The sequence below is a fragment of the Pelobates fuscus genome, chromosome 7, assembly GCF_036172605.1.
Source record: "Pelobates fuscus isolate aPelFus1 chromosome 7, aPelFus1.pri, whole genome shotgun sequence".
In the NCBI taxonomy this organism is placed as follows: domain Eukaryota; kingdom Metazoa; phylum Chordata; class Amphibia; order Anura; family Pelobatidae; genus Pelobates; species Pelobates fuscus.
The window spans coordinates 54,164,799-54,308,977 of record NC_086323.1 but is presented as its reverse complement, the minus strand read 5'-3'; the positions used below and the strand labels follow the sequence as shown (position 1 = coordinate 54,308,977).

Sequence of the window (144,179 nt, the reverse complement as noted above, 5' to 3'; positions counted from 1 at the left end):
CGCCAGAGGACCCGGCGGAGCTGCTGGCTAGAGCTCCGCCGGTGTTCTCTCCTACCTCCCTCCCTCCCACACTCCCCAGGCGGCCGCATCTCAGTGTCTCTGGGCCGGTGAGGGAGATCTTTGATCTCCCTACCGGCCCATGGAGACACACAGCAGGGCCGGTGCTCGGGTAGCGCTGGCACTGCAGGGGCTGGCAGGGGAGATCCTGTGATCTCCCCTGCCGGCCTCGGCCCCACGGCCATCGCGGCCCACCGGGCATTTGCCCGGTATGCCCGATGGCCAGTCCGGGCCTGATTACAAATAAAAAGGAGAGGTGAAATTAAGTTATAAAATTGGACCTATTTCAAAGTCAATATTTAAACCCTTTGGACATGATGTTTGAAGTTCAAATATCCAATTGGATTATTTTTTACTTAAATTAAAAGCACTATTTCCACCCCTCCAATGAGTTTGAATTTTCTGAATTGCTATAAATTCCAATTCTTTCGGATTGGAATTGTCTTTCTAAAAAGTGATTTAAAAACCCAATTTTAATATTTCTAATATGTTCATATATTCTTGTTTTAAGCGGTCTTGAGGTTTTACCTATATATTGTAAGCCGCACGTACACTGTAATAAATAGATAACATGGGTAGACTCACATGTAATAAAAGAAGTGATATTAAAATTATTTTTAGTTATGTTTGATATAAAGTCATCTTTCTTTTTCTTGGTTATATGAGTGTTCCTGCAGGCATAACAATTACCGCAATGATAGAAACCTTTTTGAGATGTATTACCCTATGATGGTTTCTTATATTTGCAGAACCTAGGGATCTCATTCTATACAAGGATATCATTTACCGTGTGCGCAATCACCATATCTCCTGTTGTTTTATATTTTTAGTAAAGAAGGGATTAAGCTGGTCATTATGTTTTGTAGGATTTATTGTCCATCAGGATGCCTCACTACAAATCTGACTGTATGGGGAACAGATATCTACACAGAGGTAAAAAAAATATACTTAAAGTTTATCTCCACCAAATTGTACAAAAATCTCATGTTCTTTACCACAAACATTCTGTCTATTAACATATGAAAGTAAAATGCAGAATCAGTGACTATTTATTATTCACTACCCAACCTCATGTTCCCTTTTAGCTAAAACAAAGGGAACCTAGGGTGAGTTCTCTGTGGCAATAATCAGCACACTCACTCTTCATGGAGTAGCATCCATTTCCCCTAGCTATATTGAAGTGAATTTGTCATGGCAATGAAGTGGCTTGGGTGCAGTGTCTCTTTAGTCTTAACTCTGCAATCTAAAACAATGCTGTTTAATAGATATGGCAATGTTTTCATTGAAGGGCTTAACATACCTTCTTGTAACTGTCTTCCTGACAGCCACTAGAGGTTCTTGTCAGACTTGTCAGACTTGGTCTTACACATCACCTCCTCTGAATACTTATCATAGAGAATTTGATTGAAGGAGTACAGCGCTCACCGAGCATGAGTTTTTCCCCCCCAATGCTATGAGCAACATTAGATTGATGAAAAGATGAAAGAGCAACTTCTGCCAGATGATGTTGCACTGTGTGAGCCTCAGCACTGAAAAAAAGTTAATTAAAACCCTTGTAACTTTTTCTAAATCTAAGCAGTGAGGAGACACTACAATATTGGAATACATGTTTGTATTCGTAACGCTATGGTGTGCCTTTCACTAACATGAATTCCTTATGCATTAACTGTATAATTTGTCATCATTATAAATATTTGATTACTTTACTAATTGTTAATTGAATACTCACCTCACTGCAGCCATTTTAACAATTTCCTTACTGTAACACCCACCCCTGGCCTGCTTTCTTTCCATCGCACTCATAAACGTTCTAGTAAAATGTAACCCCTTAAGGAAGAAATATTCCGTCATGATTCCTTTTTATTTCTCAAGTTGTGTCCTTAAGGGGTTAAATGCTACTGTCTTATTAACAATAAAAAAAAGCAATTAAACAGGGAGTACACGCTTAGCCTATTTCAATTATATTCTGAGATTGTGATTATTCATTATCGAGTGAAATAGTCATCCTGTTATTGACCACAGAAGGATGACATTCAAAACAGGCAAAAAGAGCCCATTTGAGGGGGGGGGGGGGGGGGGGGGGAGTTTAAACTTGGCTATTTTAGTCTAAATTAGCTATTCAATTTACAATTCACTGCAATTTGGTGTTTAGTTAATAAATCCTTTTGTCAGGAATCAATCTAGCACTGTAAGTTGGAGCACTAACCACTGAGCTATCTTATATTATTCTAAACAGTTTATGGCAGTAACATTGTAACTTGTGAAAATCTGCTTTACATGTGTTTATTCTCCATTTTCAGAATTCCTCCATATGTCTGGCAGCTATCCATGCTGGTCTTATTACAAATGGGGGAGGATATGTGACCGTGGAGAAAGTGGCTGGACAATCGAACTATACAGGATCCACCAGGAATGAACTGAAGAGCCTCAGTTACAATACATCCGTTAATTCTTTTAAACTGACAACTTACTATTCAATAAGCACCAGCACAACAACAACCACTACTAATAGCCCTTCTGCTACCACAGCCATCATCAATACCACAACCACTGTTTCTACTGTTTCTAAAATATCTCCCACATCCAATGCCATGAGCACCACAACTGATAATTCTGCCACCTCGATTCGCACTAGCACTGCAGCTAATTTATCTTCCACCTCCAATGCCATCAGCACCACAATTAATATTTATACCACCCCGATTCTCACTAGCACTGCAGCTAGTCTATCTTCCTACTTCAATGCTGCTAACCATGCATCTACCTTCTCTTCCACCTCTTCCATTCCTGATACCACTGCATCCCACGTATCTACCACCACCACTGCTAATACAACTTCCGGAGTCTATACAATATCTTCTACCTTGCCATCCTCCAGTACTGCTAGCCGTACAAGTACTTTGGCAAAACCTACAACTTATAACCCAACCACCGCAATTTCATCTGTGAATGTTGGTATGTTTTGTTAAAGGTCAAATTATTATATTTTGTGCTTTATCGAGTAGAATTGAAGGGAGGCTAAAGATTTGTGTGGGTGGGCTTATTAATTAAAATGGGAATTCAAAGTGAATTAAAAGTGCATTTCAAATTTAAGGTAAAAATATCTGAACTGGAAAAATTATCTAGCAGGGCTGTTTACTGAAGTGAGAAGTCAAAGTGAATTTAAGGCCAGAATAGTCAAACTGAAAGCATGATTGACCTAGATAATTTTTACAGTTTGGCTACTGCAACCTTAAACTTGACTTTGACTTTGAATTCTCACTTTAGAAAATAACTGATTATTTGATTTTAAAGGTTATAAAATGGAAATCTTTACTTGTTTGCCATGTGAAACATAAATGCACTAGTTTAAATTAAATTATCTTTAGAGAGACAAAGTAAAAAAAAAAGTATTTTCTCTATAGTGTAACCATTTGTTCTGATTTTGAAATGTTGAAATAATTTAACAGTAATTTCCAACTCTGAAAAAACAAACAAACACAAAAGCCACAAGACTTCCACGAGTTATTTATTTAGTCATAATCATATTCTGTAAAGTTTAATGGTGATAAATAGTGATGTCCCAAACGGATCGCTGGCGAATAGTTCCTGGCGAACATAGCTTGCTCGCATTCGCCACGGATGGCGAACATATGCGATGTTCGGTCCGCCCCCTATTCGTCATCATTGAGTAAACTTTGACCCTGTACCTCACAGTCAGCAGACACATTCCAGCCAATCAGCAGCAGACCCTCCCTCCCAGACCCTCCCACCTCCTAGACAGCATACAATTTAGATTAATTCTGAAGCTGCATTTTTTTTTTTTTATTATACATTATCCTCCATAGCCAGTAACCTGTGTTTATTATACATTATCCCCCATAGCCAGTAACCTGTGTTTATTATACATTATCCCCCATAGCCAGTAACCTGTGCTTATTATACATTATCCCCCCTTAGCCAGCAACCTGTGTTTATTATACATTATCCTCCCATAGCCAGTAACCTGTGTTTATTATACATTATCCCCCATAGCCAGTAACCTGTGTTTATTATACATTATCCCCCATAGCCAGTAACCTGTGTTTATTATACATTATCCTCCCATAGCCAGTAACCTGTGTTTATTATACATTATCCCCCATAGCCAGTAACCTGTGTTTATTATACATTATCCTCCCATAGCCAGTAACCTGTGTTTATTATACATTACCCTCCCATAGTCAGTAACCTGTGTTTATTATACATTACCCCTCCATAGCCAGTAACCTGTGTTTATTATACATTATCCTCCCACAGCCAGTAACCTGTGTTTATTATACATTATCCCCCCCATAGCCAGTAACCTGTGTTTATTATACATTATCCCCCCCATAGCCAGTAACCTGTGTTTATTATACATTGTCCCCCATAGCCAGTAACCTGTGTTTATTATACATTGTCCCCCATAGCCAGTAACCTGTGCTTATTATACATTATCCCCCCTTAGCCAACAACCTGTGTTTATTATACATTATCCTCCCATAGCCAGTAACCTGTGTTTATTATACATTATCCCCCATAGCCAGTAACCTGTGTTTATTATACATTATCCCCCATAGCCAGTAACCTGTGTTTATTATACATTATCCTCCCATAGCCAGTAACCTGTGTTTATTATACATTATCCCCCATAGCCAGTAACCTGTGTTTATTATACATTATCCTCCCATAGCCAGTAACCTGTGTTTATTATACATTACCCTCCCATAGCCAGTAACCTGTGTTTATTATACATTACCCCTCCATAGCCAGTAACCTGTGTTTATTATACATTATCCTCCCACAGCCAGTAACCTGTGTTTATTATACATTATCCCCCCCATAGCCAGTAACCTGTGTTTATTATACATTATCCCCCATAGCCAGTAACCTGTGTATATTATACATTATCCCTCCCATAGCCAGTAACCTGTGTTTATTATACATTATCCTCCCATAGCCAGTAACCTGTGTTTATTATACATTATCCCCCCATAGCCAGTAACCTGTGCTTATTATACATTATCCTCCTATAGTCAGTAACCTGTGTTTATTATACATTATCCCTCCCATAGCCAGTAACCTGTGTTTATTATACATTATCCCCCCCATAGCCAGTAACCTGTGTTTATTATACATTATCCCCCATAGTCATTTATCGTTGGACCTAGGCAGCATGATGTCTTAGGCCGGCCCAGAGAGTGAGTGAGTGAGTGAGTGAATAATATAATATATATGTTCAGAAACATATTAGTAATATATGTAAATCGGGTTCATGCAAAGAGGGTGAAAAGGTATTAAAGAAAAACACACTTATTGCATCAAATTTACAAAGCCAAACTTTTAAAATCTTTCCTCATTTCTTTCTCGGGATGAGGAATATATCGGTTGTAGACTGAGGATTTCAATCTGCCCAATCTTTTAATAATATGCACTGGAGTGTCAGTGTTGAAGGAGACCAAAGCTGCCCCTATTCTAAATGAAAGACCCGAGACATGGATACAACCCAATCTTAGGAGTAGTGAGAGTAGTGGTGAAATGTGTGTGGCATGACTGAGTGTGGGTAAGTACGAGTCAAGTATTTTAACTGGGCACTAGTTCTAGGTGGGATAAAGTGGTATAGCGAATGGATGAGTAGTTTGGTTCGTTTTAGAGGTTTGTAGAGAAAGTATATAGTGATCATGATTTTTAGCGATATCCAATATTTTTAAGGTGATCTCAAACAAACATTAAATGCTATATAAAATTTGTGGGAATATCGAATAGTCGTGTACAGTAAATCAGAGAGGGCTCAGAATATCGAACCATCGATCGGTAACCTGGATGAAGTAGGGGGTCTATCTGTTTTGTTAAATACGCGGTAATATGCTTTTAATGGGATAGGACGTTAGGAAAGGTGTGTGATTGGGATAAGTGGTTGTGGCTGTATTTATACATTAAAAAAATGGGGAGTTTGCGGTTGTGCAAATGGACTGTTTGCGGTTGTTTGCGGTGCGTTAAACGGGGAGTTTGGTATGTCACTGTGAAGCGGGCGTAACCCTTACACTACCTGATCGATACAACATCATACCTGATGTTTTAAAGCATGTTATTCCAAACAATTTAGGAATGTTAGGTGATTTATGCCCTTTATGGATTAAAACCAGACTCTGCATCAACTATGTAATTTTCCATGGGAGTTTTGCCATGGATCCCCCTCCGGCATGCCACAGTCCAGGTGTTAGTCCCCTTGAAACAACTTTTCCATCACTATTGTGGCCAGAAAGAGTCCCTGTGGGTTTTAAAATTCGCCTGCCTATTGAAGTCTATGGCGGTTCGCCAGGTTTGCCCGTTCGCGAACATTTGCGGAAGTTCGCATTCGCCGTTCGCGAACGGAAAATGTTATGTTCGCGACATCACTAGTGATAAAGAAAACTACTACTACATATAAACTAAAGGGACACCATATGCAGAAGTTTTAATACATAAAGGAACTTATGCACTAACGTAATGCAAAAAAATAAAGATACAAAACAAGACTTAAAGGAACACTATAGGGTCAGGAACATAAAGAGGTATTCCTGACCCTATAGTGTTAAAACCACTATCTATCCCCCCTGCCCCACCTTGTCCCTCTAAATATAGCATATAAATAACATCTTACCTTTATTACAGTCTGCTGGTGCTTACTATGCCCCTTATCTGCAGTATAAATATTATCACCCTAAAAATCACGTGGAAAGACACACAGTGTGTGTGTATAAAATTATTTTACCTATACAATATTCTTTTTAACTGTAGTATAGATAAAATTACTCCTCCCAGTCCTTACAAACAACATATAGAAAGTATCTACAGTAAAAGAAACGATAAAACTCACAGAGTAGAAGAGTTAATTGTAACAATTTACTAATGTTTAAGGTTGCACTCACAAAAGTATATTGATTGTAGGCATGTCAAATATTAAAGATGGCATGGAGTCCACAACACGACAAGGGCATGTAGGAAAAAGTAAGAATATAAAATAAGTGCAGACTGTTAGACATTTATATCTTGCGCTTAGATTATTATTATTATTATTATTATTGCCATTTATATAGCGCCAACAGATTCCGTAGCGCTTATTTTGAGAGGGGGGATGTAACAATAAATAAGACAATTACAAGAAAACTTACAGGAACAATAGGTTGAAGAGAACCCTGCTCAAATGAGCTTACAGTCTATAGGAGGTGGGGTATTAGAAACATTAGGATAGGAAATATCAGGTAGGAGTGAAGCAGAGCTGGAGAAGAGAGCAAAGCACTATCCCATAGGAGAGAGCAAGAGACAGGTATGTAAGGGAGAGATTACTCTGGGAGGCCATACGCTTTCCTGAAGAGATGGGTTTTAGATGAATAAACACTTACAGACTTTAAGTGAAATATGGGCATATTGTGTCCAACAGATGTAATCTCTAATTTGCATCCACAGATAATCACCATCAAGGATGAGAAGAACTGCTTCTGGAGGCAGCAGCAAATAAAAGAAACATTAGTATATTGTTACATTTAACTCTACTACTCTATGAGTTTTTTCTTTTCTTTTACTGTAGATACTTTCTATATGCCCCTTATCTGCCTCCTTGGCTGACATCATCAGAAGTGATGCTCTGAGCCAATCACTATGTTTTCCCATAGGAAAGCATAGGATTGGCTGAGCTTGTCAAGGGGCAGAGCCAGAACAAGCCAAACACAGCCCTAGCCAATCAGCATCTCATCATAGAGATCCATTGAATCAGTGCATCTCTATGAATAAAGTTCAGCGTCTTCAGCACTGCCATCTTAAGAGTGGCCACTGAAGGTACCCCTAGGCATTTTCTCTGAAAATATAGTGTTTACTGCAAAAAGCCTAAGGGGTCTGATTATACTCACCAGAACAAATACAATAAGCTGTAGTTGTTCTGGTGTCTATAATGTCCCTTTAAGTCTTAATTTCCCTTGCAAGATGCCAATCGGATGCTTCTCTTGGAAAAAGAAAGGGACAGAAATGCCTCAATAATTCCTGGTTCTCTCATTAATTTCAGTTACCAGTATTTACTAAAGTTGGATTTCCTTAGTCCAGACTTGTATGCAGACTGCAAAATTCTGACATCATTCACATTATTTGAAGCAAAACTCCGGGCACCATAACAACTTTGACTCAATTACGTTGTTATGGTGCATGAAAGAGGTTAAGAGGTTAAACTGTTTATGAAAGGATACACTTTCAATTCTCAACAATTCACACTTTAGTGAATAACCCTGTTTGTGGAAATGTAATCTTCCTAAAATATTCAAAAATGTAATCTTTGTTAAATATTTTAGAATGTACATTGTATGCGATGACTGTCCTTGTTTTTATTTTTTTAAACTTCTAGGAAATTCTATTCCGTGCACGTCTACAAGACAGAATTGCACATGTTGACAGTGTGCAGTGTATTACAAACACAACTTTCTGTTCTTTATTTTCTCGTTTTTTTTTACAGTTTTATATCTTGATCTGTGTAATTTCACAAATACGACATTATGGTATAACAATTTATGTTTTTCAGGTTTAGTAAAATGTTTGGACGCAGCAGATTTTTACAACGGGGATATCATAACGTAGGTAGACATTTCAAATCACACCTTTTTAAAATGAATTATAAAAGATGTGCTCCACTGTCCACAAATATGATTTTGATTATAAAAGGTGATTGTAAAAACACATTTCAAAACCTCATAAACGTAAACTATAGATTATAGGTATTACAAGCTTGACAAAGACCTCTCAGTAGGTGGACCCATTATTTGCTTTCCTGGAACCTCACAAAATGATGGATTGTTTTTTACCAACTATGGCATGCTTAACTATCCTTTTCTATTCATATCTCACTAGACAGAGGAACCAGAGAACCATGTTCTCTTGTTAAATATATCTGATCAGCGTTAATTGTGAGAGCGCTAGTTACCAATCTTGCTATCTGATGTGGAGAAGGCCAACAGTAGGGATGTGAATGGGCCAAAAATTTGGTCCGGTTCAACACTTCCAAAATTCGGGACTTCCGAAATTCGGGACTTTGGAAATTCCCTAACCGCTACCCCTAACCCTACCCCTTAAGATTAACCCTATCCCTAACCCTTAAAGGAACACTATAGTCACCTAAATTACTTTAGCTAAATAAAGCAGTTTTAGTGTATAGATCATTCCCCTGCAATTTCACTGCTCGATTCACTGCCATTTAGGAGTTAAATCACTTTGTTTCTGTTTATGCAGCCCTAGCCACACCTCCCCTGGCTATGATTGACAGAGCCTGCATGAAAAACATAACTGGTTTCACTTTCAAACAGATGTAATTTACCTTAAATAATTGTATCTCAATCTCTAAATTGAACTTTAATCACATACAGGAGGCTCTTGTAGGGTCTAGCAAGCTATTAACATAGCAGGGGATAAGAAAATCTTAATTAAACAGAACTTGCAATAAAGAAAGCCTAAATAGGGCTCTCTATACAGGAAGTGTTTATGGAAGGCTGTGCAAATCACATGCAGGGAGGTGTGACTAGGGTTCATAAACAAAGGGATTTAACTCCTAAATGGCAGAGGATTGAGCAGTGAGGCTGCAGGGGCATGTTCTATACACCAAAACTGTTTAATTAAGCTAAAGTTGTTCAGGTGACTATAGTGTCCCTTTAACCCTAACCACTACAATCACTTACACATCTAGGGTTAGAATTAGGGGTAGAGTTAGGGGTAGGGTTAGCTTCCTGTCATCATTTACGTAATTTTCCCTCCCTGTCTTGTTTTGACACTTTTCAGAAATCTGCAGCACTTCGGCCCTTCCGGAATTCATCACTTCGGTTCGGTTCGGTGCTCCCGAAATTCGGCACTTCGGCAATTCTGATATTCGGAAGCATCCAAATGTCTGAATTGCCGAAATTCGTCCGAATTTACATTCGGAATGAAACAAATTGCACATGTCTAGCCAACAGCCATCCGGGACATAGAGAGGTATGTCTAGGACTTAGACATACCTCTATATTCTGGGTTGGGTGGCTACAGGCCACATTAAAGTATTTAGAGTGCTGGAAATGATCCATGGGTCAATACTTTGAGACCCCTATTTCAACATGCATGTTTTACACATAAATGTAATGTATATAATGAATGTGTGGTGGAACCAGCCTCGCCACTGGGCATTGGAGAAGACTGATTGCCAGCCTCCTGCCCTGTGACTGTGGCCCCATGTTGAAATTCTTGATTTTCCCCTGCAAAGACCTGAAAGCCGGGTCATTCTGTACTTTCCCTATGTGAGCAGTGTTATCCCAGATAGCTATGCCATGGAGCCCATTCGTATAACGAAAGACTATGTAAAAGACTTTGGCTCCATGGCAATTGAACTGTATGTATGTGATCTGAGTGCCATTCAGTCATAATGTGCGCTCAGATCTAAGCTATCTGGGGATATGTTGAATGTATCTGTTTTATGCAATAGCTGCACAGTTATACATTTTTATGTATTTTATTGTATTTTGCTACCATGTGCTACCATCATATCACAGGCAGAGGGGAGGATTTTGTGTGGGAGTGTCTGTGTGTATTGTACGGATTGATTGGTTGCATTTCAAAACCCTGTGGGCAGTACTATGTTTGTGGATTGTGAATAAAAGAGGCTGTATGTGCCAGTACAGTCAGTTCTGCTTGACCTCAAAACGAAGTGTCGTCTCGTTATTGGGGGAATTGGATTGTATGCTGATTGCCAGGAGTGTAAGCTGATTGTATGCTTTTCCTGTTCAGCTGTTTACAGCATTCATATGCTTGAGAGCATTCGTATGCTTCTCTGCTTCGGTGGTTGTGGTGTCTGCTGCAGTGCTTGGAGTCCTCAGGAAGCGCTAGGAGCATCCTCCAACAGAGGTACCCAGTCGGGGTGCCCGTCGATCCGTTACTGTATGTGTCAGTGTAATATACTACGCATAGTAACGTACATCATGCACATGTTGCTATAATGTGTGTGTGATGTATGCATGTTTGTAGTGTGTATAATGTATATGTAAGTAGAATGTACATGTGTGTCAAATATGTATAATGTGCGTGATGTATGTGTAGCAAAAACATATTGGCACTTGATGGGACACTGCTCGGTGTGCTAATTAGAACAAAAGGATGCACTCACAGGACAGTGATTTAATTGTACAGTGCTACGAAATTTGCTGGCGCTATATAAATAATAAAATAATAATAGCTATTGCACTAAAAAAGAAAAAGAAAAATTGACATTTCAACTATATATATACATATATATATACACAGAGGCATAACTAGAAACCACGGGGCCCCGGTGCGAAAATTGCCCTAGGCCCCCCCCCGCCCTCCCCACATATGTCTAGCCACCACCATCCCCCCATACGTGTATCCTCCCCCTCCCATACGGTCCCCCCTGCCATCCCCATACATCTATCCTCCCCCTCCCATACGTTCCACCCACAGATGCAGACAAACAGATACACATGCAGACACGCACATATACAAACACATATACAGAGACACACACATACATACAAACACACACACACATATACAGAAACATAGACAGACATACACACACACAGACATACACACACAGACACATACACACACATACACACACACTGTCACGACTGCTAGTGTGGTCCAGCACGCAGAAACTATGTAAACATATACATAAGAAAGAAAAGGCAAATAAAAGGACAAAGCGTAAACCGGACCTTAGAATGGCCGGACTAATACGTTAGAGACAGCGAATGGTCAAAGGGAAAGCTGAGGTCATGGAAGCCAGAAATGCACAATACCGTTTACACAAGCCAAGTCAGGGAAACCAGAATTCGGAATAACCAGGGAAAAGCCAAGATCAGTATACCAGGAAATCAGATTCACAAAGATAAAGCACTCTCAGTAAACCAGGAACAGGAAACCACGACATGGCAAGGTACTGGAGTGAGTTAGGGATTTAAATATCCCTCTCTATGCTCTGATTGGTCAGAGGGCGACCTCTGACCCCAGAACGTGCGCGTGCGTTGACGTCGTGACGTCACGCGCACGTTAGTATAACTTTCGGGGGCGGAGCTAGAGATGGACGCGACCACGCGGTCAGCGCCATCTTTGATTTGGGCGCAACGGCCAGAAGACCTGGGGGAGCGGTTGCCGGCACGCCAACGAGCAGGTAAGCTCGTGGTGTCGGCGAGGCTGTGCCGGTCGGGCACGGCCATTCCATGCGGCGGGCCGGTGACCGCAACACACACATACAGAGAAACATTCATACCGTTCCTGTGTAACTCCCTTCCCTTTTCCCTTCCCTTTTCTGTTAGATGCTCACCTAGTCTGTTAATGGCTCCAAAACCCCACACTAAGTCTTCATTGAATACTATTCTACCAATCTACTCTCTAATACTACCCTTACCTTTTGTGTCACTTTACCCTACTCCCTCTAGCATGTAAGCTCATTGAGCAGGGCCCTCAACCCCTCTGTTTCTGTGCGTCAAACTTGAGGTCCAGTGGTTGCTCAGTGGTGGCCGACTCCCTTCTCTTCTTCCTCCCGCGCGAGTCCCGGTGGTTGCTGGGAGTAAGTGACCGGGGCTGTCACTTCCTTCCAGCTGTGATGTCATCAAAGGGAGCCCGGTCTTGCTGTTAAAGCGCCGCAGCGGCGCTATAGGGTGGCCCTAACAGCATTGGCCACCCAATGGGCCCATTCAATGCTTCCCTGTCGGTTCTCCTCGCGGGCCTGCGACCGCGGTAGTTCCGCCACTATATATATATATATATATATATATATATATATATACATTGTGATTGAAAATCCCTTCCACCTGAAGTCTGTGGATAGTTAATACAATGTTAAACAAAAATCTGCACACCAGTCAAGCCTAAGACTTGCTTTTCCAACAGAAATCACAAATTTGCAGTGATGTTACTACTGAAAAGGATTCTGGGTGGGCATATGCAAATTAGTTTAACAAATAATCAAATTTCTGCCTCATTCCATTTCAAACCGTCTCCCCCCCACCGCCCCCGACGGCTTGCGAGGAGCGGGTGCTATTGCACATGCGTTGCAAACGCCGCACACATTAGACCTCCCCATAGGAACACAAAGAATCAATGCTTTCCTATGGGGAAAAAATCTGATGCTGGAGGTCCTCATGCAGAGCGTGAGGACGTCCAGCGTCATTTACTGGACCAAAGGTCCGTTACGATTCAGGAAGCCCTCTAGTGGCTGTCTGGTAGACAGCCACTCTGGGCTGACTTAGTGCTGCAATGTAAACATTGCAGTTTCTCTGGAACTGCAATGTTATACATTGCAGCACTAAGCGCAAAAGGGACACAGCACCCAGACCACTTCAATTAGCTAAAGTGGTCCGGCTTGCGAGGAGCGGGTGCTATTGCGCATGCGTGGCAAACGCCACACGCATTAGACCTCCCCATAGGAACACAATGAATCAATGCTTTCCTATGGGGGGGAAATCTGATGCTGGAGGTCCTCATGCAGAGTGTGAGGACGTCCAGCGTCATTTACTGGACCAAAGGTCAGATTCAGGAAGCCCTCTAGTGGCTGTCTGGTAGATATACATTGCAGCACTAAGCGCAAAAGGGACACAGCACCCAGGCCACTTCAGTTAGCTAAAGTAAAATGTAACATATTTTGGGTATATTAGCCAATAGATTATCGTTTTCTAAAAGATGTGTAATTTTTTATTATTAAATTAGGGTTCGCTGTCCATCATCGTGTGACGTCAGTCCTTTGGTTTGGGGAACAGACATATATGAAATTGTAAGTTTATTTCTCAGATTCATATATATGTGAATTGTATGTGTATTGATACCATTTAAATGATACCATTTAAATGATACCATTTAAAATCTATATTTAATGTTTCAGTAGTGCATATCATTAATGGCTCTCCACCATATTTCCCATAATGCTCTGCCAATCATACAGCATCAAAGGAAAACAGCAGTAATGCTAAGAGTAAGTCATCTCTTTGTGTGTCTGGTTATTAAAAAGCAAACAACATCTCATCAAAGGTTCATCAAAGCTAATGTGACCATATGGAACAATTTAAGGCATGTAGCGAGCCTTCCAAAATGTATTTGGTGCTTAAAGGACCACTATAGGCACCCAGACCACTTCAGCTTAATGAAGTGGTCTGGGTGCCAGGTCCATCTAGGATTAACCCTGCCTGCTGTAAACATAGCAGTTTCAGAGAAACTGTTATGTTTACAATTGGGTTAATCCAGCCTCTAGTGGCTGTCTCATTGACAGCCGCTAGAGGAGCTTCCGCACTTCTCACTGTGAATTTCACAGTGAGAAGACGCCAGTCTCCATAGGAAAGCATTGAGAAATGCTTTCCTATGGACTGACTTAATGCGCGCATTCAGCCGATGACGTCGGAAGGAGGAGGAGAGTTCCCAGCGCAGAGGGAGCCCGGCGCTGGAGAAAGGTAAGCCTTTAACCCCTTCCTCCCCCTAGAGCTCGGCGGGAGTGGGACCCTGGGGGTGAGGGGACCTATTAACACTATAGTGCCAGGAAAATGAGGCACTATAGTGGTCCGTTAAAGGAGCATTTTAGTGTTAGGAATATAAAACTATGTCCTAACACTATAGTGTTGCTCTGCCTCCAACCGCCTCCCCCATCCTAGGTCCCTCAGTGCTGGATCAGGCTCCTACTCCTGCAACGTCACGTCAATGGGGCAAGCACTGCACGTGTGTTAGGCCTTCCCCATGGGAAAGTATTGAATCAATGCTTTCCTATGGTGAACGTCATGATGCTAGACGTCCTCATGCAAAACATGAGGATGTCCAGCACGAAGGTAAACTCTGGAAGACATCCACTAGATGCAGTCTTAACCCTGCAATGTAAATGTTGGATATTCTCTAAAATGGCAATGTTTTCTTAAAGGGACAAGATCACTGCATCCAGACCACTTCACTGAGATGAAGCTGTCTGGGTGTCTAGAGTGTCCCTTTATTAATGTAGCAGTTATTTGTATTCTCTGTACCTAATACTTATTTGATATAATTCCTGACTTTGGTTAATTTTAACGCTGATTGTACTCCACATAAACTATCGTATCAACACACAAAACTAAGCCCTGTGCCCTGGCACGTGAGCTTGCACTTTAATGGCCTTTACAGTAATACTTAAAAACTCCTGTTATTTAAATCTGCATAGGGATTTTTTTTATAGTGCGTGAGTAACTTTTTTCTTTGGTTTTAATCTGTTTATTTTGACTGAATACTATAGCAGCTCAGGAGTAGTAGGAATTTAATGTTGTGTTTGTATTTGCTTCTGTATTACACAGCCATGTTACAGTTCTGTTTGCCCACCCTGTATTACTGCCCTACCCAAGTGTATCCTATTAAGGGTTAGTAAGTGCGTAAGAGTTTTTAAAAATACCCTTCTTTGTCTCATTAAATATTTTACCTTTTAGTTGAACGCAGTAACACACCTCCAGTTATTTAGGACCCCCAGGTGCAATGTGACCGCTCTAAAAAAGCGATCACATGGCCACAATAGGTGTCCACAGTGCTGCCAGCAGCTGCCTGTAAGTTTGCAAAAACCTATAAAACCTGTACATTGGGGCACTGTTGTACCCGGGAGATGTTGCGGAACACATATTGGGGTGTTTTTTGACAGTAACACATAACAGGAACTGAGAATGCATGCCTAAAGTACAATGTGAGAGAAATATAACACAAAAAAATGACTACCCAAATGTTTGACTGGTGGTAGAATTAGTGCATGGAAAGTGTTAAAATACCACCATTTGGAATACCCTAGGGGTAATTACATTGGCGGGCTTCAAAAATTTCCCAAATAGGACATGGGTGCATGATGACCAGCTGTGAAAATTCCAAGTTGGAAAACTGGAATGCGCACCCTAAAAATAAAAAAAATAAAAAAATCGCTTTCTCAAGTGATTAGTAATGTTACCTTTGAGACAGTGTGGTAGCCCAGGAATGAGAATTACCCCCATAATGGCATACCATTTGAAAAAGTAGACAACCCAAGGTATGAAAGTGGGGTATGTTTAGTCTTTTTTAGTAGCCACTTAGTCACAAACACTGGCCAAAGTTAGCGTTCATATTTGTTTTAGTGTGAAAAAAGCAAAAAACTAATATTTGGCCAGTGTTTGTGACTAATTCTCTTTTTGTGACTTAAAATCCAGTGGTTCCCAAACCAATTCTCATGGCCCAGCAACAATCTGGGATTTATCTAATTCCCTTTTTTATTCCAATGAAGATACTGACAAAACCTGGACTGTTGCTGCCGTGAGGACTGGTTTGGGAACCCCTGCTCTATCCCCTGCATCCTTGCTCCCTACATAAAACCAGCTTTGCTATGAATAATGCTTCAAGAACTTGCTCTCAGGGCTAAAACAAATAATCCTCTCTCAAAATTGTGAAACTCATAATGAAAGATGTGCTTGATTAGAAAGAGGAAATACTAGGTCAGATGTCTAAGGATTCCAAAAAAAACTTAACCAGCAAGTCTAATGAATATGATTGTGCAAGCAATAAATGTATACCAACTATCATTGGTTCGGGGTATTAAGTAAATGTAAATCATACTGGTCTTTAGAAAGAAAATGTATGGATCTATTTCATTTGATTTTGAATTAAAGGAACACTCCATGCAACATAACGACTACAACTGTATTGGTTACGGAGCCAAGAGTCACCTGGCGGCATTTTAGAACAGTTTTTAAATGTACCTGGTTCCTCCTGGTATCTGCATGTAGGAAAAGCTGAATATAGAATAAAATGCACTCACTGTGATTGCTGGCTCTCAGTGACACTCGGGTTAGTTGTCATACCATACTAAAACGATTCAACAACGTACTGTTGGATAACGCCAGAACACCACAACCACCGCAGCAGGCTAAGCTTTCCTTTATCAAGATTTCTATGCATGCCACGTATAGATACACTAAATAATGCACAGGGTACCCGGGGGGCAAAGATTGCTCTGGGCAGAATGATAACTGTTGCAGTCAAATGGTGAAACTGTGATTTAGATTAAGAGAAAAGCACAAGCACAAAAATACCTTTTTTAGCGATTAAATATTTTGGCCGTTATGTTGCATGGAGTGTTCCTTTAATTCAAAATCAAATGAAATAGATCCATACATTTTCTTTCTAAAGACCAGTATGATTTACATTTACTTAATACCCCGAACCAATGATAGTTGGTATACATTTATTGCTTGCACAATGCCATATTTAAGTGCATCACTGCCTGAAAGTACCCCAATATTGGTGGGTTCTACACTATTCTTAACATGGGTGATAAACATGCTAACAGCAATACTTACTGAATAAACTGTATCAAGAGTCTCTCCTCAGAGCTATACTATCTTGTTGTCATTTCTAGCAGCTCGCTAGTTAGACGTTTTGATTGGGACACATAAACAAACTTTAGCACGGTATATAAAAATCTTTTTTTTTTTTTTTTAAAGTCTTTATTTAAGAAAGGCAATAGTAAAAAGCCAAGGATGACAACATTGTGCCAGAGTACAAATTGAAGTACCACAGCTCAGCAATGAGTTTTCTGAAATGAGGGAGTCGTATTTGTTGCGTGTGCTATGAGGTTGTCCATGAAATAATTGTCTTTCATTTTGTTGATAGCCTTATCAAGAAGAGGGTAAATGTCTTTTTTTGCTCCCTCAACAGTTTATGTAAAAAGTGAATGATGGAACCATGGTGTGTACAAGCCATTAGTCACTAACATTGCGGTGCATGTATGAGGAAGCAGGTGGTTGGACAGCATCCACCAGGCCACCATAAGAAAACGTTCTCCCCTCCTCCTGGAAAAATATAAGAGGGTAGATAAAGGGTTGCCTAACTCCCAAAATGTAGGTGATCCCTAGAGTAATTCAGCATCACATTACCTTAATATTTCACTGTTGAATGAATTACTTTACTTACTGGGATACACGACTAAAAAACTGTTTTACATAAAACAAGTCATCTGCTTCCTCATCCAAACTAACACAATATCCCTATTCTCCATCCACAACTAATTACTTTTTCTGGTGTTTTTTTTTTTTTTTCTTTCTTATTTAGTATTCAGACATCTGTGCTTCCGCTATACATGTTGGAAGAATAACCAGCAGTGGTGGATACGTTACTTACCAAAAGCTACCTGCACAGGACTGGTACCAAGGAACCAAACGAAATGGTATCTTGTCCTATGACCTCAGTTATGGGGAAGGATCTTTTACATTTCTCTAGAACTTAGTTATGTTATAGTACATGTGAACAGTTCTTGACTGTTTGTTATTTATGTATGTATTTTTGTGTTTAATAGCTACAATTCCTGGTTCCACCGCAAAGGGTTACTCCAATCAAAAATCAGTGGTTTAAGAAGAAGAATGGTTTTGGTTAGAGTAACCCTTCGTATCTTGGTCTCCCCTCATGTCAAAGTTGAAAAATAAATAGATCACAGGTAAAACTTAGCTTTGTTCCAACGCCTATGTTTTCCACTCAGCACAATCTTCCTTTTGGGGGAAGAAAGGGCATGCCGCCATTAGACTATTGTTGCCAGTATGGTAAAGAGTTTGTTTAGGTTTTGTGAGGGGTTGAATGTAGTGATAGGTAAAAAGGGATTTTTATGGCATGAGGAGTTTGAAGGGTTATATGCAAAGTACTCACCCCCACATGTCTACCGTAGTCCATTCAGCTTCCTGTTATTGATGGCAGAGTTGCAATAGCATTTATACAGTGTGCGTCACTTAGTGCTGTCTCTGCTCCTCCTGCATGGCACTCCCTGGTTGCTACAGGGGAGATGGGAAGTGTCCATTCCACTGTCTCCTCAGACCACACACCGAACCTGGAGGAGCTGTGACTGCACTTACTTGTGCACCCTTTGAAACTGTTCCTGAAGCTTTGCTGTCAAAATGAGGAGACTGACTGAACTACAGAGGACACTGGCCAAGTCCCTTGGTATTTATCTCTTCTCATCAGCCCACGTAAGCTCCAAAACAGTACATTATGAATACTGAATGCAAGCGCCACTAATAGGATATGTGCCTATAGATAGGTGCCGCCTCTTCCTGATGGGAAATGCAACACTGCTGTCAACTACAGAGAAAAAGTAAAAAAAAAAAAAGATTGTGTATCAAGGCCTCACATTACAATTAGTAATTGTACATCAGATGTCAATGTGATGTCAATACCCGGGATTTCACAGTTAGTCATGACTGGAATAGAAGGTTTAATTATTCTCAAAAGTTGTTCTGCAAATATAAAATGAAAATGTTTGTTTAATAAACTTGCTATGGTTTAAAGCAAGTACTTTTTTTTTTGTCTTACCGAAAACAGTGTGACTATGTAGTAATAACCACACTCAATATATGAATAAACAAAAGTAACATATGGAAGTCACTGTAATATTTCACTATCTAAAGAAACAATAATAAATATTAATAATAAATGTTTTTGTGTTAATTTTTGACCTAACATCCAAAAACAATGGCTCCCATTTTTGGATGTTTATATTTAAAAAATATACAGTCATGGAAAAAAGAAAGTACCGGTACATCCTCTTTGAATTCTATGGTTTTACATATCAGGACATATTAACAATCATCCGTTCCTTAGCAGGTCTTAAAATTAGGTACCATATATACTCGAGTATAAGCTGACCCGAATATAAGCCGAGGCCCCTAATTTTACCCAAAAAAACTGGGAAAACTTATTGACTCGAGTATAAGACTAGGGTGGGAAATGCAGCAGCTACTGGTAAATTTCTAAATAAAATTAGATCCTAAAAAAATTATATTAATTGAATATTTATTTGCAGTGTGTGTGTGTGTATGAGTGCAGTGTGTGTGTATGAGTGAAGTGTGTGTATGAATGCAGTGTGTGTGTATGAGTGCAGTGTGTGTATGAGTGCAGTGTGATGCAGAGTGTGATGCAAAGCCTTGGTGGGGGGTGGGCATTTTTATTATTTTTTTAATTATTATTTTAATATTAATAGTTTTTTGTTTTATTAATATATTTTTTATTATTATTATTTTTTATTTTATTATTATTTTTTTAAATATTATTGTATTATTATTTATATTTTTTTTTTCGTCCCCCCTCCCTGCTTGATACATGGCAGGGAGGGGGGCTTTCACTCCCTGGTGGTCCAGTGGCATTGGCAGTTCAGTGGAGGGGGGCTGGCAGAGAGCGTTTACTTACCTCTCGTGCAGCTCCTGTCAGCTCCCTTCTCCTCCGCGCCGGTCCTGTCAGCTCCCACTGTAAGTCTCGCGGCCACGCTCTGACCCCGCGGCTCTCGCGAGACTTACAGTGGGAGCTGACCGGACCGGCGTGGAGGAGGAGGGAGCTGACAGGAGCTGCAGGAGAGGTAAGTAAACGCTTCCTGCCAGCCCCCCCTCCTACACAGCCCCATTGTCTGTATTATGGCAATGTAAATTGCCATAATACAGACATTGACTCGAGTATAAGTCGAGTTGGGTTTTTTCAGCACAAAAAATGTGCCAAAAAACTCGACTTATACTCGAGTATATACGGTAAATACAATCTCAGATGAACAAAAACACATAAAAAATTATACCATGTCATGATTTATGTAGCGAACCCCGGGAAACTCGACTGATTACCTCTGTTAATTCCTCCTCTCAGCCAGACTGGAACCGTCAAACACTCAAGCATCCATTCCCTCAGTAACTAGAGAAGACATAGTTCTGGGAGTCAACTGGTTTTATTCTGGCCACACACGGCTTTTATGCACTGACCCCTAGCATGGGGTCTCTAACACAAAATGACAGTGTTTTCCTTCCAAGGATCCTCTGTGTCTGAGAGATAATTGAGTGAGAAAACTATAACTCAATTATCTCTCAGGTACAGGAAAACATATACAAAATATACAGTACCCCAAAAGTACCCCCAATATCACCAGGAACCCCACAAAAGTTATATCCCCGGATTGCTCTGGTCTTAGTGTCCAACGTGGCCAAGAATCACTCAGATACGTTAGGCAGAATTGGATCGCCACCGGGTAAAGTTTTGTCTCTGTTCGGGGGTTTCTGTGCGAACACCGTACAAGATTCTCCTGATTTAAGGGAGCGAATGCTCCCCCCAGTCGGTAGTTCCATTCTCCCGAAACGTTGTTCGCATAGCTGGTCGTGAAGTAGGACAGGCAGCGGTATAATCTTTACTGGGGTTCTAGCATGTGCCTAGCCATAAAGGGTTCCAGGCACTCGAAGGCCAAGTACCGTTGCCCACGTTTGGGAGACCAAACGGTTGCCATTCTTTTGTCGACCATGTGTATTCGGTTATACGAAATGGCAGCCACCCAGGGGAAACATTCATTAATTACTTCCCTTGCAGTTTCGCACTTAAATTACTGGTGTTAACGTTCTAATGGGGTACAGGGGTGGTCCTCTTTTGGGAGTCAAATATAATGTGTTCGAATATAGTAACTCCCGAACGGATAAAAAGAAAAAATCCATGAAAGGCACAGTACGTTCCGACACTTTTTTTTTTTTTTTAAACAAAAATAAAGCCAAGACGGAGAAGCCATGTGTGAAAAACTAAGTACATCCTTAATGCTTCCATACAACCAAGTGGCCTATTCTGCAGTGAAACCCACTATGCCAACCTACATTTTTTGTGGGTGTATGAATGCATTATTTGCATTTATTGTCATAGTATGAATATGCAGGGGCTGGATCTATGTGGGAGAGCATTGGTGTATGAATTGTGGAGGTAAATTTGTGTTTACAGTTTGTGTGTGTGAATGCAGGGAGTTTTGTACTGTGCACAGAGGATTGGTGTATGTTAATGCCGGAGGTGTAAATTGGCTATGTGTGTTAACCGATAAATGTATTTAGGTGTGTGGAGTGTCAATGCCTGAAGCGGTGGTAAGATTTCACAGCAATCAGGGTGGAGAGATCCCTAACTCCCAGCCTTTCAGTTCATATTACTAAATGTTCACCTAACCTGCAAGTGCAACTATTCTATTTTTATCCCCCTACCAATACAGCTCTCATCTCTAGAAGAGAATATATCCTTCCCCTTCCTCTACAATATTTATTAATACAGCAAAAATGCACTCACACATTTGGAGTGGAAGGAAACCTGAGGGTTTTTTTTTCTCTCTCCTGAGTAATAGGTCACTAGGGGCTAAGCGCACACATACACAGTAAAGGAGGAGACTATATTTAAAAGAAGAAAAACTACCACAACAAGAGGACATAGTCTTAAATTAGAGGGACAAAGGTTTAAAAATAATATCAGGAAGTATTACTTTACTGAGAGGGTAGTGGATGCATGGAATAGCCTTCCAGCTGAAGTGGTAGAGGTTAACACAGTAAAGGAGTTTAAGCATGCGTGGGATAGGCATAAGGCTATCCTAACTATAAGATAAGGCCAGGGACTAATGAAAGTATTTAGAAAACTGGGCAGACTAGATGGGCCGAATGGTTCTTATCTGCCGTCACATTCTATGTTTCTATGTTTCTATACATGAATAACCAAACAGACACAAACACAAATAAACATGTAAAGTCAGCTACCAATAACCAGACAAAAATAGCAAAAATAGTGAAATACATACACATACACAAATAGCCAAGTAGACACACACACAAATGGCCAAATACACAGACACACGTACATGAATAGCCAAACAAACACATAAATGCACAAATAGCAAATCTTGATGATGGAAACCAAGGAGGCAGAGCTGCTGGAATACATTTTAAGTAAATCTTGCCTTAGGAGGGAAACCTTCATAGTCAGTGGAACACAAAAGCATTAGGAATACACGTTTGCATTGTCATAACGCTATAGTGTTCCTTTAAACACTTCCGCGCTGTATTAAAGTGGCACCTTCTGCTTTCTTTGCATATTTTGGCCAGATGGTGACATCACCACTTGGTGTGCGTGACAGTTTAACACTGAGGTCTATGGAGGATCCCAAAATACCATGTGAGCGTCCTTAGACAATGCCTTTTTCTTCACAGCCGTTACTAGTGACATTTGGGGGAACTGACAAAACTTGACGGCGGTAGCTCTGCATTTTTGTCAAATTTTGACAAGCGTAGGAAAAACAAATGAGACAAAGTAGCCTCTACTTTGTTTTTCGCTATCTTTCGACCGTCAGTCAATGTGTGTATTTCATAAATATGGGGTGTGAGTGACAGAGCTTTGTACACTACTGAAGCATATAATAAGGGTGGGGGAAAGAGCTGTAGAGGTTAGTTAACAATGATTACCTGCCTGGCACTCTCATATTTAGTACACATTGCCATCTGATGCTCATCCATATGCCATAAAATGCCATACAAGTGTTCAGACTTTCCTTCTATAGTGTCACAGATACATCATTTAATTTACACACTACGCCTGGCATGTCATGTAAACACAAACTTAAAAAAAACGAATTAAAATTACACAAGATTTTTATTAAGATGAAACACAACCCTCAGTTGTAACAGTTCTAATTTCTTATTGTTTCTGGCCCAGGTTTGTAAAATCAAATTGTTTGTAATTCGAGCTGTAAAGTAAGTATCTGCTTTCTGTAAAAGCTAACTTTCACTTTAAGTCTATAAATCTGGCTACTCCCTAAAATAATCTTACAATGGAAGAAACCCCCTGAGGAGGAAACCCAAGGCTATCACGAGGTTGCTGAATCAGCTGATACTGACCGGATGGGATGATGGAACTTGTAGTCCTGTGACAAACTGCATGTTACCAGTTATTTAAGAATATCAGTATATGGGGAGTTCCAATTGGAATCTTGGATGTAACCGAGTATTTCTGTAAGTGATGAGATTGCTGGGGCTTGCAAACATCACATGTCAGCATTCTGACTCCTAAGAAACGAAACAGTAACTGGAAATGAGGAAGCTTGGAACTTCTGTTCCCATAGTGACCTGCAAGAGTCATGTGATCAGAGCATGTAAAGCCTATTGCACACTGGCTAGACCAGCATTGCTTGTTTGTGCTGCTAAAGGCAGATTGTCAGGTAAGGTGTGCTAGTGTGCAGTTTGTTATTACTCTATAGACTGTATGATGCATAGGACTGAGTGAGATTTTAATGGGAAATAACTCATTTTGTAGGTGTTTATTTTATTAGGAAATAACATACAGAAGAGAGCAAGTTGTTGCACTTAAAGGATAGTGTAATTTAATTCGTATCTGCTACCCAATGATCCCTTTGAGAGTGTCTAACACTTGCATTTACCAATTATGTAATGTGATGGCAAATTAGACTAATAAGGGCAGGGAATGAATGTATGTATGAATGAATGAATGAATGCATACAGGAGGTTTATTTGTTTTATTTGGTATTGTGGTGAATAACAAGTTTTAGTGCAAGTGTAATAACCTCATCCAAATATCCTGCAGTTTATCCTCCTCTACCAACCTTCAGTGTGCACTCTGGAATGCCCGTTCCATAGGTAGCAATATTAAATCAACAGCCATACACGACCTCTCCATCTCTAATTCCCTCACACTTCTTGCTGAGAGAGACCTGGCTGTCCCCCCTCTGATACCGTTACTCCAGCTTCTTTATGTTTCGGTGGATAACACCGGTCATCCATGGCTATTCACTGAACACTTTTCTTCCTGGCTACTCCACTTTCTCTCCTCTAGCACTCCTTCCCTTATACTTGGGGACTTTAACATACCAATCAACAACCTCAACTGCCCTGATGCCTCCCGTCTGCTCTCTGTAACCTCCTCCTTTGGCCTCACACAGTGGTCTACTTCAGCAACTCATACAGCAGGAAATACTCTTGACCTCATCTTCACCAATCTCTGTACCACCTCCAATCTCTCCACTGTACAATTTCCTTTATCTGACCACCATCTGCTGACCTGTGACATTGGCATACCCCATGCCCAAATTTCACCACCCTAAACTCTACAATCGCGCAGAAACCTCCACTGCCTTGATCTCCAGCATTTCTCCGCCAAACTCTCCTTTTACCCATCTCTAATCTCACTTGCCCTAACTCTGCAACCTCACTCTACAACTCTCCTCTCTCCTCTCAACTAGACATCACGGCACCTCCTACATTTAAACAGGGGGGTCAGTGGCTGGGGGACTCCAAACATTATAAGAAATTCAGAGAGATGAAATGGTTATAGTGGCTACAGTGCCTTAAAAGCAATTTCAAATCCATTGCCAACTGGGATCTCACCATGTTTGAGGGATTCTGTGATACAGAATCCAGATTCAATCTGGATTCTGTGATACGGGGACTGTCCACAAATGTTTAAACCCTACTATTTATAACTGTATTTGTTCTTACATAATGTGAAACTGGCAATAACATATTCAACGAATTCCTTAGCCCATTTGTTAATCAATGCCGAAAACTAGCACTTAATCATTGAAAAATAGAGACATAAACTATTACTGTGTCTGCTTAATATTATCTAGCCCCAAATTCCAACCAGGAAATAGGATGTAAAACTGCACTCACAGCATTTTCACGTTCTGTTACTTATGAACATGTTTTTGTTAAACATTTGTTTAACATTTTTTGTTAAACAGTTAACTTTTAATCTGACAAATGAAATAGAACACAGAAACCCTAGGTAATAATAAATGGTTTCATCTTGTGGACTTAAAAGATCACTCTAAGCCAGGGGAGACAAATAGATAGATCCCCAGATATTGTAGAACTACAACTCCCATGATGCTTTGCATGCCTTTAGAATGACAAAACATCATGGCAGCTGTAGTTTTAAAACATCTTGGGATCTACCTCTTGGGCATCCCTACTCTAAGCAGTGTAAGCACAATGGCTACTGGAACGTATTATGGTGTTTATGGTGCTCTTAGGCTGTGGGTGTAGCCCCTCTGATTGGTCAAACTGTTCCCATGGGGATTGACAAAAAAAAAGGTATTGGGTTGTTCTGGTTATGGTACTCCATTGCTTCCCTTTAATTAGTGTAGTTGTTTGTTACACACAAAACAATATGTACTGAGAGTTGGGGCTATCAAATAAATGATCTTCTTCTTTTATTTCTTTCAACAGCATCATGGCGTCTGCTGTAAGGAGGTTGAAGGGTCTTGTGGCAGCAACTTTTACTCCAATGACCGCAATGAGGTATTATTTAAAATCACTCTCTCCCAGTATTTTGAATGCATGCTCTTTTTTTTTTTTTTTTTTAAGATTATAGCAATTTTATATATACATTGTATAGATTGGGGGGGACTATTTAAAGTTTCTTCCACCTGTCAATTAATACTATTGCCTAAACTCTGTGCTGAATAATTGAATAACAAGAAGAGCAGAAGAGACCTCCTTGATTAAACTCCTCAAAGGTGATCTAGAAATTAGAATGACATCTACAATAATGCAAGTTGCAAGTTATATTAAATATTGCCAAAGTAATGCACTGGCTTTAATATCTTAATAGAGTCACCAAAATAAAGCTAATGAAAGCAGAACAAGCTTGAGTGTGATACTGTGAATGTCCAGTTCACAGCAGGCAACCTGTAATTGAGCGGATTAGACAGTATTTTATGAACTGTTTATTTGTGTCCGTGGTATGTAGAGTGTGCTTTGATGTGCAAACTCTCTCTCAAAGGGTAAAACAATGATGAACGTGTGGTCAAACCATTAAAGGAACACTCTAAGCACCCAAACCATGAAGGAACACTCTAAGCACCCAAACCATGACAGGTTAAAGGGACACTATAGTGTCAGGAATAAAAACATGTATTCCTGACACTATATTGCTGGAATGCAGCATTAGGTTCCTGCCCTCACATAGGAAAGCATAGGGATGCTATTGTGCGTGCTTGGCAAAACAATGTGCTGTGCCATTCAGCATTACCTCATAGAGATGCATCAAATCAATGCATCTCTATGGGTAACGTTCAGCACTTCCATGCATAAAGTTTTCTATGAAAAGGCAGCATTTACATTGTTCCTAAGGACACTTCTAGTAGCTGTCACTCAAACAGCAAGAGGTCCAGTCTAGTGATGTCGCGAACATAACATTTTCGGTTCGCGAACGTCCGCAAATGTTCGCGAACCGCCATAGCCTTCAATAGGCAGGCGAATTTTAAAACCCACAATAGTGGTTGAAGGGGGGGGGAGGAGACCTACTCTCGGCCTCCACCCCTGGGTTCGGTGGGGGCCATAATGATAATGAGGGGGGGGACCTACTGTCCTCCGCCCCCCGGCCCCCACCCCTGTGCGGCGGGTGGGGGCCATAATGATAATGAGGGGGGGGGCTACCTGAGCGGTGGGTGGGGGCCCTAAAATTAACAATAGGGGGGGACCTATTGTCCCCCCCGGCCCCCACCCCTGAGCGGTGGGTGGGGGCCCTAAAATTAACAATAAGAGGGGGACCTATTGTCCCCCCCGGCCCCCACCCCTGAGCGGTGGGTGGGGGCCCTAAAATTAACAATAAGGGGGGGACCTATTGGCCCCCCCCCCGGCCCCCACCCCTGAGCGGTGGGTGGGGGCCCTAAAATTAACCTATTGTGGGGGCCCTAAATACAAAGGGAGGGGGGGTGCCCTTGTTAACCCTCCCCCCCCCCCCCAAAAAAAAATGATCTACCTACCTACCCCCCTCACCCTAAAAATAATGAGGGGGGGGACCTTTAACTAAAACCCTGTAAAAAAAAAAAGAAAGAAAACATCAAATGGTAAGTTGTTTTTTTCTTCTACAATCTTCTTTTTTCAGCCCCAAAAAAGGCCAAAAAAAAAACATAATAACCGACGCAATAAAAAAAAAAAAGAAAAAAACGACCGCACAAAAAAATAATCCATCTTCACCCATGGAGGGCTCCGCGCAGACTGAGCTGCAATTAGGCTTAGAACACTCTGATTGGCTGGTTTAAGCCAATCAGAGTGCTCTGTCATTTTACACAGTGTGGGAAAATTCCAAAGAACTTTCCCACGCGTGTAAAATGACACAGAGCACTGTTATTGGATGGCTTGAAATCCATCCAATCACAGTGCTCTGTGTCATTTTACACAGCGTGGGAAAATTGATCTTTCCCACGCTGTGTAAAATGACACAGAGCACTGTGATTGGATGGCTTGAAATCCATCCAATCACAGTGCTCTGTGTCATTTTACACAGCGTGGGAAAGTTCTTTGGAGTTTTCCCACGCTGTGTAAAATGACAAAGAGCACTCTGATTGGCTTAAACCAGCCAATCAGAGTGTTCTTAGCCTAATTGCAGGGCGTGGCAAGGCTTTATAAGCCTTCCCCCGCCCTGCAGAGCTCAGTCTGCGCGGAGCCCTCCATGGGTGAAGATGGATTATTTTTTTGTGCGGTCGTTTTTTTTTGTTATTTTTTTTTAATTGCGTCGGTTATTATGGGTTTTTTTTTGGCCTTTTTTGGGGCTGAAAAAAGAAGATTGTAGAAGAAAGAAAACATCAAATGGTAAGTTGTTTTTATCTATTTTTTTTTACAGGGTTTTAGTTAAAGGTCCCCCCCTCATTATTTTTAGGGTGAGGGGGGTAGGTAGGGAGATCAGTTTTTTTTGGGGGGGAAGGGTTAACAAGGGCACCCCCCCCTTTGTATTTAGGGCCCCCACCCACCGCTCAGGGGTGGGGGCTGGGGGGGGGACAATAGGTCCCCCCCTTATTGTTAATTTTAGGGCCCCCACCCACCGCTCAGGGGTGGGGGGGTGGGGGCCGGGGGGGGGACAATAGGTGTCCCCCCTTATTGTTAATTTTAGGGCCCCCACCCACCGCTCAGGGGTGGGGGCCGGGGGGGGGGACAATAGGTTCCCCCCCCCCTTATTGTTAATTTTAGGGCCCCCACCCACCGCTCAGGGGGGGGGGGACAATAGGTCCCCCCCCCTTATTGTTAATTTTAGGGCCCCCACCCACCGCTCAGGGGTGGGGGCCGGGGGGGACAATAGGTCCCCCCCTTATTATTAATTTTAGGGCCCCCACCCACCGCTCAGGGGTGGGGGCCGGGGGGGACAATAGGTCCCCCCCTTATTGTTAATTTTAGGGCCCCCACCCGCCGCTCAGGGGTGGGGGCCGGGGGGGGCAATAGGTCCCCCCTAATTGTTCTTTTTAGGGCCCCCACCCGCCGCTCAGGGGTGGGGGCCAGGGGGGGACATTAGGTCCCCCTCTTATTGTGATTTTTAGGACCCCCCCCCCCCCTTTTTTTTTTTTTTTTTTTTTTTTTTTATAACAGTGAGCAGCCACAGGCTGCTCACTGTTTAATAGACATGCCCCTACTCGCGGTATTGCGAGTAGGGGCACAATTTACTAATACTAAGTAATTTTTACTTAGTATTAGTAAATTAATAGGGGGCGGACCGAACATTGCATATGTTCGCCCGCCGTGGCGAACGCGAACACGCTAAGTTCGCCGGGAACTATTCGCCGGCGAACAGTTCGGTACATCACTAGTCCAGTCCTGCAAAGACTTTCTACATCTTCATACTCAGCATGAAGACGCCATACATTCCTCCTGTAGATGCATTGAGTCAATGCACTCATATAAGGCGATATCTGATTGCCGCACATGTGCACAAGCCCGCCCCTCTTCCCAATGCTTCCCTGAGGGGAAGCATTCGATTGACTAAGTTTATCAGTAATGATGATCTCGGGTTGGGGATGGAGTGGGTAGCCATGTGAGCCTGGTGCAATGGAGAACTAAAGGTAATCAATATAGCTTTATTTTACTTTATTAAGGTAAGCTCTGCATCTAAATCATTAGTATACCACTCTATCATTAGGAATACATGGTTACATTTATATAATTACATCCTGCATTTTAGCATTGACATTTTATTTGTATTCTTTATTTATTGACCGGCAGTGTGGTGTTACAATAACAAGTAGCTCAGCCGCATTGATTACAAAATACAAAACATCAAGTTGCTATAGCCTGTTTTTTGTTTGAATCTGTACATTTCAAGTGACGGTACGGTATTCTAATTGACGTTAGTTAGACATTATGTCACTGTGTCCTGTTTACCTAGTTAGCATCAGGGACTTCTCCATCATCATCCAGATCACTCTGACCGTTCTCTCTACTTTTTAGCATTGGTTTATTAAGACCCTGTAGTTTTTATTTTCTTTACCCAGCTTTGAAAACATTCCTGATGCAATTTGCTTGTGAAATGGACAATGCAATGAGTTTTATGCTGAAAAAGCAAAGTTAGTTATGGTTCTCCAGGACCAGAGCTCCTCACATCGCTTGCTTTAAAGGACCACTCTAGGCACCCAGACCACTTCAGCTTAATGAAGTGGTCTGGGTGCCAGGTCCAGCTAGGGTTAACTAATTTTTTTATAAACATAGCAGTTACAGAGAAACTGCTATGTTTATCAATTAGTTAAGCCTTCCCCTATTTCCTCTAGTGGCTGTCTCACTGACAGCCGCTAGAGGCGCTTGCGTGATTCTCACTGTGAAAATCACAGTGAGAGCACGCAAGCGTCCATAGGAAAGCATTATGAATGCTTTCCTATGTGACCGGCTGAATGCGCGCGCAGCTCTTGCCGCGTGTGCGCATTCAGCCGACGGGGAGGAACGGAGGCGGAGAGGAGGAGGAGAGCTCCCCGCCCAGCGCTGGAAAAAGGTAAGTTTTAACCCTTTTCCCCTTTCCAGAGCCGGGCGGGAGGGGGTCCCTGAGGGTGGGGGCACCCTCTGGGCACTCTAGTGCCAGGAAAACGAGTATGCTTTCCTGGCACTAGAGTGGTCCTTTAAATTCTTGCAAACACAATTTCCTCTTAAAATAAGAAGTCGAAAAATAGATTATTTTTGCAGTATACAGAGGAATGCACTATATACCTATATAATGTATTTATCCAGTAAACCTCCATCTTAGTATCAGTCATTGTTATAAGCTCTGTCCTTTGCACCTCTCTGTTTGCGTAGAGCAGGCCTGCACAACATGCAAACCGCGGGCCGCTTGCCTGTGTGTTTGTCAGTGTGTTTATCTGTATGTCTGTCAGTGAGTGTGTGCATCTGTATGTCAATGTGTGTGTCCGTGTGTGTATCTGTATGTCTGTCAGTGAGTGTGTGCATCTGTATGTCAATGTGTGTGTCCGTGTGTGTATCTGTATGTCTGTCAGTGAGTGTGTGCATCTGTATGTCAATGTGTGTGTCCGTGTGTGTATCTGTATGTCTGTCAGTGAGTGTGTGCATCTGTATGTCAATGTGTGTGTCCGTGTGTGTATCTGTATGTCTGTCAGTGAGTGTGTGCATCTGTATGTCAATGTGTGTGTCCGTGTGTGTATCTGTATGTCTGTCAGTGAGTGTGTGCATCTGTATGTCAATGTGTGTGTCCGTGTGTGTATCTGTATGTCTGTCAGTGAGTGTGTGCATCTGTATGTCAATGTGTGTGTCCGTGTGTGTATCTGTATGTCTGTCAGTGAGTGTGTGCATCTGTATGTCAATGTGTGTGTCCGTGTGTGTATCTGTATGTCTGTCAGTGAGTGTGTGCATCTGTATGTCAATGTGTGTGTCCGTGTGTGTATCTGTATTTTTATATGTAATATTATACCTTTTACTTGAAAAGTGTGGTGCAAAAAACCCATCATCTTGGCCCCCACCTACTGCCAAGTTGTGCAGGTCTGGTTTAGAGAAAGCATCAAAAGCAAAGAAGAAACAGATACAATGTTTCTATTTCTCCTCTTCATTAGCACTTTGCCCTGGATTAGCTCAGTCTAAAATGGATTATGATGTCATTTGGTAACCAGTTTTCTTTTAAATTTATGATTAAAGAGTTATCTCATGGGGGGAAAAGTTATAGATGATTTTTAATGTATTATTTAATGTTGTAAATTCCAGAGAAGTGATAGATCCTCTTTAAAGCTTGTTGCAGTTTAGTCAATTTCTTAAATTATGGTACTCCAAATCTATTTGTAGAAAATTCCTAAATAATAATTTTATCTCACTACATTCTAACTTTTCATTGAGATTCACTTTATTTATTATTTTCCTTATTTTCATTTATTTTGCAATTTTCTCTGTAGTGACCTCAATCTTCCAGTCATTCAGCAATATGTGGACTATCTGATTGAGAAGCAGAATGTGAGGAATATATTTGGTAGGTATTTTGCCCCTACCTTGCACTGGACTCCCTATGCAATCATTGAATGATAAGGGTCCACAGCATGACCTGTACAAATTGTGCTACTGACAAGTTTACTTTTTTTTTTTTTTTTTTTCTTGAACAGTAAATGGTACAACGGGAGAAGGAATGTCACTTAGTGTTCAGGAAAGGAAAATGCTGGCAGAAGAATGGGTGAAACATGCAAAGAATAAGTGAGTAGAGAAATGATAATGATGTGTGTTCTCCTTATTTGAGATGTTGAAGTTTCCCCCTAGTGTTCACAGTCTACTATTTCCATCCAAAGTTGGACAGATTTGTACAAATAATGCAGAAGAGAAACTTCTGCATTTTCTCATTGGCAGCAGAGGGGCTTGGATTTTGGTGCTGATTTAGTCCCATACATCACCTTAATTACTATTACAAGCTATAATGGTTCTGGCACTCCAAATTGCCCTTTAGTCTTATATGGTACATATATTTACGGTACATATATTTGGTTCACATGCCACCTAGCCTGGATGCTGAATATTTGTGTATTGGCTTTGATAAGGAAAGTGTCATTGGTCTCCACTGTTTTGCATAAATAATGCTTAAACGTATACCTAGTAAGGCTTATATGTGCTTGAAACGGAGCTCCTGTACTCGGGCTAAGTACCTCTACCAAATTTGCTTCCGTGCTGGAATAAGGGACCTTGGAGTGCTTCAGACTCAGTTGCCGCAGCTGGATTGGGGTCTCTGTGCAGCTCTGCCACCCAGGACCAGGCTGCTGTGGTTGTAGCTCTCTGCCGCGGTCATAGCTCTCTGCAGTGATTATAGCTCTGCAGACCCTTTCTTCTGTGAAGCATTGATTAAAGGTGGTTTTCCCCACACATTAGCCGAGACTGATTGTAGTGGAGTAGAATGCAGCTTTATTGAACACACACAGCTTTTTATACACAGAAATGTTGATTCACACACCAGGGAGTCCTACATGCAATGCAATGGCTTTTACCATAGTCCCACCCCGGTGCCACTCTGTTTGGGGTCTTGATTGCAAATTCCCCAGCTAACCAGATAGACTCCTTGCTGTGCCTCCCAAACATATATCCCAGAATATACAAATTGTACACAAAAAAAACCTTTTGGACTGCATCCCCACACATTACAAATCCCTATAGCTCTCCTCCAAGCACCTATACTGTCCAAATAGCACCCTGATCAGAGAATCCGTGCCCAAGTTATAGCATATTAAAGTTTGACCAGATGGTGGCTATTCTTATCCAACTTAGAGCTCCAGCCTTGCGGCTGTTTTTCCCGGTCTTGCAAAAAGGGGTTCCTAGGGCTCTGAGGAAGCTGGTATGTTATGTCATGGTGTGTCCTAGGATAGCTCTCGATCAAGTGCCCATGCTTGCCAAATAGCTCCCTGAACGGTGGTCGGGAGACCTGAGAAATACCCAATTAAAGATTTACAAGATCATAACAGTTTAAATCTGGCAAACTGGTCCATAGCATTTCAGGGTATCTCACAGTAAGGCGCTCAATGTGCATAATGGGTCCAGGCAATCCCCTAAGGTCTCCAATTCCAGCTGGGATGCAGAGTAGGCATCCTGGGGGTCTGCATACCACTTAATGAAAACAGCTCTTTATAGTGGATCTGGGAACCAGGCCCATAGTCCGTGGGCAAGAGGCTGGCCTTCACATGTCTCCAAAAGGTCGTGGCCCGGAAGCTTCCGTCACATACAGTAAATGTGAAATAATATACTTTATTACACCTTGTTTGTGATATGTGTATGTGTTTTACTTTTGTTTACTGCCACACTAAATGGCGATGATACCTTTTTAAGAGATCTGTGGGGAACAAGTGCTTCATTCTGAACTAAAAGATTATATAGATTAATTTAAATACATATCACAACTTACTAATGCTCTATATTTCAATGTCTTCTATAGAATGGACAGTGTGATGGTTCATGTGGGATGTCTCAGCCTGGAGGACTCAAAAGATCTGGTGAGTGTTTATTCTTGTCTTCATGTTAAGTAGGAATCTAGACCTAAACCTAATGTAGTCTTACTCTGTCTAGAAAAACGTTTAATTGGAGGTTCCCCAGTTATGCGGCATGCTGTCTACAAGATGAAATGTAACATTATTGATCTTTCTGCTGTGGAATATAAACTTCTGTACACATAAGAGGCATCTTGCCCTAGTGTTAGTCTTGGCAAGCAAGCTTGCATAACACATTCAGGAAATGTATATCCTATTCATACCTTAACCATAACATGCATAGAACCTCTTTGGTGACCAGAAATCAAACTATATTTAAATAACCCAGTTTTTCAGAAACATTATACTTTAATCTGCTCCCATACAAGCTCTGAGGGGATCCCACTAGGTCACTGGGTGAAAAGGGGGGCGACACACGTCCACTTCCTATTTGGTCCACAGGGGTTGAAAGAATTCCTGGACCTATGCAAGGAACTTTCACTCCCTGCTGGGGAAATGTTCACCTTCCTACGAATAAAACACATAATACAACAGCTACATTTACAACCGGTATATAATCCTCCCCTTGACAACTTTTTGCCTGTGCTGCACAGGGCAACGGAACAAACACAAACCTTTGTCCACACGCTACACCGCTTTTAGTGCTGCAGACACACTTTTAGTGCTACAGACACACTTTTAGTGCTGCAGACACACTTTTAGTGCCGCAGACACACTGGTTAAACCTAAGTACATGATGCATTGGGAGAGCAACATTGGGACAAGCTTCCCTCTTCCCCTCTGGTTGCAATCGATCCAACTCATTAAAGCTTCCTCCAGCAGCTTCTCCCATTGGGAAGCGTTTTGTAAAATATTAATGAGATCATACCTGGTTCCTTCCAGAATAGCCCGAATATACGCCACTGACTCTCAGCTGTGCTGGAGATGCCATCAGGTCTCGGGAACCATTAAACATATCTTTTGGGACTGTCCCATCCTGACAAGCCTGTGGAAACTGGTTGAGAAAGCCATCTTTGACTTGACTTTGGTTAAAATTCCCTTCTGCCCAGAAAGTTCTTTGTTACATATAGCACCAGAAATTCATATATATCCCCTCACAAAGTTAATCACGCACCTCTTACTGGCTGCAAAGATTAGTACTGCGGGGTCATTGCAAAGACCCCAAGCTCCCATCCCTACAGTAGATTCTGCAACGGGTAAAGGGGACATGCTTAAATGAGGAAATGGCATCTAGGTTAAAGGAAAAAAGCTGAAACCTTCGCCAAAAACTGGATCAGCTGGGTGTTTTGGCCACATAACACTTTGTAAACTGTAGCAATATGAACAGTAAGTCCAGATCCAGCACTAGCTGATGCCTCAGATAATCTGGACTGGGGTACTTGCGTACCCTGATGGGGGACAAAAGGGGCACTACCACCACCACCCAATAACTACTTAATTATCTTGTTTGCAAGGCGTCCGCACCAGTCCAAATAGTCTCAATGAACCCATCTTCTCTTCTGTACGAATCAATCATGCATTGTTGTTTTTGTATTCTAATTGTCTGTCACCGCAAGCTAGAATTTTCATGTACACTATGAAGAGCACTTATGGAATATACTGTGTGTTTATGCATGTACAACGATCATATCTTTATTTTTGTAAAATCAGTCATGCACTCCATGTTTATTTATTCTGTATGTACTCTTCACCTATGACAAACCTCAATAAAAATGACATATTGGGGGGGGGGGGGGGAATTATTATAGTTTAATCTTTTAATTTACAGGAATCCTGGGATATCACTTTATTTTTAAATATTGTTGTGCAAAATTTTAAAGCATTTCTTGATAATTATCATTCTTATAATTTTGAAGACCATTATCTATCATGAAAGGCTTTTCTTTTGTTCATTAAAGGAATATTATAGTCACCAGAACAACTACAGCTTACTGTATTTGTTCTGGCAAGTATAATCATTACCTTTTTTTTTTTTTTTTTTTTTTTTTTTTTTTTTTTTTTTTTTTTTAGAGAAAAGGCAGTGTTTACATTACAGTGTGCAGCACCGCCATTCAGTGCCTCCACCCTCTGCATGGAAACACTGAACTTTCCTCATAGGGATGCATTGATTCAATGCATCTATATGAGGAGCTGCTGGTTGGCCAGGGCTGTGTTTGGCTTGTGCTGGTTCTGCCCCTGATCTGCCTCCTTGACAGTCTCAGCCAATCCAGTGCTTTCTTATTTGAAAGCTTTGTGATTAGCTGAGAGAATCACTTCTAATGATGTCAGCCAAGCAGGCAGATTAGGGGCAGAACCAGCAGCCGTAGACTTGAATAAAATTACATTTTTGCCATGTTAAGGGGGGAAAGTGGGGCTCAGGGGGGCTAGATGGTGGTTTTAAAATTATAGGGTCAGTAATACATGTTTGTGTTCCTTTAACTCAGTTGTGCGTGACCGCTTTCTTTTCAGCTTTTTTTTCCCATTTGTGAGTCATTTTGTGTTGTGTGTTCATGTTGGTGTTTCCAAAATGTAAATGTAACGTTTCTGACTCTCCTTGCAGGCTGCACATGCTGCCTCCTGTGGAGCAGATGCAATAAGTGCAGTGAGCCCTTCATTCATCAAGCCTTCCAGCCAAGGTACACCTGCAGGTTGACCCCTCCCACACCAGGTTGATTTCTCTCATCCTGGTCTATGAGGACAGATCATTATGGGATACTTAGTTTACACCCAAATAGCTGTTTTATGAGAGCACAGCGGTTATTGTATCTATAATGATGCTTAGCATTTTTTAGTGTGAATTCCTCAATCACAGGAATCCGTGAATAAAACATATGAGCCCAGTAATATAAGTGCTAGAAGGTATACAGAATAACAGAATATACTGTGACTTAGCCTTTGGTGACCCATACACACAGGGCCGTCTTTAATATTTATGACCCCCTGGACCTTGCTCCCCCCTCCCCTATGCTCCCTGGCATACAATAATGCCCTCCACCCCAACACAGTGGCGGACCTATAGTACATAGCCAGTGTGGACAGTAACGAGAGGGTACTGGTGGGCTTGTAATACTGTTCTGAGGCTTAAGTGGTGGGCTAGACTAATCCGCAGGTATTGTAAATAGAATGTAAAGAGATTTCCTCCTTGTAAAGACACACACACACACACACACCCTTTAATCTAATATAAATCATTGTATTCCCTTTTTATTCAATTAGATGCTTTAGTCATGTATCTGAAAGAGGTGGCGGCCGCTGCTCCCAGTCTCCCATTTTATTATTATCACATTCCCAGTCTCACTGGGGTAAGATGTAAGTAAACTGTAACCTTGCTTGTGAGATACTCCGCAGTTGTGTGTACAGGAGGCAGACTCCTACTAATAATCTGTTTTCTTATATAGATCAGGTATTTGACCTGATGGGTAAAATGCAGAAAGAAATCCCATCCTTCCGTGGGGTGAAGTTTAGTGATGTAAACCTCATGGACTTTAGCCTGTGCGTCCATAACTACAAAGAATTTGATCTTCTTTATGGCGTGGACGAGGTAAGTCTAGTAAAAATTACCCCTTTGCTATTTGTTCTATTTTGTCCAAATCAGTTAAGTTGTAGAAGACAACCGTATGATATATACAGATATATATTAAAGCTGTACTAAAAGAGGATTGTTAAATAAAATGGTCTCAAGGTCCATTAATGGGGAGCACATGTTCACGTAAACTGCCCCACAATTCTTTAAAACGCTTGACCTGGATACATTTTGAGTGACTTTCCCAATAATCCAAAGGCTCAACATCCCTTAAATCATGAAAAACATTCCACCTCACTCTGCTCAAATGGAGATTGGGGGTGGGTGTGTGGCTAGGAAGTGGTGATGGAATGTTTGGAGGAAAAAAAAAACTAGACCAGAAGATTGGCAAAATTTTGCCTTTTCTTAGTACATGTTCTTTTGAGTTACTTGATTTGCTAAACATTCTAATGTTCCAGATGTTTGAATATGGTTTTCAGTGAGGTGACCAATATTTAGGAGTATGTGTTTGACAAATTGTTTTTTGTTTTTGTTTTTTAATTTTTAGCAACTTCTCGGAGCCTTGGCATGCGGCGCACATGGTGCTGTTGGAAGGTAAGTGCTATATTCATTAGGTGGACAATTTAACAAATAATTTGCTAAACCCTAAATCTATTCAGGTTTAACCTACTGAATTGGAAACGATGTATAACTTTGTTTTTCCAGGTAGGCTATTTGGTATAAAATTTGTAAATTTTCATATCTCACTGTCTTCAGTTGAGTAAATTGTAAATGTTGTTATTTTTTTTTTTTACTGGCATTTATTAAACTGCCAACATATTCCGCAGTGCTCTACAATTGAACAAAATACATTACATGCAGACCAATATAAAAGGCAATGGAGGGTACTGTTTGTGAGTGGAGATCTTGCCATTGTAGCTCTTCTATACAAAGTATTTGGTGAGATAATTTTAATTGTATTTAATTCTCCCGTAGTACCTACAACTATTTGGGTAAAACAACATATAAGATGATGGCTGCTTTTGAGAAAGGCGACTTGCTCAAAGCCCAGGAGCTTCAGGTATGGTTTAATTCAGGGCCGGTGCAAGGATTTTTGGGTACACAGGCGAAGATGATTTTGCCCCCCCTTCAAAAAAAGCATCTTCACCTGTGTGCCTCTTAACCCACCTTTTGTTTCTTATCCCCTTTTTTAAATGGCTTACCCCCTTTAGTGTATCTTAGCCCCTATTTTTCCCCATTGTGTGTGTCTTACATGTTCCTTGGGTATGTCTTACTCCCCCCCCTCCCAGCCCCTTTGTGTGTCTCCTTCTCTCCCAGCCCCTTTGAGTCTCTTACTCTTTCCAGCTTCTTTGTGTGTTTCTTTCCCGGCCCGTCTAATTCTCCCCAGCTCCTCTGTGTCTTTTTCCTCTTCTCCAGCCCCTCTGTCTGTTTCACCCCAGCCCCTTTGTATTTCCACCCCAGGCCCTTCTGTGTGTCGCTTTCATCCCCAGACCCTCTGTGCATCTTTCTTACCCCCAGCCCCATCTATGTGATTTTTCTCCCCACTCAGGCCTCCTTTTGTGTCTTTCTCCCCACTCAGGCCCCCGCTGTGTGTTTGACCAACATTGCTCCATTGAACTTTTTGCTTTGCTTAAATCTTCTTCTCTAGTTTAATGAACTTGTTTTTTTTTTCTTTTTTTCCCAGCACACCATTCAGAAGTTCATGGTGTTTGTGTTTGACATGGGTATGTAAGCTACATTATTACTGGTGTATTTGCGGGTAACATAGCAGAATTAAAGGGAATATAATGGGCAGTACATAGTTTGAGTCTCTAGATTCTTACACCCTAAACTCCATTTATATATTTTCATCTCATGGCCTTTTCCTTTTCTATTTGTCCAGGTTGGGGCCTGCCAGAATTTAAACAGATAATGTCTTTGAACTCCGGGATTGACATGGGCCCAGCCCGCCTTCCCTTACTCTCTTCTCTTCAACCAGAACATCACGAGAGTGTCAAAAGTAAACTGAAAAAATTGAATCATCTATGAAATGTTTCCCTTATTAAAACCACAAAAGCTTTTTACTGAAATTTGGCAGTCGCACTATGACAGAACTTTCCTAATGTGAACCATGGCACTATATTGGTCTTCGTAAAATAGAAATGTTTTATACAAACCATTTTTCTCTCAGTCTCTGAAAAACTATTTCCAATATCCAGATTCAATCAGGTTTTTTTTGTCACTTGTGTTATTGGTAATACTGCTAATGTGACCAACATTTCCACTAAAATGTTCTCTCTAGAATACATTTTCACAATCCTGTTACTGTGCATATAGCCGCAAAAGAGCAAACTTTGGAAGTAATAATGAAAAATATGTCTTTCTTTCCCTATTAAAGGGACACTATAGTCACCCAGACCACTTCAGCTCAATTAAGTGGTCTGGGTGCCAGGTCCCCCAGGTTTCAACCCTTCACATGAAAACAGAAGTTTCAGAGAAAATGCTATGTTTACATCGCAGGGTTAATCCAACCTCTAGTGGCTGTCTTCCTGACCGCCGCTAGAGGTGCTTCTGCGATGCTGGATGCGAAAATCGCATTCAGCGTGCAGAACGTTCATAGGAAAGCATTGAGAAATGCTTTCCTATGGACTGTTTGAATGCGCGCTCGGCTCTTGCCACACATGCGCATTCCGCTCCACTCGGGAGCTGACATCGGCGGGGTAGGAGAGGTCACCGGCGCTGGATTAAAGTAAATAACTAAGAGGGTTTTAACCCCTTCAGCCCAGCTGGAGGGGGACCCTGAGTGTGGGACTTAAGGGTTATTTAGTGTCAGGAAAACGAGTTTCTTTTCCTGACACTATAGTGATCCTTTAAGCAATCCTCTACTTTCTCTCTATAGCAGATATTAATCCAGGATTCAGGTTATAGTGTCCTAAAAATAAGTGGTTTGTTTACAATTTTTTTACTGGGTGTATTCTATAGATGTATTGGTGTATACATTTAATGTAAAAAAAAATAATTATATTTTAAAGGACATTTCAAGCACCATAACTACTTCAGCTGGTTGAAGTGCTTATGGTGCCTGGAGTCCTTGGGTGCTTCGGCCCACATAACCGCTAATTGTTTACTCACCATTAGGCTGATGGGCTGAAAATGTCACCTGAGCACTTTCAGCCTAACTCTGCCGCAATGTCTGCTATGACTTGGTGTATCACAAGGCCAGGCTGCTGGGGACCAAGTATCTCTGAGTAAATGGGACCTGGCACCAAAGGATCCCAAGCACCATAACTACATTAATTTGTTTAAGTGGTTTTGGTGCCAACAGTGTTCCTTTAAGTTTTCATTAACACCTGTAAAGGCAAATAAACTATTACAGAGTTATTTACTAACGGGAGAATTTAAAGTGAATGTCAATTTATTTATTTTTTTAAGGTCATAACAGCTGTACTGGAAGCATAGCTGATTTGGAGATTATTACTTTTTTTCCCCGAATTCAGCAATTTCTACCTTGAACTTGAAATTCACTTTGAATTCCTGACTTTTCTTATTTTAGGTTTAATATAGGTACTACTCGGGTACTACTCCGATAATTGTTGGAGCCCAAATACTTGTTTATAGGGTTCTATATCTTGGTTTTATAATTACATGATATCTCACGTGTAGCCAAACGCAGTACCAACGGGGAACAGAACTATACAAATTCACTATAGCTTGTGAGTAATAAGCACTGAAATATATATGCTACACTACCAGCAATATTTATTACACACAGGGATATTTAATAAAGTGAGAATTGTCAATTTTCACATTTTAGACCAAAATAGTCAAACCGGAAGCATAGCTCACATGGAGAGGTTTTCCAGATCAGCTTTTCTAGCCTTTAAATTTTAAATTAATTTGGAATTTACGACAGTTCTCATGTTAGTAAGTAACCTTTTTTCTATTAAAGTGTATAACTGGATTTGAGGTTGAAATAACGCCTCTAACATCGTTCTAACATCCCAATCAAATCTAATCTAACATGCCCAAATTGTTGTAAACTGAGTATATTGTCATACTGAAGCTATAAATGAACACTGCTCACAGGTTAAATGTAAAATTATTTACCAAACACCAAATTTGTGTGAGTTTAAAATACTGGCTAAAGTTGTGACTAAAGCATAGTTGTAGAATTTTTCCAAATCCGCAATTTTTGCCATTCGACTTAGTTCACTAAAATGTGTATTTAATGATTAGCCCAAATGGGGGCTATTTGTGAAACCAGTGGGAGTGTAGAATTGCCTAAAATAGCAGAATTGGAAACCTTATTCACATGACCTATTATTAATCCAGTTATCCATGATGGCCAAGAAGTCTCAATTTAATTTGTGTGAGTTCTCTGCATCTCCCAGTTAGTGAATAATCCCAAAAGTCTTTAAGCAGACCAAAAAGAGAATACTGCCTGTGTCCCATGGTGACTCATTCATTCAAAGAACAGAAACTGGAGGGACCAAGCAATGCCTCTTGAAAAGATTCAATTCCTTAAAAATCAGTATTTATTCAGTCCTCATTGTGAATATTAACTGTGAAAAAGTGCAGCAAAACCACTCAATGTGCTTTTTGACATTTAATTGTAACTTATTGACAATCAATTAAGTGATAAAAGGCATAAACGGAGTAAGGGGTTTTGCTACACTTTTTTCCCTGTTATTGTGTTCTTTATGGATTCACATTATCGGCTGAATTTTAAGAATTTATAGATCAACTCTTTCCTGAAAGCTCGCTTTTTTTTTTCACCTACTGTAATTTGAACTTGGCATGTCCAGTTTCAGGAAGGAGTGCCCTAATGTATGCTGTAAAGTCAAAGAGGTCATATTTTATACATAAAAGTCCTTGAAGCCTGTAATTATTTTGTGCTAATTTGCAATCAAGTCCACTTTAAAAAGGACTCTAACATTTAAATATGGACTAACCTTATTACATCTTTAAAAACTTTAAGAGAAGGGAAATCTTAATGAATGTGCAATGTATTAACTTAAAATTATAGAATGTCATAAACATTGTGTTTGTGTGTCTTTTGTGGATTTTTTTTTATTTTTATTCAAACCTAATAAATGCACTAACAAGAATGTAATATTTGGAATTATGACTCGTATAAGTTAAATTGCTGGAAGTTATTCATTTGTAATGTATTTAATTGTAATATCTTACACATGCTGTCTCAGTACTACTTTTTATGGGAACTGATCTATTAAACTTAACTGTTTTCATTATTCCCGAGTTGATGTGATGTGTGTTCGCTTTTATTTTTGATGGAAACTACATTGCGAAAATAAAGTGAGTCATGAGATTTTATAGTAGAGATTTAATAAGAAGCAAAAAGTTGGATATCTCCTCTAAATCAATGTTTTGTAAATCTTCCTATATAATTCCGACTGCCCCAATACTTTCCCAGTATCTCAAAGTATGAAATCTGAATAGAAGTGGGACTGGGCACAGATGGAATGTTTGAATGATACGAGAGCCAGGAAGGGGCATTGAAGCTTGGAATGCAACATTAGATTCATATTGTTTCGTCTTGGTTCTTGGAGTACCTAGACAACAATTATGGATATTAATTCTTAAGGCACGACAACCTACCATACTTAATATGCATGGAGAAGATATGAAAAAAAAACTAGAAACCCACAAGACGTGCATCCTATTGTAGCGTCCATTTAGAATTGCAAACGAGACAATAATGCAAAAAAAAGTATTTGTGAGCAGTACCAATACAAGCACTTGTGTTGATATCACTGCAAGCAATGGTGGCTGTAGTGTGCATGTCAGTATTTTTATGCTGCGGTATAGCATGCGATTTAGCATGCTCAAGCTGTGCTCGCTACACATAACCCATCCCTCACTCCATCTTACAGGGCTTCGAGCCAGTGGTTCTACCACATGTTTCTCCCTATAAGCTGCTGTGGGCGATTTTGAGTGTGGCTGGCCATACTATCTGACAGTCAGCTCTGATGTTTCCCTTTATGGGGAGTTAGGATTCACTCAGCCACGTTGTTACTATTTGCTAAAGTGTCTCTGAAAATCTATAGGTTATTATTATTATATTATTTATAGAGCGCCGTCAAATTCCACAGCGCTTTACAAATTAAGAATTGAAAAGGGAATTGCAATTCTTAGGCTTAAATAAAATCATAGAAGTGAACCAGTAGAATTACCAGGATCACCATGATTGCTATTGCAATGGTGCCCTGGAGTTCCGCCTGACAAAGGGAGGCCCTGGCAAGGCTGGGGGCCCTGATTTTCTAATTAGAGCAATATACTACATGTCCTATTTCCAGCAGATATATTTTAAGGGGAGAGAGGTGGCAGAGCTGTAGCAAGGTCATGAGGCACCCGAGGGCAAGACCTTGGTTTGTGCCTGCCATCCCAAACCATACTTTCCTTTCATGCCCCAAACAAATTGGTGGTCATATAGTCATCCACACGGTTACATACACAAACACAAAGTTGCATTTTACACACTCAGTCACACATACACAGTAAGGGCTGGACTTGGAATAAAAGCAGACCTGGAAATTATTATTATTATTATTTTTATTTATTTTTTTTAATACCAGCCATATCAAGCCTTCTACATATATTTCACTTCCCACACTTTGAACAGAGCACAAGTAGGGAAACAAATATTGTATTTCTAAAGTGTGCTTGTTGAATTGTTTACACCGTGTGTGTGTGTGTGTGTGTGTGTGTGTGTGTGTGTGTGTGTGTGTGTGTGTGTGTGTTACTGCATGTTTGTGCGTGCCTTTATGTGCCTGTTTGTGTAAGCCAGAGTATGACTGTACATTTCTCTGTGTGTGCGCATGTGTGTATACATATTTGTGCCCCTTTATGTATGCCTGTATGTGCCAGCTTGCTTCTCTGTTTTATAATTTTTATATGGATAATGCACACAACTACACACAAACTCACTCACCCAATCCCACACAATCACACTCAGCCAAGCCCTCCACAAACCATCACACTCCAGTCTATTGCCTTTCTTTAATTCTTTAACCAGGACCCATACCCCCAACTTTTCAAATGGATAAAACAGGACACTTTAAGTTTAGATGTATGACTAGGGATGTGGTCATGGGTGGGCTACAATTCTGAGAAATTACTTAGATGACTTATTTATGCAACTAAATTGTACTTCAGGTCAAGAGCAATGTATCTTATTTACACAGACTGATTTATAACACATTTATTGTAGTATAAATAACACTTTATAAAGAGTGTTATTGATGTGGGACTTTGTTTTACACGCAGACACATTAACATTATGATGGAAAAGCGGGATTTGGGACCTACATAATGATCACTAACAGTTACTGTGGACAAGTTTCGCCGCCCATTTGCTTTTATAAAAAAAAGTACGTGCCCGGCTCAAACATGGCGCGCCAGGCGTTTTACCCTTAAAGCTTAGCCCCTCCCCCTATAAATGATTGGCTGGTGTGAGTTGGCGCGTGCGCACTGCCGGCCGTTTGGGCATTCATGCTGTATTGAGTCGTCCATTTTGTTCGTGCAGCGTTAGCTGACTCCTGATCTGGCTGCACAACTGATAGCAATACGGTAAGTGAGCGCCGGTTAGTACCATACGGTAACCTGTGTCCAGCGAGGGGTCAGTGGGAAGCTCAGCCTGTATGATAAATAGCAGTGTGCAGGCTCAGTATGCTCAGGCCCTGCTATGGCTGAGGGTGCTTAGTTTATCTATCAGCCATTGGTATTTACAAGCATGGGATTATATGTATTATAAGCACTGAGTGGGGACCTTTAGCTGTCCAGGTATAGTCCCTCTTGCCTACTGGCTGGCAAAGTATATCATCTAGGTTCTAGGGAATATAAAATATCTGGATTTCCCCCTTTTAAACAACGTTGCTCCATATGGAATTGTGTCATAACTAGTAGTCATTTGCAAATCTCCTGTAAGGCACAGTACTAACCAAGTAACTAACCCTCAAGGGTTAAACAAATGTGTAATACTATCGACCTATAAGAGTTTAATAATTGCTGCCTATTTACAGTTTCATTTTCACAATGTAAGCTGGTTCTAAAAAATATGGAATTTCGGTTAGAACATAGTTTAATCTTTGTAGAACAAAAAGAGTGTTTTCTAAACCAAACAGTGTTTGTTTTTTTATTTTTTTAAAACATTTTTTTATAATTCAAATATTGTATTGGAGTAGTATCAAGCCTGCTAGCAGTTGCACAATTCTGTTACAGAAGAATGAAAATAGAGATCATGTAGTATCTTATTTTGGTGTTAGTTTGCCAAGACAGCCCCAATCTTCTAATTGCTATTTGCTGTTAATCACATAGAAAAATGAATAACCCTATTTAAATCTTACACTGCCACAATTCTGTTTGACCACTAACCTGGGAAAAGATTTATTGAATTACTCTCAAACAGGCTAGCTAGAGTTACTATCCTCCTGTAAATCTCAAACTCGCTGATAAATTATACAAAGCGTACACAAATGTCAGAATTATTTTGAATTTCAATTCAAAGTCTTTATGGCTCACTGGCAATCTGAACATTGCCATTTTGAGAGGTATGTCTGTAAGTTTCAAGAAGTAAATAATGGATGTACATAGTGTCTTATTTGGTGGCGTACCTTTAGAATGTGCACATTATTGGTGATATAGAATAGCAGATTGAAACTAAAGCAACATTGTAATCGTAAATGTGAAATACATCTGGGGACAAATATCTAATGGTGAAATTCAATACGTACCCGGCAAACGTATGCATTATGTTGTTCAAATATTGTCTTCAGAGGTACTCCTCACATTAATGCATATTAACAGAGCTAAGCAGATGTATTAGTAGAAATAAATTATGAAGATATTAATGTAGAATGTCATTGCAAGTAAAGCTGATTATGTTTATGTTTCAGACCAAACGTGCTCAAGCTATAGTCCCATCATGGCTGATGTCAAGAATTTTTTGTATGCCTGGTGTGGAAAGAAGAAAGTTACCCCTAACTACGATATCCGCGCAGCAGGAAACAAAAATCGTCAAAAGTTCTTGTGCGAGGTGCAGTATGTGTGTTAAGTTAGACATCTCTAAAGGGACACTATAGTCACCAGAACAACTACAGCTTATTGAATTTGTTCTGGTGAGTAGAATCATTGCCTTCAGGCTTTTTGCTGTAAACACGGTCTTTTCAGAGAAAAATCAGTGTTTACATTACAGCCTAGTGATAACTTCACTGGCCACTCCTCAGATAGCTGTTAGAGATCCTTCCTGGGTCATGGCTGCCTAAAATGCATCCAAACATTCAGTGTCTCCACCCACTGCACGCAGACACTGAACTTTCCTCATAGAGATTCATTAATTCAATTTATCTCTATGAGGAGATGCTGATTGGCCAGGGCTGTTTGAATCATGCTGGCTCTGCCCCTGATCTGCCTCTTTGTCAGTCTTAGCCAATCCTATGGGGAAGCACTGTGATTGGATCAGGCTACCACTTCTTATGATGTCAGCACACTGCTTGTTTTTCTGTGTCTAACAGCATGCAGAGTTACAGCTTCAGGCTTGAATATAGTAAGATTTTTACTATATTTATGGACGCATGAGGGGCCCAGGGGGCTAGATGGTGGTTTTAACACTATAGGGTCAGGAATACATGTTTCTGTTCCTGACCCTATAGTGATCCTTGAAGTCTTAACAGTAGCAGAATGTAACTTGACATCTGCAGTTCCAAAATAATTACAGGAAAACAGAAATTCACATTTTAAGAAAGTGATGTGTGAAAGAAAGCAACAAACTATTTATTTAGTTAAATCAGTCTACATTTTCATTTCCCCTCTCTCCTTTAATAGTAGCAGACTCTGATGCATGGGGGCTCATTACTTTCCTACTGATATTTAAAAATGTATTTATTTTTTTAATAGGTGCGTGTTGATGGCTTTAACTATATAGGCATGGGGAACTCTACAAACAAAAAGGATGCCCAGAGCAATGCAGCCAAGGATTTTGTCAACTATTTGATTCGTGTCGGAGAAGTCAAAAGTGATGAAGTGCCGTTAGTTGGGGTTTGTAGCCATTTGTCAAAATCTTTGAACTTTCTATCATATAAAGTACAAGGAACGTCCATATACATAGACATGGGGCTTACTTTAGCTATCTGTGGATTTATATAGAGTAGTTGTTATAGACCCTGGGGTTGGCACCCAGAAACATTGGATAGAACTGGTACATTATCATCAGACTCAAGGTAACTGATCACAATAAATTGTATTTGTAGCCGAAATATACTCTAGGCTGCTTTACACTTGGAAAAGTCTAATGCACTTGTTTTTTTTTTTTTCAGAATTTATTTATAATTTTTTTTTTATTATATTACAATTAAAGTATGGATCACAGATTTAATTTTACAATTCAATAATGGGTCACCAAGCTAATTCATGAATGCAATGTGGGTCCTTGTAAAAAAAAAAAAGCTTAAAAGGGAACTGTAATTTCACATGCTTTTTAATCTTTTTTTTTTTTTTACTTATCCTTTTATTTAAAAAAAACTATATGCCTATGAAAGGATTAAAAAATAAAATAGAAATAAAACAATGTTTTTTTTGACATGGCTGTCATTTATAAACTGGGTTATGATGTTGTGTGCTAAATTTCTAATATGTATTTAAAAGACAATAGAGCATTTCATGATAACAAATTAACACAGCCTGTTAGTATTTTTTTGTATTCTATTCAATGGTGTAAATTCCAGAGAAGTGGCAATTTCCTTTTAAGAATCCCTGATCTAGGGAAAAGAAAGATCTGTCACATGTTTGCCAGTATTTGTTTTTTGTTCATGTTTAAGGTCAATTATAGGGGTGTAAAACTTCTATTCTATTGTATTCATAAGCAGGCAGGGGATACTATGGATGGATTACAGCCTGACACTGCAGGAGGATTTGATGGTCCATCTGGGGGTCCCTCGCCACCACATTTGGCCTTGAAGGAAGAAGCTGGAGGTAAGTGTCCATTGTAATATCAGATGACCGATGCTTTTGAAACCAGGGTCATGACATGCTGTCTTCTACAACATAGCTTCATCTACATTGTCTGCTTGATGAACTCATTTTAAATATGCAAATAAATTTTGGCATAAGCTACAAGATTAAGGAAATGGATTTGTGCTCTATCAACATGCTTCTTGCTATGCATTGTTGAATGTCACACTCAATAGCACAGGTGTTTAAGGATGGATAGTACAGTAGAGTCTAGATTGTGCATAAGTGCTGTGGAACATGCTTCGACCTTACAGGCATTAATAAGACAATGTTGAGAAACTTCAACTGGTACACCAACCAAATCTACTGTTTACTAGAAAGATCTTACTAAGATATATTAATATTTAGAAAAAATAGATTTGCCGTATTAGTTCATTAATGTTGTAGATGGAAAAAGACTCTTACTGCTTGCAAGTTGGACACCACTTCATACAGAAAGACCAAAGCATTCAGGAGATTAAAATCAAAATACTCAAAGGAGAAGGAAGCATTTGAGTCCAGCATTGCAGTCTTCTTCAACACTAAATATAGTAGACTAAATGTGGATTGGGACTTTTGGGAGTTTTAAGAGTGCTTTGCTCCTTCTCATCGAGCTGAAATATTTTTTTTAAGTTACAGCCATAATCTTAATGAGTGTATATATGCAACACAGTACTTGCTTATTGGTTTCTGCCCATTCAAGGCCAAATTTACAACACACCAGAATTGTTTTTTTTTTCTTCCTGCTTTTATTTTGCATTACAGCTAGCTTGTTTCACTTTGGTCAAAAATGCTTTGGCATTGATAAAGGGGAGGAACTCCCAACAGCGTGTCACTATAAAAACAATTATTTAAAAACAAAACTAGGTATTTAACCCCTTAGTGACCAGGGCTGTTTTTACATTTCTGCGTTGTTTCTCATTTACTGTACCCACACATATTATATACTGTTTTTCTCGCCATTAAATGGTCTTTCTAAAGATCCCATTATTTTCATCATATCATATATAAATTACTATAAAATATTTTATAAAATATGATGGAAAAACAACACTTTTTCTAACTTTGACACCCAAAATCTGTTGCGCATCTACAACCGCCAAAAACACCCATTCTAAATAGTTTCTAAATTTTGTCCTGCGTTTAGAAATACGCAATGTTAACTTGTTCTTGGCTCTTTTTTTTTTTTTTTTTTTTCTGTTGCAAGTTATAGGGCTAAAGGAAAAGTCGAACATTGCTGTTTCAAAATATATATTTTAAAATTTATCAATGGTGACATTGTAACTGTTATCTGTCATAAATCTCTGAATTACACCTCACATGTACATATATTTTTAAAGTAGACAGCCCATGGTAATTAATATGGGGGTATGTCCATTCTTTTTTAGTAGCCAAAGTTGGCATTTATATTTGTATTTGTTTGTGCTTTAAAATGCAAAAAACAATTATGAATGCTAGTTTGGGCCAGTGTTTGTGACTAAGTGGCTACTAAAAAAGACTGGACATACCCCATATTGAATACCCTTGGTTGTCTTCTTTTGCAAATGGTATGCCGTCATGGGGGTAATTCTCATTCCTGGGCTACCATATTGCCTCAAACTTCAATGTGGAAAAAAAACAGAAAATCTTAGCCTTATATTTGACCCTGTAACTTTCAAAAAAATTGTACATGGGGGGGTTACTGTTATACTCGGGAGACTTCGCTGAACACAAATATGTGTTTCAAAACAGTAAAACGTATCACAACAATATTATCAGTGAAAGTGCCGTTTGTGTGTGAAAAATGCAAAAATCTTCACTTTCACTGACAATATCATCACTGTGATATATTTTACTGTTCTGAAAAACTCATATTTGTGTTCGTCGAAGTCTCCCGAGTATAACAGTACCCCCACGTACAGGTTTTATGGTGTTTTGAAAAGCTACAGACTCAGTATAGGGGTTGTCAGGCAGGTCCCTTTAAATTATAATTAATAAAATATACATATATAATATACACACACACACACACATGCTTTTATTTCCTATATATGTACAATATATTATAAAATAATTAAAGTATTTTATAATACTATATCTGATTTAATTATAAGTGTTTTTTGAGATATGTGTATATATCTCAAAGTACACTATTAATGCACTCATATACATGCATTATATATGTATAATATATTATAAAATGCTATGAATGCACTGAAATTAAAATTCTGGTCCGAAACCGAAAATTCAGGATGCCCTTGGCCGAAAACCGAAAAATTAAATTTTTCACTAAATGATTTTAAAACCATTTTATATACACCACAATTCCGTATTTAGTGACTAGCTCTGATAGTCAGCCACACTTGTAAAACACAATACAGCAATCACAAAGCCTCTTCCTTACTGTAACATTGCACAATTTGCCTCCACACTATACAGTAAGTACATTGCAGTTATAACAGCTAGGAGTTGGAAGCCGTTCTATAAGCAGACACCGAATAAATATGTAAAGCTCTCACAGCAGCATTTATCAGTGCTTTCTATCTACTTAAAGGGAAACTCCAGTGCCAGAAAAACGATCCGTTTTTCTGGCACTGGAGGCTCCCTCCCACCCACCAATCCCCGGTTACTGAAGGGGTGAAAACCCCTTCAGTCACTTACCTGGGACAGCGGCGATGTCCCTCGCCGCTGTCTCCGCCTCCGCGACGCTCCTCCTAATGATTACGTCGGCCGGTGGGCGAGACTAATCTCGCTCACTGGCCGAGGAGACCTAATGCGCATGCGCGGAAATGCCGCGCATGCGCATTACGTCTCCCCATAGGAAAGCATTGAAAAATCATTTCAATGCTTTCCTATGGGGTTTTGAGCGACGCTGGAGGTCCTCACACAGCGTGAGGACGTCCAGCGACGCTCTAGCACAGGAAACCTGTGCTAGAACCCAGGAAGTGACCTCTAGTGGCTGTCTAATAGACAGCCACTAGCGGTGGAGTTAACCCTGCAATGTAAATATTGCAGTTTATGAAAAACTGCAATAATTACACTTGCAGGGTTAAGGGTAGTGGGAGTTGGCACCCAGACCACTCCAATGAGCAGAAGTGGTCTGGGTGCCTGGAGTGTCCCTTTAATGACGTCATGACCCCACCACTGTCGCTGTTATGCGTTTCACCGCGGAATGCAGCGCTCACGTCCAGACGCTGCACGCCTTACTGTGATAGGTGCTGGCAGCCATCTTGGCCGGTCTCTTTTCATGTGCACGCTGCTTCTGTGAGGAGGAACAAGTCAGAGATCCCGCGGAGTACAGGAGCGATAGACTTCTGCTTTACCTCCTGTGTCTCTATTGGGCCAGTGTTGGACTTCCCGGCTGAGCATCGTTTTCGGTAAATTCCCTGCGAAGCCATGTTTCCAGCCGGGTTCATGTTCCCTGCGGGTTCTTGGCCCAAACCGATGGGAATGCGTCACCCACAGGGTATGTGAGAGAGGGAGGGCCGGCACACCGCTAGATAACCCAGAGTTACCATCATGGAGGGAGGGGGCAGCCTGCACCGTGCTATCAGCTCTGTGTCTGTTGCTTCATTCATTAACCAGGGCCATCTCACTGCCAAAATCTTTGGCAGATTTGACCCTTTTTCGGCTGAAATGGGAGGCCCATTTTCAGCTGCAATTTTGGTGCATCCCTATAAAATATTTTAAATATTTTATAATATATTATACATATATAATTTATTTATTTTATTTTTACCTTTTAGGTGACTGGGGGACTGCCTGAGAGCTCAGGCAGTCCCCCTGCTGGCAGCTCCATAGACTCATATTGCTGCCGTGTGATCATGGTGATCACATGGCCCTGGAGGGCCAGAACTGCTGCAGAGGGACTGCTGGGTTCTCTAGCACTCCTGCCCCCCTCACCCTTTGAACTTTTTGGACTGTGGGCTTACCTCTTGCACTTTCCTCAACCTTTTTTCCCACTTTCAACACTATTGCTATTATAAACTTTCACAAGGAACCTATCTAATGACACCTGCTTTTGACTTCTTTTCAAAGGTTCACGGATATGTGACATTGCGTTATCATTAAACAAATTCACACAAAAAATTGCTACAGTCTTATTTGGGTGATTCTTCTCCACAAAATCTTGCAAAAACTTTAACACTTTGCATGCCTCTTTAATCCTCTGAGAACTGTGGGGATATTTATGGGATAATAATGTAAACAGATGAGAAATTGCCCACGATTTTCAATTCTCAGATCCCTAATCGTTATCGTTATAAGTGAAAGGTAAACCATATAATTAAGTCACAGATTGTTATAAAAATAGATAATGTTTAATTTTATATTCAAATGATAATAATATAGGTAACATGCATGATAATAATCAATGCAATTTCAGTATAACATTAATATGCAATACAATATGGTAATTAAAAACATCTCCTAATGACTAAGATGTAGTTTAGAATCTAAAGCATTAGGTGTCAAGATTGATTTACGACCCTTTCACAGAGACAAAGAATGTGAAGTTTCAGCGTGCAGCATAAGATCATACAATAAACTTTCAGCTGGCAGTTTAGAAATAACCCTTGCAATGCTGGCTAGACCTCCTAAGTAGTTAAGATCTACTCCTATGTAATTTGAATAAAATAACATTTAACCAGTCATCAACCATTTCCTTGATTTTATCCAATGAGAGAAATCTACTATGTTATATTAGCTGATATTTTATTAATTTGTCTAAACAGATATTTAATCTTATTTATAGCAAATCAACACAGCTGGATAATATCACGATATTCTAATATGTGATTAACCACATAAATACATTATTATTGTTATCTGCAGAATAAAAAGCTTAAAGGACCACTCTAGGCACCCAGACGACTTCAGCTTAATGAAGTGGTCTGGGTGCCAGGTACCTCTAGGATTAACCCTTTTTTTTATAAACATAGCAGTTTCAGAGAAACTGCTATATTTATAATAAGGGTTAATCCAGCCTCCAAATCCTCTAGTGGCTGTCTCATTGACAGCCGCTAGAGGCGCTTGCGTGATTCTCACTGTGAAAATCACAGTGAGAGCACGCAAGCGTCCATAGGAAAGCATTGTAAATGCTTTCCTATGCGACCGGCTGAATGCGAGCGCGGCTCCTGCCGCGCATGCGCATTCAGCCGATGACGTCGCGATCAAGATGGAGAGGAGGAGGAAAGCTCCCCGCCCGGCGCTGGAAAAAGAGGTAAGTTTAACCCCTTCCTCTCTCCAGAGCCCGGCGGGAGGGGGTCCCTGAGGGTGGGGGCACCCTCAGGGTACTCTAGTGCCAGGAAAACGAGTATGTTTTCCTGGCACTAGAGTGGTCCTTTAATTGTGTATTTCTTATTTAGCTAAGATTTCTAAATCGAAATCTGATCGTGAATTATTCAGTCATATATCATGCTATTAATTTTAATTAATTAATTAAATGCTAGTATATTTACCAGTTATGTAGATATTTTCTCATCAGATATTCCCAGGTAGCTAAGTGTCATGGGTCTCTTTCTCTGAGCCTGCTCTCTGCATCTCTCCGAATTTGAATCTGCATCCCAATCTGACTCTCAATCTCCTTCCCAAACTTTCCTTTGTCTTACTTTTTAAAGGGAAACTTTGCTCAGTACGTCATTGGTTTATGACCAATCAAAACACTGTAGGCGTGGTTATCTTCTAATCATAAATTTATTATTTGAACTCAAGGGGGCAGTCTTGTCCCACTAAGCATACCTATCCAGGAAAGAGTTAACTTTTCCTGGTGGCTATTTTTGATGTCATTTACGTTATCTCTATGTTTGCCCTAACTCAAATCTTCTGTCAGATCACACAGTTTTCTTGAGTTTTCTTCAGACTATGCGTCTCCATTTTCTGTAATAATTCCTAATATGACACATTGTGAACTAACAATGAACTCAAACTTATAATGGGACTCTGTACATCTAGAAAGTAAAATTTAATTATTTAATCTCCTCTGTCACATATGTCTGGATATAGAATTTATTTATATTCCATTAGTACCTAGACAGTCTCTTATCACTTGGGTTGTTTATACAAGACATTCTTAGCCCTGGGAAAGCGGTCAGTTTTAGAGAAAGGAAAGAAATTCTGTGTCTCTTTTGTTAGCTTGAAACTAACAAAATGGAGTCTTGTCTGCTCAACAATGACTTCAGAATATACACTTTGTATTTCTATCATAGCACAAAATGTCTGCCAATATAAATACCCTGACAGAACTGAGAAATTCCTCCGCCTTGTCCCCCTCCTTAGACGATAGCTCCTCTATAACGTCATGTTGCTGCTCCTTATGCAGATCCTTCAGCTTGTCGTCATATTCCTCCACCAACTCCTGGATGTCTTCATGGTCCAGGTCCAGTCCCATAGTCTTCCCCAAAGACACGATTTCATCGACGACTGGCTGCTCTTCCGAAAACGATGCCCTCACTTTTGAGAACACATTCAGGCTACAGTTTCCTCCAAGAGAAATTGAGGTTTCTCCTGGTGACCCCCACCCAAGCTTTATCAATGAACTTTAGGCAGCTGACAATATTGAAATGGTCTTTCCAAAACTCTCAGAGGGTGAGGTTTCTTCCTTCAGTCACCTCGAAACATTGCTGAAACAAGGCCTTATTATACAGCTTTTTGAAGTTCGAGATGTCCTTCTGATCCATGGGCTGAATGAATGAATGACGTGGTGTTGGTAGGGGGGAACCTGACATTGACAAAATGGATTTCCTACAGTACGTCTTCCTTGATGTCTGGAGGATGTGCAGCGGTATTGTCCATAACCAGCAAGGCTTTGAGAGGGAGGTCCCAATCAAGTAAGTACTGCTTGACAGAGGGACCAAAGCACTCGTTGACTCATTCAACAAACCGCATCCGCATGGCCCAAGCCTTGCTGTTGGACCTCCATAACACATTGTATTGACTCTTCTGCACCTTACATTTCTTGAAGGCTTGTGGATTTTCCGAGCTGGTAGACGAGCAGAGGTTTCACCTTGAAGTTGCCGCTTGCATTGACACAAAACAAGAGGATGAGACGGTCTTTCATGGGCTTATGACCGGGCATGGCCTTCTCCTCAGCAGTGATATAGGTCCCCTTGGGCATCTTCTTCCAAAAAGCCCCGTGTTGTCGCAGTTGAAAACTTTCTGCGGCACATAACACTCAGGAACCACGAGCCTTTCAAACTCTTTGACGAATACCTCCGCTGCCTTGGTGTCGGCGCTCGCAGCCTCCCCAATGCTGGACGACACTATGGAGACCAGTCCTTCTCTTGAAGTTCTCGAACCAACCACGGCTCATTTTGAAGCGCTCTTCATCCGTTACAGATGAACCTGGTAACTTAGTCTTCAGGTCATTGTACAAGGCCCTTGCCTTCTCACTAATGATGCCCTCGGTAACTGTATCACCTGCCAACTGTTTCTCGTTTATCCAAACGAGAAGCAGCTTCTCGACATCTTCGAGTATATGAGGACACTGCTTTGTTACCGTCGTTACTCCCTTGGCTACATCGATAGCCTTGATCATCTCCTTACTATTTAGGATGTTGCAAATCGTCGAGGTTGTACGGTTATACTACTCGCATACTTCCTTAGTGCTTCTCGATGATCTCCTTCTTCACCTGCACAGTGACATCTTCTTCCTGCCTTCCTTCATCATCTTAGGGGCATTCTCAACACTTAACTTCACACTGCACTTCACGTAGTTGAACAAACACGTGGGTAGAATACAGAACATAATGCTTTCTCAATGATAGACGCACAGCAAAATTTTGCTATGTTCCTAAGTCATCGCTCGTAGGCCGAAATAATAAATTTTATTAAAAAATTTAGTCTCGTAGATCGAAAAACTTGTAATCCACGTTAGTCGTAATCCAAGGTTCCACTGTACCTAATTATTTTGCATTCATACTAAAAAATATATATATTTGTTTTAGAAAAGTCTCTCTCTTGTTTGCCATTCTCAGGTGACGGCGGATATGGTGTTAACAGTGTAGGTGCTTCCAATTTTAGTGGCGGTGCCAGCTGGGAGCGTGGAGCCAATCTGAAGGATTATTATTCCAAGAAGGAAGATCAGGAGAATAAGGCTGTAAGATAATGTTGAAAGTGAAAAATAAATGCTAGTGTCTAAGTATGAACAATGTAATAGCCTAATGTAATTTGTTCCCAATCCACCAGTCATTTGTAGCATTTTGGCAAATCTCTGAAATGCAGACTTGTAGCTTGCAGTCTTCATCCGGTAACTTGCAGAATGGATGGGTTATGGTTTCACCCATCCTTTGTTTGCTTTTTGATTTTATATGTAGTATATGGATGGAGATTTTCGCTTGTATGTTAATATCTTAATTTTATGTTCTTTAAAATGTCAGACTCTAGAATCAGAAGAAGTGGATTTAAATGCTGGTTTGCATGGGAACTGGACTCTAGAAAATGCCAAGGCACGTCTTAATCAGTTCTTTCAGAAGGAAAAGACACAAGGCGAATACAAATACTCACAAGTAGGACCCGACCACAACAGGTTTGTGTGCATGCAGCCATTGGCTGACCATTTTCCAACCTAGGAAATCTGAGATAAAACATATTGCACGGACACCCATTTCTTCCAGTTTTTTGGCCAGATATTCTTTCTAGATCCGTATTTCAGTATTAATAGAAGGTTATTTAAACGATTCTCTTAAGTATCTTAGCATAATAAGAACCTTCAAATCTAGATATAAATGTAAATGTGTGTAGTATTTCCTGAATTAGTATGTTATGTATTTAATACCTAAGTTATAATGTGTGTAGTGAACAGCTTCATGTGGCCTTACTTTTTGTGTGCAATGGTTAAACGATGTTTGTAACCGTCTTTTTAAACACTGGCCCCTTAAAAGATAGCAATTGATCTTTTAAGGGGCCTTGGTTGAAAAAACAATGTTCTCAACCTACAATGTCAAAGCTTTTAATGAGTGAAACAATGAATGTCCTGCTTATTTAGATATGTCGTTAAGCTGTTCCTTATGACTGACCCTCTGGCATTGGCCTTACTCAACAACTAGAGAACTGCAAGATGAGAATTTTGGATTTTAGTGCGTGCCTGTGTGTTTCTTAGTCTGCCGTTGTGGAGCAGAGCATTACAGAGAGTATTAAAACTACTCCCAGTAAAGCTCGTACACACAAAAAAAAGTTTCTTGTAAGAGACTTAAATCAGATGTGCTGCTTTAAGGCTCTTAATATTATATTTAATATTTGGGGTTTATGAATATGGTGGTGATAAGACATATTCACAAGACTCACAGTATTGCTGTCAGGTTTGTTGCAAATATCAAAGCTGTATGTATAATGTTATATCGTCAGCACACTTACGTCTAGTCAACTTTTCGACTGTTTGCCGTCTAAAATATGAGGTGTTAACACTCTGTCAGGATTATTCACTAAGGTGAGAATTCAAACAGAATTTCAAATTTAAGGTCAAAATAACCGAACATAAAATAATAAATTTCTAAGTCCGCTACACCTTCCATTCAGCTACCCTGCCCTTGTATTTGAAGTTTTATTTTAAATTCGCGTTTGTGAAGAAATGGACTTTATTTCGACATTTTCTTCTATATTCGTGTGTTTTCTCCATTTTGCTGTATAAATATTGGTTATTAGTTCGGCAGTTTGAAACTACCGAACACGGACCACCATCCTGGCTTGTTAAGTTCAAAAGTACCGTTGATTAAGTGTTCCCTGGGTGGCCGCTGTTCGCACGAGGGGAGTCAGCGGGACTTGGTTGTCGAGTGGCTGGAACTAAAATCGGACACTCGACCTCACGAACCACCGCTGAAAACTACCGAACACCAGCTTTTCCCACTTATCGAACAGCCAGAAGAGCGGCATTCGGTAGTTATGTTCGTGCAGACAAGGGGAACAATCGCTGCTATGAGCCAGGAGAATCTATTCGGTATTTTGCTCGCTTTTCACCTTTTTCCCAATTGACCGACTGCACACGCTGAATTCGTGGAACTGTTTTGAGCAGGAGCCTCTTGTGTGGTTGGTAAAACATGACTTCCACACTTTTCAAGAACCCCTGAACCGATCTGGGTGAAATTTGGATATGTTTGTCCCCCAGATCGGGGCTATCAGGGGATATGTATTTTGTGGGGATACCTTGTGGGGGAAAGGGGTGTTCTAACTTTTGGGGAAAATGTGTGCCCTTTTCTTGGAGATAATTGATTTATTCCTTAACTTATCTCAATATCTCCCAGGCAGAGGAAAGGCGTGTATTAGTGAAATACTGTATAACGATTGGTTATTGTATTTGTTTGCTGTGGGAGGTCCTCTTGCAGGAGGATTTCTCATAAAAGCCAGCCTGTTTCAATAAAGGTCAGTTCTGTTACACCCTTCATGAAGCCTGGGCTCATGTTTGGGGAATATTCTATTTGCTGGGAAGAATCGTCTTGGAAGCTGTACTCATCTCTACTATTCCTCTACTCCCTGCTGTAGCTATAATCATTTAGGCTCAGCTGTTGGGAAAGGAATAGAAGACCGCAGTACCATAACCACTGCAGGTCTTAACAGCGTTGTATTCTCACAATGAATATTCTCAAAGTGAATAACCCTGTGAATTTTGAATAAAACCATACTAGTAGATTGCTTTAGATAGATATGTTTAGTGGTCTAGCTTAAAACCTGCATCCAAAATAGCCGATATATACCGTATTTATCGGCGTATAACACGCACCTCATTTTTAGAAAGAAATTCCAGGAAATTTCCCCCCCTCCCATAGTATTCCCCCCCCCTCATCCCATAGTGTTCCCCCCTCATCCCATAGTGCCCCCCCTTTCCATAGTATTCTCCCCCCCTCCCCTCCCATAGTATTCTCCCCCCCCTCCCCTCCCATAGTATTCTCCCCCCCTCCCCTCCCATAGTGTTTCCCCCCCCTACCCTCCCATAGTGTTCCCCCCCTCCCCTCCCATAGTATTTCCCCCCCCTCCCCTCCCATAGTATTTCCCTTCCCTCCCCTCCCATAGTATTTCCCTCCCATAGTATTTCCCTCCCCTCCCATAGTATTTCCCTCCCCTCCCATAGTATTTCCCTCCCCTCCCATAGTGTACTTCCCCCCCTCCCCTCCCATAGTGTACTTTCCTCCCCCTCCCCTCCCCTCCCATAGTGTACTTTCCTCCCCCTCCCCTCCCATAGTGTACTTTCCTCCCCCTCCCATAGTGTTTCCCCCCCCTACCCTCCCATAGTGTCCCCCCCCTACCCTCCCATAGTGTTCCCCCCCCTCCCCTCCCATAGTATTTCCCCCCCCTCCCCTCCCATAGTATTTCCCTTCCCTCCCCTCCCATAGTATTTCCCTCCCATAGTATTTCCCTCCCATAGTATTTCCCTCCCATAGTATTTCCCTCCCATAGTATTTCCCTCCCCTCCCATAGTATTTCCCTCCCCTCCCATAGTATTTCCCTCCCCTCCCATAGTGTACTTCCCCCCCTCCCCTCCCATAGTGTACTTCCCCCCCTCCCCTCCCATAGTGTACTTTCCTCCCCCTCCCCTCCCCTCCCATAGTGTACTTTCCTCCCCCTCCCCTCCCCTCCCATAGTGTACTTTCCTCCCCCTCCCATAGTGTACTTTCCTCCCCCTCCCATAGTGTACTTTCCTCCCCCTCCCCCTCCCATAGTGTACTTTCCTCCCCCTCCCATAGTGTACTTTCCTCCCCCTCCCCTCCCATAGTGTACTTTCCTCCCCTCCCATAATTACTTACCTGTCCTGAAGCGTGGGCCGGCTTCACAGCGCGCACCGCGGTACAGGAACTTTAATTTAAGGTTCCGGTTTCCGGCGGGACTGAAAGTAAGTGTGCACACTATTGTGCACACTTCCTTTCAGTCCCGCCGGAAACCGGAACCTGAAATTAAAGTTCCTGTACCGCGGTGCGCGCTGTGAAGCCGGCCCACGCTTCAGGACAGGTAAGTAATTATGGGATATCGGCGTATAAAACGCACCCATGATTTTTCCCCTATTTTCAGGGGGGAAAAGTGCGTGTTATACGCCGATAAATACGGTAGTTACGTAGGCTGAAATGAGACATACGTTCATCAGGTTCAGCCTTTCTCACATCTGTTTTTGCTGTTGATCTAAAAGAAGGCAAAAAAACCCAACAATTATTTGAAGTGCTTTCTAATTTTGCAACAAACTAGGGAAAAAATCATTCTTGATGCCACAAATGAAAAAATAATTCCCCGAATATTATGTTTTTACAAGTATTCATCCAGTTGCTGTTTAAACATTTGTATAGACTCTGATAAAAACCACATCTTCAAGTAGAGAATTCCACATCCTTATTGTTATGGGGGAGGCAGGGGGACAAACCTTTTATTTGCCCCCAGACAAATCTCCTTTCTTCCAGTCTAAATGCGTCACATTGTGTCCCATGTATAGTTCTAATTATTAAAAGATTTTTGGACAATGGTTTGCAATGGCCCAGAATATATTTGTATACTGTCATATCCCCTCTGAGGCGCTGTTTTTTTAACTTAAACAGATTTAAATTTAACATTTCGTAACTAAAATGTTCCATTCCCTTTTTTAATTCTAGTGCCATAATATCCTTCTTCAGAATAGGTGCCCAAAATTGCACAACATATTTAAGGTGTGGTCTTATATGGGGATGTAATGATTTTACCATGATACCTTTTTAGGTGAAACCATTCCCTAAAGTAAGGAGGAAATTATTTTATTCAGAAAATGTGCCATATTCCTTCCCATGCTGTTTTAACATGTGCATAGGGATTTCTGATATTTCATTGGAACTTTATAGTTATTTCCACTTATCTTTGTTTCCAAGCACTAGCAGATAATTATGGGTGATGTAGTCCAATACTATCTGGAAGGTTAAATAGTAAAATTGGGACTTGTCAAGTCATCTCTCGTTAAGAATTTTAATAGATTTCCGACAAATATAGTAAGTTATCTGCATTAATTGGACCCTAGAAATAAGTTTGGGACATTAACTTGTTCGGTCTTTTCAGTGAATTGATTCGCAGTCTTTGGTCTAATGCTGCTGTTTGTCTAAAACAATTTAGTTTAGGCTTATGATAGAAAATCATAGGGTGGAATTCTAAAAGTGGACCACTTATCCACGGTAACCAGTCAAATATTCCTAGTAATTTCTTCACTTTGTAAAACTTTGCATCAGAATTGCTTTTTATACACAGTGTCTCTACAACTCTGTTTTGATCCACATCACTAATTTACAACTACATGTTTAAAAAAGTATGTGTGCATTTTATTTTTCTAATTCATTATTGTGATTCAATTGCAATAATTACTGTTTAAGTCTGTCTTTACAATTTTTAAGAGGTGTTTATATATTACTGTGAACAAGTTTACCTAATTCCACAACTCTTTACAATCTGTATTGGTGATAATGAGGAGAAATGGTGTGACACCAGGAATCTGCTTTTTTTTTAACATTTCGCACATGGTATAAAGCTTAGGCTGTACTAAGCAATCCCATGTGGAGTCTAAATCCAAATACTGATTCCTGGTGTCACTCTCTCCAGGTGACCAAAAGGCCGGCTGAGAAACACACACGTGCAGGCTGCTAGGGAGACCTTTGCAGGTCAGTGCCTTGTGGACTGGGTTTGTATTAGTTATGTGAATTAAATAAGGTGTTACTGATATAATAATGAGAGAGCTGAGAAATTAAATTACATTTTTGTCTGTGTCCTCTTAATGCATGTGCATCCAATGTTGCCTGCTTCTACTTTGACACAAACTAATTCTGGTGGCCTTTGTGACTCTTTTCCCATTGTAATGTTTTAATGGTACTATTTTGTACAAGGATAGCTTGTTATTGGGGATGTTGCTTGCGTATAGCTCCTAATATTTTGTTAGCTGTTTAGAACTTGGGGTGGGGGGAGGGGCAGGGGTCTTGCAGATTTGTTTCTTGCTGTAAAACAAGTATAGCTCCTTAAATACATATATATTTGTCCACCCAACGTGGCTCTTTATTTGCCAAGTTAATCCATATGTCTGACACCAGTGCACCTTTAAAGGGAAAGTCCTACAGAAAATTTCAGGAGGGAGCTATAAATTTCACTGGTTGTCTTCTCTGTGTGTTGGACTTCTTTACCATATATAAACTTATTCAAATGGAGCCAGCACATTCCTATGGATATGTAATATATTCATTTGCCTGATGTCTCCTGTGCTCTCTAGAATCACGCTCAAAATAATTTGAGACATGCGCATTTTCCTCCATCTGTGACTCTATATATGTTTAATTGGGACCTGCGAGTCCCTGTAAGCTGTATCTTGATTCCTCACAAAATAAGAATAAAAAAATCAAATAAAAAAAAAATATTCACAAAAAAAAAAATTCTAAATTTATAAAACTGTAAACATGCTGATATCCTCTTCCAACTCAATCTAACAAAACTGTGGGTATCAAGTGATGGTACCATTGGACTTCAAAGAATAACTGTCACCCATTGTAGATTACATATGGAATAAACAAATTCCAGTAGTTAGAGGTAATAATTTATATTTCTGTTTTTTGACAAACTGGTGCACTCACCACTGCTGATGCTGCAATTAATGCTGATTTCTGTAGAACTTTCTCTTTTTGCATGAATTACTGGTGAATCTCTCAGAACTTCTCTGTGCCCTACCTGTGATTTGCTGTCCACTGTAGAATATTATTGTGTACTAGTTGCTAGCAAGTGTTGCTAATATTTAAGTTGCTTCCTGTAAGTAACCCATTAATCTGTTTAGTGTCCGCAGTGTGATGTGCGTGTGTTTTGGCAATGTATAGTATTTGGGTGTAATGTGTTTACAAATCTGAAACATGACTGTCTCTGCAGGAGCTTTATAGCAGAAATGACCCTGTATGTTAAGCAGCTCGGAAGAAGTAAGTCATCGATTTTATTTAAATATTTTTCTATTAAAATTTAAAATGTGTTGTATATCGTGTATTTGGGTGACATTTGAAGTGTACAATTTATACTTGGGTACTTTTGGCCCATGTCGGGGATTTTTGTACAAGGATATTTTTAATTATGTTTGTCATTCTGGAAACAATACATTTTATAATTTGATTTTCAGGGATCACGGCCAGAGAGCATGGCTCCAATAAGAAACTGGCAGCTCAATCCTGTGCCCTATCACTTGTGCGTCAGTTGTACCATCTGGGTGTAATTGAACCCTATTCTGGACTAACCAAAAAAAAGGAAGGAGAATCTGTGAGTTTCAGTTGTGCGCATGTTGTTATAGGGTACCTTGTTTATAGCTCTTGCACGCATTATGCAGATACTGCCCTTTTGTGATGTGATTTTATTGCATATGATCCTGCTCCATATTTTAGCTTCCAGATTTTGGGAAATGAATATAGAAATACACTTTTTACACTATATTACAATGTTATATGTGTTTTGGTCAGGGCTTTAAAAGTGTCACTTAGTCACTGAAGTATGAACAAACCATTAAAGGGATACAATAGGTTTTACTTAATAAAGTTGTTTTGGAGTATAGACAGGGGTGTATCCTGGTTTTGTGCTGCCCTAGGCAGGACAAAACTCAGGCGCCCCCCTCACCCCCCCCCCCCCCCCCCCCCCCGCCACCCCCACCCAACCCTTCCCCCGCCTTCTAAATACACACACACTGACAGATACGCATCCATTAGCTAACTGTTAGCTAATGGATGCGTATCTGTCAGTGTGTGTGTGTGAGTGTATGAGTGTGTCTGTTAGTGAGTGTGAGTGTGTCTGTTAGTGAGTGTGAGTGTGTCTGTTAGTGAGTGTGAGTGTGTCTGTTAGTGAGTGTGTCTGTTAGTGAGTGTGTGAGTGTGTCTGTTAGCTGCTAACAGACACACTCACACACTCACTAACAGACACACTCACACACACTCACTAACAGACACACACAGTCAGACACACACACACTCTAACAGACACACTCTCACACACACACACTCTAACAGACAAACAGACACACTCACACTCACTAACAGACACACACTAACAGACACACTCACACACACTAACAGACACACTCACACACACACACACACACACTAACAGACACACTCACACACTAACAGACACACACAGTCAGACACACACACTAACAGACACACTCACACACTAACAGACACACACAGTCAGACACACACACACACACACACTAACAGACACACTCACTCACATTAACTCGTTTTTTTTTTTTTTAATTTACCCCCCCAGCCTCCTTACCTTTGGGAATGCTGGGGGGGGTTCTCCCTCTCCCTGGGGTCTAGTGGGGCTGCTGGGCTGGTTGCTGGCGAGGGAGCACTTCCTCTGAGCTGTCTGCTCAGCTCCCTCGCGCGCCGCAGAGTGAGGCTGGGAGGCGGAGCCGGAATATGACGTCATATTCCGGCTCCCAGCCTCACTCTGCGGCGCGCGAGGGAGCTGAGCAGACAGCTCAGAGGAAGTGCTCCCTCGCCAGCCGCCCGCCCGCCCAGCAACCAGCCCAGCAGCCACCAGCCCAGGGTGTCTGTTAGCCGCAAGGCTAACAAGGCATTTGCCCTGGGCGTTTGGGGGCGGCTTTTTTTGCCGCCCCCTGGAAAATGCCGCCCAAGGCAAATGCCTTGTTTGCCTCGCGGCAAATACACCCCTGAGTATAGATTATACCCCTATAGTCTCACTGCTCAATTACCTGCCATTTTAGAGTTTAAAAAACTACATGTGAGTACACAGCCTTCTTAAACACTTCCTGTAAAGAGAGATCTAATATTTAAGCTTCCTCTATGGCACAGTCTGTTTAATTTAGAATTTCTTGTTTCCTGCTGTGTTAAAAGCCTGCATGAGCCTCTTGTATTTGATTAAAGTTCAATTTACAGTGCAGATTAAAACTTCTAAAATAAGTTTGAAAGATCTGAATAATAATGGACCCTTTTTTTTTTTTTTCTTCAAGCTGGCTAGTTAGGTATTGCTAAGGCCATTTGGTGCCTATACTATCCCCGTTAAAGGACAACTCAATTAAGTTGTTATGGTGCAAGGAGGTCCCATCTTACCGTAAGCGGTTAAACTGTTAATAAACTGTTTAACACCAAAGTCTGCAAAACGGCGCCCGATCATTCTGCCCCTTCATGTCCTATACAGACCTGAGGTTTCCGCCAGCAAGCCTCGGACCAGGCGCCGCTGACTTTTTCAGCCTATTAGTAGCTCCCGGTTTAGAAATGGGAGTTAAAAAAAAGCTACATATATTTTTAATATTATCCTTTTCATGTTTTGTTTTGGGGTTTTTCCCCCACTTTTGTGTTTTTTTTGCAATTGTCTGATAAGAGCACTCAGTGGATATTTTAAGCCCTCAAAATTCCTTAAATAAGGACCACACAGTTTTCTACACTGGCAGAGGTTTAGTAGGTGATTGTCAGACTAAATCCTTTTTCATCCCATTGTAGAAGTAACTCTAACATTCTTTGCAGGTGGAACCGTACCAGGTTACTTTGAGTCCAGATATTCAAAAACAGCTACAGAATGTAGTTCAAGAGCTAGAGATTGAATTGCCTCTCCCGGTAAGTAAAGTTTTATTTCCATATGCAAATCTCCAGATAAAAAGAGATTGTTAATACTCGATTTCCTTTTAGCCTGAGGATCCGAGTCAACCAGTCTCTCTCAATCTGGGAAAGCTTGTGCATTTTGAGCCCTCGCAAAGGCAGAATCAGTCTGGAGTTGTGCCATGGTCTCCGCCTCAGGAAAACTGGAATCCTTGGACCAGCAGCAACATTGACGAGGGTCCACTTGCTTTTGTAAGTAGTTACTATTTGTTTTTCGATTACGTTTGAACACCACCTTATCCATGATCCATAGGATTGCGTAGTTCATTAAACAAAGGTTTGAACTATCTACATCTGCCATATTGAATTTTGAATATTAGAATTTGTTTTCCCTCTTCTCTCATTTAAAGGCATCACAAGAGCAAATCAGTGCTGATTTGAAGAGTGAAATGGAGTACCAAATGCAGCAAGATGGTGGCATTCAGCAGGTTAGTTGAATTGGAGGTTCTGTGGGCAAATGCATGGTTGCTGGAATACAAGGGAATTATGACATGTCACACATGTCATGTGTCCTTAAGGGGTTAAAGAGTTTAAAGAACAAAGCATATCAAGTACAATATACGCGCAATGATCTTTGTTTTGTGCCCTTTGAACTACAGTGGTTTTAGAATAGTAGAAAACAGTTCCTCTGAAAAATTACTCAAAATGTAAAACTTCTTATATAATTGTTTTGTCAGATCCTCAGTGAACGAGAGGCTCTCCCTGTGAGAAAATTTCAGGATGAAATATTGCATGCTGTACACAACAACTCTGTGGTGATTATAAGAGGAGCTACCGGCTGCGGTAAAACCACGCAGGTCCCGCAGTATATCCTGGATGAGTATGTCCGGAATGGCAACGGAGCACAGTGCAATATTGTGGTGACACAGGTACGGATACAATACCAGTGGAATTACCTGTGAGGCAAAGGACTAGTGAAAACAAGATGCTTACATTTATCTATTTAGCCCAGGAGGATCAGCGCAGTATCAGTTGCAGAACGCGTGGCTTACGAGCGGGGAGAAGAGATCGGGAAGAGTTGTGGCTACAGTGTGCGTTTTGAGTCTATGCTGCCCCGTCCGCATGCCAGTGTACTCTTCTGCACAGTGGGTATGTACACTCAACACATGGACAGCAAAACTCATTGTGCATTCCAAATGTATGTTGTCTGTCCTCCCCATCTGCTACACATAGTATATGTATGTGTTCTGTATAAAGTAATCAAATTTGATAAACTAACTACTTGTCTCTTGGAATTTGTTAAAATCTGTTGTCTGTGTGTTTTGTTGCCTGACATTTCATCTTGTCTTTGACAGGTGTCCTCTTGAGGAAACTGGAATCTGGGATCAGAGGAATTAGCCATGTTATTGTGGATGAGATCCATGAGCGGGATATTAATGTGAGTTGATGTTTGAGCTCGGGTCGTTTTGGTTTATATTGTACGAGCCTCCAGAATAGCATCTTGTACTTTACCAATATATTAGAAATGGTTATTAAAGGGACACTCCAGATTCCTAAAGCTCTAAAGTTGCTGAAGAGTTTGCAGTTTTGTAAAATAACCTTGTACCCCTCCACTGACTATCAGACAAGCAGTCCTGTTACTTCCTGGTAGTTTAGCTCAATGGAACTCAAGACGCAGGCAATTGCCCGGAGCACCTGACTTGTATATACTTCTCTTTTTGCTGCATGGGAAGTCTATAACTGTACAGCCACAGAAAGTCTGGGGAAGATAGAGAGGGCTTGCAAAGGCTGCAGACATGTTGTTTTTAGATAAATTCCCAATGGAAAAATGTGAATAATTAAATGCATACTTTTTTTTTCATTTGGGGTATACATAGTAAATAGTGATTTTTTTCAAAAAAAATACAAAACATTTTTTTGAGCAGTGGAATATTAGTTAAAGGGACACTATAGTCACCCAAACCACTTCAGCTCAATGAAGTGGTCTGGGTGACAGGTCCCTCAGGTTTTAACCCTGCAGATGCAAACATAGCAGTTTCAGAGAAGCCAGCCTCTAATGGCTGTCTTCTGGACAGCCACTAGAGGCGCATCTGCGACGCTGGAGGCATTTAATGCCTCCATCACGCAGAGCGTCCATAGGAAAGCATTGAAAAATGGACACTTGCCACGCATTCGGCTCCTCTGACGTCGGCGGGGGAGGAGAGGTCACCAGCGCCGAGGGAGCACGGCGCTTGAAAAAGGTAAGCTGCTGAAGGGGTTTTAAGCGCCACGGGGTTGGGACCCTGAGGGTGGGGGCACCCTCAGGGCACTATAGTGTCAGGAAAACTGCTTAGTTTTCCTGACACTATAGTGATCCTTTAAACATATAAATGTAAAGGTTTTAAAAAATATATATATATTTAAAAATCGCTGCAATTTATACTGTCCCCTAAGGAATGAATAAAAGCAGTATTGTGGTACAGTTTAAAACAACATCCCAGAAGGGAGTAGACCAATTTTTATAATTTATATATGCTATATGTAGCCTTGGCACTTACCCCTTTGTATATATCCAAATGTTCTTGCCTTGGTGCAAACCCGTGTACAAAATATAATCCAGGAATTAAGGGGTGCACTCACAGGTCTTTTGGAACTAGTAAACACATAGATAGGAATGGATTGACAACAAGGTTGGGCTCATGGATCAAAATATTGCTTTTGTTTGTTTCAAAGTGCCTTTGGTAAGGTGAAAACCTGTAACAAAAAGTGTAGTGTAGTGCTTATATGGATATATGTGATTAAGGTATTTGTATAAAAAAAAAAAATACCTTAATGTGCGCTTTAGTGGTATTTCGCATACAGGTACGATGCACCTCAAAAAATACTAAATATATATCATAGTGCAAAGCTTTAAAAAAAAAAAAAAAACAATGTGTAATATCTAACAATGGAGTACTAACAAATTCAAGAGATAAAGAATCTAATTTGTGAGTGCTCTATTGTTGGATATTACACATTTAGGTTTTTTTTTTTTATAAAGTTTTGCACTATATGCTATATATTTTCTATTTTTAAAGATACAACCTACCTGTATGTGAAATAACACTACAGGTAACATTAAGGTATATATATTTTTTCCTTTTTTTTTGCACTTGATTCACATTAATCCATATGAAGCGCTACACTGATTGTTTTTGTTTCAGTTGCTGGTGTGTTAGAACTGCTATAGTTCATAATTTGTTTTTATACGCTGTGGTGAGTTGTTAATTTACTTTACATATGGCGCTAGTACTTTGAAAGCCTGTGTTTACCATGCTTGGAGTTTACTCTGGTATATTGCAGTTATCATTCTAACTCTTTTTTTTTTTTTTTAGTATATAATTAACAAATTATTTCATTTTCCTTAAGCAAACTGTTTAACTTAATTTTGCAAATGGTTAAAGATGTGTGATCAGATAAAGAGATTTATAAATAACTCTCTATACAAATGTGCTAATATAGTTTTTCTTATTTAAAAAAAAAATAGCAGCTACTGCACTAAATGTGTAATTTTCCCACAAACACACAACAATGTGACAAATGTATAGAAAATAGTGGAGTGCTATATATTTAGTGTCAAAACATTCCGTGATATATATATATACACTGAATGTTTTAACACTAAATATATATTGCTCCACTATTTTCTATAAAATTTTCTATAAACTTAATTTGTCTTCTCTTTCAGACTGACTTTTTACTGGTTGTTCTGCGTGATGTGATCCAGACTTTCCCAGACATCAGAGTTATCCTTATGTCCGCCACTATTGATACAAGCATGTTCTGTGAATATTTTTTCAACTGCCCTATCATTGAAGTCTTTGGACGTACCTTCCCAGTGCAAGGTACTTTGCTGGCTCAGTGTTCACCTTGGAAGAACTGCACAATGTTTACATAGCCTGTTGTAATGCTAATCACAAAATGCCCATTTGCCTCAATAGCATTATTTTCTTCTTCTTCTATGCAGAATACTTTCTGGAGGACTGTATTCAGAGGACCCAGTTTATCCCGCCTCCGAGAGATAAGAAGAAAAAAGATAAAGATGAAGAAGGTGGAGAGGATGATGAGGTTTGTTGAACAGGTCACCAGTCAAAAGTGCAAGTGTAATTCTAGGACTTGAAATATAAAGATATCTGTTTGACCTTAAATATGTTGCAGTTGTATATACAGACATAAGACAACATTGAATCTGTAGTCCTCACCTATATAGGATGTGCATGTGTCAGAGTTCATTGCTTATGTGTATCTTGCAGGCCAATTGTAACTTAATATGCGAGGGTGATTACGGTCCTGAGACGCATCGTTCCATGTCACAGCTGAGCGAGAAAGAAACTCCTTTTGAACTTATCGAAGCTCTTCTAAAATATATTGAAACATTGAATGCGCCAGGTGCCGTCCTTATATTTCTACCTGGCTGGAACCTCATCTATACCATGCAGAAGCATCTTGAGATGAATCCACATTTTGGTTAGTAAAGTTATATATGTGTATATATATATATATTTTTTTTAACATTTATTTACATTTCTTTGTGCTGTGTTGGTAAGTCAATATGAAAATGGGTGCTCCAAAATATTTTTGTATGATAGTGATGTAGATTAATTTAGAAATAAACAAATATGTTTAAATATCTATCTGTTCCTGTCCAAATCTGAGATGATTAAATTGCGTAAACGCAGAAGTAAATTCACACTGACACACGGAGTTCAGGTTAAAATAACTTCGAAGAAATTTAATGGCATCTGATCAAAAGCGGGCTCGCAGACCCTTATAAGAGCAAAATTACATCATCATTGAATATCAAGATATCAGTAAATAAACATCATTAATTGGATTAAATGTTAAGTGGCTATGTCAATGTCCACCCATCAATATTATTAATTGGCTCAAGAACTATGTGGTTAGCTAGGTGTCCTCCCACCGGGAGGTGGTATTGTTCTGGACACGGGTGTGGACAGATGGCTCAAGCGCCATCTTACCCAGCACGAGGCTTACTCGGTGGGAAGGGGGGCTTGGGCGTCATTTTGCGTAGTTAGTGATGTCAGACTCGTGGTCAGGTTCAGGGTTCTTTTTATGAATAGAACATTTCATTAGGCCAGCTTCCCATGGCCTTGGCTATACTTTGTTGCATGTTACAGGAGATTCAATAATTCCGGGGTTAGTCATGTCTTTCTAGAAAATACAGTCTCTATTCATTATACTAAATGCTGTTAGGAAATTCTGTCATGTAATGTAGTTAAAATGGAGGATTTGTCATAATATGAAGTTAAAATGGAGTTAGTACAATAATTCAATGCAGGTTCAATAAAGATTTTTTAATAATTCTACATCAATAGTACAAAAGCTACTGAACCTGATGTATGGGAGACAAATGTCCTGTCTTATTTGACTTCACATTTATCTTCAGTATATGTAAGTAGGATTTAAATGTGCTTGGCATCTCCAGGTTTGGATTTTTTATTTTATTAATTTTTTTTAGTCTGCATTAGATATTTGTTTGTAATAGAAGCAGATTTAAATCTAAGAAGGGGGGGGCGGGGCCTGACCGCAATGGAGGATAGACGTGTTTTGGACGAGCTCCTCCACACTCTCGTTAAAAAAGGCCTTTTCACAGCCCTATAGCCCTATTGCCCGAGACAGGGGCAGCACCAAGCGAGGTCCAGGCTGCCTGACCCACCTGAGATGTGGAAAGGTGGTCGGCGGCTCACTGACAGACTGCAAGCCCCGCCGAGGCAAGAGCGGCCTACTACAGGCCGGACGGAGACGGCGACCAAAATACTAAACAAGCGCTGCAAACGAAGTCATCCCCCTATGCGGGCGCCCCGTTACCCCCCCCCTAGGACCGGCGGGGGTGATCCCGGTCCATTATCGACAGCCACCCCAAACCGGGCAAGTCAGCGGGCTGAAACCGCAAACCTGCGACTGGTCGACCGAGGCCTAGCCAAAATGGCGGCGGCCACATGGCCCCCGAGCCCCGACGACGAAGATATCCTCACCCGGCTGGATCAGCACTTTCAGGATTTCTGGACAAAACTCGAAGGTATACTGCACCAACAGACCCCACCACAACCACGTACTCACCTACTCAGTGGCCTGCAACAATCCGCAAAGACGGGGGCTCCCACAAGGCGGCAGACTGAGGGGCGCACCTCCCCAAAGCGGAGAAAAGCAACACAACCACGGAGGCGCTTCACCTGCCGACCGCAAACAGCGAGAAAGCATCCACGAGGACAAAGGACACCCAGGAGACAGAACATCTCAGCAGCGACGGGCCCCCACGCGAAGCCCAGGCCCTCAAGAAGGAACAGAGCGCATCAACAACAACCACCAACTACATGGTATCAGGCGCAGGACAAGCAGCTGGAAGCCCAGCATGGACTATCCCCACATGGCAGCCCTCAGCCCAGCAGGGGTATAGGATGAGCGGCCACCTGCCTATGCTGACACATAAGGCTGACTCCCAGGACAGACTACCCCACCGTTACCAATGATACAAGGCTGAGTTGCATATTCTTTTTTGTTTTATCCACAGAAGTTTACATGCTTCTGCTAGCTCAAATGTGTGCTATTGTACTAGAGAGAGGGTATGTGGTGAGAGGGGAGCACTGTAAAACTGCAGTACCTTTTAGCCACGCAGTGATTTCTTGTGTATGCTCTAGCTGTCATTATTTAGTTTGCCCATATATTCATAAGCTTTAAAATGTTCCTAGCCTGTTATATCTTTCTAAAAAACTACTAACTAACTGTCTTACGCTTTAAACACCCGTATAATGCTTGTTTAACTGTCTTGACTTAGGCCGACTATATGGGATATAGTGCCATTAACTGGTGCCTTTCAAATGCTTGATATAGAACACTAGCCTGTATTTCCTACAGTGGCTACACAAGCCTGTTTATAACTCGCAGACATAATCTTATACTCTATCTAAACTTAGAACTACTCTGCATCACTCTAACGTTTAAACAAAAATGTGCCGGCAATCTTTCTGTTCATGTAAAAAAAAAAAAAAAATGTGCTGTACCATCATGCCACTCATTGTAATGCTATGAATATGCCTGCAGTTGCTGTCGTGGCCCTGCACGCTTGTCTGTACCTAATATGCACATGCAAAAATAAAGAATTAATAAAAAAAAAAAAAATAAATCTAAGAAGGGAATCCACAAAAGAACAGCATGCTTGTTCAGTGGGAAAGCCCTTAGTTGCTGCCTTGTCGGTGTACTAAATTTGACTTGGCAGGTGGTTGCATTTTAAAAAGGCATTCCATGATGCAGTGAAAATCTTATGTCTTAGATAACGATACTAGATGATTTTAGTTTTTATTTTTATTTTTTGTGTAAGGGCAGGGGGTTTCATTCTCCGACTATAATACAATAATATATATTGAATAGGATCATCCTCATTAGGGTTACTCTAAGCACCTTGATTTGAAGTGGCCATGGTGCTTGGAATCCGTATGTGCAGTGTTTCATTCTAATAATAAGTTCATGTGTCTCATACTTCTAATGATGCTGCAGTAGGTGTAACTCCATGCTATGCTATGCACAGAGTGTCATTCATTGGCTGAAAGCTCCCAGTCCATGCTCTCAGTCAATGAATGACCTGTCTGATCGGCATGCGGCTTCTGCATCACCAGCTTTAGAGGAGATTTGGTGCCAGTGGAGACCCAAGCCGGTGGGCAAACCGCTGCAAACGGTTCTCCTCATTACTGGGGAACAGCACCAATGTACTCCTGGCATCATAACTGATGCAGTAGGCTGAATGATGCTTGGAGTAACCCTTTGATGTTTTTGTGTTCAGGATATGAAGCATGAATTGTTTGTAATGTTGTAGCCTATGCAACTGTCACTCACTGTAAATACTTCAAGTTGCATAACTTTTTATTAAGATATAAATGTTCGTCTTTCAGGTAGCAACCACTACCGCATTCTGCCGCTGCATTCTCAGATTCCACGAGAAGAGCAACGTAAAGTGTTTGATCCTGTTCCTGATGGTATAATCAAGGTGTGTTGCATGTCAGATATCCGCTTAGTGTATTGAGATGGCAGTAGTAGGAAATCAAACACTTTCTTTAAATGCGTATATCTTTTTTTGTTTTGATTTAGGTTATTCTGTCCACAAATATTGCAGAGACCAGTATTACTATAAATGATGTAGTATATGTCATCGATTCTTGCAAGTAAGTTATTCAATTGTTTGTCCATCCTTCACGTTAAACTCGCAATCTTTTGGAGGTGCTATTTATTGCATTTTATTATGTGGTCGACATTATGGTTTTAAATGTTTTTACCCTCCCAGTATTTTAAAAACGTTTAAAAATGAGTTTTCTTTCTTCAAAGGCAAAAGGTGAAACTGTTTACTTCTCACAACAACATGACAAACTACGCTACAGTTTGGGCTTCGAAGACTAATCTAGAGCAGCGGAAAGGCAGAGCTGGTCGTGTGCGTGCGGGATTCTGTTTCCACCTGTGCAGCAGGGCCCGATTTGAGCGGTGAGCAGCCAAAGATTCTGTGCACTTTGTAATAATTTTCATGTTGTGTCTTATGACTGTGTCTTGACAGACATTTTATATGTTTTCTCTCTCTCTCTCTACCTCCCCACCAATATTAATTCAGTTTGGAGACTCACCTTACCCCTGAGATCTTCCGTACACCATTGCATGAAGTGGCTCTGAGCATTAAACTTCTACGTCTGGGTGCCATTGGACACTTCCTTTCAAAAGCCATAGAGCCTCCACCGTTAGATGCTGTGATAGAAGCTGAGCACACACTAAGAGGTAATTATATGTTCATTTTCTCCAGTCACTCACCTACAGGCAAGTAGAACGCCCATTAAGAGGAATGCTTTGGAAACGTATTTCTTTCTAAAGCATTATTTGTCAAGGGCAGCTGTGTTTTTATGAAATGTTTTTGAACTGCATAAACAGTCCACTCAACCTGATGATTTTTTTATTTTTTTTTACTTTTAGAGCTGGATGCCTTGGATAGTAATGATGAGCTTACTCCCCTTGGCAGAATCTTGGCTAAATTACCCATTGAGCCACGTCTGGGGAAGATGATGATTATGGGTTGTATTTTCTAGTAAGTATATGGAGAAACAAAATAAATGCGCAGGTCATTGAGATATAATATGGATGATGTCATGCACCAGTTTATCCACTCTTTGCCTTTATTTTAGTGTTGGGGATGCTTTGTGCACTATTTCTGCTGCAACTTGCTTCCCTGAGCCTTTTATCAACGAAGGCCGTCGGCTGGGATATGTGCATAGAAACTTTGCTGGGAACCGCTTCTCTGACCACGTGGCTTTGCTGTCCGTATTTCAGGCATGGGATGACGCAAGGTATGCTTTGTACATGTACACATTAAAAAAGTTCAGTCTGGTTTCTGGTGGTAATGGAAGCTGCAGTAAATAGTTAGTGCATGTTATTACAAAGGATAAGGATGGTACTGGAAAACAACTGAATGGATAAAAATATGGTACTATGGTGAGCAACAAGTTAACAAAAAAAAGTTGCAGAGGGACACCGTAATTGTGTAACTAATACGTTGGGAAGAAAGGTCCCTTCTTCAGATGTGATTTGACCAATAAGTCCAGAATGAAGGGAAACACAAGGACAGAGGTTGCTGGAGTGATAACAGTGATGCTTAGTGATATGATTTCTGTTTTAATACCATCATTAAGCAAGCTTTGCACCCATGGCAACCTCCACACTTGCAGTTGTTTTCCTGTCTTGATAATCTTTACACTAGATTTAGGCCTTTTGGTGGCATGGAGTGTGTAAGGGTATATCATCCCTGAAGAAGGTAACTTAGTGTTCTGAAAGATTGCAGTCGTTGACCTATAAGGTAACAAATATAAATGCTATATTTGCCTCACTTTAATGTTTTTTAATCCCAGATGTGTGTCAATTTAAGCCAGGCAGGTTGTTTTGTACCTTTTTGGTATTTAATACATACATGTTCTCCTGGTTCCAAGAGTGGCCCTTTCGAACAAACCATAGTCAGCCTTTAATTACACATAACATGCAGTAAAATAAACCCATTTAAGACCTTATTGCTGCTGTTTAAAGTATGTGAATATTCTCTGTTGCCTTAGAATGGGAGGAGAAGAAGCAGAAATGAGATTCTGTGAGCACAAACGTCTCAATATGTCCACACTTCGCATGACATGGGAAGCAAAAGTACAGCTCAAGGATATTTTAGTAAATTCTGGTTTCCCCGAAGGTATGTATCCAGTTTCTGTAACATTTATCACAGTATAACGTGCCTGTAGAAAATTAGGCTATAATTTGCTTTTTCTTTATATTTTATTTTAGAGTGTTTAATGAATCAAGTCTTCAATAACACGGGCCCAGATAACAATTTAGATGTAGTCATTTCCCTGCTGGCCTTTGGAGTTTATCCAAATGTCTGTTACCACAAGGAGAAGCGCAAAATTCTTACAACCGAGGGACGCAATGCACTTATTCACAAGTCATCTGTAAATTGCCCTTTCAGTAATCAGGATCAGAAATATCCTTCACCATTTTTTGTCTTCAGTGAAAAGGTAAGCAATTGAGGGTATTTAATATAACCATGCTTTAAAGCTCTAACCCCTTAAGGACACATGACGTGTGACATGTCATGATTCCCTTTTATTCCAGAAGTTTGGTCTTCAAGGGGTTAAAGGAACACTCTAGTTACCAACACAACTTTAGCTTAATTAAGCAGTAGTGTATAGATCATGCCCCTGAAGTTTCACTGCTCAATTCTCTGCCATTTAGGAGTTAAATCACATTTGTTTTTTGTCTATGCAGCCATAGCCACACCTCCCCTGGCTGTGACTGACACAGCCTGCATGGAAACAAAATGGTTTATCAGATGTAAGTTGCTTTAAAAGTTTATCTCCTGCTCTGTAAATTGAACAGTAATTACATAAAGGAGGCTCCTGCAGGGTCTGGCAAGCTATTAACAGAGCAGGAGACTGTTAGATTAAACGGCGTTTGCAATAAAGGAAATGTAAATATTCGATGACTCCTTAGAGGAAGTGCTTGGGAAGGCTGTGTAAGTCACATGCAGGGGGATGTGACTAGGGCTGTATAAGCAATTTAACTCCTAAATGGCAGAGAATTGAGCAGTGAGCCTACAACTATGAACTATACACCAAAAGTGCTTCATTAAAATAAGTTGACTATAGTGTCCCTTTAACATTGGTAATTTCATCTGCATTGCATGGGTCACGTAAACCAAATCCTTGAAAGCTTCTGTTCATAGGGCAGGTTTTATTTGTGCTAGGATGCACACGCATTATGACTGTATATGTTAAAATGACTTAAAATTAACCATAATGAACATATACTGCAAGTGGGAAATCTGTTAAATTAAAGGACCACTCTAGGCACCCAGACCACTTCAGCTTAATGAAGTGGTCTGGGTGCCAGGTCCAGCTAGGGTTAACTAATTTTTTTATAAACATAGCAGTTTCAGAGAAACTGCTATGTTTATCAATTAGTTAAGCCTTCCCCTATTTCCTCTAGTGGCTGTCTCACTGACAGCCGCTAGAGGCGCTTGCGTGATTCTCACTGTGAAAATCACAGTGAGAGCACGCAAGCGTCCATAGGAAAGCATTATGCATGCTTTCCTATGTGACCGGCTGAATGCGCGCGCAGCTCTTGCCGCGCGTGCGCATTCAGCCGACGGGGAGGAACGGAGGCGGAGAGGAGGAGGAGAGCTCCCCACCCAGCGCTGGAAAAAGGTAAGTTTTAACCCCTTTCCAGAGCCGGGCGGGAGGGGGTCCCTGAGGGTGGGGGCACCCTCAGGGCACTCTAGTGCCAGGAAAACGAGTGCTTTCCTGGCACTAGAGTGGTCCTTTAAGGCAAATCATATGTGATAATGTCATTATTTGTTTTTTCTCATACACCATACTATGAGAGCTATGGGTGCTGTGCCAGGCAACCACATATTCGAAGTAGATGAGGTGATCACATTCTATCTTTGCTGCATTTGGAACATAGCTATGGGTCAGACAGCAGAAAGTTAAGTATGGGTGACCCAATCAGTAGCATGTCTAAGTAGTAGACCGCTTTTCACAGATTTCTGTGACTGACAGACATGTTTATATGTCAGGGTCAAGGTTACAATGCTAAGAAATGTTATATTCTAAAAAGTATGTTCAGCTGGATGAGACTTCAGTCTTCGAAATTTCACACAATATTTCTTTGTTTAGCTGGTTGCAATATTCTCACAATAATTAGTAATATAATGAACAATCCACACTAACTCATGCTATCGTTTCACGTTAAATTGTTTCTAGATGCTTTCTTTCAATGTCCTTACTGCTGCTTCTAAAACACTCTGTGTTCATTTATTTACAGATCCGCACCAGAGCCATCTCTGCTAAAGGGATGACTATGGTGAGCGGCTTACAGTTGTTACTCTTCGCTTCCAAGAAAGTTATGTCAGATGGAGAGCTAATTCTCCTGGATGATTGGTAAGTTTGTTGTTTTTGTCGGGAGGGGAAGAAGGGGGTGCCTTTTTAGGAAGTTAGTGCAGGATATGATTGAAACCACTTATGTGTTTCTGTATTAACTGTTTTAAAAAACGTAAATGTTGACCATTAATCAGTGCAACACAAATGTGCTCAGTCACCCTCATAGTCATTTTGTTGAATTTCGCAAAAGTGTGTAATGCTAGGAATTCCCATCAGGCATGCTTTGTTATCTAGGTTCACAACTCTTATAGTAGATGGGTGGGAGCATAATGCTGCCATGAATAATGATCAGGAAAAGAAAATTACGGTAATTATGAAACCATTTTCCTTATTCCTGATCAATCATGGCCGCATTTACTCATGGGGAATACCCAAGCTGAGTTTGTGTGTGTGTGTGTGTTGTATGTGTGTGTGTGTATATGTATACACACACACACACCTTAAAGTTATAAAAATCATTATTGAGCTGCATAAACCTTAGAAGACTTAGAAAAGCCAAACAGTAATCCCTAGGATATTGTCATAAAACTGTTCAGACCAGTAAATGTATCTTGGGGGCTGCTAGGTCAGCAACCCCCTGGTATTGAAATGTCTATTGCTGGGTCTTCACTGCTTAGAGGCTGAACCCTGGCAGGGCCAGAAAAATATTGGCCTGATGAGCATTAGAAAAAAAAAAAAAATTCTAGGCCTGCTTCCAAACTACTACGAAAGACATGAAAAAAGACTGCCTGATGGGAATGGGTAGCATCTATTTATACCTACTTCAGAGTTATATTTTCTTTCCTTTCTGCTGTGAGGGGAGGAGCTAACCCATGAGTAAATGCTGCCATGATTGATCAGGAAATAGATAATACATTAAAAAAGTCTTTAAAAAAAGAAAATGAATTAAGATAAAAGATAAACTAAAATACATTTGTTCAACAATGCAAGATTACATATAACTCCTAGTCCCCGGACAGAATTCCTTAGCCAATATCTCTTGTACCAAAAGGGTGAGGTTCTTAAAGGAACGCTGTAGCGTTTGGAATAGACATCTGTATTTTTAATGCTACAGCCTTGATGCCCTTTGTCATTTAGGTACTCCCCCTCCCGTATAAAAAAAAATAAATGAAATTGATAAAATCAAAAATAATTACTAGCCTTTTCTCCAAGGCAGAGTCTCCCTTGACCCTGCTGTGACCACCTCTTCAAGTGATGTTACCGTGGAGACATCCTAGAGTGAGTCTAATGCTTGACGCTCACCATGATGTGCTTCTTCTGCCACAGATAATCAATTATTCTCCCTGGCCATCTGTGACAGCACAGCACATGCATGCGTGACTTTATGGTATGAGAACCGTAAAGTATGATTCCCAGCTCTCATACCAAGAGGGCTTGGAGGCTTGGCTTGAAGTATCGCTTCCAAGCCCTCTAATTGGTTTACTGCAGAGTTTTGAGGGGGACAGGACTGCAGGCACTATGACCACTTGATTAAAATGTAGTTGTAAAGTGCCTATAATGTCCCTCACTTGTGTAAGACAAAACACCTCAAACTAACAACTATGTTATGGATTCATCCAGATTCCAACAGCACTTTATCTCCATTCCAAAAAGACATCCATGCATGAGGTACTAGAGCTTGGTTGAATTGTTTTTGGATTTGTTGTAGAACAAGGGGAGCCCAAGAAATGTAAACACAGTAAAGAACTCCTAAATATGTATATTTAAATGTTCCTGTAACTGACACTCATGCACTATGAGTGTTTTCCACAATAATATCCAATTATGCCCTTTTGATTTATTTAATATATCAAGTATTATTACTATATGTGTAATATTGATTCTGCTCTGGACAATAGCCCAAAACTCAAACCCATTATTTCTCAGGAGGCAGATTGTAAACTGAGGAGGTATGAAGTGGGAGAAGGGACAAATCTACTGCTTGTCCAGGTGGATGGAGTCCTTAACATGGTGCTTATAAGGCAGGTTGCATAAAATGTTGTCTCACACCTGTACATCCTGTCTTAGGATCAAACTAGCAATGCCTCATGAAGATGCTGCCTGTATAACTGCTTTGAGAGCTTCAATGGAGGCATTGGTAGTAGAAGTGACAAAAGACCCAGAAATTTTATCTAATTTTGATCCAGTAAATGAGAAGATGTTGAACATGATCCGCTTGATATCAAAGCCCTCCACATCTGGCCTTAACCTCATGATGGGCAATTCCAGGTAAGCCAAATATTTTATTTCTCTATAAAACCTGTACTCCGATTATATCCAAATTACATTCTCTAAACACTTATTTATTTATTGGAACAGTGATCTTGCCACTTGCAAATTAGGGAATGTGCATGAGCTTAAAACTAGTTGATGGCACAGTTAAGGCACTGTTTCATATGAGAGAGTTTGTATAATTGTTTTCTTTTTTCTTACTATGCATGTCCTTACATTTGTTTTTAATATAAACTTTCTTAATGCAGATTTGGTGACGGTCCTCGTCCTCCAAAAATGGCTCGGTTTGATAGTGGATTCCAAGGAAACAGAGGAAGGGGCTACCAAAGTGGATATAATTCTGGAGGTGGTTATCGAGGCTCTGGTTATAGAGGGTTTAGAGGTGGTGATGGTGGCTACCGGGGAGGAAACCAAGGAGGTGGCTACCGGGGAGGAAACCAAGGAGGTGGCTACCGGGGAGGAAACCAAGGAGGCGGCTACCGGGGAGGAAGCCAAGGAGGTGGCTCCTGGGGAGGAAGCCAAGGAGGTGGCTTTCGGGGAGGAAACCAAGGAGGTGGCTCCTGGGGAGGAAACCAAGAAGGTGGCTTCAAGGGTGGAAACCAAGGAGGGGGATATGGAGGTGGTTATCAAGGAAGAGGTGGAGGTTTGGGAGGAAACTACAGAGGCCGAGGTGGTTTCTAAATCCTGTGAATTATAGGGACTTATTTTTTTATTTTTATTTTTTTCCTCCCCCATCCTTTAACCCCTTAAGGACACGTGACATGTGTGACATGTCATGATTCCATTTTATTCCACAAGTTTGGTCCTTAAGGGGTTAAGGGAGAAAGCTATGTGCGTGTTAATGTCTTGGAAATTAGTACTAAGTATGTACTGACATCTGAAAAGTTCTGTTTTTTGGTTTGTATATTTGGCCATTTTATTTTATATATGTCTCCGATATTGTTCTGCAAAGTTAAAGAAAAAATTGACCAACAAATTTAACATAGACAAAAACAATCCTTTTTTGTGTGCGCGCATATTTCTATTCTTTAGACCTCCAATTTATCAAAATCTTCATTTTCTAGGAGTAATGCTACAAACTGCAAAAATGTAACCTATTTAGTGTTTTGTATACTGTGAAACCTAATTTGTTGCTGTATAGGTTATGTCCTGTAGTAAATCATTTCTGTTGGTTTGCAGTTTCTCAAAGCATGTGTGGTTTTATTTATAAGCCACATTTCTTTCCCTCAACCATGACTCTTCTGCAATCACTTTTGCCAACTTTTGTAATCTGCAATTACTTAACCTGATAGAAAATAACAAGGTGGTCACCCAAAACTCCCTTTCTATTTTGTTTGTCGTGTTCATGCCTAAGTGTACATTGCAATTGCTCTCTCGAGTGCTGGTGAGAGGATAGTTCTGTAAATTGTCTTGTTGTTCTGGTTTTTCTAATAGTAAATTATTCCTCTTTTGTATGTGCTCACATTATTTTATTTTTTTCAAGCCACTATTTAGTTCTGGGCAGTGCAAAAATAATTTTGATTTCTGTTTATAAAAAAAAAAAATTGTCCTCCATTATTTCATATTTTCAAAATGGCAAGTGACACACTTGTAATTTCTGTTTTTAAAAATTAAAATTCAACCCACTAAAAGCTGTAGTTCTCGATTTTATAACCTTGGATTAGCTTCCAGTTATGCAGCAATGGCTTCACAATACCTCTGTTCAAATTAGAATAATTACATGAAAATTAATCACATTCTCTCAAATGTTTTCAGTGAATATTTTACAAATACATCATCAAAAGACTTTTCTTTCATGTCAGAAAAAAACATGAAATTAGAAGCTGTTAATTTAGTTTACTGCTATGTATAAATAATCACAACACCTTCTGCATCATAGTAAGTTTCTTAGAACAATATTATGTATTCTAATAGAGGTCATAGTTAATACAGAGTTGAGTATTAAGATAAACTTGACGTTTCCCCTACATTTTTCTTTAGTTTTGTTGTTAATGACAAGGTCAAACGTTTGCAAACTTGTGTTAAGAACATCACTATATTCAGGTACTGCTTCTATAATAATAATACAAATATAATCGGAAGTATTTTTTTTGGTATTGTTTGCATGTGTAATTAAAACACTAAGAATTGTCCTCGGCACCTGAAAACCAACTCGCAAAAATACAACCTTAAAAAAAATTAATAATCCAAAAGTGTATATGAGTTTGGTAAATGGTGTGATTGTGTACTGAAAGGACTATGCAAGATTCACAGCAATATCCCAGTAGCGCCTAGTTCTTTAGAGCACAGGAGATGTCACTAATAGTGGCAGCTGTAGGGGTGCGGACTTAGCCTTTAGAGAATTTACATGACTGCCACAAAATAAGGTTCCAATAAATGTACAGCACACCCCTTTTTAAACATGAAAGATTAAAAAAAAAAAAATCAGCATAACTTTTAAATGTGTTCATTATCAGTTACACAGAATCTTAATTAATAATACTCCCTAAATACCGGTACAAGGAATGGATAACAATAGGGGTTTGCTGGATAATGGAGTGCTCCGTGGCAATTTGGTGGGCAAACTTGTACCTGACCATGAACTAGTTTGCACATCAGTCAAAGGAACCAGCTATCAATATTAACTTGCGCTGATTCCATTCTGTAGAAATTTGAGGATCAAAGAATTGTCATTATTCTGAGATAGGCACTCCAAATCATGTGATTGGTAGCTTACCAAATTACTGGTAACGAAAGAGATCCTTAGTGAGAAGATCCTGTCTTTAGGCCGACTCTGATCAGAGCCATGCATAACATCCAGTCAGATTTGATGGTGTGCACAGCTATGTGAAGTGGTTAGGCAGATTAATGTACGGGGGGACCGGGGATGGAGCCTGACTGCCTAGATGGCCGCATGTGCTCTCTAACAGCTGCGGCATATGGGGACAAAAAACGACTAACAACTGCCTCAGTCTTGGCTCTGAGAGACTGGAAGACTGACCTGACGAAAGCGTGCACACTGGGGTATCCCCCTGCTCAGGTCACGCTGACCTTAGTGCCTTATGCTGCCCTGCAGCCCGCCCGAGGTCCCTATTGGCACCACCTCAGACCCATTGTCCATACACCCAAAGTAGTTCCCGAGTACTGGAACACCCGAAGGCCTACGGTTCTACCGCAAGTATCATGGACACAAGGCAGTGGCTATCCTCACGGCCTGGGCTCGAAGACCTGCACGAACACAGTAAGTCACCACACGCCAGGAACGTTGGGTTCGCGAGGTGAAGGGTTCTGGCAATATTTTTAACACAGAGAAGGACTCTCTTACATAGCCTCTTAGTGGAGTGAGCTAAACGTTCACAGAGGACGCTCCACTATACTTGCTACTCGGCACTAATAAGCTATATTGCTTATTTGCCTATACTAATCATCCTATCCCAGTACCCAGTGGTATACATAATCTGTTTAGCATGTTACATAATAGTTTCCTTTCATTTCTGATATTCGTATAGTCAGTCAATCTAGCCTGTTTCTTATTATAAGTAATTTTGTCTCACCACTGACTATCTCCTACTTATGTTATAAAAATGTGCAGTTTATCTGAAAATTATGTCAAAGATTCAATTGTCCGTATTCGCTATGCTTGTGATGTCTTTTTTTTTTTGTGGCGGTGTGTTGGGCTGCCGGGTGTGCGTGCAGCTTTTTGTAGAAGTTGCGCCAGAATCGGGCAAATGTAGCTTCCACGCGCTGCAGTATGTCGCTGTGAGTCTCCCCTGCGGGTACACTATTTAGTTCGCCGAATGTGGATGCCGCCGCCATTTTGGTTGCTCCATGTGCTCGGCTGCCTGTGTGCTGCGGTGTGTCAAGCTGTGTCGCCAGCCCGCGATTGCCCCTCATGTCGCTTGGTGCAGACCGAGATGACCCCCATCGGTCCAGAGGGGGGGGGGTCGGAGATGTCAGCCTCGAGGAACCAGTGTCCAGGTCAGTCAGCCCGGGGAGCGGCCGCCTCCCCGAAGCTCGATCTCCGGTAGGCCTCAAGGCTTGTTGTCGGGTCCCCGGGGGGTTACAGGCTTGTGTTTTGTGTCGGGTGAGTCCCCCGGGTGTCCCCTTCATGATGACTTCCTGCCAGTGTGCAATTGTGCCGTTTTTGTTGGGGTTTTACCCCCAGAAAAGTAGATTGGAGCGGGAGCTGAGGTTCAGCACAACCGCTTAGTCTGGATGCCAGGCTCCGCCCCCTCTTGTGATGTCTTTTGTGGCTTAGCAAGCTTCTTGTTAATCTTTGCACAACATAAATAAAGATTGACACAAAAAAAAATTAATGTACACATGTTTTATTTACGGGGGTGTCATAAATTTAGGGCTTCAGTCATGAAGAGGAAAGCCTAAAGAAGAAGCTGGTTTATGGATCAAAAATTCATCACGTCAATAAAGCCTCATAGAGAAGAAATAATACCCACCACAAGATGGAGCAAAAACATAAGGCTCCAACAGAGTTGGAAAAACAATGTGAAAATTCAAATACATCTGTGCTACTTTCTTACTTGATTGAGCTGTCAAACTCGTATAACTGATTTAAAATTTGCTTTTAAGGGTCCTATCTGAAAAAATTCCAGTAAGCAGTCATAATAGTAACCCGAAGAAATAAATGCAATGGTTAGGATCTTTGAGACTTCATGGGGTATGCATTTTATGTCCTCTCCTGGTGATATACAACCGATGCAGGTTCAGAGTGTATAGAAGATCAACTTCAGTTCAAGGGTATTGACTGTCCCCTCCGTGATCACAGCACTGCATCCTAGCCTGAGAGGCTGGAATCACAGCTGACCAAATGTGCCTGTGAGTGGACCATCCCTAAATCTGAAACAGATGTGAAACCCAACCTTTAAAGGACTGCACTAGGTAGTCGGAATAAACGCAAAAGAGCTTCACAATCCCTTTTCCACTATCTGAGTAAAAGGTGGGTTGCCCAAATTTGTAACCTTTGCAAGGAAAACTTAACCACTGAATTAGAAAGCAGTATGGAAATAGCAAAATAAACCATGTAGGTTTTCCAAACATTCTCTTGCAGATGCTATTTACAGTTCGACTTTCAAACATAACCTTTTAAATGGAACCAGGCTATATAGACATTGATGGAATGGGAATATTTGGTAAGTAATTGACATGCAAAAATAATCTTGACTAGAGAAAATGGGTGAAGGCAGTGCTCAAAAGAGCTTGCAATCTCAATTCTGATTGCTGAAAAGTGACACCAAATGAATTACTCCCTGCAAGAATCTGCCTGGTTAATCAAGGTTGTATGGGTTAAGAGATAAAGAAATTATAGTGGTGTATGTTCTGACTATGAAAACTAATTCCTTTTTTTTTTTTTTAAATCCCAAAGTGCTTGTAGAATACCAAATAACACTCCATAATTGGTTGTGGCAAACTAAAACCACAAAGCAGGATTACATGAGATTGTTTCGATGTATCAGAATATGTAGATAGTCCTCTTCAGGATGACTTTGTCCCTGTATGATTTAGTGCTATAGTTGTCTCTTTAGAAGGTCCTCTCATTATCAATATATAGTACACCCAGCAACAGACTTGGCAAAGCCTTGCTCACCCTGGCATTGTACTAAGTGTTTCATTGACCAGACTTGCCACTAGATGCTTTGTCTCTCTAGTTTCGAGTAAACTTGGGTATTCTTTTACATATGAATGCAAATTTGTTTGTTTTTCAGGCAATTTATTAATTAATAGAGGACGAAGCATTTATTGGTTGTATCCCTTGCTTTTCTTAGATGAGAATCCATTGTTTTGATGGGGCTAAAATAAAAGCAATATATGAACATATATTACAGGGTTATTCTGGCACTCTTTTTAACACCCCCAATAAGAAAAAATAATTGGCTCAGCTATGTTTTCTAGAGGGGGATCTTGCAGAGGCAGAGGGAGAATCCATACTACAATAGAAGATTAACAGACTAAGAAATAATGCAGGAAATATATTGCAGAAACTGACACTGAAGCCAAAAAAGAAATCCAGTATTCTACCAAACATGAATGAAATGGGATAAATACCTTCGGAAGATTTGGAAAAACCCAAGCAGCAAAAGGACTGCACAGCTCCACGTGAATACAATGATGCTGGAGTGTATCCAGGATCAGCATCCGACTTTCAGACACACAGGGAACCCCAGAGGGCTCAGAATTTAAATAGCACCAGTACAATTCGGTTTGTGCAGAACGCTTGAACGCACGCCATGTGTTCCAAGTGTCACGCGGAAGCTGCCGCAACGTCACTTCTGCCTTTTGGAAATGCATACAACGTTCCACCGCGGACTGAGGGAGTAGTGTGAAAAATACACATGGCAAGGTAGAAGACCAAACTCAAGCAGCCAAACAGAGCTCCCTACTTCCAATCCCACACTGCTCAGGAACTAAAAGAGTGCAGAACCTACACAGACAAAACAGGATTACAACAGTGTCCCTAAGGGTTCCCTCCAAGGGAGGACCCTATATACCAGTATGGATCCCAATGAACTGCCACAAGAGGGGGGGTATTTTGGCCCCAATTCATAGGGGTAATGCATAAAGAGAATTTTTAAGGAGGTCCAACCCCACATTTTACCCAGTAGATGTGTCTAACTCAGAACACCACACATATTCCACCTAGCAGTTCAGTACTTACACTGTACCTAACCCAGTTAGTCCTGCTCATGCAGGCTCTTTACTGGATTAATCAAATGAAGAGAGGCTGAATTTCACTTGGAAGTAACCCACGACAAACGCAGAAAGGTGGCCAAAAAAAAAAAAAATCCTGTAGAACCAGCTAAGGACAGGAAAAAAGACTGTGGTGTAAGGGGAGGAGGGACTCTTTATACCTATCAGTCTAATTAATTACTGTCCTGTGACTGCTAAGGGAGGAGCTACCCATAAGTGATGCTGCCATGATTAGCCAAGAATAACTGATTTTATATGTTTGGGGGTGTGGTTAGCAAATAACCACACCCCATACCAAAAGAGTACATTAAGTTCTAGTCCTTAGAAGTCTATTGATGTCATGACACTGGCTTACGTGTGCGTTGCGTCATAAAAAGGGGCAGGCACAGCGTACGGCATCCAGGAGGCTGACAGAAGCAGCAGGCTGCATGGGAGCGGCGATCTGCCGGTTCGTAGGATCAGCTGACCGGCGGATTGCCAAGGTAGGTATAGAGCTGCTGACACTCACTTGCCGGCAATGAGTGAGATGTTAAAAATTAATTAGGTTTGTCTCAGTTTTGTTTGAAAGAAACCATAGACAAAATTTGGCTGCATCCCTATCCCATGATGGATTACACTTATCCAACTCTCCCAGGCCATGAGATTAAAGCTGGTGTGTGGGGATTTTGCTGTGTTTCATTGTTCCTTACAACCTTTGCTCCCTTGTCCTCTCTCCATTTCATATTTTCAAGTCCAGGCAGTCCATTCTTCCTTTCAATCCTCACTCAGCCCCTGTTGCCATTATCTACTGTCCCCCTGGCTTTTCTCTACTCTTCCGTGATAATTAATCTACTTTGCTTTCTTTCCCTCTTCTGACATACCTTCCCTCATCTGTGGTGACTTAAACATTCCTATTAACCAACCTAAGAACTCAGTAGCATCTAGATTTCTTCTATATATCTATCACCTCCTCTTTTGGCCTTACTCAATGGACTAACAAAGCTACACAAATCCGGCAATACCCTTGAACTTATCTTTTCCAACATTTGCTCTGTCTCTAAACTTCTCTAACACACCTTATGTCCACCATCTTCTAACCTGCACTATTAGTGTATCCCTCACTCAACATATTAGTGTATCCCTCTCTCAATCTCAGGCTCATCTGGAATCTCAGCTACCTTGATCTTCGTCACTTCTCTTCCTCTTTCCAGTCTCCACTTTCTCCTCTCTCAATTCCCTCTTGTCCATCTCAAGCTACATCATACTATAATATTGTCCTGTCTACTGCTCTAGATATGGATGCAACAATTAAAGCTCACTCTAAGTGCAAGCAAAGTTCTTATATTTTCGCCGCACATCCAGTCTGTCACCAAATCCTGTATCTTACACTGAATGACCGCTACTAACTCACACCTTTGCAAATCATTACACTGACTTTCTGTTCTCTACCGGATCAAATTTAAACTCCTAACGCTGAACTACAAAGCCCTCACTTACTCCACTCCTCAATACATTTCCTCTTTACTCAAGATGAACACCCCTTCTCATTGCCTTTGTTCTGGCAGTGACCTTCTCCTACATTTTAGTGTGGAGAGGTGCATTATCCTGCTGAAAGAAGCCCCTGCCATCAAGGAACACCGCTGCCATGAAGGGGTGGTCTGCAACAATCTCTGGGTAGGTGGTACATATGAAGCTCAGGACTCCTCTGGTCTGCCTTCTTTACAAAGTGCATCCTACTTACCCAGGTATAAGACGCACACAGGCATCCACCTTTTCTAAAAGAAAACTTGATTCATTGGACCATGCAACCTCCTATTTCTCCATGGCCCAGGGCTCACGTCCCCATGGAAGGTGCTTTTGGCAGTGGATAGGGGTTATTATGTGCACTCTGACTGGTTTGTGGCTACGCAGTCCCATACCAGCATTCAGCAGTTTGAGCTGCAGTAGCTCTTCTGTGTGATCAGACCAGATGGGCTAGCCTTCGCTCCCCACATGCATCAATGAGTCTTGGGCACCATGACCCTGATGCCAGTTCACCGATTTTCCTTCCTTGCACCATTTTTGGTAGGTACAACCCACTAAATAATGGGAGCACTCCACAAGACTTGCACATGCTCTGACCTCGTCATCTAGCCATCATTATTTGGCCCTTTGTCAAAGTCGCTGAGATCTTTTTGGTTGCTTGTTTTTGCTGCCTCCAACACATGAAATTCAAGAACTGACTGTTCACGTACTGCCTAATGACAAGTGCTATTGTAATGATCAGTGGTATTCACTTCACTTGTAAGTGGTTTTAATTTTGTGACTGTAATGGTGTAAATATTAATACTAATAATATGGAAAATGGGGAATCCCTCAGGGAGCAAAAATACTTTGTCTTTGTCTTTTGTAACAAACAGCATTTTGCTATCCAGATTTGAATTCAGAACAATTTACATGAAATTATGAGATAACTTGCCACAGTATGAGTTAACTTTGTAGAATACAGTGAGGGAAAGAAGTATTTGATCCCCTGCTGATTTAGAACGTTTGTCCACTGACAAAGAAATGATCAGTCTATAATTTTAATGGTAGGTGTATTTTAACAGTGAGAGACAGAATAACAAAAAAAAAATCCAGAAAAACGCATGTTGAAAAAGTTATGAATTGATTTGCATGTCAATGAGTGAAATAAGTATGTGACCCCTTCGCCTTAGTACTTGGTGGCAAAACCCTTGTTGGCAATCACAGAGGTCAGGCGTTTCTTGTAGTTGGCCACCAGGTTTGCACACATCTCAGGAGGGATTTTGTCCCACTCCTGGGTCTGTTCTGGCTGAGGGAAGGAGGTTCTCATCCAAGATTTGACAGTACATGGCCCATCCATCGTCCCTTTGATGCAGTACAGTTGTCCTGTCCCCTTAGCAGAAAAACACCCCAAAGCATAATGTTTTCACCTCCTCTTTGACGGTGGGGATGATGTTCTTGGGGTCATAGGCAGCATTCCTTCTCCAAACACGGTGAGTTGAGTTGATGCCAAAGAGCTTGATTTTGGTCTCATCTGACCACAACACTTTCACCCAGTTCTCCTCTAAATCATTCAGATGTTCATTGGCAAACTTTAGACAGGCCTGTACATGTGCTTTCTTGCGCAGGTGGACCTTTCGGGCGCTGCAGGATTTCAGTCCTTCACGGCATAGTGTGTTACCAATAATTTTCTTGGTGACTATGGTCCCAGCTGCCTTGAGATCATAAACAAGATCCTCCCGTGTAATTCTGGGTGGATTCCTCACCGTTCTCATGATCATTGAAACTCCACGAGGTGAGATCTTGCATGAAGCACCAGACCGAGGGAGACCGACAGTTATTTTGTGTTTCTTCCATTTGCGAATAATCGCACCAACTGTTGTCACCTTCTCACCAAGCTGCTTGGCAATGGTCTTGTAGCCCATTCCAGCCTTGTGCAGGTCTACAATCTTGTCCCTGACATCCTTGGACAGTTTTTTGGTTTTGGCCATGGTGGAGAGTTTGGATTCTGATTGATTGATTGCTTCTGTGGACAGGTGTCTTTTATACAAGTAACGAGCTGAGATTAGGAGCACTGCCTTTAAGAGAGTGTTCTTAATCTCAGCTCGTTACCTGTATAAAAGACACCTGAAAGTCAGAAATCCTGCAGTTTGATAGGGGATCAAATACTTATTTCACTAATTGACATGCAAATAAATTTATAACTGTTTTGACATGCATATTTCTGAATTTTTTTTTTTTTTTTTGTTATTCTGCGTCTCACACTTAAAATACATCTACCATTAAAATTATAGACTGATCATTTATTTGCCAGTGGACAATACTTTTTTCCCTCACTGTACATTCTGTCCTTTATAGTGTGTTAGTAACCTAGTAAACAATGATCTGTGAGTTCTGTCATTTTAATAAAATTAATAATCAGTTGAAAAAAATGAGTGAGATTTTTAAGAGCACATGCATGAAATACCATCATTTTCAAAGACCAGGCCTATCTGTTACAGATATTATGTTAAACAATAGCCTTATACATAAGAACGCCAAACATGAATTGCATCGTAAAACATTCCAAGTTCTCAATGCTAAACATTCTGAGAGCACACTAAGTACTTTCTCTTTGGAAAAAAATCCCATTCCTTAGCACACAACCCACGCAAGTCATATAATCTTCATGTGTATCAGGGAATCTAGCGCCAAGTGGTAAGAGCATGACAGACAAAACCCAAGTGAGTAGCTGTTTTGCTCCCCTTACATATTAACACATAAATTACTTTTTGATAAATCTTAAAGGACACTTTAGGCACTCAGACGAATTCAGCTCATTGGAGTGGAGTGGGTGCAGTGTCCCTGTCCCCCTTAGTCTTGCAATGTATATTATTGTAGCTTTAGAGAAACTGCAATGATTTCCTTGCAGGACTAAGACTGCCTCTAGTGGCTGTCAATCAGACAACCTCTATACACACATTCTGGATCCTAACAGACTTTTGGTCGGTTGACTCTGGACGTCCTCACACTCTGTATGAAGACATTCAGCGTCAGAAAAATTGACATAGGAAAGCATTGATTCAGTGCTTTCCTACGGGGAGTGATCCCCCATCGAACAATATCGGAGGAGGCGGAGCGCCAACCCAACGACAAGGGACATCGGTGCTGGAATCTGGGAAGTAAAGAAAGGAATTTTTTTTAATCCTTTCAGTGCTTAAGTGGGGGCCACCAGGAAGGGGGGGGGACCCAGTGGGCACTGGAATGTAAGGAATACAACTTTGGATCCCTTACATTATAGAGTCCCTTTAAATGACCAGTAAAGACATCAAGACCATTTTATCTCATTGAAGTGGTCTGGGTGTAGTGTACCTTAAGTTTAAACCCATCAACCTAAAACATTGGCATTTAGTATTGCAATTTTATGATCACAGGGTTTACCACACATCGAGTGGCTGTCTTCCGTTGCATAACTCACCCAGACTCTGTTATTCAATCAAATGACTATTGTGTGCACTAGCCTCCTAATGCTTCTCAATTCAGAAGCACTGGATTGATTGAGATCATCAACGTGAGTAAACAGAAAATGATAAACAGAAAAATAGATGGATTTTTGCTTTGAGCATTTTAAAATGTTTTGCTCACAGTGTGAGCAATGCATTGCATTTTACTCACCACACTACTCTAGCACATAGAACATCTTCATTAGTGTAAGTATGCAAATGTGCAAGGTGCTCATTCCCAGGGTGAGCAAGGATTTTAGAATTGCAATAAGGGCTAAATCATCATATACACATGCAAATCCACCATTTTTACAATGTAGGACATTATGTGGTGCATTTGCACGTTATGCAGAAATGCCAGTGGCAGCTTTGATGCCTCTTTAAGGAATCTTTGTCTTTTATGAGAAAAAAAAAAGGGGGAAACTACAATAAACAAATCACAGTAGTATTTTTCAAGGATTTTGCCTTTGCTTGAAAATAAGTGAAAATGCCAACTTTCACTAAAAAAAAGTAAAAAAAATGTAATGCTTCCTTTAAAATCGATATACCTAGTACTACTGGTTTCCATGGTGACTGCCACACTTTTAGTAATTTGGACCACATTTCAGCACACAGAATTTGAATGTGTAACCCCTATGTCATACCTTGCAACATTGTACGGTATGGGATGAGGACAAGTTGGTGGGCCTGAGGGGGGCAGTGCCAGTGATGGGACTTGTGTCATAATGGGCAGGTTCCCCTCTCTCCTCCCGTAAAGGGGCCGATTTGGCCAGCCTCTAATATACAGAACCTTACAAAAAACATTGTTTTCTCTTATAGCAATCAGATATTGAGAGGTAAAGGGGTTAATAGATTGCACACTTTTTTTTATCTGAAACTGTGAGTTTTGAGAGTCTTGAAGAATTTAATGTTTATATGAAAATAGCTTAACATTGAAAACAAAAACTATTATATTCAATTAAATGTAAACATCTGAGTACTTATACCCTAATTAAGCATGTATCTTTCATAAATCAGTTTCCATTTTATTTCTTGCTGCACGGCACATTTGTGTCAGAAAGTTATGCAGAGATCAACATATGTAAAACAAAATACAGCTGTGGTAATTAGACTCGCTGTCGGTTTAGATTTTTTTTTCATGAGATTTGAGATCTCATATTTGACAAATGTGTTTTGAGTATAAAAAAAAATAGTAATTCTAAAAACGAAATTACAAAATTGCTCTTATTTAAAAACAAAAGAACTTTTAATACATGTTCATTTAAACTTTTCAAATGAAATAAACCACTTGTGAGTTTGTGCCCATCTGTATTTGACGCTTTACCAGATGTTACATGTAAGGGGTTTTAGTTTGTAGACGCACAATGTCTCAAAAATAGAGGGAAAAAATTGGGTTGAACAGAACCACCTGTGTATCTGTGTCTATCAGCGTGAAATTCTTAACGTATTGACTCAGCTCTTCATCTCCTATTAACCCCTATTTCCGTTTAGGTTAGAAAGCGGAATTCTCGCACATTTCTAGTTTTTGAATAATAAAAAAACTAGTTTTGAGTAATATGTGTAGAAAACCACTGACGGGTTTATTTATAACTGAGAATTGATGAATATTCTCCCAGGCATCTATCCTTATAGTTTGTCTACTTTGACCTTAAAATTTTCAAAAATCTATTTAAATTACCAACAAATTTCACTTTAGGAAACAGCATGTAAGAGAGAAAAGCTGAAACCATCAACTCATTGAATTAGATCAAGTATTAATGAGGTCATATCGCTGACTTGTGACATCACAAGTCAGCTCAATCTCAGCAATGTCCTTTGAACATTACTTGGAATCCTATAGCTAGAAAATTGCCGATTTATCTAAAGAATTACAGGAAAATTAATTTGATAAAGGGAGGGGAAAAGAAAATGGACCTGCATTGAGACTCAACAGGATATTCATGGACTGATATAGAAAAAGGGAACTATGGTTTCGTGACCTGTAGAACGCTTATCCCAGGGTCAAAATAGTCCCAGACTAGCCTTGCCATCACTCACGCTGCACGCAGAGATGGGTGTCTAATTAGGTGAGTTTGGCAGTCTCCAATGTCCACCGAACACACCAAATTGGACAGCCTCCTCACCTGTGGGCTGACAGGTGCATGCATTACCTTATTCCAAGCTCTTCCTGTAGGTCTCTGGCGTGATGACATCATCTTCTGAGGCCGCCAATGCGATGGGTTCTGGGAGGTTGAGAAGGTAAGGTCAGCCTCACACTGAAATTGGCTGGTTTTAGATGTGATGTGAAGAGCTTAGTTTTCCGCCTCCTGCCAATATTTACATATACAAGGACAGATCAGGGTGTCTAAAATACAGTAATAAAGTAATAACCAAGCCAAATATTTTAGGCAATCCGCAAACATTTGGAAAAACTTTAGAAAATGTAGTTATTTATATTTATTTACACTAGGTTGTAACAGATAAAGGAGGTTTGGTTTATTGCAGATGGTATCCACAGCACTACACTGGTACTTGGTGACTTATCATGTTGTTGTGTTTCGACCCTAATGGAGGGAGCATAAGGGAGCTTGAGCAGTGGGAATACAATGTACTTATATGGGGGTGGGGGGAGGAGGGGTGTTATGTAGTATCTATAGCCTCAGGTATACAGGTATAGCCTGTAAGCTTTTCAACAGTGGTGCTTAGTAACACCTCTTGTGGCAGTCACTCAGATGGTCACTAGGAGTTCTTCCTATTTCAGTGCTGCACAGTGTGCAGTACCTACATTCAGTGTCTTCACCCTCTGCATGGAGATGCATTGATTCAGTGAATCTCTACGAGGAGATGCTGATTGGTGCAGCAAGGCTTTTGCCGCACGTGCACAATAGCCTCCCAATGCTTGGGAAAGCATTGGATTTGCTGGGATAATCAAGACTGATAATCTCAGCTATGGAGGCGGGGCCAGTATGGAGGCGGGGCCAGGCAGGAACAGCTGTGGCGAGTGAAAAAAGGTAAGTAAAATCACCTTTTTACTGAGGTCTGTGGGGGCGATCATCGAAACTGCCACTTCATATTGTGTCAGGAATACATGCATGTTTGTTTTCCTGACACTATAGTGTTCCTTCAATAATCAGTGTCTACACATTTCAGTTGGAATTTAAATCAATATAAATTACTTTCTCGAGGCAGGGGTACTTGGGATTTTTTTTTAGACCTGCAGGGATACTTCTCTGTCAAAAGGTTGAGAAACACTGCTACAGAGTATACAGGGATAAACAGAGGGGAGCATTCCCTGCAGAAATACCCAAAAGACTGAACACTTCTTACACAAGTATTAATGATGAGTCCACCAAATGCTTAGTAGTATAAAAAAAAGCTACGTGTAATTTAACAGATCTCGGAAATTCTCACTGTGTATAACTTAATTGCATTCTTTGTGCTTTAGCAATGCTTATATGATTTATGGTGTGTTTTGCAAACTGTAGTATAGATAGGAAAATTGTTCGTGGAAACCTTTTAAAGATGTGTAAAAAGGGGGCATTTGCTGTACATGATAAATCGACGACAAGGTAAATATTTTTACAATGTGAAACGCTTTATGACTACAGATAAAGAATCACAAGCCGTGGGAATTAAATAGGTCTATTTCGAGTGCCCTCCTTATATTTTACAACACAGGTATGTAGATAAACTGTAGTGAGGATCTGAGACATTCTCACATATTTCTAGATATCTGGGATATGTAATATAAGCAAAACGTAGGGGTTTTACATTTATTTTTAGGACCAGAATTCATAAATTTGTTGGATTAAGACAAATTATTGGAATTTTCAGCAGCTTGAATATGCATGTTGCCTTGAGAGTGAATATTTTTAGATATTGGAAGGAGGTACCTGTGACAAACACTCCTTCCCACAAACGTTTGCCATGGACTTCTAGAGGAGTGTGGAAGCCGGCTTCCTGCCCACCGACTATAGTCCAGGTCGGAGACACTGTTTGGGAGTTACCCTGCCCAGCCGCCATTAGCAGCTTTCCCTGGCTGCCCCTGGTTTGGCACTTTCCCTTCAACTCTCGCTCCCTGGTGGCCGTTTGCATGAACCAAACCCACGGATAGTCCTCAGCGGTACTTAGCCGCAACCGCTATGGACTTAATTTTGGCATGAGGACTTTGTGGGTTCCTGGTCACCTCAGCGGTACTTAACCGCGAATGTTATGGAACTCTTTTCGGCATGAGGTGACCGTGCAGCTCCCGGACAACTTGGTCGGGGGTTTTGAACCACTTTGAAATCTGCCAGGAGAGCGCTTTTGAAGGGAAGGTGTCTGAGATTAAGAGGAACAAACGCTACCTGAAAGCCAGGCGGAGCACCCCGTATTGCGGCAGCAGGAGCTCCGGAAAGTTTACTTGTAGTTTATTTGTAGAACTTGGGCATTTAGGTCAGGACTATTTGGGGATGTATAATTAGTGGGGTTATTTTATGTTTTGGGGTACTTTTATGGTTTTTATATTTTGTGTTGGGCTCTCTGTTCCTGGGAGATAATTAGCTGACCGGTCTTTGAAGCAATTATCTCCCAGGCCCAGAGATTCCTGGGAGGGGCTTGTGCTGAATACAATGGAGACTCAATGCTGGGGTCTGTGCATAAAAAGCTGAGTTTGGCTCATTAAAATCAAAAATATTGTGATTGAGTTACAGGGAGAGGAAAGGGCTAAACACTGCTCAGCACCTTGTTCCAGGTCGTGGAGGATTCACCAGGGAAAGTCCTTGTGGACTAGATCTCCCAGGACTAGTGAGGGAGGGAATAGAGTTAGTCCCCTATCCTGTTCCAGGACGGAGTGGCTGCAGGAGGACCCCAATCAAGCCACGGTGACTGGAGCAGAAGCGCTGAGCTTTTCCCCGGTTCCAGCTAGAAAGTAGTCTTTGGTGGAGGTACCCAGCCGTCAAAACAGATGTCAGAAGTCTGAACTTAATGACGCATGTCTCTTTACAGCGCATGTAACGGTGTAATTTCAACAAAGAAACAAAGAACTCTAGATATTGCTATAGAATGCTTTCCAGCACAATTATTATAGAGCTGAACTATGACAAGATATCTCCTGCTCCAGCTAAGAAAATGAAATAGATGCAGTAGACATTCCATGCAAATGCAATCCCTCAAAGCTACAACATTGATTTTAACTGTAATCAGAGTTAAACAATGAGGAAAAAAAAAAAAGTTGGTTCACGCATTTTTCATCAATATGAGTAAACCTACAATGGGCAAGAAGTACTGTGTAATGGCAAGTCCTATAGAATTTTGCAGGAACTTGAGAACGTAAAATCAGGAAGCCTTGAATCACATGAAATATTTCATTATGACGTGTCACAGCAAGAAGTGACAAAAGAGAAATTGGCAAGAGAGAGGTAAAGTGTAAGTTCCTAAACCACCTGCTCGTCATTTACAATGTACTTATCTACTGAAGTTGATATCTTATAAGCATAATATGATAACAATGTCCTAATATTTTTTCTTAAATGGATACCATAGGGATCAACACAACTTTAGCTTAACCTCTTAAGGGCTAAACTTCTGGAATAAAAGGGAATCATGACATGTCACACATGTCATGTGTCCTTAAGGGGTTAATAAAGTAGTTTTTGTGTATAGATCATGCCCCTGAAGTATCACTGCTCAATTATCTGTCATTTAGGAGTTAAAGGAAAACTTTAATGTTAGGAATACAAAACTGTATTCTTAACACTACAGTGTCCCATGGCCCCTGCGCGTCCGTTGGCACTGGCTTTATCGCTGCCTTTTCTGATGTCAGCGTGAGAGGGGTAACCTAATGCGCATGTGCGTCGAGGACTGTGCGCGCATTAGGTCTCCTCCAAAGAAAAGCATTGAATCAGCTTTACAATAGGGATTCGCAAGACGCTGGACATCCTTATGCACAGTGCACAGTGTGGTAATCACATTCCCAAGCTCTGACATTTGCATTGATATCAATGTTTGCTCTCCTTGGAATACATTCTTCATTAAATGTACTTTAAAAAGAGCTCTCTGTACTGTTTAAGTGGTTTGCACACAGTGATGGTTTGCAAAGAAGCGTAAAAATTGCTGTAGTTCCCTGTGAAAAGATTGGCACATATGCTCCAGCCTGGAGCCAGCTGCCATTCATTAGCGATGACTTCTCATAGAGTGTAGCTAGCCAATGATGGACGTTGGTGACTGCCCCCCAAATGCGAGCAGAGCGTGAGGAATGTATTGTGGATACGTTTACGTAGGCAAACAGCTGGTAGGGTGAGATGAACAGTTACAGTTTGGCATAGAGACAGCGGATTAGCAGAGTAGATTGCTTTATTCTGCGAGAAAGATAGCGTTCATATGTAAAGGCATGTACTGGAATGCTGGCAGGGAGAAGATGTGTAACACCTGTTATGTACTTTCCACCAATTATGGATAATGTAGGAGAAAAAGATGTGTCTGAGGCATATACATGGGAAAAGACAGCCAAAATCTTAACGTGTGCAAAGACTAAAGGGCAGGATTGTAGGTAGATAACTCATCCAGGACTCAGGAAGGTTATATTTTGGCAGTTTTGCAAACGGGAAGATTTTGCGACGGCGAGGTATTTTTTTAATCACAATTTTAGGCATAATAGCCAAAAAATAGCGTAAATTCTGTGACAAAGGTCTAAAAGTGATGTAGTCGGTAAGAGCATTTTGTTGCTTTCAATGAGTTTCCACTATTAGAATTTTGCTTCAAAAACTGCACTTAATTTTTTGTATTAGTTTTTTTCAGTAAGGAAAGAGTAAAATTCTAAGTACTACAGTTACAGAAAATTGCACTAGTACCACGTAATAGGGTAAATATGAATTAATTAAAGGGACACACTCTGCCTAAATTCAAAACAGTGTAAAATCCACTGTTTAGTAGGTATATCCCCAATGAAAACTTACATGTATTTAACGATTTGTTTTTATATTGAAGGTATATCTAAAAACTGTTTGCAAAAGCTGCAGATCTCTTGTTTGAAGCTTTTGTAAACCCTCCCCTTCTAACCCATCCCAGACTTCCTGTGGCTGTCCAATCACAGACTTCCCAATGTAGTTCAATGAGAAGTCTTTGCAAAGTAATGGCCGGCCTCTTGAGTTTAGCTCCACTGGGCTAAACAAACCAGAAAGTAACAGGAGTGGTTGTCTGATTGACAGCCAGGGTGTGTTAAATGAGTTTAAAAAAAAAGACAAACTCTTCACACATAAATCACTTCAATAAACTGATGCGCTTTAGGGGGCTGGAGTGTCCTTTAACTGGTTTTAGCAGAATTCTTTAGAATTAGAACTTCATATTCATTGCCTGTATGTTAAAAGATCAGTGCTCTACTGTCTTGAGAAGACTTTGCAATTTCAGAAATCCCATCTATTGTTAATAGATGATGAAAATAAAGACAAACATGCATCATCACCTACCCTTGCTAAATGAATCACAGAAGTAATCTCCTTGGCACATGCTTCCTTAGTGCTTCTGAAAGTAAATTTTATCACGGACATGGCAACCTTTTAGGAATTAAAATGATCTATGAACCAGATATGCAAAACAGCTACATGGTCCTTATTGTGCACATTTATATGACACTACACATTAGACATCTCACAAGACGATTCAGGCACTGACTACTTAATAAAAGTTACCACTGTTAAGAAAAACAGAAGATTTCCGTAACTTCTTTTTTAATATTCTATTGTGCATTAATCCTTGTGTCTTGAATTTTACTGGGGAGGGGGCTAGGTAAAGGGGAAGCAAGTACTGCTGCTAATACTAATGGGAAAAAAACAATTAATGATTAAAGTAAAAATTATATTATTCTAATAAAACATCTGCTAGACAGGGCTTTATAGGATAATTAAAAGACCACAGACCAGAATTAGAGGCTAATTGATGGAGTCTCTTAGTAGACAGTGAGACGTCCTCGAGCTGCTCTCACACGAAAGAATATCAGCTTTAAGATCTTTAAGCTAAGTTGTTTTTTCCATTTCTTTTCTTTTTTTTTCTTTTTTTTTTTTACAGGGCAACAATATCTTTGATACTCTACACAATTTTCATTTTTGTCTTATTTTTCAAACGAAATTATTTGAGTGCCTAAATTTTTTTCATCTCAGATGCTAGCAGACCTTTTATAGATCTTCCAGAAAGCAAACACACAATTATATTATGAACAGAAATTCTTGCAAAAATCTACGGCAAACTTATATACAGGTAGCATAGGTAGATTCCTTCGGCATGCGTTGGGAAGAAAAATATACACATTCCTTATGCGCTTCTACATTCTAGGAAAAATCCCTTAATCTGAGGAATTGTTGTAGGAATTAGAGTTATAATCCTTCTGTGAATCTCTATTGCGGCTTTTCTTAAGTAACGTTTTGTATCTCTGTGGTAACTAATCCTATCAAGGATACATGTGAACAAACATGTTAAACCAGTGCTAACGTACAGGTTTTATTTCTTTAAACATTTTACCAGTTGACATATCACAACAAATAATAGTAACGGTTATAATTGACAGCTTTATGTGTTTCCAATAATTTCCAGGGGGAAGAGTGACTCTCGTCTTTTCTGCCTTGAAGCTACAACAAATATATCTTTTTTTTTTTTTTTCTTCTGACATGTTGAACTTTTTTATATTCCTTTCTGGGGTTTTTTTGTTTTGTTTTGTTTTTTTGTTTTTTTTGCACAGTAGTTTAGTGTTTTTGGGTTTGTTTTTTTTAAACCGTGAAAAGGGTGCAAAGTGACTTCTAAATTTATATTTGACATCTTGGGGAGATGTATAAACAAAACGTACTATGTCTAATATAAAACATGAGCTATGTGGGAACTTTCTAAATATGTCGACCCTAAAATTTCACATAATATTAATCTTTGAATAGATTGCCCTGGAGATTCCATTTCACACTTCACCAATTACAATAACCAAATGTTTTAAATACCACCAATTGTAAAAAAAAAAAAAAACGAGCTCCAGTTTATTATATTATGATCTGCTAAGGATTCAGTCCCCTATTTTTTGTCAAATTCTTTTTAATCAGTTTGGCATAAACAAAGGACTTTTTAGGGTAAAAAGCCCAGTCTCTCACATTTGATGATCATTTTGAGGAAATCTAACTTTCTAATTTCATCCAAGTAATTTCTACAGAGACTTTCAGAGTTATGTACTAACGTGAGAAGTCAATTTCAACTTTCAGGCCAAATTAGCCTTACTGGAAAAAAAGCTGATTTGGACTCCCCTATGGCTATTCTAACCTGACTCTGTCCTCTCGTGGTTTTCCTCTTATCTCTCCCAACGCTCATTCAGTGTCTCTTTTTCTAATGATACCTCCTCCCCTCGTCCTGTCTCGGTTGGAGTCCCCCAAGGCTCCGTCCTTGGTCCCCTTCTATTTTCTCTTTATACTGCCTCTCTTGGCAAACTTATTGCCTCTTTTGGATTCTGCTACCACCTGTACGCTGATGACACCCAGCTATATCTCTCCTCCCCAGACCTCTCCCCTGCCGTCCTGCAACGTGTCACTGCTTGCCTTTCTTCCATCTCTGACTGGATGTCCTCCCGCTTTCTGAAACTCAATCTCTCAAAAACTGAGCTCCTTGTCTTTCCTCCTCCTAATACTGATCCTCCTCTTTGGCTCTCCCTTCAAGTTTCTGGTACTAACATCAGTCCATCCTTGCAAGCGCGCTGTCTTGGCGGCATACTTGACTCTGGTCTCACCTTTGAGCTTCACATCCAGCATGTTGCCAAATCCTGTAGATTCCATCTTAAAAACATAGCCCGCATCCGCCCCTTTCTTGCAACAGATACTACCAAGGAGCTTGTCCATGCTCTAGTAATTTCCCGCATGGATTATTGTAACCCTCTCCTGATTGGTCTTCCCAAAAGCCGTACTGCACCCCTACAGTCCGTAATGAACGCTGCTGCTAGACTGATTTTCCTCTCTAGTCGTTTCTCTCACACCTCACCCCTCTGCCAGTCCTTACATTGGCTTCCTGTATGCTATAGGAGTCAATTCAAGGTACTAACTCACACCTATAAAGCACTGAACAACTCTAGCCCCTCTTATATCTCCTCACAGATCCATAGGTATGTCCCTTCTCGGTCTCTCCGCTCTGCCCGTGACCACCTCCTGTCCGTTGTCCGCACCCGTACGGCCAACTCGCGCTTGCAGGACTTCTCGCGGGCAGCTCCCTTCCTAGGGAATAGCCTGCCTACCGCCATCAGACTTGCATCTTTTAAGAAGTGCCTTAAAACCCATCTCTTTAGGAAAGCTTATGGCCTCCAAGACTAACCCTTACCTCACATACCTGTCTCTTGCCCTCTCCTAAAGGGCAGCCCACCTTATTTGATTGCAAATTCCTGTCCTAATGTGTTTTACACTTCACCTCCTATAGAATGTAAGCTCGATTGAGCAGGGTCCTCTTCAACCTATTGTTCCTGTAAGTTTATTTGTAATTGTCCTATTTATAGTTAAATCCCCTCTCATAATATTGTAAAGCGCTACGGAATCTGTTGGCGCTATATAAATGGCAATAATAAATAAATAACCTTGAAAATGTCAACTGCTTGGTAACAATGAGAAAAGTTCCAAAGTGCTTCTTAAAGCATTGGACATTGTCAAGGACAAGATTTCTCCACACCTGATGGACCCTGACCCATGAATAGAAGGTGGGCTGAGGCTTTTTCAATTGCTGGGGATACGTCTTTACTGCTCATTTTTTTTTTTTTTAAATTCTTTATTTTTGATATGCAAGAGATGACAGTTATGCTTGCAATGCCACAATAGCAGTTATAAGCATTTCAAAATCACAGGTACATGGCATACGTAGATCAGTTGCACATTTTTTGAATATAATGAACAAGAGTAATATAATAAACAAGATTAATAAAGATATGTTTCCTAGTCAGGTCTGGTGTTTATCAAAAAAGCATAGCACATTTTTTAGTTTAAGTACATTATACTATCCAAAGTTAGGTGGACTCAAGTGTGGAGCCCCTTATGGGCATGGTAAGAATGGGGAGTCAGCGTAGTGTTACCTGCGGTGGAGTTATACCTCCTTCTTCTCGACTATGTGTTGGCATTGTAGTGTTGGTTCCTCAAAAGGAGGGGGGGGGTAGTGGAATTCAGTGAGCGGCGGTGGTCCCTAGACCGTGCAGTATACAGACCGCCAGTTAACAAGTACCAGTGCGTCCTCTCTATGTGTGTGCATATTTCTCGCTTGTGGTACAATTTGGTCGATCCTCTAGAAGGCTATTAGGCATCACATTTGTAGTACCAGTTGCACATTAGTAAAGGAAATGGAAAATAAAAGAAGTAAGAAAAAAAAAACAACCCGTAAATAAAGGAGAACAGCAATACAAATAAAACAAAAACAATCTCTAACAGTGGTAGGCATGGTGTTTTAGAAGTGGTGGAACACACAAGTCCCCATGAGTTTCTCAGGTGTGTGAACCCTTTGTTGAGGCTCCTTGTTGCCCTCTCGGGGTAAATTCCCGAATGGTGGCCGGGTTCAGCTGGGACAGTCCTGTTCCGCTCGTCGGTGGGGCCTGCAAAATGCCCGTTGAATGTAGGTGCGCTTCCAGCTCCTTGTATCCCTGTGCTCTGTGGGTAGTCCCGTTTTGTGTAAACATTACAACTCGTGGTGTGCCCCATCTATAGGGGATATCTTTGGCTCGAAGGTGTTGTAAGAGAGGCTGCAGCGTTTTCCTCCAGGTGAGTGTGCTCTTGGTGAGGTCTGGGAAGACTGTAATGGAGGTGCCCTCGAATGGAAAGGGGGTTTTACCCCGCAGAGCCGCTAGTAGTGTGGCCTTGTCGTTTAGCGTTTGGAGTCTGAGTATGAGGTCGGCCGTCGCTGTTGCCGGCGCTCTGGCCGGTTTAGGTAACCGGAACATACCATCCAGCTTTAGGGACTTTGCTTGCTTTGGTGGGAGCAGGCCTCCGATGAGGCGCCTCATAAAGTGGGGCAAGTCGGCGGCATCGACCGAGTCTGGTATCCCCCTGACTTTTAGATTATACCGCCTCCTCTGATCCTCCATAGCGTCTAGCCTATCTGATGTAGCTAGTTGCTGTCGTGCCAGGTCTGCCACTTGCTTTTCCACCTCCGATATCCTGGTATCCTGGGCAGTAGAGTGGGCCTCCAACAGGGAGATTTTAGATGTGGCCCCTGCTATGGCCTCTTTGTATCCAGCCATGTCAGTTGCTAGGTCTTTGCGGAGTTCCGCCAGCATCTTTTTAATTTGGTCTGCGGTGACCGGGTCCCCGGTCCTCTGTGGAGCCGTTTTGCGGTCTGACATGGCCCCGTAAGGTGGTCCCTCCATGAGGTCCGGCGTGAAATCCTCCGAGGAGTAGGAGGTGATGTCGTCGGCCGGCGCCATTTTGGACCACGCGGCCTGCTGCGAGTTCTGCAGCATTTCTCCAATGTCTCTCCCTTGGGAGTTTCTGTCCGCTTTAGCCTTCTTCGTTTTGCGGCCCATAACTTGTCAGCCGGTTGTAGGCAAGGTTTGAGGGGTCTTTGGGCTTTGGGTTCGTCTTTACTGCTCATTGAATGTCTTTTTAGACCTATTTATGTTCCATTCTGGCCACGTTTGTGAGTGCCATATTTGGTTTTAATTAGATTTGTGTTTATGGTTTTACACTATGTTATGTCTTTTATATGGTTCAAGTGATTAATGGTTTGGAAGATTAGTATCTTCACACTTGTGACGTTTATGTGGATTCTGAATACCATACTAAGAAGAACTGCATGTGTAAGCAATCCTTGTAATTTTGCACTTACTATAATCCCCACAGTTTGTTAATATTTTCATTTATTTTTCCTTTAAGACACACCACACCAATCTGTTTGTCTTTTCTATTTCTGTATAATTCACAGTTTTTCAGAGTGAACCAGTGTGTGGGTGTTTTTGGGCTATTCACTATTTATGTGTGTTTTGATGTTTATGTTATTAAGGTGAGTTTGCAGTTCTTTGTGAAGTCTCACTGTACTGAATAACCCTGTAAATGTGAGGTCTACCTATATGCAAATATTTGAATACTATACTTTTTATGAACTGAAAAAGTGGGGTACCTGCAGGACAGTAACTGACTCCACAAAGCCCCTAACTTTAATAAGGGATATTCCCTAAAGTCAGATTTAAAAGTTAATTTAAAGTGGATTTTAAATAAGAGGGCAAAATAGTACACTTGCAGTTATCATTTTAGTAGATAACTCTGTAAGATTCATTCTTGTCACCTAAAACTCTGTTCTTGTTATCTGTTCAGATTGCATGACTTCTGTTTGTCTACCATGTGACCCACATGGGTCATTGGCTACCTAATGTCTGCAGCACTTGTTTTCGCCACCCCTACCTGGCCTGTGGAGCTCAGTATGGAGCACCGCAACTTTTGTTGGTGGGCATAGAGTAGATTTGACCAAATTGTGCAAGTACATCTTTTGGGAATATCCAGTGTCAACAGACCGAGAAGCCTTTTGTATGGTTCTTGTAGTCAATATAGAATTGCTTATGGTTGCACTACACTAAGCTGATTTTGTGGCGTGCGTTACACTTGTTGTAGCTATTTTGGGTCAAGGTTGTTTAAAACAAAAGATTGCCAGCCTCTGAGGTCCTGCCTTTTGCGATGTGCATCTCTCAGAATGTTTCCCAGGCTATACGAAATGTTCTATAATTGCAGGCAGATTGGAGCTTTGTGGAGATGTGATTACTCCGTCTACTGGTTGTTCTGTCCCAGTAACTGATATTTCTAACACGCACGACATGCAAATTAAATAAGTATGTCCCTTGTTATAGCCTCATATTTCTTCCATTGACTTGTGTAGACACAATACAAAAACTGTTACTATCACAACTGAATATTATTGTGCCAATAAAAAGCTATGCAAGCAGAGTATTGTACCCACCCTTGGAAGCATTGCTGTTTACCAGAAAACGTTGCCTTTGAGAAGCACACCAGAGGACAGCAGGAATGCTTGAAGAGAACACCTGCCAATGCTTATTCCCATCTGTAGGCGGATTTTGTGACACTGACGAGGCCCAGCTTGCGAAAAAATATTGGCATCACAAAGTTTCACATACCAAAAAAATTCTCTTGGGTGATTTTTTTTTGTTTTGTTTTTTATATTTTTGTATTCTCACTGTGAATGTTCTGTGCAATGGACGTTTAAATTCCCAGCACAGCTGTAATGTTGTAATTCGGAATAAGGCTTCAAGTCTCGAACAGTAGTACAGAATTCTGTCATCTTAATATTAACAAATATCCAATTTCTGCAAAATGAAATATTTACACATAATTTTCAAGGGGCACTTCTTTCGAGGAGTCAGGGTGCACGGCGGAATCTCGTTTCTACAGTTGAAACGTACAGAATTATTGTCATGTTTTTCAAGTGTTTAAGTTAACTGTACTGAAACTCCTATACATGGGTATATGGCTGTGCACACATCTGCAAACATACTGCAGCTGCGTAATACTCAGGATACTAAGAGCAGGTGTGATTATCTTATTGCCTAGTGCTAGTCATAGAAGCATTGCACTCCCTATCCCTTGTGTATGGTTCTAACAGGTATCCAAGTGTGCAGCCCCCTCCTATCAGTTTAACATAATCATGTCCAGTGGAGGAATTTGATCAAATGACCTCCTCGTTACCATGGAAGGGTTAGAACACAATAATATACATAATAATAAACTAGAATAGAACATAATAAATAATGTATTCAGTCTGCACCAATATTCCTCACAATTCACACTTTAGTGACTGACCCTGTTACACTACATCTTCTGCTGAATTAAGGGACGGGGATAATATGAATCTTCCTGTTTAGTTAGAGCACAGGTAGCGTGACTCCACCTGCAGGGTATGTTGAAGCAATATTAGTAGATCAAAGTAATTTGCTGTTTGTTTCTATTTGTATTTTTTAGAAGAAGTACTCCAAGCACAATAAGAACTGTATACGCCATGTTTCTATTTTCAGCGACTCGCAATAATCTTTACTACCACTCTGCTGCCCCAAGGCAATGACCGCAATGTATCCTATTCGCCCAACCGATGTGTGTATGTATAACACAGGCACTCAGCATCACAAGCACACGCTGACATGGATACACAGGCACAAGCACTCACTGACACACAATAGCACAGGTACCCACCATCACACCCAGACACAAGCACTCACTGATACACATATACACTCACAAGCACACGCTGACATAGATACACAGGCACAAGCACTCACTGACACACAATAGCACAGGTACCCACCATCACTCCCAGACACAAGCACTCACTGATACACATAGGCACTCACAAGCACACGCTGACATACACATAGGCACAAGCACTCACTGACACACAATAGCACAGGTACCCACCATCACACCCAGACACAAGCACTCACTGACGCAAACACACACTGACACATAATAGTACAAGTACTCAGCATCACACCCAGACACAAGCACTCACTGATACACATAGGCACAAGTACTCACTGATATACACTCAAAAGCACATGCTGACATGCACATAGGCACAAGCACTCACTGACGCAAGCACACACTGACACATAATAGCACGGGTACTCAACATCACACCCAGACACCAGCACTGTCCCCTTGATTCTACACTCACTACATTCACCATTTCTCTGTCCCATGCTGCATAGCAGGAGCTTCTTCCAGCTAGTAAGAAAGTAATGAGAGGAAGGGACAAGTGAGTGCTGGGGGACATCAGGGACCTGTCCCCAGATAGCAAAGATCATAATAAGATGCATTTGTGCCAAGTTAACAGTGCTAAATGCTGTCTACATAATCCACCCTTAGTTGGCTGGTCTGAGTGATTGGCAGACAGCCTGGCATGCATTCACACCATGCTGACATTCCAATTGTTTGGGCAGTGCTGCCCTCTTTCTGGTCAGGTTCAAACCCTTTAGGTGGTGCTAGTGATTTGATTTGTGCACCTCCTTTTACGTCGCCCACCGACGTCTAGCTTCACAGGAATCCAATATTGGAGGATATGGGTTTGGTTGAGAGATTAGCATAGGGTATCTGCATTGTTATAAATGCATCCTGTGAGTTTCCTCCTGCGCCAACTCCACCAGATACAGAACATTTGGGAGGTATGACTGTTCTAATGTTTGCTGTCAATAAGATTCTGTAATTAGGCCCATCATGAATGTCAACACCAAGCTCAATGGGTTCTCAACCCGACCCTGACAAGCACTCACTGACATACACACAATATCACAAGCACTTACTGACATACACACAATATCACAAGCACACAATGTCACAAGCACTCACTGACATATACAAACAAGCACACACTAGCATGAGCACTCACTGACATACACACAATATCACAAGCACACAATGTCACAAGCACTTACTGACATATACAAACAAGCACACACTAGCACGAGCACTCACTGACATACACTCAATATCACAAGCACTTACTGACATATACATACAAGCACACACTGGCACAAGCACTCACTGACATACACACACTAGCACAAACACTGGTACAAGCACCCAATGTCACAAGCACTAAGTGACATATACATACAAGCACACACTAGCACGAGCACTCACTGACATACACACAATATCACAAGCACACAATGTCACAAGCACTTACTGACATACACACAATATCAGAAGCACACAATGTCACAAGCACTTACTGACATATACAAACAAGTACACACTAGCACGAGCACTCACTGACATACACACAATATCACAAGCACTTACTGACATATACATACAAGCACACACTGGCACAAGCACTCACTGACATACACACACTAGCACAAACACTGGTACAAGCACCCAATGTCACAAGCACTAAGTGACATATACATACAAGCACACACTAGCACGAGCACTCACTGACATACACACAATATCACAAGCACACAATGTCACAAGCACTTACTGACATACACACAATATCACAAGCACACAATGTCACAAGCACTTACTGACATATACAAACAAGCACACACTAGCACGAGCACTCACTGACATACACACAATATCACAAGCACTTACTGACATATACATACAAGCACACACTGGCACAAGCACTCACTGACATACACACACTAGCACAAACACTGGTACAAGCACCCAATGTCACAAGCACTAAGTGACATATACATACAAGCACACACTGGCACAAACACTCACTGACATACATACATACAAGCACACAATGTCACAAGCACTGACTGACACAACCACACTAGCACAAGCACTAGTACAAGCATCCAATGTCACACGCACTCACTGACACAAGCACAGAATGTTTGGTGTGAATCCACTGCTTCTCTATTAGAAGCTTCTGATTCAATGCTTCTAATAGAGAAGTATTAACTTGGTAGATAGTGGTGAATGCTACCCATGCACCATAAATGAATAATGCTTCTTTATGTTTATGGCTTTTGATTGGTCAAATGTTCTCAATCTTTTTGATGACTTCAGTGAGGAGTCTATCCTGACGCTGGAATAAAGGTAAGTTAATTTTCATTTTTAAAGTTTTAATTAGAAAAAAACAGTTAGCCAGTATTTTATTATATTAAAGGAAGACATATTTTTTTTTGTTTACATTTTCTATTATAAGGTGCTCCCTTGAAATGGATTACTCTATTCATTGCCAGAATACTTAAACAAAATACTTTGCATTCTTCTGTTATATCTTTTGCCAATCATTAATCATATTATTGTCATACTTGCAGACTTTCTAAACTAGCTCAACCTGAGACTCTTGCTAAATATACCTAGCTATATTCAAACAGCTCACAATGATTACATAAATATACCAACAACTGTAATACCGGTCAATGGACCTTATGAAAACCTTAATTTTACCACATGACAGGAGGCTTCATATTTTGCATAAACTCTCTTTACTAACTCACACAGCAGTAAAGAAAAGTGAAAACATTAACCAATCAAAAAGTAGTAGGAGGTATAGTATTCACAGAGATGAGGCTCCTCCCCCTCTTTCTTTACTGCTCCATCAGCAGACAGGTCAGAGTTTCAGGCTCTTCCCTTTATTTACATTGTATTCCTGTTATATATGTATATTTTCTTTTCTTACGTTACTGTTTTTCCTCGGGGGGACTTCCCCCTCCTATCCTGGGGGGGGGGGGGTTTACCCCTTTATTACATGTTTATCTCATGTTCTATTTTCTTCATGTGTTTTTTCGATATATTTTGTTTTCCTTCCTTTTTTTCCTCCGTTTTCGCTGGCCTCCCAGCTCATTTCTCCCTCAGGGTAACGCTCACCCTGTCTCTATTACTCCCCTGCGGCTCCCCAGCCGCATTCTGTATTGCCGACACGCAGGGAAACCTCTTCCCGGCTTCCATCTTGGATCTCGCGTCTCGCGAGATTCTCGGCCGCCATTTTGGGAGTTCCGCGATCTAGTGCAGGCTTCCGACCGCATAACGCTCGCTCTGCTCATATCCCAGCCGTCTGGGATACAAGATTTGTTCAGAAAACGCTACTTATCGCTCTGGCAGGGGTCACTATCGTCCTGTAAGGACTCAGAGGCTGCTGGCCCTACTCAGTGGTGAGTCCACTGTCATTTTGTTGTTCCCCACTTATTTACTGGGTGGATTTCGTGCCACCCTTAATTCTACAGGGTGAAGCCCTTATTACACTGCTGCCTTCAGGTGGATTTCGTGCCACCTATATATGTATATGTTAAAGGGACATTCCAACCCCATATTGGTATCAGATTAGGTGGATTTCGTGCCACCCTCACAGATATATACATATACATTCCTGGGTGCAGCCTAGTAAGACAAAACCCAATTTACCCTGCTGGGGTTGTTTTTCCTGGTACTACTACTTGTACCTATACTGCTACACATCCTGCTGGGGTGTTCTTATTGCTAACTTTATTGTTACTGAGTGCATACCTAGTTACTTGACCCCTAGCCCATCTACCCTGTGCCAACATAATCACGATGGAAGCATCCCAAACCCCTGCGGACTTCCAGTCTATGATTGCGGAAGCCATCTCCGCCTCTATGGAAAAAGCACTGTCCAGAGTTATGTCGGCATCTACCGACAAATCCAGAAAAGCCAAGCTGACCCAACCTCAGGACGAGGACTCTGAGGCTTCGGAGTCACACGTACTGGCGGCCCCACGCCCCACCAAGCGTCACTGGAAAGGTGAGAAAGCGGGCGACGCACCGGGCAAGGGTAAGGCGCCTAAACGACATAGGCCAGCCCCACCTACACCTGCCCACTACTCCTCGGATGAGGGGGAAGAACACACGCGTTCTATGGCCGTGTTGGACGAGTGGCAAGCCGCGGACTCTGATCCGCAAGATGACAACTGGGACTCGGACTCCGGCTCCCATACGGGCCTCCTACGAGGCACCTTCCTAGAGGACAGTCAGTTACCAGACGACCTCACACCTGCTCAGGAAGAGGATGCCATCCTAGACCCCACAGGGCAACGTCTTTTTGACCCTCGCAATATCCGCCACCCACGCTCTGGGGACTGGACACAATTTATGCACCGCTGGCTTCGCAAACCACTTGATAAAACGGTGCGCAACCGTCTACACTCGGAATGCCCGCGCCCCTCGCTTCCCGACCACATAACTCAAACCCCGGAGTTTGACCAGGTGATGAACACCTTTATGTCCCGGGGTGGCCGCGACCCTCGACGGGGCGTGGAGAAGGGATTCCACTGGGTCCAAGACAAGCTGCTGGACGCTATCGGCCCACTCTCACGCATATTATACCTGGCAGATGATGCTTTCACCAGAGCCGATCAATTTGACTCTAGCATGGTCAAGGAATGGGCACACGACATCAGAGAATGGGCACAAAGGTGCTTCTGTTTCGTTGGCAACACCAACGTAGCCCTCTCCTCTGAGAGGCGCAAGGCGGCTTTACTCCGTATTGACGGAAAACTGGTGGAATTGGGCACCAAGGAACTGGGACCGTTGGCACAGGGCAAACTATTTGGGGAACCCTTCTTAAAAGAGCTGAACAAGCATGTTAAAATTTTTACGTCCCTGAATAAGGCTCAGACATCCATGAAGCGAGTCTTCAGAGGCTACCCCAGTCGGGGTGTTTTTGGACGGGCTGGCCGCTACAGGGGCCGTGCAGCCAGCCGATTCTGGCCTTCTGGCCCCCGGTCACACAGACCACAACCCTTCTACCCGGAAGTGGGCTTCAGACAACCCTTCTCCTATACCCGAGGAGCAGACCGAGGCAGAGGACCTCGTAGCCGTGGCAGAGCACGCTTCCCCACAGGTAAGCAATATCTCTCCTCTAGTTTCACTTACCCCTTATACCGCAGGCCGTATTGCCCTGTCTTTTCAGAACTGGATGACCATCTCCACAGACGCATGGATCCTCCAGACGGTTCGGGGCTACGTCATCGACTTCATAGAACCCCCCTACCAGCTCACTCACCCACACCCCATTCAATGCTCCGAGGAGGACCGCCGCCTGATCAACGGCGAACTACGAGAGCTCGAAACGAAAGGGGCGATAGAGCCGGCCCCCGACGGACAGGGTTTCTTCAGCAACATTTTTCTAGTAAAAAAGAAATCCGGAGAGTTCCGTCCGGTTATAAATCTGAAGGGGCTCAACGCTTTTGTAATGTACAGGCACTTCAAGATGGAAGGCATTCATCTTCTGAGAGATCTCCTCCAAGACAGGGACTGGTTTACGAGGCTAGACCTCAAGGACGCTTACCTGTCGGTCCCCATCCACGCATCTTGCCGTCAATTCCTCAGATTCCTATGGCGAAACCAACCCTGGCAGTTCACATGCCTCCCATTCGGCCTAAGCTCAGCACCGTGGTGCTTCACCAAGCTTCTCAAACCAGTCGTTTCACGACTACGAACTCAAGGAATTCGGTGCATTATCTACCTGGACGACCTGCTACTGTTCTCCACAGACAGGTGCAGTCTAACGCAACACTTCGTGGGCTTCGTGGTGAATTACCAAAAATCTGAACTATCCCCAACCCAGACGATACAGTTCCTAGGTTTCGAGATCGACTCCAGGACCAGCACCCTACGACTCCCGATCTCAAAGATCACAGCCATCAAGAAGGAACTGCGCAGAGTCATCCGCTGCCGCACCATTCCACTACGCAACCTAGCTCGGATCGTAGGACTTCTGTCCGCATCCATACAGGCAATCTTCCCGGGCCCACTACACTACAGGGCGATGCAACATCTGAAGGCCTCCTTCCTCCGCCAGAACCCGTCCTACGACCAGTCCATTCCAGTAACGGAAGAAGTCAAGGAAGAACTCGGATGGTGGTTGGACAGCATGGAAGCCTGGAATGGCCGAGCCATCTTCGGGAATACTCCCGACATCGTTCTGGAATCGGACGCCAGCCTTTGGGGCTGGGGCGCCACAGGCGAGGGCGGATCAACAGGAGGCACTTGGACTTCTCAGGAAACCAACCTCCACATAAACTGCTTGGAACTCCTGGCGGGGTCATTCGCGATCCGCAGCCTAGCGAGGGACCGGACGGACTGCTGCATCCTCCTCCGGATGGACAACATCTCGGCGGTCCGCTACATCAACCGCCTGGGGGGAGCCCGATCCAGGCTCCTTTCAAAGATCACCAAGGACATCTTCAAATTCTGTCTAACCCCAAGAATCTCCCTCATGGCAGAATACCTCCCGGGAGAAACGAACCTGACAGCGGACTGGTTCTCACGCCACTGGCGGGACAGCAGCGACTGGAGACTGGACCCAGCGATCTTCCAACGTCTTTCGGCCAGGAGGGGTCCCCTCTACCTTGACCTTTTTGCTTCCCGCAACAACAGGCAGACAGACGAGTACTTCAGCTGGCTCCCGGATCCAGAGAGCAAGGCAGTAGATGCATTTCTCCAACCTTGGCCTCCCTTGGGAGCGGATGCCTTTCCCCCATTCGCCATGGTGGCGAGGACGATGCAATACCTGAAGGCCCAACGCGGCTCCCTACTCCTCATCTCGCCCCTATGGCCGGGTCAACCATGGTTTCCGGACCTCCTAACAGCATCCTACAAAGATCCTCTCCTCATACCGTCTTATCCGACGCTCCTTACGGACCCGAAAGGAAACCAACATCCGCTCATCCTGGAAGACCGTCTCACGCTGGTGGCTTGGACGCTTTCAGGGGAGCCTGGCAAACCGAAGACTTATCGCAAACGTCTCGAGACCTCCTATGGGACTCATGGGCGCCAGGAACCAGACGATGTTACTTATCAGCATGGAACTCCTGGTCTAGTTGGTGCAGTGTGCGGAATTTCGATCCCTTTACGGCACCTATAGCAGCCATCTTGAATTTCCTCTCCCACCTCTTCTCCACGGGCCGATCTTATCGGTCCCTCAACGTAGTACGCTCCGCAATTTCGGCAGCCCACGTACCGGCCCGGGGGATCCCCGTTGGAAAAGACCCACTGGTATGCCGTCTTCTCAGGGGCATCAGACTACAGAGGCCTCCAAGACCTACATATTCCCGACTGTGGGACGTCGAGATCGTCCTACAATTCCTTAGGGACTGGCCGGACAACAACAGACTCTCGCTCCGACAGCTATCAGCTAAACTGACACTTCTGCTTTGTTTGGTCTCGTTCTCGGACGTACGAGCATTCGAAATCGATGCTTTCTCGGTTTCCCCGGAGGGAGTTACCTTCCAAATTTCACGCCGTACGAAATCCGACTCCACATCAGTTTTCTACCCCTTTTTCCCTACAGAACCGCTTCTCTGCGTGGTGTCCACCCTGCATCGGTACCTGGAAGTCACATCCCGATTGCGGGTCTCACCTTCGGGCCAACTCTTGGTGTCCTACGTTAGACCCCACGTACCAGTCTCTACCACCACCCTGGCCAGATGGGTAAGATGGATTCAATCTCTGGCGGGTGTAGAGGAGACCTTCGGAGCCCACTCCGTCCGGGGTGCGGCGGCCTCATCAGCTTTCGTCGCAGGAGCGTCCCTGGCAGACATCCTACGAGCCGCAGATTGGTCACGAGAATCAACCTTTCGGACCTTCTACTTACGCCCGAACTCGGGGGCAGCCACGTCTCTCCTGTTTCAGCGTTAAAAATGCAAAATATGAAGCCTCCTGTCATGTGGTAAAATTGAAGATTATGCTAGCGCTAGTGTACTTATAATCTTAATTTTAATAATGACAGGAGGCGAGTATTTTCCCACCCTCCACACCCTCGAGGGATGAGATCTCATGTAAGTATACCTATACTCTCATGTAAGTATACCTATACTCTGAGTTTCCTTCCTTTCTCTATTTCCATTCTCACCTTGTATAGTCGGACTTGTACCTTGTTTAGCTACAACCTTGTTACCGTTCAATGTCTTACCTAGACTAATTATATCTCGGTGGAGTTTGTGTTGGGTTTATTACAATACTGCAAACAGTTGCCAGACCGGTTCCTAACCTTTCCCACGCTCTTTTTCAGCTTAACTTCAAGACATTACAGTTTACGCTCAGGATGGACATGTTTGGACCTTCCTTCAGCCACCAAGACTTCGTAACTTGGAAAATCAACCATTGGTACACGTTCGGACCATCCTCCAACCTCTAGGACTCCGTACTTTGGATAGTCACCCGTTGGTGCATGTTTCAAGACTTTATCCGTTTTCTTAATATGTTCTCTTGTATTTGATGTCACTTTCGAAAGAGGGGGAGGAGCCTCATCTCTGTGAATACTATACCTCCTACTACTTTTTGATTGGTTAATGTTTTCACTTTTCTTTACTGCTGTGTGAGTTAGTAAAGAGAGTTTATGCAAAATACTCGCCTCCTGTCATTATTAAAATTAAGATTATAAGTACACTAGCGCTAGCATAATCTTCAATTAACATTCAACATTCCTTCAAGCAACTCTCCAAGAAACATCACCACTACAGCATGCTAGAAGTGGTTATTGTGCCAGGAGTGCCCCCCCTATTATAAGTAGTCAAACTAGTCCCATAAATAAATGTAAAAAAACACTAATATCCACCTGCCTTCACCCCCCCCCCCCCCAACCCCCCTTTCACCCTCCACCATCTCTTAAAATCCAGGGACTTCAGTATCCAAAGCCCCCCACCTTCTCTCCCCCAGCACTGCCTGCCGAGTGAGTGAAGGAGTGAGGTAGGAATTGGCTGACTACATACGGAAGGGTAAGAGGGCAACCATAACCACTACAGTGTGCTTTCCTGGCACCATAACCACTACAGCACGCTTTATTAACAATCTTCAAATATAGATTCAAACTGGGACACATTAGTGGGAAAACCATTTACTGGAAGCATTATCAAGGTAGGATATAAGATAGCCAGTACAAAACGGTGTGACCTCCAATTATCTCCCAAATGAATCCGAAAATGGTATCAAAATTGACATTTGAAGTGACATTTGAAGTCACACGCTGTGAGTCGACAGGTATGATTAATGTTAAAGACTGTGGAATATTCCATAATGATGATGATAATAATAACAAATAATAATAATGTACTGCTACGTGACATAATAACTACAAATTGCAAATCTAACAGAAAAAAATAGGATTAAAAAATGAAAACACACATAGCGTGCCACTCCCATTTTCCCCTGGGTATATTAAGGATGTTCATTCTCTGAGAGAATTCTCCCAGTCATGTTGATATATGACATCTTGATTCTTACAATCTGGTAGGAAGAGTTTCCTATCCGAAAAGATTTTCCACAAAACATTCTTTTCATACCTCTATCTAGCAAAGTCCACAGGGAGGCTCTCACTGCCAAGACAGAAAGGGAGAGAGTAGGTTGGGGGAGGGGTGAACACAAGGAAACATGAAGTCAAATAAATTGTACTCCGTCGGAGGGCAGGTACGATTCCAGTAAGTCACGGTTGTAAGGACAATACAATAATTTTTATAACTTTGATTATATGTTTTTTTTTTTCTTTTCATAATGCAATATCTAAATTAAAAATGGATTAAATACAAAAAGTACTCCAAAAATGTATTATTATATCCACTAAGCTAAGCAGGAAATGTAACCAATATTTAGATTTTTAAGTGTAAATACATCTTAATATCCGCAGTAGGATAAACCAAAATGTACCATTAATATTGTGATCTTTTTTGAAGGCTTGCTTTTTTCTCTCCAAGTGAAGCTGAAGCCAGTATAGTGCCTACGTCTTGTTGAGAACATGTTGAGACATTGTAGCCTCTAGAAACATAAAAACAAAACCAACAAAACAGAACATGAGATCTAAACTGTTTTATATTTTGAAATGTAGCCAAACTGCCTATATACAGGGCCGGACTGGGGATACATAGCAGCCCTGGAAAAAAAATCTATGCCATAAGTCATTGCGCCATATATTGTCGCAAATAATATGTAAGGCCATGTCTTGCCACCCCAGATGATTGAGTTATATATATATATATATATATATATATATATATATATATATATATATATTGCTTTTTCTAATATAAAATATTGGTCCTTTCAGAGTAAAACGTTTAATTATACAGTAAGCATACTAAGATGCAGACACAGACAATCTCACTGACAAACACAAGCTCATTGATACACAGCCTCATAGACAAACAATCTCACAGATATACATAAGCTCATTGACATAAAAACACAAGGTCACTCACTAGCAGGCACACACACACACATGCAAGCAAGCCCACTCACTAGAAGGTGCGCACACACACAAACACACACACACAGCTTAATGTAGTGGTTCTGGTGTCTATAGCTTGTCCCTGCAGGCTTTTCTATGTAAACACTGACTTTTCAGAGGAAAGGCAGTGTTTACATTGCTTCCTAGTGACAGACACTCAGACGGTCACTAGAGGTGCTTCCTGTGTCAGTGCGGATTGGCTGAGATCATCAAGCTTGATGATCTCAGCCATAGAGGCAGGACCAGTTGAGGGGAGACCAGCACGACGTGGGGGGGGAGAAAGGTGAGTAAAAACACAATTTTTAAAAACACACACAGCCACACACACACACCATGACACAGACAGAAACACACACACCATGACACAGACAGACACACACCATGACAGACAGAAGCTCTGATGGCGGCCGTAGGGGGCTGTAGCTCTGATGGTGGCCGTAGGGGGAGCTGGCTCTTCTGGCGGCCGCAGTAGGAGCTGGCTCTTCTGGCGGCCGCAGGGGGAGCTGGCTCTTCTGGCGGCCGCAGGGGGAGCTGGCTCTGATGGCTGCTGCAGGGGGGGCTGGCTCTGATGGCGGCCTTAGGGGGAGCTGGCTGTGCTGTCTCTGCTCCCCAGCGCACAGCTTAATAAGACCAGGGCCGGAATATGACGTCATCTTCCGGCCCCGGTCTTATTAAGTAGCATGCGAGGGCGGTGGAGCAGAGCCAGAACAGCCAGCTCCCCCTGCGGCCACCAGTAGAGCCAGCTGTCTGTCCGGCCCCAGGTGCTGACGGCCCACCGGAAAATTTCCCGGTATGCCTGTCAACTAGATAGATAGATAGATAAATGCTGTTCTGGTATGTCAATCATGTTTTGTTAGAATTTAGTGTTTTCTTGTATATCTATTGTACAGAGCTGCAGGATATGTTGGCTCTATGTAAATAATTGTAACTGTACAGGGAGTGCAGAATTATTAGGCAAATGAGTATTTTGACCACATCATCCTCTTTATGCATGTTGTCTTACTCCAAGCTGTATAGGCTCGAAAGCCTACTACAAATTAAGCATATTAGGTGATGTGCATCTCTGTAATGAGAAGGGGTGTGGTCTAATGACATCAACACCCTATATCAGGTGTGCATAATTATTAGGCAACTTCCTTTCCTTTGGCAAAATGGGTCAAAAGAAGGACTTGACAGGCTCAGAAAAGTCAAAAATAGTGAGATATCTTGCAGAGGGATGCAGCACTCTTAAAATTGCAAAGCTTCTGAAGCGTGATCATCGAACAATCAAGCGTTTCATTCAAAATAGTCAGCAGGGTCGCAAGAAGCGTGTGGAGAAACCAAGGCGCAAAATAACTGCCCATGAACTGAGAAAAGTCAAGCGTGCAGCTGCCAAGATGCCACTTGCCACCAGTTTGGCCATATTTCAGAGCTGCAACATCACTGGAGTGCCCAAAAGCACAAGGTGTGCAATACTCAGAGACATGGCCAAGGAAAGAAAGGCTGAAAGACGACCACCACTGAACAAGACACACAAGCTGAAACGTCAAGACTGGGCCAAGAAATATCTCAAGACTGATTTTTCTAAGGTTTTATGGACTGATGAAATGAGAGTGAGTCTTGATGGGCCAGATGGATGGGCCCGTGGCTGGATTGGTAAAGGGCAGAGAGCTCCAGTCCGACTCAGACGCCAGAAAGGTGGAGGTGGAGTACTGGTTTGGGCTGGTATCATCAAAGATGAGCTTGTGGGGCCTTTTCGGGTTGAGGATGGAGTCAAGCTCAACTCCCAGTCCTACTGCCAGTTTCTGGAAGACACCTTCTTCAAGCAGTGGTACAGGAAGATGTCTGCATCCTTCAAGAAAAACATGATTTTCATGCAGGACAATGCTCCATCACACGCGTCCAAGTACTCCACAGCGTGGCTGGCAAGAAAGGGTATAAAAGAAGAAAATCTAATGACATGGCCTCCTTGTTCACCTGATCTGAACCCCATTGAGAACCTGTGGTCCATCATCAAATGTGAGATTTACAAGGAGGGAAAACAGTACACCTCTCTGAACAGTGTCTGGGAGGCTGTGGTTGCTGCTGCACGCAATGTTGATGGTGAACAGATCAAAACACTGACAGAATCCATGGATGGCAGGCTTTTGAGTGTCCTTGCAAAGAAAGGTGGCTATATTGGTCACTGATTTGTTTTTGTTTTGTTTTTGAATGTCAGAAATGTATATTTGTGAATGTTGAGATGTTATATTGGTTTCACTGGTAAAAATAAATAATTAAAAATGGGTATATATTTGTTTTTTGTTAAGTTGCCTAATAATTATGCACAGTAATAGTCACCTGCACACACAGATATCCCCCTAAAATAGCTATAACTAAAAACAAACTAAAAACTACTTCCAAAAATATTCAGCTTTGATATTAATGAGTTTTTTGGGTTCATTGAGAACATGGTTGTTGTTCAATAATAAAATTAATCCTCAAAAATACAACTTGCCTAATAATTCTGCACTCCCTGTAGTACTGCAACTACAGAAATCTAACTATTGGCCATCCCTGGTGTGATGTTGTGACATAATGTTGGAGAGGCAATCCTTAAAGGGACACTTAACTGGATTTTATCCCTTCTTATTATAATTATTGGTATTTATATAGCGCCTACTTATTCTGCAGCGCTTTGCAATATTATAAAGGGGGAATTTAACGACAAATGAGACAATTACAAAATGTTACAGGAGCAATTGGTTAAAAGGACCCTGCATAAACTAACTTACAATCCAAAGGAAGTGGATAAACACAATAGGAAGGGACAGTGGTGTATTTTGGATTTGTGCTAGGCACGACGAAACGCGGGCAATCTAAATTTGCCCAACCCCTTCCTGTCAAGGCTGCACCTCTTCTTGTTTAAGACCAACTTGCACTTTGACTGGCCTACACATGCGCACACTGATGCATGCACTGGCTTACACTCATTTACAGATACACAGTCATTGGCACACACACTGTTTAATCAACACACACTTTCACTGACAGACAGACTGACATACCCACTCACTGACAGGCACACACTCTCAGATACGCATACACTGACAGACACATACTCACTAATTTGACATACTCTGACAGACACTCACTCATACTCACTCAACACTCACTCAGGCACACATCGACAGACACACACACACTGACAGAAACACACATTCACTGACAGACACACACATTGATTTACAGACACACACATTCACTGACACACACACACACACACACATACACTTGCTGACAGACACACACACACTCACTGACAGACACACACTTATTGACAGACAAACTCACTCACTAACAGACACACACGATGATACTGACACACTCACACACATTTTCTCAGACACTCAGAAATTATTATTATTTTTTTAATTTAATTTAAATCCAACCAGCCTCCCTACCTTTTTGAGAGCTGAAGTGGATTATGTTCCTGGGGTCCAGTGTGACTGCTGGGCTCCTCTGGCTGCTTAATGGGTTTGCTCTGCTCCCACACGCGCCGCTTAGTGGTGTTAGGACTGGAGTGACATCATATTCTGGCTCCCCACAGCGCTGCATACACTCGAAGGAGCAGAGCAAGAAGAGCACAGAGATCTGCACTACCTTCTACAATACACATGGCCGCGTACCTTGTGGGGGCCCTAAGGTGGCCAGCTCTTGGGTCCCCCATGACATGAGGCTAACAAAGCATCTGCCGGGGCATTTGGAAGCTGTTTTTTTTTTTGCCCCCCTTGAAAATGCTGCCCAAGGCAAATGCCTTGTTAGCCTCGTGGTAAATAGAAGGATGGGAAGGGTAGCATGGCGGATAGAAACCAAATGAAAAGATGGGAAAGTAGCAGAACTGGAAGGTAAGAATGGAGTGTGGCCCTTCAAAAGACAGGTTTGTGTAGTAGAAGTTACTTTGGGAGGCCATAAGCTTTTCTGAAGAGATGGGTTTTGAGGCACTTCTTAAATAATGGAAGACTAGGGGAGAGTCTGATGGTGGTAGACAGGCTGTTCCAACGCTCAGGAAGTCCCCTTAAGAAGTCCTGCAAGCAAGAGTTAGCAGTAACGATTGAGCAGAGAACAGGAGAAGGCCACCAGCAGAGTGGAGAGACCGAGAAGGAGCGTGTAGCGGACCATGGGTAACCCGACTGGTTACCCCCGCTAATTCCTTCACTCAGCCACTCTGGAAGCATTAAAGCATACAAACATCCATTCCCCCAGTAACCAGACCAAATATAGTTCTGGGAGTCAACTGATTTTATTCTGGCCACACACGGCTTTTATGCACAGACCTCTACATGGGGTCTCCATCCAATACAATAATATAGGGGTTTTAATCCCAAGATCCTCTGTGCATGAGAGATAATTGCATAAGAAAAACCTATAATTCAATTATCTCTCAGGTACGGAAAATCGACACAAAATATACAGTACCCCAAAAGTGCCCCCACCATGACTAGGAACCCCACAAAAGTCATATCCCAGGATAGCCCTGATCTGAGTATATAACATATTCAAATATCACTCAGGTCGGTTTGGTGAAACTGGAATGCCACTGGGGTAGTTTTGACGGTTTCCGTTCAAGGGTTACTGTGCGAACAGCATGCAAGGGAATCTCTTAGTTTCAGGGTCGAATGCTCCCCCTGTTCGGTAGTTCATATCTCCCCCAAACGTTGTTTGCATAGTTGGTCGGGAAGTAGAATGGGCAGCAGTCTAATCTTTACCGGGGTTCGTGCGAGTGCCTAGACGAAAAGAGTTCCAGACACTCGACGACCAAGTGCCGCTGCCCACGTTCTGGAGACAAGATGGCCGCCATTCTTTTGTCGACCACGTGCATTTGGTTATACGAAATGGCCACCCAGGGGAAGCATTCATGAATTACTTCCCTTGCAGGGAAAAACACACAGGAACAGGGGCAAAGAATATGAAATTGGCGGTGTAACTACAAATTAGTGAATTTATACATTATATAGAGAGTGGATTCAAAAAATATGCAGAATATGAATATTTTGATTAATATTAATTTAATATTGATTAAAAATTGTAAAAAAACTAATTCTCAAATTAGAATTTTCTTTGTTACCTGCCAAACTCTAGTCAGTGCAGGATTTGTAGTGATCTCTCATTAAACCTGGAATTGATCTATGCCTACTATATTGTATACTCTATAGCACTACTGTACTTTCCCCATAAGCTGTGCATTATGGGCACAGCAAGACTTGTTGGGAGTTGTAGTTTAAATATCAGTTTTCTAAAGCAGAATGTAAACAGTTGGCCTACAACTCAGAGAAATCTCAGTCACAACATAATTTACAATTAAATTTACAATTAAATTTAATTTGGAGAAACAAAAAGACATCGCAGGATGGGAGGCAAGCAACAGAAAAAGTGGGTTTATGGAGCAAAACAAAACAAAATGTATGTCAAGGAATTAGATAATGTGAGTGAAATATAAGGCACTTAGCAAAACTCTCTGCAACCTAATCTTACACATTGTATGTGTTGGTGCCAGGAGTGCCCTTTAAGAGCATTAAAGTAAATGCAACTGCAATTCACAGCGGGTTTTACAGCCCCTCCAACATAGACAGGAATTGACATGAAAAATCCTCATTAAAAATGTGTGTGATTAATCGTTGTTTCGGCCTATACCAGCGATGCTGTGTGTTCCTTTTGTTTAGAACATGCTATTCCACAGGAGCCGTGGGATTTCCCCATCCTCGGTTATAAAGTTCCTCAGTTGATTCTTTTTTTCCAATTTGTACATTATGGAGTTTTGCTTTATAAAAGCTGCAGATTTAATGTGTAGGAATAAGATGTATTTCATATTGGGATGGGGGTGTGGGGTGGGGGTAGGGTAAGAGACTGACAGTGTCTATACTCCTTAGTGGGGTCCTAAAAATAACCCTGGGTATAATTTGGGGGATAACTCATTATTAGCCCAGAGTCCCCTGTAATACTGGAAGATAAATAACACCTCCAATTACACAATTTGTGACAGTGCCAGGTATAGAATCGGAACGGGTAATGAATCCACCCTCTAAAGGGGTGTGTCACCCTGGCATCAAGCACTAAGGCTGACAGACAGCTCTGGGCTGGCTTTCAACATACATGACTACCATGCAGAGGGCACTATTGAAGTGCTTCCTGTGCCTGCCCCCACAGCTCAAACATATTTAATGATGCACCCTCGCTGTTATTTCTGGAGAAAGCGGGACAGGACCATAAAATACAGACTGTCCCTGCAGTGCTATTTTAATGCACCATATTTGGGATTATTTATATAGGACTTTGTAGGAGGTATTGATGTGTGTGCAGGCTTCATACAGCATGGCTTGGGGTTAAAGGGACACTATAGTCAACAGAACAACTACAGCTTAATGTAGTTGTTCTGATGAGTATATTAGTTCCCTTCAGGCATTTTCATGTAAACACTGCCTTTTCAGAGAAAAGGCAGTGTTTACATTGCCCCTAGGGATGCCTTCAAATGGCCACTCCTTAGATCAGTGCTCCCCAACCTTTTTATCGCCGCGGACCAGTAAACGTTTGATAATTCCGTGGCCCGCTTGTTTTGATTTAATAAGACAAAAAAAAAACAGTCACATATATTAAAAAAACACACAGACACAGTCAGAAAATAGTCAGAAAATCACAAACACAGTCACATAAAGACATAGACTCAAAATTGTTGGTTCAGGGTCCCACACATACGCAGACTGAATGTATATAGCATGTTCATGTGAGAGTTAATAAAAATGGGGTACAGATGAGGGTATGTGACAGACAGGATAGGTAGGTAGTGTTACACCAGCAGACTAATGCTGATGTAACACCACCTATACTCAGCAGCTTCTTTCCCAGTCACAGACTGGGGGAGTTTCTGTGGCTGGGAACTTAAGGCTGTATTTCAGTCTCCTACCTACCTTGTCCCAAGCTGCCTCTGCTTCCATGCAGTGCCCCTTCTCTCTGGTGCCCGATCACAAGTCTCCACTGTCCCTGGTCTCCAGTGCCGGCCTCTGGTGGGCTGGAGGTGAATAGCAGGGAGTGCTGATCATAACTTCTCCCTCGAGGTTCTGGCGCTGTGTGGAGTCAGAGCGCAGGCTGGGGATCTCTGAGGCTGCCTCTGACTCACTAAGTGAGCGCCAGAACCGCAAGGGAGAAGTTATGATGATCTAGCTGCAGCTCCTGCTAGGTGCACCACTGGACCATCAGGGATTCAGCTTGCGAGCCGTGTCGGCTGCCAGGACGCCCCTCGTGTTATGGCGCCCTGTGCGACCGCACAGCTCGCACCAGTGGCGGATCCAGAACCTGATCTCGGGAGGGGCACTTGTAGATTATTTAAAGAAATAATCCAGGCACAATAACCACTACAGCTCAGTGTAGTAGTTATGGCGCCAGTAGTGCCAGGATCCCATCCCAGAGTAAGTAGTCAAACGTTGACAACTTACCTGGGGTCTGCTGGGATATTGGGCATAGGAGCAGTGGTATGTGTTAGGGGTGAAGTGTGTGTGAAAGGTGCAGTGTGTGTGTGAGTGGTGAAGTGCGAGTGCGTGAGTGCGGCAGTGTATGTCAGAGTTGCAGTGTGTGTGTGTTGGGGGCAGTGTATGTGTGGGGCAGTGTGTGTGTGTGCATGGGGGCAGTGTTTGTGGGGCAGTTTGTGTAGTGTGTGTATGGGGCAGTGTGTGTAGTGTGTTTATGGGGGCAGTGTTTGTGGGGCAGTGTGTGTAATGTGTGTATGGGGGCAGTGTGTGTATGGGGCAGTGTTTGTGGGGCAATGTGTGTAGTGTGTGCATGGGGGCAGTGTTTGTGGGGCAGTGTGTGTAGTGTGTGTATGGGGCAGTGTGTGTAGTGTGTGTAGTGTGTGCATGGGGGCAGTGTTTGTGGGGCAGTGTGTGTAGTGTGCGTATGGGGCAGTGTTTGTGGGGCAATGTGTGTAGTGTGTGCATGGGGGCAGTGTTTGTGGGGCAGTGTGTGTAGTGTGTGCATGGGGGCAGTGTTTGTGGGGCGGTGTGTGCAGTGTGTGTATGGAGGCAGTGTTTGTGGGACAGTGTGTGTATGGGGGCAGTGTTTGTGGGGCAGTGTGTGTAGTGTGTGAAAGGTGCAGTGTGTGTGTGAGTGGTGAAGTGCGAGTGCGTGAGTGCGGCAGTGTATGTCAGAGTTGCAGTGTGTGTGTGTTGGGGGCAGTGTATGTGTGGGGCAGTGTGTGTGTGTGCATGGGGGCAGTGTTTGTGGGGCAGTTTGTGTAGTGTGTGTATGGGGCAGTGTGTGTAGTGTGTTTATGGGGGCAGTGTTTGTGGGGCAGTGTGTGTAATGTGTGTATGGGGGCAGTGTGTGTATGGGGCAGTGTTTGTGGGGCAATGTGTGTAGTGTGTGCATGGGGGCAGTGTTTGTGGGGCAGTGTGTGTAGTGTGTGTATGGGGCAGTGTGTGTAGTGTGTGCATGGGGCAGTGTTTGTGGGGCAATGTGTGTAGTTTGTGCATGGGGGCAGTGTTTGTGGGGCAGTGTGTGTAGTGTGTGCATGGGGGCAGTGTTTGTGGGGCGGTGTGTGCAGTGTGTGTATGGAGGCAGTGTTTGTGGGACAGTGTGTGTATGGGGGCAGTGTTTGTGGGGCAGTGTGTGTAGTGTGTGTATGGGGGCAGTGTTTGTGGGGCAGTGTGTGTAGTGTGTGTATGGGGCAGTGTTTGTGGGGCAATGTGTGTAGTGTGTGCATGGGGGCAGTGTTTGTGGGGCAGTGTGTGTAGTGTGTGTATAGGGCAGTGTGTGTAGTGTGTGCATGGGGCAGTGTTTGTGGGACAATGTGTGTAGTGTGTGCATGGGGGCAGTGTGTGTATGGGGGGTAAGGAGGGTAGGGAGGCTTTTTTTTTATTTAATTAAAATTAATATATTCATGTCCCCCTCCCTTCTTACCTTTACTGGGAGGAGGGGGGACATTTCTTAGTCCCTGGTGGTTCGGTGGGGAATCCCTGATGGTCCCAGTGGTGGTGAGATGAACTCTAGCCCAGCTACAGGGCTAGAGTTCACTCTCACGAGATTTGGCGCGTTGCCATGGTTACCGCGGCAACGCTCCAAATCTCGCGAGAGGAGGACCCGGAGGAGCTGCAGGTAAGAGCTCCCAGGTCCTCTCTCACTCCCTCCCCTGCCGGCTGTAAGCACAGTGCCTGCGGACCGGGGAGGGAGATCTCTGATCTCCCCTCCGGTCCGCAGGCACATTGCAGGGCTGGCACTTGGGCAATGCCAGCCCTGCATTAGCCGGCAGGCTCGCACACCCCAAAGGCCGGCCCTGGGCGGCCCGGTACCGTTTGATCCACGGACCGGTACCGGTCCGTGGCCCGGGGGTTGGGGAACACTGCCTTAGATGGCCAGTGGAGGGGCTTCCTGGCTGCATGGAGATGCTGAATTTTCCTTATAGAGTTGCATTAATTCAATGCATCTCTATGAGGAGGTCCTGATTGGCCAAAACGCATTTGGCCCTGCCCCCGTGCCGATTTTAGCCAATCCAATGCTTTTCCTATGGAAGAGCAATGGATTGGCTAAAAAGCGGCCATTTTGATGACGTCACAAAAGGGGCGGAGCCAGCTCAGGCGGACCCATGCGGTGCTTGAAATTATGTGAGTTTTAAACTTTTATAGGGGGCTAAGAGGGGGCAAGCCACCTATAAGTTATGTTTAGCACTATAGGGTCAGGAATACATGTTTGTGTTCCTGACCCTATAGTGATCCTTTAACACTAATACTAATAATATTAATAATTAATAAAATCACAGCAGGTATGGAGATTGAAAATGTAGATTCATGCAATACTCGGATGGGAGGTGACATAATATCTCCTCTTGGTCTTTTTGCCAATTGGCAATGCCCCTGCCTAAATGCCCCTCATAAGATGCAAGGTGACATTTACAATTAAAACATTTGAGTGTGTTAGATACTAGTATAGGTCTGGATAGTGGTTAATCTCATTTTAATGTTGTCATTTACAGGCTCCACTGACATCTGTGCTCTGTGACCCCGCTGTAAGTCCACCTGTCTGCTTGGCATGAACGTCCTGTTTGGTTGTAATTTTTTCTTGCCTCTGAGCTGACATTGCCAAAGAGCTGTGCTGTTTTAGCATGCACGAAAGAACCGTGCAAAACTACAACTATTGGCAGAGCTTGCTGCACCCGGTCTAGGAGCAGTGACTTCTGATCAAAGTCTGAAAATCCAAGGCTTGTTTGAGCCTGTTAAAAGATAACTTGCAAACGTGCACCTGGCAGACCTCCAAAAGTGCCCTTCGCCAGCAGAAAAAAAAATAATTCACATCGCACACAATCAACACTTTATTCTTATGGCTACATTTTTCACATTCCTTTTGCGGCTCCCCCAGGAAGTGAACAGTCTGGTTGGCATCAAGGGTGACATCATGAGAAGGCATGGGACTGGTTATGACGGGTTACGATGGCATACGTTTATAAAGGTCGGGGAGATGCTGGGCACCCCCTTTGATTGTTGCTGTTGGAGAACACTTGTAAATGACTCAATTCAATTGCTGGATCAGTACTGGAAACTCAAGGAAATTTTTCTGGGCAGAATTCAGGATTCTGTCAAAACTATGTGTGTGGGCAGGAAATTGGTTTCAGAAGCAATGCAGATGAATAATGGCGGACTGAGTTATTCACACGTGCTTGCTTCACATGCTGACTTTTTTCTTTTTGTAGCATTAAATATATATGAGCATGAGCCCTTGGTGTGCAATGATAGGCAGCGGCCAAGTTTATTTCGGTGAATTTTTCATGAAACAGGCAATAAGATCTCTGTGGAAGATTAAGCACTGCTCACTAGGGAGTGTCTTTCTTCAAAGAAAAGCTGACTTGGAACACTAAGGTTAAACTAAGGTAGCCTAATGCTTCACTCAGTTAATATTAAACAGGAATGAACTCCCAGAAGAATGATTGAGATGTACCAGAAGCGGCACTTTGTATCTACGGTTGTAATTCTTTAGTTAAAGAGGCAGTTTCTCTACTTTATATTCCATGTCTGCTTAGGGCCGTCGGCCAACCATATATCTGCCTACTGTGAGATTGTGTCTTGAAATGAACTGTAAATGTGATCTGCTCTCTCTGACCTTGATTTTTAAATTACTCAATGCATGCATCTAAGATCCAGTTGTGACAAGGACTGGATTAACATAGGGGCTAATAATAAGGCAGAGGGAGGAGGGGGGGTAATAAAGCTGAAGCTCCATGCCCAGTTATTTAAGAAAAAAATACAAATAATATATATTTTATTTATTTATTTATAAAATATTTACCAGGAAGGATACATTGAGATTTCTCTTGTTTTCAAGTATGTCCTGGGTCCGCAAAACATTGCATTGATACAATAGGCTACAATAAAATACAAAAACAATATTGATACACAATATATAAACAATTTAACATAGAACAGGTAGGAAATATATAATCAACCATGACAGGTGCATTATGTTTTGAGGTATGTAGAGAGGGATCTCTTAAAGGACTTTAGTCTTGGGGAAGATTTTAAAGTGTGCGGAGGTCGTTCCATAATTGCGGCGCTCTGTAGGAAAAGGAGGATCGAGCCGCTTTCTTTTAGTATTGATGTAGACTATATAAAGTGCTGGTACTGGATCGGAGGTTATAGGAGGTGGGAACAGCCGGGGAGAGCATTCTGCTCAGGTAGGGTGGGAGCGTCCCAGAAAAGCTCTTGAACACAAGGCTAGAAAGATGAAGGGTGCGTCTGGATTCCAGCGACAGCCAGTATAGTTTTATTAGCATGTCACTATGGTGGGTCCTGTATTTTCATTGTAGCACAAATCGGCAGAACGAGTTATACAATGTATTAAGTTTATTAAGGTAGGTTTGCGGTGTAGGTGCATATATTACATCCCCATAATCAATGATTGGCATCAGCATTTGCAGTACAATCTTTTCCTTTACTGTTGGGCTTAGGCAGGATTTGTTTCTGTACAGGGTACCGAGTTTTGGATAAAGTTTAGATGCAAGTTTTTCTATGTGGAGGCCAAAAGATAGATTGAGGTCTAACAACATACCCAGGTATTTGAAAGCGTGGACTGCGGTGAGAGTGCTATTTGATTTTGTTTTGATGGATAGATAGTAAATGTGTAATTTTCGGAACTGTTCCAAAGATCATTGAGGCAGTTTTGTCAGTGTTTAGGAAGAGTTTGTTTTTTGTGATCCACTTTTCTACCTCTGTGAACTGGTCTTTGAGCACAGCCTCAAGCTGCGGTAGATTGGATTTGCTTTCATTGATTACTGTATATATATATGATAGGAACTTAGGAGGGATGTAGGAACAAAACTTGTGTGGACTATAAATTAGTTAAGGTAAAGTGGACTTTGTGCACTGTGCAAATGCTCTTTCTGTTTCGGACTCTCTAATAGTGTGGCATGTCCCCTTAATTCTACCTTCACTACAGCCAACTTTTTCTCTGACGCAGGTTGCTCACCAGGAGCTCCTGTCTGCTAGTAAGAAGGTAAGGAGAGGACAAGTGAGTACGGTGGTACAGTAGGGAACTGTCCCCAGAGAGTATAGAGCAAGCGCATTATTAGATGCAGTTTCGCCAAACTCAGGGTGCTTAAACAACACTGTCTGCAAAGTCTGCCCTTAGTTGGCCGGCCTGCATTATTGGAGGGCAGCCTGGCATGTATTCACACATAGCTGACATTCCAATTCTTTGGGCAGAACTGCCCCCTTTTGGTGTTGCCAGTGAGGTGATTTGCACCACTGGACCACCTCCTTATACCCTGCCCACTGACATTCTACTTCACAGGACACCAATGTTGGGGGGTATAGGTTGGGATGCGAGAAGAAAGCGAGAGATTAGCATAGGGTATGTGTATTCTTATAAATGCATCATGTGAGTTTCCTTCCAGCACCAACTTCACCAGATACATGGCACTTGGGAGGTATGACTGTTGTAGTGTTTGCTGTCAATATGATTCTGTACTTAGGCCCATCGTGATTGTCAGCACCAAGCCCAATGGGTTCCCTGGCCTCTTAACCCTTTATTTACCGGGGGTGCGATGGAGGTGGGAGGCAGGGGGAGCGATAGTGCCAGGAATACAGCTTTGTATTCCTGGCACTATAGTATCTCTTTAACCACTTTTTTTAAACTACGTGATGCCATTTCCATATTGCGTGCAAAGACACTATATGTGAATTTCAGTGATGTTTTATTTATTTACTTAAAGGAACACTATAGTCACCTAAATTACTTTAGCTAAATAAAGCAGTTCAGTATATAGATCATTCCCCTGCAATTTTACTGCTCTATTGACTGTCATTTAGGAGTTAAATCACTTTGTTTCTGTTTATGCAGCCCTAGCCACACCTCCCCTGGCTATGATTGACATAGCCTGCATGAAAAAAAAAACTGTTTTCACTTTCAAACAGATGTAATTTACCTTAAATAATTGTATCTCAATCTCTAAATTGAACTTTAATCACATACAGGGTCTAGCAAGCTATTAACATAGCAGGGGATAAGAACATTTTAATTAAACAGAACTTGCAATAATGAAAGCCTAAATAGGGCTCTCTATACAGGAAGTGTTTATGGAAGGCTGTGCAAGTCACATGCAGGGAGGTGTGACTAGGGTTCATAAACAAAGGGATTTAACTCCTAAATGGCAGAGGATTGAGCAGTGAGGCTGCAGGGGCATGTTCTATACACCAAAACTGCTTAATTAAGCTAAAGTTGTTCAGGTGACTATAATGTCCCTTTAAAGGGATACTATAGTGCCAGGAATACCAAGCTGTATTCCTGGCACTATCACTCCCCCTGCCCCTCCACCCCTCCGCATTTAATAAAGGGTTGATAACCCTTTATCTACTTACCTTATCCCGGTGCTGATGTCCCTCGGCGCTGGGTCAACACTTCGCCCCATCCGATGTTCCTCGACAATCTGGCACTAATGTGCATGTGCGGCAAATGCTGCGTGCGCATTATATCTCCCCATAGGAAACCACTGAATCAATGTTTTTTCTGTGGAGAAAACTCTGATGCTGGATGTCCTCATGCACAGCGCGAGGAAGTCCAGCATCGGATACCTGACTAAAGGTACGTTTTGATCCAGGGAGTGCCCAGGCAGACTTAGAGCTGTTTCTCTGGAACTGCAATGTTTAACATTGCAGCACTAAGTGCAATAGGGACACTGCACCCAGACCACTTCAATAAGCTGAAGTGGTCTGGGTGCCTATAGTGTACATTTAACATTTAAGGGGATACCAGGATAGGAAAGTTTTCTCTAACTAAAAACAGGTTTTATTGTTTTTGGTTGTAGTATCCCTTTAAGGTTTGCAAACTGCAGGTATGAATAGACACCAGGAAGAAACAGGGATACAGGCTTCTAAATGCACTGATTTTAACAGGAAATTATGCAAAGTTGTTATGGTGCTTAGAATGATCCTTTAAATGTACCATTATTCTCTATCAGTTGCCTGGCCTTTTCCTCTATGATGCTAGAATGTTATGAAACATATGAATCTGGGGTCCAGGATTGCCACAGCTCCTCTTATGTAATCAAGATTTTCACTACTACCGCTGACTTGTCAGACATTCTTGTCTAGCCGGGGACACCCTGGTGAACAGACTGATACCACTCAAGCAGCACTTTTTATCTTTGTGCAGCCCTAATCCCTTGCCGGCCTATCTGTGATCAAGGCGCAGGAGAGACAGCCTATCCTGTACGGCAGGACTCAGCTACTGTTCCTGTATGTCTAACATGTTTTGTCAGAATTAATCGGTTGTCTTGCTTTACCTGTTGTACAGCGCTGCGGAATATTTGGGCTCTATAAAATAATTGTAATTAGGCTTGCATTTTTAACCCTGGAGTGTCCCTTTAAATGGCTATTCCAAGCACCATGACACTTCAGTGATCTGAAGTGGTCATGGTGCCTTGACTCATACAGAGATTAACCGCTTCACTACTAAAACAAAGTTCCAGGCTGGCTAATGTCAATTCTGTGCAAAATTAGCATCTGCTGGCACAGCCCCCCACTCCGTGCCGCCCCATCCTCTCCACAGTCTGCCAGCACAGAAGAGGTTACTAAAACCAAAACCAAAATGTTTTATGAAAACACTGATGTTTGGGTGGAGTAACCCTTTAATTGACAGAAGAATGACTAGCTTGTTGGATTCTAATTCACTTTTTTTCAGTTTTCTTGCTATTTTTATGTCTGACAGTACATTTTTTCCAAGTGTTCAAAACTACACATGACGTACATGATTTTGACTACTGACTGTCAAAGGGTTTGTCTAAGTCTGAAACCATTAATAAGAGCATTGTAACAATTGTGATACATTCTGTCCACGTATTCCCTTTAATCTTGTTAATGAATACTGTGAGGTGGAAATTAATGTCTATCTTTCTTGTGGAATAACTTGCACTAAATCAGACGTTAGTGAATAGACCCCTCTTTGTGCTTTCTCTGTAGTGTCAGCACTGAATGCAGCCTTTGTTTGCCACTGAGTCTGTGAAACGTAAAATGTTAGATTATTAATAATACTCTTTATTATTGGTAAATAAATGGTGCACTATAATTAAGCTTTACAATTTAATAGGAGCAGTTATTGTCATAATGTTTATTTCTCAAGCAATTCTAAAGCAAAATAATAAACGGCAGCACAAAAATGAAAAATATATGCAAATTCTGACATTTTGAAACCAAGATTGCTTGCTAGAGCCAGAATAAAGGGACTATGAAGCACACTATATTATCTAACTGTGTCCCAAGGCTATGTGATAATCCAGTTATTACACAGCATTAATGGTGAAAGATCTCCACCATTGTGTTTAGACTTTCCATCTTGTTATAAATGGTTAGTTAATGCATTCTCAATTTCACTGTTTTGTTGGTTTGCGATTTAGCTAAAAGAACGATTTTAGAAGGTTGTGAATCCTTGTAGGCACAAGATTCTCAGAGACCCCTACCTGCCCAATAAAGTTATTTGTGCTTGCTCTGCGATCTGGAGGACATAACTGAGAGTCAGTGAGTATCTCAGCAAATAAAATAAAAAAATACAATATAGCAAATGAAAACGTATATTAAAATATATACATATAAAGAAAAAAAAAGAATATTTCTAATCTGAGTAGACAGACACCCGCTGACAGACAGGGGCCTATAGGAAACTGTCTATTCTGCGACTGAAAAATCCAGCCATTGCTGTTGGCTATGGTGTCTCTATGATGAAATTTAAATAGATTTAATAAATGTTTTAATATAAGTTTCAGTAATGCCTCTTAATTGGCAACAATCCTCTATAGCAGTGGCTCCCAACCCAGTCCTCAGATACCCACTAACAGTCCAGGATTTAGGGATTACCCAGCTGTGTCTAAGGTGTTTTCGAAAGAAAAAAAAGCACTTTAGACAAAACTGGGTAATCCCTAAATCCTGGACTGGTAGGGAGAACTTGAGCACTGGGTTGGGAAGCCCTGATTTATAGAATAAAGAAGGTGGACTGAGGGTCTGGTCGATAGGCAGCAGCCTATTCTGTATGATATTAAATGTATCTCTGCAATTAGTTTGACAAGTTTGTAAAAAGAGACGATGCACATTTTCGTTTCCATTATGGTCATTTGTAAAAATAACATAACAATGTAATTATATGATACAATATATGTACAAGGCATTCAGGTTTTCCTGCACAGTGCCAGAATCTAAAGAGCTATAAATATATCATTACAAGATAATTCAAGGCACATACTGTGTATACTTTAATAAAACAAGGCCGAGTGACACGTTATATTAATACTAGTTAGACCAATGCTATTATATGCTGATCCCATTACTTCCTCTTCACATAAAGCCTCCGATCTAGTCACCCAGGCACCCACATGTTAAGATATCTGATTATACTGATAGTAGCGGTTTCTATATCCCCCTCCTTTCCTGCTTTCATCTGTCCTCTGAAAGTTCTCTTAACAATGAGGGTTTCTTTTTGTCTGTAATGTTTCTTTTTATTTATTGGATAGTCTGCGGGTGTCTGGAATCATTATCATTATTATGATTGTGCTCATTGAGAAATGCAGACAAGCCTGTGGGAAGCCTACACATCACGGGGGTCAGGCCAGGGCATGTCTGAGAGGAGGGGAACGGAGGCTTGATCTACCCTCGCTATTTGCTAGACAGTCAATCCCTGACCTACTCATGATGTAACCATGTACAGTTCCTTCTCATGTTTTCTCCTAACTACTTCCCACGTCACATGTAAGGAACATACCAGGTCTTCCTGAATTATTGCTCGGATCTTGAATTATCTTATTCCATGGATTTTTTAGTACTAGACAACACAATGCTGTCCAACATCAGAAAACACCACTGGATAAAAGCCACTGTCAGTATTTTGCAGATTGAAGAGACATAAACTGTACAAGACGAATATACATTTAAAACATTTTTTAAGAAGACATAATGTAGGTCTTAAAAAAACTAAAAAATGTAAAAAAAAATGTTTAGGTTCGGGCATATTTAAAGACCAAACAGAACAAAAAAATTTATATATGGTATGTGTGTTTTTATGGATAGATAGAAAGATAGACAGACATACAGACTGATATATATTTTTATATTAACATACATAACAATTTCTTGGGGGGCAATGGAAAATAAAGGCATTTGTTGAAAATCTGTTTTATCTAAAAGTTCTCACAAATGCTGGGTAAGCTGGGACTCTTGATTCTATGACTAACACAGCTCTTTATACAAAACCCCTAGCCAGTAAAATGCAAGTTTTCGTTTGTTTTAGTAATCTTTAAGATTTATTTTATTTCCCTTTACTACTCCCTCAGCTCCTTTTTGATTTTTTAATATAACATTTTATTGACCAGAGAGAATATGCTACTATGAAGGATATTATTTTGCATCAAAGAATGTACTGGCTTATGAGATGTTCCTGTACCTGTGAGTACTTTAATGTTAACTATTTGCCTTATTACTCCTATTACTCCTCTTAAAATGCATGCAATCACTGCATTGTGCTTTACAACATTAATATATGTTGTTTGCAACTAAAGGTGCATTGTAAGAGAGAATTTGGAAGATAATATTCAAATGCTTTGGTTTAAAGGAAGGCTCCAAACACGTAAAGCACTTTAGCTTGCTAAGAGGCTTTATGTGCAGTGTTACCTCTTTTTTCATTTGACAAAAAATGTGTTTTTTTTTTGGTAGAAATTGGCACCTTCGAATCAAGTCAAACAACAGGTCCTGCTTCTTCCTGGTTGTTTAGCCAGCCCCAGGTGCCGCGGCCCACCAGGAAATTTCCTGGTATCCGGGTGGGCCAGTCCGGCCCTGGATGCAGGCATTGTCCATTGAGGGTCCCACCGTCTCGCAGGATACTCAATAGACCTCAGTGTTGTACTCTTGCACATGCGTGAGAGTACAGGAATGTTGTGGCCAATGGAAACTGAAGTGCCTGGAGCCAAATAGGACCTGCAACCAGGGATGTATTTACCACAAGGCAAACAAGATATATTTTTTTTTTGGGTGGGCAGGGCAAAAAATGCCACCCCAAGCTCCCAGATAAATGTCTTGTTTGCCTCATGTTCTGGGGCTGTCCACTTTACCGGGAGTGAGTGAGTGTAGCTGTCAGTGTGTGTCTGTGAGTAAGTGAAAGTGTGTGTGTGTGTGTGTGCGTGTGTCTTTCAGTGAGAATGGGTGTGTCAGTGTGTGTATGTCATTTTATGTGTATCTGAGAGTGTGTGCCTGTCCGTGAGTGGGTGTGTCAGTGTGTCTGTCAGTGAAAGTGTATTTTGGTTAAACAGTGTGTGCCAATGACTGTATGTGTGTGCCAATGACTGTGTATCTGTCAGTGAGTGTATATCAGTGCATGTATCAATGAGAGACTGTGTCTGTCAGTCAGCTAAAGTGGCCTTGACACGAATTGGGGGGGGCAAATTTAGATTTATGGGGTGCCCGAATTTAGTCGTGCCTAGGGCAGCACAAATCCAAAATACACCACTGCCTGCAGCATGAAGATGGTGGCGGCCAGGAGGGACTGCCTGAGGTAATTAAAACTTACCTCCACTGCACCCTTCAGCCACCAAACCCACACTGGATCTACCTGTTTCTGGGGTCATTATGAAATATGCACATCCCTTTTTAATATTTTTTTTTGCCTTCACCTCTCCATTGATCATTTAATAATATATTCCCTATTTGCAGTTTGTAATAATGACTTTAACTGTTGAATAAGTATCAGTTTTGTCTTGTGGATTTTGTTGTTTTGTCCTTGTGTTAATGGTTATGTTTGTATACTTTTGTATACTTTCGTGTGTGGCACGATTGTTTATTATTTTATAATGAAATAAAAAAGAGAGAAAGAGGATCTACTCAGATATATACATTTATTTCAATTATTGTGATGGCTATTTTGTCTTATTATTGATTTTTGTAAACTGCATTGTTTAGGACATGTACTGCAGATGTGTATTATACCTTTTCCCCTGTTTCTCCCTCAATAAAAAAATCTAAACATAAAAAAAATGGATTAAAGAGGATCAAGTACTGAGGAATTATTCTAGAAACTTGGAGGAGGAAACTGATGGAACAGTGATTTACACAAATGTTACATCGAGTAAGAACTTTTCTACTATGGAGTGTGGGAGTGATACTCAAGGCCAGATCAGTAACCAGAGTAGACTGTTTGAAGGAAGTTATGCAGATATCAAGCAACAGGGAAGGAGTTTGGGAAATGTAATTCTTCCCCCAATTTCAGTTCCTTTCATCACACCGGATGATCGTGAAAGCTATCAGCCTGTTTACAGCTGTGCTCACAATTTTGTGAACAGATTGTAGGCCAGAGATAGGCAACTCCAGATGTTTCGGACTACACCTTCCATGGTGCTTTGCCAGGGAGATGTAGTCCACAACATCTGGAGTGCCAAAGGTTGTTTATCCCTGTCGTAGGCAGAGATCTCAAGGAGGTATGAACTTGCGCGGTGTGTGCCTAGGGAAATTGTCCTATGGCTGCAGTGATTTTTGAAAACACTGGAGTCATGAGCCACACTATGCAGAGGCACTGGGTACAGGGAACTCTAAGCGTCATAAACTATGCAATGAATATCATTTGTTATTTTTATAATGCTAAGTGACCCTCTAAACAAGGCATCAAACAGAGGTCATGTGGTTCAACACCCTGCTGGGAGATATACTAAGTCAGAAGTAGGTGACCTTCTGCACTCTAGATGTTGTAGACATTTCCCCTGATGCTTTGCCATCATTAGCATTATGGAAGATTTAGTCCACAACATCTGGAGTGCCAAAGGTTGCCCATCCCTGTACTAGTTTACCACGAGAACATATATTATAATGATGTGTCCAAACATGGCGTTCCGTTTACCCCAGAACGTAGAGAGTTCTCCGTTAGAAAATATCTGTACTTGCTTAACTACCACCATCTATTTCACTTTTCATCATTAAAATTCTTGCAATGAGAAAAATGCATTGCTTCATCAAGGCAACAAGACCGAACAATACTCAAAAGATTAGCACAAGATGGCTCACATATCCAAATAGACACCAAATAGAGCTGCCATTGTGTCGAAAACATTCAAAATTGTTAAATACATTGTTCTAAATATTTTACTCCTATTTCCCCGAAAATATCTTTAAGTAGCTTTATTTGAAAAACGTACCCAGTTCTCCTGGGTACAATGTCTATTAGCCTTTTACTAGTACAACAGTAATCCAATCCACCCACTAACAAAGACCGAATACATTCTTCTAGAAACTTAAACCATAAACAAAATACCAAAAGAATGTAAACAACTATTAAATAAAATAAAATCTAAACAGGATATGTGCAATGTGTTCTGTTAATCTTCTGTTCTTAGAGCCAGTATTGATATCAATTAGAAGTTCAATAGGGTCAAAGGTGAGAGGGCACAGCTGTTTATATTTGACAAAAAAAAAGACAGACCACCTCACTTGGAACAAACGAATGCTATGGAAAAGATTGTACATTTCTAGGAGGGATCTCTATACCTTACAATATTTATACCGGGTATTTCAAATTAGTATTATGCATGTTTATAAGGTACCAAATGGTTCCGCAGTACTGTATAATTAGTCCAGGATACATACAAATATCTCAAACTGACATATTTTGACTTACAAGAACAAGATGGAGTGGAGGACCTTCTCCAACAACCTTACGATCTACGGGTAGAATGCAATTAGTCCAAAACAGGAATGGATTGCATTTGTGTTGACAGCATAGTCTGAAGCAGCATTTGACTACAGTATGGGTCAAAGAAGACAACATGTGGAATGTGGCAGGGGACAGAAATTATTTGGTTAGTTGACTTGGTTCTTAAGGATTTTAAGTTTTTCCTAAAAGGTTTAAAAGATGGAAAGAACTGATTTGGGAAGGAAATTCTTAAAGAAAAGCATAGCGCTATAGAAGTCTTGAAAACAGGAGTTGGAAGTACAGGTGCAAACTGAAGAAAGAGCTGAAATGTCAAGACAGGACATATTTATTTATCAAGGAGGATATATAAGTTGGGAATTGTTATGAAGTGCTCTATAAGTAAGGACAGAGATCTTGAATTGAATCGGTGAATGAATGGGAAGCCAGTGTAAGTATTGATAGATGGATGTTGTAAAGGAGTGAGAGGTTTAACCCTCTCCAAGTTTCTTGAGTAACACAGAGATATTTGGGATCAGGATCTCCCTGAAAGCCTTATTATACCCACTAGGCAGGCCACTGGGATCCAGGGCCTTTTTAAGTTTCAGGGAGTATAGCATCTGGAATCTTCTTCTCCATGCTACCTGTTAATAATTTGAGAGAAATAGCTTCCAAGATTGGGTTAGCCCCTACACACAAGGAGAAGGATATTAGCCAAAATAGAAGGAAGAACAGGATACTTATATCGGACCTTAGAGTGACCGGACTTAACGTATGCCTAAAAAGGCAAGAAATCGTAGTAATAAAGGATGCCTAGGTCAAGGAATACAGAGGTACACAAGAATGGGGAAACAAGCCAAGGTCAAAGGGATACAGAGAGTCAGAATAGTCAGAATTAGAAACCAGGTCAGCAACAGGAAAAACAGAATAACAATAAACACACACTTGGGCTAACAAGAACCATGACAGGGCAATGATTCCCGGCAAAGGGGGAACATATATAGGGCTAGAAAAAAATACTATCAGACACCATCATCACTCTGCACCAGGGCACACAAAGGGGTGTGGCCTGTGCAGGGCAGACCAAGATGTCCAACAAATATGACATCACTAAAAGGTGAGTATAAAGTGTAACACCCACAGGGTCCTGTAATTTTAAAGGACGCCTGTGGGTGGCATGAGGTTGCAATGGAAATCCGTCAAACTCGCAGATAGTGCAGAGCTATAGTTCTCCACTTCCGCGGAGAGAACGCTGCACGATCTCCGAGCTGGAGGTATCCAGGAATGCGGCGTTCACCCAAGTAAGAGCGACACCCTCCTGATCCTGCAAGGGCCGCGCGGCAGTCCCAGGTTTGACAATGGCAGACCCAACACCTCCAGGTATGTAACGTTCGCACCCATCAAGTACTCCTAGCAACATCGCCCAGCATAAGTCTCTTAAGTCTCATTGTTAAGGAGATATGTGCATGATCTGACAAAGTGATCTGGTATATAAGTGAGATCTGGAGACCCAATGTTTAGAAAATAAACTGGTCTATATGGGTATATCTAGGGCACGTGAGAGAAAAAGGCATAGTCCTGACATTATGGGTTCCTCAACCTCCAGATGTCCACTAGTCCCATGCTATATATGGATGAATCAAGAAGGTTATCATGCCTACCTAAATTGTGCAATCTAATAACGCTATCTAGTGCAAGGGGTGGCAATGAAATCACCCCAATGATCGAAGAACATGCAACATGAGATTGAATTAATTCCAGTAGAGTTTCCAAAAAAAGCTTAGGAAGCTGCATTTTTAATGGCCGCTTGCACTTAGGTTCCATTGTGGTGAAAAAGGGTGCTGGGTTCCAAAAAGAGAAGCCACGAGGTGAGGACTTTAACCAGGTGTGTGCGTGGAATAATGATTAATTCAGCTTCTTTACTTTACACAAGTCAAACCTAGGCTATCTGTAAAATTGTAAAAGAACACTATAGGGTCAGGAACATAAACATGTATTCCTGACCCTATAGTGTTAAAAACACCATCTAGCCCCCTATCACCCTCCCTTGTCCCTAAATATACTAAAATATTACTTTTATTCCAGTCTGCCGCTTCTGGCTCTGCCCCTTATCTTTCTGCTTGGCTGACATCATCAGAAGTGATGACCAAAAAACATTGGATTGGCTGAGATTGTTAAGGAGGCAGATCAGGGGCAGAGCTAGCACAAGCAAAACACAGCCCTGGCCAGTCAGCATCTCCTCATAAAGATGAATCGAATCAATGTATCTCTATGAGGGAATTTCAATGTTTCCACGCAGAGACACTGTGCAGCACTGCCCCAGGAAGCACCTCTAGCAGCCAGAGGCGTAACTAGAAACCACGGGGTTTCCCCCATACATCTACCTCCCACCCCATACGTCCCCGCCCTCCCCCCCCCACACATGCAGACAAACAGATACACATGCATACACACACATAGACACAGACATGTAGACACACACATACATACATACACACACACACACAGAACCATACGTAGACACACATAGATACACACACAGACATGTAGAGACACACACACACAAACACACACACACTCACTCACTGACACACACACACACTCAGACATGCACACATACACTCACAGACACACACATTCAGACACACACATACACTTAGACACACACACACAAATTATTCATATTTTTTTAATTTAAAAATGTCCACCCAGCCTCCGTACCTGGGATCCCTAGCGTGGATCTGTCCCTGGGGTCCAGTGGGGCTTTAGTGCGGCGGGCAGCTGTGTCCCAGCAGAGACGGCGAGGGAGCTGTGTTCTCCCTGCTCTGCTCCCTCGTGCCAAGCGGGCCATCTACTGCTGCCGAGAGCCGGAATATGACATCATATTCCAGCTCACGGCATCAGTATATGGCATGCGAGGGAGCAGAGCAGGGAGAACACAGTTCCCTGGCCGTCTCTGCCGGGACACAGCCACCCACCGGGGTGGTGCATTAGGTGGACAGTATGCTGCCTCTTGGGCCCCCTCATGACAGGGGAAACACGGGGGCGGCATCGCGGTCTGACAGGAAGTACTACACACAGGCGGCAGGGGAGCAGCACAGATGTTCCCTCATGCCAGACACCTGCGGACAAGGGCCGGTGCGGCTGTGCACCTGCCCAGAAGGTATCCAGGTTACCCACGGTCGCAGGGGTCATGGCTGTGGCCCCCTTACACCACTGCTAGTAGCCATATGAAGAGTGACCAGTGGAGGTATCCCTAGGCTGTAATGTAAACACTGCATAATGCATGAAGGGAATGATTATACTCACCAGAAGTATGTTTGTGATATGCCTGTAATTCTGTAACTCAATCCTAATTAATATTCTCAGTATAAAGTAGCATTGTTAAATACTGTGTAGCAACAGTGGACCTGTGACTTGAAATTTCCCTTACCTAAATACCATCAAAATAATAAATGTTGATATTTTCATCTAACCATCATGTGGTTTTACGTTTAATAGTAATTACCATTAGATAAGCTTTGAAATGTGTTATTGTTTGTCTGGGAATATAATCATGCATTGACAGTTATTGGTAAGAAAAATAGCTGATTGATAGCATTTCATGTCAGCAACCAATCAGTATATGAGCTTCACACAGATAAGTTCCCAGAATTCACCTGGGTTGGGGCATGAGCCTTCTTGTTGATGTGCCATTTATAACACAATTCGGTCCAGGTTTGCAATAAAACCTTTATTCAATTTTAATTGGATATTGATGTATGGTTAAAAGCATAAGCACAAGAGATATGCAGTTTTTAAAACTCGTAATAATAATAATAATAATATATGATTATTATGCTATATTATCTTATGCTAAGATATTGCCTAATGACAGAGCCACTTTGAAGGACTGGGCTAAGCTGTCCCCAGCATTCTCAGCCAATTACAGCCATCCAAGTTAGATGATATTGACATTCATGATGTGTAAGTGTTTTTCTATACTATCAAGTTAGCCTAGGAGGGAGCGTTATCCTTCTAACCCTGCCCAGACTTTCTGTGGCTGTCCAATCACAGACTTCCCAATGCAACTCAATGAGACGTTTTTTGCAAGGCAGGTGCTCTGAGCATTAACTGCCTCGAGTTTAGCTCCACTGAACTAACCAAAGCAGGAAGTAACAGTAGTGGACTAGCAGTTGTCTGTTCGACAACTAGGTGGGTGTAACAAGACATATATTTTATAAAAGGGACAATTTCTTTTGAAATCTGCAGGTTTTGTAAAATGAAAAAGAGGGCTTACTCTTCACACATAAAGCACTTGAACAAGCTTTAGTTGTTTCCTTAAGCTCAGAGGAAGGTCTCTGATTGTGAATATGTCAGCTTGACACTGGCTCTGGGACTCGTGGAACAATCTGCATTCCCTACATTCACATCAACAACTCTGCCTCAGTAGGAAAGACTCTAAACATGACTTCCACATTAAACAGAGAAATCAGCCAAAACATAAAGATAACTACAATGACTGGAAAGATTTTACACAACAGGTTTAATTTATTAAAGAGTGATATTTACACCGCGATGTTAATAATGAACATAATAGATTAATGATACATCTGTCACCTATTGGCATATCTATGCACGTGGCTGTCTATAACATTCAACGTTGTGAGTGGCAGTGGGTTGAATAAATTTGCCTTTTTGTATCCTGGAGTGCCTGGGCCATTTTCTATTTTCTACCTATTTACTTGTTTGGTTCCTGGTACTGGGACTGGCCTGGCTGCACCCAGATACATATTGTATGGGGATTGAGTGCATTTCCACACCCTTGTTTTTTTATTATAACCTTCAACCTGTCATGTAGTTGAAAAGCCTGCAAAGGCACCAGTTTTGTTTCTTTGTAGCTAAACTTGGACTACTGTGCAGTTACCGGCAGAAAAAAAGAATGGTTTGTAAAATGTGGAAAGTGATCTGTCACAAAGTAACTGTCACAAAGTACTAGACGTGAGCCAAAAAGCATTAAAAATCCATTCCCAACAT

The 144,179-nt window shown here is 41.6% G+C and overlaps 3 protein-coding genes and 1 long non-coding RNA gene across 6 annotated transcripts in view; all 4 read left to right on the top strand.

The window, feature by feature from the left end:
- The window catches only part of LOC134568642 (uncharacterized), a 12,437-nt gene extending 9,981 nt beyond the window's left edge, over positions 1–2,456 (top strand). Inside the window, exons 2-3 of the long non-coding RNA XR_010084047.1 lie at positions 924–990; positions 2,358–2,456. This is a non-coding gene — a long non-coding RNA (uncharacterized LOC134568642). The remainder of the gene's footprint in view (positions 1–923; positions 991–2,357) is intronic.
- An 87-nt stretch (positions 2,457–2,543) lies between these two features.
- Positions 2,544–18,781, top strand: LOC134568641 (cysteine-rich secretory protein LCCL domain-containing 2-like). The gene is made up of 4 exons (XM_063427290.1): positions 2,544–3,012; positions 8,606–8,657; positions 13,771–13,834; positions 18,130–18,781. The coding sequence occupies exons 1-4, from the start codon at positions 2,649–2,651 to the stop codon at positions 18,295–18,297; spliced, it is 648 nt and encodes a 215-aa protein (XP_063283360.1). The 5' UTR covers positions 2,544–2,648; the 3' UTR covers positions 18,298–18,781.
- A 4,991-nt stretch (positions 18,782–23,772) lies between these two features.
- Positions 23,773–39,844, top strand: NPL (N-acetylneuraminate pyruvate lyase). Of its 2 annotated transcripts, none has more exons than XM_063427287.1 (12): positions 23,773–23,837; positions 26,070–26,141; positions 31,997–32,070; positions 32,201–32,288; positions 34,006–34,063; positions 36,597–36,672; positions 37,253–37,345; positions 37,435–37,577; positions 38,107–38,153; positions 38,535–38,619; positions 39,244–39,283; positions 39,442–39,844. In XM_063427287.1, exons 1-12 carry the CDS (start codon positions 23,794–23,796, stop codon positions 39,585–39,587), a joined length of 966 nt encoding a protein of 321 aa, XP_063283357.1. In that variant the 5' UTR covers positions 23,773–23,793; the 3' UTR covers positions 39,588–39,844. The 2 variants fall into 2 exon arrangements, with proteins under 2 accessions (XP_063283357.1, XP_063283358.1); XM_063427288.1 differs by lacking the exon at positions 23,773–23,837 and adding an exon at positions 23,868–24,043.
- Positions 39,845–45,079: 5,235 nt separating this feature from the next.
- Positions 45,080–81,472, top strand: DHX9 (DExH-box helicase 9). Of its 2 annotated transcripts, XM_063428293.1 has the most exons (28): positions 45,080–45,128; positions 46,454–46,593; positions 47,454–47,594; positions 48,422–48,527; positions 56,498–56,619; positions 56,900–57,048; positions 63,357–63,403; positions 63,598–63,734; positions 65,957–66,046; positions 66,119–66,280; positions 66,439–66,516; positions 66,766–66,957; positions 67,036–67,177; positions 67,384–67,466; positions 69,735–69,891; positions 70,014–70,114; positions 70,300–70,513; positions 73,954–74,048; positions 74,150–74,223; positions 74,384–74,536; positions 74,661–74,821; positions 75,014–75,125; positions 75,223–75,384; positions 76,141–76,268; positions 76,361–76,590; positions 78,398–78,513; positions 80,521–80,721; positions 80,973–81,472. In XM_063428293.1, exons 2-28 carry the CDS (start codon positions 46,483–46,485, stop codon positions 81,403–81,405), a joined length of 3,897 nt encoding a protein of 1,298 aa, XP_063284363.1. In that variant the 5' UTR covers positions 45,080–45,128; positions 46,454–46,482; the 3' UTR covers positions 81,406–81,472. The 2 variants fall into 2 exon arrangements, with proteins under 2 accessions (XP_063284363.1, XP_063284364.1); XM_063428294.1 differs by lacking the exons at positions 45,080–45,128; positions 46,454–46,593; positions 47,454–47,594; ... (1 more) ...; positions 56,498–56,619; positions 56,900–57,048 and adding an exon at positions 62,061–62,113.
- Positions 81,473–144,179: the final 62,707 nt, after the last annotated feature.

Excerpts from the sequence above, each read along its gene's own strand:
- DHX9 (XM_063428293.1), top strand. The coding sequence starts at position 46,483 with ATGGCTGATGTCAAGAATTTTTTGTATGCCTGGTGTGGAAAGAAGAAA. Across the intron at positions 47,595-48,421 it reads ATGAAGTGCCGTTAGTTGGG|GCAGGGGATACTATGGATGG; the intron begins GTTTGTAGCCAT and ends ATTCATAAGCAG. Across the intron at positions 78,514-80,520 it reads CTAATTCTCCTGGATGATTG|GATCAAACTAGCAATGCCTC; the intron begins GTAAGTTTGTTG and ends ATCCTGTCTTAG.
- LOC134568641 (XM_063427290.1), top strand. The coding sequence starts at position 2,649 with ATGAGCACCACAACTGATAATTCTGCCACCTCGATTCGCACTAGCACT. Across the intron at positions 3,013-8,605 it reads AATTTCATCTGTGAATGTTG|GTTTAGTAAAATGTTTGGAC; the intron begins GTATGTTTTGTT and ends TATGTTTTTCAG. Across the intron at positions 13,835-18,129 it reads GAACAGACATATATGAAATT|TATTCAGACATCTGTGCTTC; the intron begins GTAAGTTTATTT and ends TTTCTTATTTAG.
- NPL (XM_063427287.1), top strand. The coding sequence starts at position 23,794 with ATGGGGAGTTCCAATTGGAATCTTGGATGTAACCGAGTATTTCT. Across the intron at positions 26,142-31,996 it reads ACTCCAATGACCGCAATGAG|TGACCTCAATCTTCCAGTCA; the intron begins GTATTATTTAAA and ends TTTTCTCTGTAG. Across the intron at positions 37,346-37,434 it reads CAGTCTCACTGGGGTAAGAT|ATCAGGTATTTGACCTGATG; the intron begins GTAAGTAAACTG and ends TTTCTTATATAG.